This window comes from Sceloporus undulatus, chromosome 1, assembly GCF_019175285.1.
Source record: "Sceloporus undulatus isolate JIND9_A2432 ecotype Alabama chromosome 1, SceUnd_v1.1, whole genome shotgun sequence".
NCBI lineage: Eukaryota > Metazoa > Chordata > Lepidosauria > Squamata > Phrynosomatidae > Sceloporus > Sceloporus undulatus.
In genome coordinates, this window is record NC_056522.1 from 358,735,474 (window position 1) to 358,857,832 (window position 122,359).

Genomic DNA, 122,359 nt, shown 5'->3' on the forward strand with positions numbered 1-122,359 from the left:
ACCAATCCAACTCCTACTTCAAACCCACAAGCTATCCCTTGCAACCCCTGGGTTTATATAGTCTCCAGACCATGTGGTCTCCCAAACCCAGTGAGTTCAGGTGCGTAACCATGTCATGTGTCTCCTGTGCAATCCAGACACATGTTTCATCATCCATGGCTACGTGCACTTGGGCACTGAAGTGTCCTTGAGCCAATGAGCTTCAGCTGTGCTGATCAGCCTTGTCACTCCGCTGAATGCTCATGGCCAAACACACGCACATCAAGCATTTCCCTGTGTGCTGTGTTTTAACCCTTCAGATCCCTGACAGATATAGGATGGGGGACACCTGGCTGAATGAAACTACATGTGAAAGGGATCTGGGAGTCCAAGTAGACCACAAGTTGAACATGAGTCAACAGTGCGATGCGGCAGCTAAAAAGGCCAATGCAATTTTAGGCTGCATCAATAAAAGTATAGTGTCTAGATCAAGAGAAGTAATAGTGCCACTGTATTCTGCTCTGGTCAGGCCCCACCTGGAATATTGTGTCCAGTTCTGGGCACCACAATTTAAAAAGGATGTGGAGAAACTGGAGCATGTCAAAAGGAGGGCAACTAAAATGGTGAAAAGTCTGGAAACCATGAGCTATGAGGAACGACTTAGGGAGCTGGGGATGTTTAGCCTGGGGAAGAAGATTAAGAGGTGATATGATAGCCCTGTTTAAATATTTGAGGGGATGTCATGTTGAGGAGGGAGCAAACTTGTTTTCTGCTCCTCCAGAGAACAGGACCCGGAACAATGGATGCAAGCTACAGGAAAAGAGACTCCACCTCAACATTAGGAGGAACTTCCTGACAGTAAGGGCTGTTTGACAGTGAACAAACTCCCTTGGAGTGTAGTGGAATTTCCCTCCTTGGAGGTCTTTAAACAGAGGCTGGATGACCATCTGTCGGGGGTGCTTTGATTGAGATTTCCTGCATGGCAGGGGGTTGGACTAGATGGCACCTGTGGTGTCTTCCAACCCTATGATTCTATGATTCTACGATTCTATGATTCTATACTGGTCTTGAAGTGTTCCCTCTCGCATGTCTTTGCAATAGAACAAAGGGGGCCTTGCTTTTTTAAAAAAATTAATCCTTTGGGGCCTGTTTGATTGTCTTTCTCCAAATGTACATGTATGTGGTTTTAATCCCTTTAGGGCACATCTATACATCAGAAATAATGCAGTTTGACACTGCTTTAACTGCCATAGTTCCATCATATGGAATTGTGGAATTTGTAGTTTATTGTGGCACCACAGCTCTCTGGCAGAGGGTAAATGTCTCACAAAACTACAAATCCCAGAATTGACACATGGTAGTTAGAGCAGTGTCAAACTGCATTATTTCTGTAGTGCAGATTAGCCCTTAGTCTATTTAAATTATGGTAATTAATAAGTAATAAAATAATAAATAATAATATACAGTCCTAATCGTGGGTTTGGCATCCACAGACTGGAACATCAGGTTTTTACAGCTGAATTTGCCACCTGAATACAGCTCGGGTGCATCCCGACCTCCAGAAGTGCTCCACGTGGCTCTTTTCAGATCCAGGAATTTTCTGGCTTGAGAAAATGGCTGCCGGAGCGCTCCTGGAGGTAGGGATGCACCTTGGCTGTATTTGGGCAGCAAGTTTAGCAGCAAAAACCTGATAAGATCAGGATGCAGCCCAAATTGAAATTTAAATTGGGAGAAGTAAGCCAAATTAATAAACCAAGCTCCTAGCTGGGGCTAGCCAACAGGATTCCAGCCAAGGTGGGATGTAAATATTTTAAGTCAGTAATAAGTAAGTGAAGAAGCAAGGATCCAAATAAAATTGTAATGCCAATGCCACATGTTTCAGTAAAACTGTATTGCAATGTTGCATATTCATTTACACAGGCATTCATTTGCACATGAGGCAGGCATCCAAAACTTGGGGTTTGTGTCACAAACCAGCACAAAATGTTAGCGTAGGTGTAGAGGGAATATGGCAGTGTTATTGTTGTTGTTGTTGTTGTCACTTTGATGTGTCTTAACATATTGTACCACCTATTGTAATTCGCTTTAAGGAGCGAGAGAAGCTGTGTGGGTAAAAAACAGGGGAGTCAGTCTGTAGCCAAGAAAATGAAGACATAGAGGAATATGCAGGAGAGTAAATCCAAGTTCCCAGAGAACAGGGCAGTCTCTCTGAACTGGTTGAGATATCTTTCACATGGTTTGAATGGCAGATATTGTCCCCAGCGTTTAAATAATTTTGGCTGCCTGTCCTATTTAGAATTCAAAACAGATAGCCATATTAGTCTGGAAAATCTGTATGCAAAGGGAACTTGTACCATCTTTGAGATGAAGGTCCATATCATACTACACTGTTAGAGCACTATTATTGCACTTTAACAGCTATGGCTGTCTCCTGTGGAATTCTGGATTTTATAGTTTAGTGAGATGTAAGAACTCTATGGGTGAGAATTCTAAATGTGCAAATCCCAGGATTCCACAGGAGCCAACCATACCAGTTAAAGTGGAATGACATTGTTATCACAGTGTAGTAATATACAACCACAATTGAAAAAGACAATGATGGAAACAATACAAAGAGCTATATAAAAAAATGTGAAAGGTTGAATGGCACATGGGAAGAAGAAATGTACAAAGATGAACCCCAAATTTTGGAAAGCGAAGTGAAAGCCTCACTCAAAGCAATTGGAAAGAACAAATCACTAGGAACAGATGATGTACCAGTCGAACTACTACATGCTACAAAGGCAGAAACAATGTAGTTCTAACTAAAATCTGCCAAGAAATATGGACTACAGTCAATGGCCCACAGAAATGATCAATATACATTCACATCCACAAAAAGGAGACACAAAAGACCACAACAATTACAGAATCATTGCACTAATTTCCCATACAAGCAGAGTCATACTCAAAATTCTGCAACAAAGGATCCTACCATATATGGAATGTAAAATTCCAGAGATGCAAGCTGGATTCAAAAAAGGAAGAAGCACTAGGGATCACATTGCAAACATACAACAGATAATGAAGTGCTCCAGGAAATTCCAGAAGAAAATCTGTATGAGCTTTATTGACTAGAGCAAAGCCTTTGACAGCAAAGATCATGAAATACTATGGCTTGCGCTTAGGGTAATGGTCATGCCACAACATCTGATTGTCTTCAGGACAAGAGGCTGCTGTCAGAACATAATATAGAGAAACAGAATAGTTCCCAATTGGCAAAGGTGTCAGACAATACTGCATACTATCACCCTATTTACTCAACCTGTATTCAGAAAATATTGTGCGAACAGCAGGCTTAGAATCAGAGGCAGGAAAAGTGAAGATCAGAAGAAGGAACATTAACAACTTAAGATACACAGCCAACACAATACTAGTAACAGAAGCAAACAAAGACCTGGAGCAATACTGAAGATGGTCAAGGAGGAAAGTGTTAAGGTAGCCTTAAAGCTGAACATTAAGATAACAAAAATAATGACCATGAAATATCTACAAGATTTCATCCTAGAGAATGAGTAAATTGAAATAATCAAAGAGTTCCCATATCTTGGATCAAATATTGATAAGAATGGAGACTGCAGTCAAGAAATCAGAAGACTAGGTTTAGAAGGAGCAGCTATGAAAGAACTGGACAAGATCATAAAGTGTAAAGACATAACTCTGAACACAAAAGTGATGATCATCCAAGCAACTGAATTCCCCATCACTATGCGCAGATGTGAGAGCTGGACAGTGAAGGAAGCAGACAGAAACAAAATCAACTCATTTGAGATGTGGTGTTGGATAATAGTACTGAGAATACCTTGGGACAGCCAAGATGACAAACAAATGGGTTCTAGAACAGATCAGGCTGAAGCTCTCCCTGGTAGCCAGGATGACTAAATTGAGATAGTCATACTTTGGCCACATCATGAGAAGAAATGAATAACTGGGAAAGACAATGATGCTGGGAAAGGTGGAAGCACTAGAAAGAGAGGAAGACCACATGCCAGATGGTTAGACTTGATCAGGGAGGCCACAGGCCTGGGCCTGCAGGACCCAAATAGAGCAGCTGAGGACAGGGGGTCTTGGAGATGTCTCATCCACAGGGTCACCATCAGTTAAAGTCAACTTGAGAGCAGTTAAAACAACTATGTAGTGTGATATGTCCATAACTGAAAGGAAGAAGCTGGTAGCATGAGCTTTCTTAAACTTGAAACTGGGGAAGTAGATTCAAGTGTACCAAAGCTCATGCTACCAGCGTCTTCTTTTTTCAGTTAGTCTCAAAGGTGCTACAGGATCCCTTTGTATACTGTCTCATTTAGAGTAGCTAAGGGTAGTTTGGGGGTTCATGGTTTTGAAGTACCCACTTTTCTTTATCTTGGAAAAAAAAAGAAAAACACACATATTCAAGGCAGTTGAATCAATTGATAGTTATGAGTAAAGTTTGGGGAAATTACTTTTTTGGACTCCCACTTTCCCCCCTCTAGTTTTATGTTATCAAGGAAAATTCATAATTCATCATCGGTCTGGGACTTGGGGTTGTATACCTCCAGCCAGCAAGGCCCTTTTGCCATCTAAAAGTAACTTTTGCCAAGCTAACAACTCACAAGCCCATTGATTAATGTTAGACATTGATCAAGGTCATCTTTGTTCAGATCCAGAGTCAGCAGTTATCGGACCTTAGGAAAGTGTCCGTGCAAGCTAGGAGTTTCTGGAAGATGTAATTCAAAAAGTAACTTTTCCATGCTTGAAGGTCAAGTATACAATGCATAATTATGCAAGGTATGACAATGCATAATTGTCACTTGCTTTTTGTTGTTCTTTTGTTGTCTGTTTTATTGAATCATTTCCTGTATTGCTATGTATTTTATATGTATTATCCTACTAGAGAGGCCCCTTCCCCACCACCTTTCCCTTCTCCTTTTGTGTCGTGTCTTTTTAGATTGTAAGCCTGAGGGCAGGGAACCATCCAATTAAAAAGATGGTACGTACAGCACTGTGTAAATTTACAGCGCTTTATAAATAAAGGTTAATAATAATAATAATAATAATAATACCATCTTGCCCTCCTTGAAGAAAGAGTTAATAATACTAATACAACAATTAATAGCCCCCCATCTTCCATGAATTTGCCTGATAATAAATAATAATAAAAGCTTTATTTTTAGCCCGCCTTTCCTGGGATCAAGGTGGGTCACAACAGCCAAAAACACAATACAATCAATATACAAAAAAATTAAAATACAAAAAATACAAAATCTCACAATATCTTACAACAGTTAAAATCCAGTTAAATTTTTTTTCCAACTAGCACAAGATTACAAGAACAATGAGGAGACAGAAAGGGGCAACATGGAATGTTAGGGGTAAGCCTGCTGGAACAAAAAAGTTTTAAGCCCCTTTTTGAAGTGTTCCAGGGAGGTGGCTGAGTGGAGCTCGATCGGAAGCGAGTTCCAGAGGATGGGGCCTGAGATAGAAAAGGCCCTCTGAGTGGTGGTAGAATTTCTTGCCTCTTGGACACGTAACAATTGCTTCCCAGCAGATCTGAGTGTGTGGGGCGGAATGTATGGGGAGAGGCAGTCCTCCAAGTACCCTGGGCCCAAGCCATATAGGGCTTTATAGGTAATAACCAACACCTTGTATAGTGTCCGGAAGCGAATAGGCAGCCAATGGAGATCTTTCAGAATTGGTGTTATGTGACTGGTCCTGGAAGAGCCAGTGACCAGTCTTGCTGCCATATTTTGAACCAACTGAAGCTTCTGAGTATGGTACAAGGGTTGCCCCATGTAGAGCATGTTACAGAAATCCAAACGAGAGGTTACCCGAGCATGTACTACCGTTTCAAGGTCCCCCCGGCCCAGGTAGGGTCGCAGCTGGCGTATCAGCCTAAGCTGATAACAAGTGCTCCTGACCGTCGCATCCACCTGGGATGTAAGATGGAGCGACGAGTCCAGAAGCACCCCCAGACTGCGAGCTGAGTCCTTCACGGGGAGCGTGATCCCGTTCAGGACAGGTGGACAAACAACCATTCCCGGGCCAGGAGAACCTATCACAAGCACTTCCGTTTTCTCTGGATTCAAACTGAGTCTGTTTTCCCTCATCCAGCCCATTACCGACTCCAGACAGGCATCCAGAGGAGAGATGCCATCCCTGGTCACTGCAGCAGCCGGAGGCACAGAGAAGACTATCTGGGTGTCATCAGCGTACTGATAACACCGCGCCCCGTGTCTCCGGATGATCTCACCCAGCGGTTTCATGTAAATGTTGAATAGCATGGGGGACAGAATGGCTCCCTGAGGGACACCAGATGTAAGTGCCCTCCTATCGGAGCACACGTCCCCCAGCTGCACCATCTGGGACCGACCCAAGAGGTAGGACCGGAACCACTGGAGTGCAGTGCCACCAATTCCCAACTCTCTCAGGCGTCTCAGAAGGATACCATGGTCAATGGTATCGAAAGCCACTGAGATGTCTAAGAGCACTAACAGGGACACGCTACCCCTGTCCATGCCCAGACGGAGCTCATCGACCAGGGCAACCATGGCAGTCTCAACCCCGTAGCCCTCCCGGAAGCCGGTTTGAAATGGGTTTAGAAAATCAGTTTCATCCAAGATCGATTGAAGCTGGATGGCAACCGCCCTCTTGATCACCTTCCCTAGAAATGGCAATAGCGATACCGGCCAATAATTATTATGCATCAGGGGGTCAAGGGAGGGCTTCTTTAACAATGGTTTTACGATAGCCGTTTTCAAATTAGATGGAAATTGCCCATCCCTGAATGATCTGTTTATTATTCGGCGTAACAAGATAGTTACCACCGATCCCCCCTGAGCCGCTAGCCATGAGGGACAGGGATCGAGAGAGCAGGTTGTCTTCCTAACACTTCTAAGGATCTTGTCCACATCCTCGGTACTTACAGACTCAAAGTGATCCAGTCTAATTGAGTCCACGGAAGCTCTGGAGACCTCTACACTGGTTTCTGACCCAACAATGGCATCAAGATCAGCCCTTATCCGAGAGGTTTTATCCGCGAAGAAGTTGTTAAATTGGTCGCAGCAGGCCTTAGATGGTTCCAAAATAGGGTTCAGGGAGGAGGTAAGCTGCGTAAGTTCCCTCACTACTCTGAACAGCTCTGCTGGACGCGACTCCGTGGACGCGATACACGCAGCGTAGAATGAGTTCTTTGCTGCGTCTATCGCATCTCCATAGTCCTCCAAAAGGGAAGCTAGGAGAGCCTTGTCGGCTAAGCGCTGGTGTCTCCGCCATTTGCGCTCTAGTCGTCGCAGAACCCGCTTCCTTGCCTGAAGATCTTCCGTATACCAGGGCTTATTTTTGGAAGCAGGCCTGAGAGGATGCTTGGGAGCGATACTGTGTATAGCCCTGGAGAGATCAATGTCCCAGGTGTTTGTCAGGGCATCAACAGAATCGCCGTCACATCCAACCATATACCCTCTAGGGCTTCTTGGAACCTTATGATCTTGTTCTAAACTATATTTTACTGAGTTAAGTATTTTGAAGGGAGGACTGTCTTTTAAGAAGAGGAACAGAGAACATCTGGGAAATGACATACATATCTATTTTTTACAACCCCAAGTCTATATTGCTGTTGAACGATGGATTTTCCTTGACAACATAAAACCAGGTTGTGGGGGGAGGGTGATTTTGCATGGAGAGCACTTAGATTTTTTGGATTGCTTTATAGATCCCAATTAAATATTGAAAACATTTATCCTTCAGATTAAAGGAAAGGAGAAGAGAGAGTGGAAATGCACCAGGGCAGGAAAGAAAAGCAGTTCAGATCATGGTTATGTTGACCCCAGCTTTGGTTCATGGCAGGTTGCTGCCGCTTGCTTTAGCAAACTCCCTGCCTACACAATGCAGTTAAATCTGACTAAATATGACAGTATGTCTTAAAAGTGGCTGGAGCCAGTCACATGGCCTGTTTTTGTCCAAGTTGCTCTGTCATGTGACAGCCTACAGTAGATTGATGAAATTAAGGACAGATGGCCACTGTGTTGTTTGTTCTTTGAACTGACAGATGCTGGCGTAAAAATACATTAAAATCAATTTCATATAACTTTAGACTTTTGTATTAAAATTGTTAAGTAATCTTTAAAGGTTTCCTCTTAATTAAAATAAAGCACACACACACACATATACAACCCTACCCAACCTGCCCAGGATGAAAGTGCACATGCATATATGTACATTAATTTCTCTGCCTCTTCTGTATCTGCAAAATACAAACCAAAGAGAAGGAAATCTTTTCTTCCCAGCCTGCCTGAGCAGTGACCTCTGTTGTGATTCAGAAGCAGAGCCCCTCTCTAGAGTAAGGAGAGATGTAGGCTCCTTGGTAGCTTGTGTCCTCATTGCCAAGCGAGTGATAATGGAACCAAGTGGTTGCTGCCTTCTGTAGTCATGATCTATGAGATTGGCTAAAACTAGGCCATCAAACCCTTTCCTTCACAGAAAAGAGAGGTCTGGCTTATTATATGTAAAGGAATTAGGGAGGGGGGGGGGACATTTTGGATTAAAACCCAAAAAGCATATGGAGAAATGGGGGTGCTGACAACATAGAAACTAAAGGGGAGGGTATTTGCAATTTTAAAGAGATGCTAATGTTCAAGACCACCAAGAAAAAATTAATTGACACCATGTCAGGAGAGAAGAAAGGGCCAAATTGCATGGGTGAATGGGTGGGTGGCTGTTGACATTGATTTTAAGATCCCATGTTCATTTTTATAAGAAAACAATATTGTTTTGTTTTGTTTCCAAAGAATTAGCCAACGGGTTCTCTTTTTATTTACAATTCTCAGCGGAGCACTTTAAAGTCTTCTGTGTTTGTATCACTTAAAGTGCAGCTATTTTAGGTCAGCGTAAATAAGTCATGTGTGCCGTCAGCCTTGTACAAGTGCTTTCAGCTGCTTAATAATACATGTGCTTGTCCATTATAGGGGCTACACGGCTATGTGTTGGGATGAGGAAGCAGTCATGCAAAGATAGGGGCTTTGGGATAGCTGCCTAATGCTTTTGGGGACGGAGCGGGCGGCTAGACTTCTGATGACCTCCAGCAGGGGAGCAGCTAAGCCTGCCTCTGATCACACAACGCACTCAATAATTCATGCAAAATTACACTGTATGCAAAGATGGCCACACTGCTGACTTCTTTTCCAACTGCAACCACACCCAAAGGTCTAGCACCTGTACCATGAATGAAGATGAATCTCCTCCTCCTCCTCCTCTTCATCCTCTCTCTTCTTCCTCACCTCATCTTTTCCTCTCTTTCTCCTCTTCCTCTGGTTAAGGACTATTTCACCCAATGCACCAATGGTTGTGTCCAGATCTCAGGGAGATTGAATTGTACTTAAACCAGGCCTCTACTGTATTCACACTGACCCAGTTGGTTGTGCAAACTGTTTAACAATAGTACAGGCTGTCATGTTGTGTGCCACTCTTCAAATCATTTTAGTAAGATTTTTGGTGGCATTTGGGTCAAACCGTCCTGGCTATATTTTTACTCAGGTTGCCACTGAATTTGCAGGTTTGATTAAACAGAAATAGTGTTCTGAAACAGTGAGCAGACATAGCAACAAATCCACAACTGGGGGTTGAATCAGCATATCTTGCATTTGTTCAGAAGTGTTGCTTATTTATTTCAGTGCCATAGCAAGGAAGACTTTCCTATTGTAAAGGTGTGTACACTCTGTAAAATGTTACCTCTTTCCTCCCAGTCGCCTCTTATAATGTAAAGTAATAAATAATAATAAAACTTTTATTTATATCCCGCTTTTCTGTGACAGGACAATCAAAGCGGCTACAACATGTTAAAATCCACATTTACAAATTTATGTCCCAAATTCCCCCCCTTAAAACAGGATTAAACAAATTACAATTAAAACATCTATTAAAAACACAATAAAAGTACAGCGAGGACAGAGCGGTGGGCTAATACATGATGTGAGGGGCTGTCATTCTGTGGCCGGGCACTTTTATTCAGGAAAGGCCTGCTGGAAGAGATCTGTCTTGACAGCTTTTTTAAAGCTGTCTAAGCTGCAATTTGTCGGATCTCGTCTGGCAGACCATTCCATAGTTCGGGAGCAATTGCAGAGAAGGCCCTCTGGGAGGTAGCAGTTAGTCTGGTTTTTAAAGGCGGCAATAGATTCCTCCCAGAGGACCTGAGGGTGTGGGATGGATTATATGGGAGCAGGCGATCCCTCAAATAGGTTGGACCCAAGCCATGTAGGGCTTTAAAGGTTATAACCAACACCTTGTACTGTGCCCGGAAACTAATAGGCAGCCAGTGAAGAGATTTTAAGATGGGTGCTATTCGGTCACTCCTAGTTTTTCCGGCGACCAGCCTGGCTATATAACCTCTCAAAATCTTTAACATTACCTTTATTATTATTGTTGTTATTATCTTTATACATCCTCTACCTTTTCCAGAAGACTGGGACACAAGGCACCTTACAAATTAAAACAGTACAATATAGTTCAAGACATGCAAAAGATAAACATTACAATAGAATTAAACTAGTAATAACATTAAAACAACGTGAAACACTTTAAAGGGATTCAAACAGTTAAAGGCAGTACAAATTATAATAATACTGTATAGCACACTCTTAAAAGCTCTTTCCTTAAAAGTCACAGTGTTGCCAATCTGGTGACTTTCACACCAAAATGGGTACTTTTCAGAGCCTTTGGTGTGATTTTGGTGATTGGTTTTAATGGTAATTTTGAGAGTTGAAATAAGTATTTGGTGAGATATGGGGGGGGGGGATTTGGTGAGTTTTGGCCAAACCTTTGGGAAATTATCTTTGAGGCTTGTTGGCAACACTGGTTCTAAAAGCCTGTTGGAGTAAAAGGGTATTTGCCTGCCAATGGAAGGACTACAAGGATGAAGTCCAGGAGCTGTTTCCCTAAGCTGTTTCCCTAAGGAAAGAGTTATAGAAGCTTGGGGCAGCCACAGTTCCCACTAACCATACTTGTGAAAGTGGTGGGACTGAAAGAAGGGTCTCTCCTAAGGTTTTCAGTGCCTGGGCAGCCTGATACAGGGAGGCACAGTCTGTCAGATACCCTGGTCCTAAAACTGTGGCAGCATCCACACTGCAGAAATAATCCCATTTAACACCACTTTAACAGCAATGGTTTAATGCCATTGAATTCTAGAGACGGTAGTTTTGTGAGACATTTTAGTTTTCTCTGTCAGAGAGCTCTGGTGCTACAATGAACTACAATTCCCAGAATTCCATAGTGCTGAGGCATAGCAGTTAAAGTGGCATCAAACTGGATTGTTTCTGCACTGCAGATGCAGCCTATGAAACCAATGATACAGTGTAAGAGAGAAGAATATACCTGTTTATCAGAACATTCATTTATATATTTTTAATTTTACAGAATCCATGACAGTGCATATGAAAGACTTCCTGGGAATTCAGATGAAAAAAAAACAATGAAAGTTGTGAAGGAATGGTATTTTAAAATGTACCTGTGAGAATCAGACAGAGAGATGGTTTTTCATGGAAAGCAATTGCTCACGGCCAGGAAAATGGACTTAAGCATCCAGTTCCTTCTGTGTGTTCTTATGCCATATTAATCCCTGTAAAGCAATTTGGGTTTACTAGAAATACAATGTTGCTTAAAGGGTGCAGGGATTTGAAGTACAGTACAAAAAGCAGGCAGACTTTCTATCCAGGAGCAAAATTTTATACATCTACACCATTTTAGTATGTGTGGACTTTCCATAGAAGAAGACATGACATTTTCAAAAGATTGTGCTTATGTTCCTTTACTTTGCTGTATCTTGCCTCCATGAAAATATGGTTTACAACACCTACCAATGTTGCCCACTTTCCTTAGATCTATTTTGTTTTGCCCCATCTAGGGCAGTGAGGATCAACTAATTTTCTCCCTCTGCTCTCCTCTGTAGTATTAGAAAACAATTACATATAGCCAGTTTTCTAGCACTACAATCTCACAGTACTATAGTAAATTTTGCCCAATTCTCTCCTCCTCATATTTGGAAGAAAAGCAGGTTGCAACATCAATTTAACTGAAGCTGACTGTGTACATTTTGGAGGTGCTGGGGGGAAAAGTGGCAAACAATATGAACATAAATTATAATTGCATTATATTAACTGATCTTTTTGTGTTGACATAACTTAGTGGAGTCTGTGAGGCATTAAGATATGAAGGATTCTATTTTATTACTATCTGCATGTTTTCATGAAAATAAAAATCAAAGAGGTGCATATCCTGCTCTTTCATTAAATGTACCTCTTTCTTTCTTTTTGGCAGAAAAAGAATGGTAGGTAAGTCTTCCAATTATTGAAAGAGTTTGGGGGCAAAATTATACTTTCTTTAAAATAATGTGGAAGCATTAGTGTGGATCTGAGGCATAAAATATTCCAGTTGCTAGTGCTTTCTTGGAGAACTGTGGGAGCGGAAAGGATCAGAAGTACAAGTGGTGGCTTGATGCCAAGGTATATCAAAGTCCACTGGGGCAGAATCACCTCTTTGTCTTTGCTGAGATGGAGGAGTCATCAATTCCTCCTGTTCCTTCAGAGCTGTGAAAATGTCAAGGGAGAAAGTTTCCCTCTTTATTATAGGCCTCATAGTCCAAACAAAATAGCACTGTTTTGTCTCGGTGATACGATTTCAGATTTCCATGTGTCCAGGCAACGGATCTCAAGTCTATAATTGCTCCCCCCCAGTGCCTACATTCAGCACAACACTTGTTTTACAGCAGCAATATTTTGAATATGAGAAAGACAAGACTCTATCTCTCCTCTCCTGAGTTAACTGAGTGCAAACTAGTTTTGCACATTGAACGCAGTTTGCAGCAACTAAAGTAAGCTGAAGACAAAGGTGGGAGGAGGAGAATGAAAGTGGGACCTTTAAAAAACAACTGAAGGAAGGGGTGGCCAAGAGCTGACAATCAGGACTGTCCCTGGCAAATTGGAACAGTTGTAGGGATGAGAGAGCTTATGGGATCTGAGGCAAAAGTGATCGTAGTAGTGCTGGTACTGCTGCCTTGAAATTTGGAAGACTGGTATTTTCAAAATATTTTGTTACCATTACAAAAGTGTAACATCTTGGGGTAGGTCCTCCTCTCATCCTACTGCTTTCCCAGACACACATGGAAGGAACAAGGGAGGGGGCCTTCATGGTACCCTGATGGTGGACTATAAATCATGGAACAATACTACATTGTTATAACGCTATTGTTCCACTTTTACTGCTGTGGCTGCCTCCTGTTGCATTCCGAGGTTTGTAGTTTGGTGAGGTCTCAGAGCTCTCTGGCTGAGAATACTAAATGTCCCTCCCTAAACTGCAAATCCCAGCATTCCACAGGAGGCAGCCATAGCAGTTAAAGTGGAATAATAGCGCTATAACAGTGTAGTGTGGTATAAATGGTGCTCAGGACCTAATAGAAGATATGAAAGCTGTTGAATTGATATATGACCACCATGCTATCAGCTATGTTAGCAGAGAATTGCCAAAGAAATTCAATACGTTCTCATTTGACTTCCAAAGAGAGAACTTCTCTTAAATCAAGGCACTGGTAAAGGGAACATAAAAGTAAGCTAAATATCTTCTAAAAATGTCAAAAACATAGCCATGTTAGTCTGGAAAACCAGTATGCAAAGAGATCTTGCAGCACCTTTGAGATTAACTGAAAGGCAGAAGTTAGTAGCATGGGATTTTGTAGATTTCAGCCTACTTCCTCACATGCATCTAAGGAAGTAGGCTCAAGTTTATGAAAGCTCATGCTACCAACATCTATCTTTCAGTTAGGAGATTATCACACCTCTGTTTACTTTCGCAGTAGACATGGGATGTAACCTATCACACAGCCCCATGATCTGGTAGTATGCATCCTGAATTTCTCCTGAGAAACTCCCATGAATAGCTGTCATTCCTATTTTCAGGCCATTTTTGCAGATAATTCATCCCAGGATTAATCTGTGATTGATGATGCTGAGTGTTATGATTGGTCAGGACTCCCTCCTCCCTGGAGTCTCCTTCCTTGGAGATCTTTAAGCAGAGGCTAGATGGCCATCTGTCGGGGATGCTTTGATTTGGATTTCCTGCATGGCAGGGGGTTGGACTGGATGGCCCTTGCGGTCTCTTCCAACTCTATAGTTCTATGATTCTATGATCCTAGAGCATCTCTTACCATTGTTCTTCTGGTGGTGATATGAGGAGGAGAAAAGGGTGAATGTTTAGTTTTCTTTTCTCTAAAGGGGCATTTCTTAATTTTTTAAAACAGAATACCCTTCCTTCCCAAATGCTGTTCCAGGTACCTGACAAGTTCCTTCTCCTTCTTCGCTCTTTCTCCATCTCCAAGAAACACACAACAGAACTGCAAGGAATCCACAATGAACACCTTATAACATGTCAACCCAAAAACACAAATCACATGATCAAACCACGAGATAAGAGAATAATAGAATAATGACGTCACGTACATGCTCAGAGCTAGAAACCTTTTGCCAAAACAATGCTTGCATAGTGATCTACATGAGATCTACACGAGATCTACATGAAAAAGGGCCTTTTCCGTGGCTGCCTCTAGATTCTGGAACTCCCTGCCCAGGGAGACCAGAATGGCCCCCTCCTTCTTATCCTTCCTCTGGCAGGCTAAGACTCACCCATGTAGACAGACTTTTAAAACAGAAAACTTTAAAGCATGGGATGGCATTGTATTGTTTTAAAGTATTTTTAATATTTTTATCTTTTTAATTGTATTTTATTCTTTTAATATGTAATTTCTTTTAATATTGTAATAATTCTGTTTTAATGTACTATTTTTTTTTAATGTTGTGGGCCATCCTTAGTCCTAATTTTGGGGAAAGGGTGGGATATAAATAAATATAGCAATTTAAAAAAAATCATCATCTACACTCTCGCTTTGCTGATCAGATGACCATGAATTCAATGATAGTAGCAAAAGGTGTGAAACAGTATTCGTTGTCATCCCTTTAACATCGTGCAATTACAAGGCAATACAATAATACCTGTTCCTGTTTTGGTAGTGTGAAACTGTGCTATTGGGACAGGAGAGACACAAGTGCGATAATCTCCTATGTCTCAAAGGTGCTGCAAGATCCCTTTGCATACTGATTCTAAAAACTTAGGAAGGATGCTCAAAACCATAATAACAGAGGTTCAGCTAGAATGCAAGCCACAACTCAATAAATATAGCACCAAGTCCAAGAAGTCACCAGCATGGTTAACAAGCAGTGTCAAGGCATCTATTAGAAATGAAAAAGAGGTTTCTTTCAAGAACTGGAAGTTTTACAAAAGTGAGGGAAACAAGGAACAAAGCCTGCAGAAAAGAAATGCAAGCCAATAATAACAGTTATTTTTACTTAAGGATTTTAATGACAGCAACACAAAATCAAAATTGATTTTTTTTTTAATTTTATTTTATTTTTATTTTCAAGCAAATATTTACATAGATACACAGATGTTCATACCTTATACAAGTTATTTTCCCAAAGTGGTACTATCCTTACCCACTTATCCTCATATTGTTGCGAAGATCTATTGTTTTTAGCCATTGATAATATATCTAAAGTTGCAAGATCACTCAGTTTTGTAACCCATTCCCTTAATGTAGGGGTTCTATTAGATTTCCAATATTTTGCCCAAGTCAGCCTAGCGGCTGTTATCATATATAAAAGAATACTAATCTCGTCTTGGACCAAATTGTCCTGAATTCCATCCGTAATGTTCAACAAAAACAATTCAGGACTTAGAGGTATATTCTTCTTCAGTATACATACAATATTTTTATGAATATTTTTCCAAAACTTCTTAACCAGCTCACACTGCCACCAGAGGTGGTAAAAAGAACCACCTTTTTCTTTACATTTCCAACAGGACGTATTTCCATGTTTGGCTATCTTTGCAAGTCTGGTTGGCGTCATATACCATCTATAGAAAAGTTTATAGTAATTCTCTTTCAAACTAATACAGGTAGTAAATCGTAAATTTTCCTTCCAAACATTTTCCCAACTGGCTAGCGTTATTTCTTTCCCAATGTTTTGGGCCCATCTTATCATATTAGTTTTTACCGTTTCATCTACCATTTCCATATTAATCAGAAATATATAAATTTTTTTAATTAATTTAACTCTACTTCCTCTGATAATCTTGTCGAATTCTGATTCTGTATTTTCTATTCCCAATGTCTCCTTATCTCTTTTCCAATCTTCTTTGATTTGCCAGTACTTCAACCAAGTCAAATGGGGGTCCAATCCTAATAATTCATCCTTGGTTATAAGATCGTCTAATCCTCCATTTTTCTTTAATAGGTTCTCATATCTTAACCAAATATTAGTCAATTTGTTTTCGTTTTTGTGATGTGCCTCTTGCGGCGAGGTCCATTTTGGTAGCCCTCTATATAACTGTTTTTTTAATATATTCCAAATGTTCAATAAAGAATTCCTAATAAGATGCTGTTTAAACTGACTAATTTCCTTATTTGAACCATAACATATGTAGGCATGCCAACCCCGTTTTAGACCATAACCTTCAATATACAACAATTTATCATCTTCCAATAATATCCAATCTCTAATCCAGGTTAGCGCGCATGCGTTATAATATAATTCTAAATTTGGTAATCCCAGCCCCCCCTCTATTCTTACTATCTTGAAGAACTTTAAGTTTTATCCTGGGCTTCTTTCCTTGCCACAAAAATTCCAAAATATCTCTTTCCCATATTTTGAACTGTGTTCTTCTGTTAATAATTGGTAATGTCTGAAACAAAAAAAGCATTCTAGGGAGTATATTCATCTGTATCATTGCAATTTTACCCATTAAAGAAGTATGTTGTTTTCCCCATCTTTTCAGATCCGCCCTTATATTTTCCCATGTTGTTAAGTAGTTGTTCTTAAATAGATCTGAATTATTTTCTGTCAACATTATGCCCAAATATTTAATTTTCCTAATCAACTGAAAGTGTATTAATTCTTTCATTTCTTTTTTTTCCATCTCATTTAAATTTTTGGTTAACAAACCAGTTTTTTTCTTATTAATTTGCAGCCCTGATAATTCACCAAATTCAACTAAGACTTCTTCCAATCTCTGAATTGACTTTTTTGGATTTTCCAATATGATCACCAAATCGTCTGCAAAAGCACGAACCTTGTATTTAAATTTTGCTAGTTCCAGCCCTTGTATTCTATCATCTCTATTTATTTTATTAATGAGTACTTCCATTACTAACAAAAATAGGAGGGGTGACAAGGGACAACCTTGACGTGTCCCTTTTTCAATATTGATTGATTCCGTTTTTTCTCCATTCAAAATAATTCTGGTACTTTGCCTACTATAGATATTCATAATCCAATTTTTAAATCTGCCCCCTATACCCCATTCGTCCAGTGCAATCTCTAAAAAATCCCAATTGACGTTGTCAAAAGCTTTTTCAAAATTTTTTTTTTTTTAAATTGATTTTTTTTTAATGCTTTAAATTATGATTAGGAGGAAACTTGACTAGTGAGACAGTTAGATCATTAGATGACAAGGAAGTTAAGGGAGTACGGAAGCAAGATAAGGAAATTGTAGAGAAGCTGAATGAATTATTTGTACCGTATCTGTCTTTACCACGGAAAATTAGGGTAGATAGCTGAATGAAAATATTGAGTCTGTGTGTAGCTGCTGTTAAAAAGCAAATTCCATGTTGGGAATAATTAGAAAGTGAATAAAAAGTTTTGAAAACATCACAGTGTCTTTGTACAAACCTGTGGTGTAACTTTTTAAAATATTTTGTATATTACTGGTAAGTGCACCTCGATGAAAATATAGTGCTGAGAAAGGTACAGAAGAGGGCAACCAACATTGTACAGGGGCTGGAGGAAAGTTGTAGTGTATGGGGCTTTTTAGCTTGGGACAAAAGGCAAGCAAGGGAGGTCATCATAATACAACTGTATAAAATCATTTGGTCTGGGGAAAGTGAATGAGGAGAAGCTCATTTCCTTTCATAATAGTAGAACTCAGGATCATTTAATGAAATGGAATGTTGGTAGGTTTTCACATGTGAAATATTGGAGTGTATGCAAGATGCTGCAATGGCCACTAACTTTAAAAGTGGAGAGACTGGGGCTACCCATGGTTAGCAGTTAAAATAGCTACATATCACCTCCAATCACAAAAGCAAATAGGCTTTTGGATATCACAGTCAAGGTATACAAACAGCCCTCATGGGCTTTCTAGAGATATCTAGTTCAACACTTGGGAATAGAGTACAGAACTAAACAGGCCTGTTACATTCTTATGTAACTACATCAGCTCTCTGTGGATTACTGGAACCTCCTGATGTGTACAGCCTAAGACTATATTTACACTAAACAGTTGTAGCAGTTTGACACCACTTTTACTGCCATGACTTCATCCTATTGCATTCTGGGACATGTAATTTGGTGTGGTCCATATATATATATATATATATATATCAAAGTTTTAGTACACTTCCTTGACCTACAGTAAAGAATTCCCTCTCTCTAATTAGACCTCAAAATTTCATAGGATGGAGTCATAAAATTTAAGAGGTATGAAGTTGCTATAAATGAAGAATGTAGATACTCTAAGGGGTTGATCTGTGAATCTGAGTACTGGATCAAACGTTAGTACTACCATGGTCTCAGAAGCAATTTTGGGCAAAGCCACTCACATAGCTGTATGCAATAAGGTGATATTGGTACCCAGCTACGTTATAAAGTTGCCATAGGATTACCAGATATGTATCTTTAAGGACTCTAAAGTGTTGCATCAGTCATAAGTGTCATCATGTACTGTCAATGGTGTCACTAGGGTTGATGTCACCCAGTGCAGCAACTTATGGTATCACCTCTATGGAGATCAACCCTCAGGCAAAAAGGAAGTCATAGCAAGCACTCCACTCACACACACAAACACCAGGACAAGAGCAGAAAGGATCCAGATGGGAAAGGGGAGGCTGCAAGAGGGGAGAGCAGAGAGAGGTCCGCCACTTCTCCTTACTCCCACAAAGGGAAGTAGCATACCAAGAAGAGTTCCCCCTTTCTGGGAGTGGGGCCTTGGGACACTGATGCTGCCTGATGTCACCCCCCTCTGAAGATGTCACCTGGTGTGGTCCTCACCAGTGGCATCACTAGGGTTGGTGTGACCAGGTGCAGTTACTCATGGTGTAACCCTCCCCATGACCTCGTCCCATACTACACCATACTACACCCATACAGAATCCTTAGTAATGTTTTTTGTTACTCATAAATCACCATTCCCATATGTCACTTAAAGTAATGGTAATAATTGTGACATAAACAACTTGCAAAATTAAAATTATACAGTGGGACCTTGGTATCTGTGGCCTTGACATCCGCGGATTTGAGCATCATCGGATGGCAAGCCCACCCTGTCCCCAGTGGCTGCACATGCATGTAGCTATGCTGCCATTGGGGACAATGGGACTGAAGTCTTCCCTCCCTCCCTCCCTCCCTCCCTCCTTCCTTCCTTCCTTCCAGACCCTGAAGCCAAGCCCCTGAAGCAGAAGCCTCGGGGGGGAGGAGGGAAGGAGGGAGGGAGGGAGGGAGCAGGGACGTAGCCAAGGCAGGGGTCGGGTCCTTGGGGTCCAGACCCCCCCTTTCCATTAGATACAAAGAATGGTTCCTGCTGCTGCGCCGGCACGTCCAAGCCACATTATAATGGTGGCACTTAGTCTAGATCCCCCCTTCCCAAAATCCTGGCTATGTCCCTGGAGGGAGGATTTTAGTCCCTTTGTCCCTAATGGTGGCATGACCATGTGGCTGCACCGCCATTGGGGTTAATGGGACTTGGGCATTCGCAGATTTTGATATCCGCGGGTGGGTCCAGATCAGATCCTCTGCAGAAACTGTGTTTACATATAGTTTCATGTGATTAAAGTGAAAATTTCGTAACAATTTGATTTTTAAAAAAACAAAAAAACATATTTTTAATTTAAAAAAAAAACTGGGGACTCTCTCTTCTCTTCCCACCAAGCCTCACCCCACTCTCACCATCTCTTCAATATTTTGAAGAGATATAGATGAATGCCTGTTTTACTGTACCTCTTCTTTCCTACATCACTCTAATCTTCAGCCATTTTCTTTTTTTCTACCATTCTCCTCCATAAAACCATGTATTTGATTATGCATTGGCATTTGTAACCAAAGCTATTCTATATCTTTTACAAAGAAAATGGCCAACACCAACACAACTCTGCCAAATTCTATCAAAGTGGGGGAAGGACTTGGGGCTGGTTATTGTTCAGCTTCTGCCTCCCCATTTGATTACTCTGCTTGAGAGCCAGTACTATCACATTTCCCCAAAGAAGCAGTTATGCAGCTTTCTCTTTCTCCTTTCTTTGGAGTTTGGGTAGAAGTCTGGTTGGAGCTAGATATGTTTTAAGAGGAAAAAGATAAGCTGACTCCTTACTATAAAGAAAAGACATCATCACTGCAGTGCAGAGAAATCTTTTATTCCTCCTCCCGCCTCCCTCTGAATGTCTTGCTATTCTCATTAAGTGAAGCTTCTTGGTGACCTGGGAGCAAGAGATGTAAAAATGTCCTGATGACACGAGAATGTAGGCTAGTCAAGACTATGGGGACTGGCAAAGCACTTCAGAAAGATCTGACCCAACTGTAGCTGGGCAACAGGACGACGGATGAAATCCAGCGTAGATAAGTGCCAGCTAATGCACATTACAAGGAATAATTTAAACTCTTCCTACACACCACGGGGCTGGGAATTAGCAGTGCAAGGCATCACCACGGACAGCTTGGTGAAGATGTCTCTTCAATGTGCAGCACAGGTCACGAAAGGAAGAAACAGGTAGAAATCCGATGTGGCTGGAGGCAAAATCAGGTCGATTTCAGATTGGAGCAAAAGTCGTTGGCTCAAGAACCATAGTTTTTATTAGGATCCATATTCAAAACATCGCTGTGGTAAAACCAGGGTTGTGTTGTACTTAGGCATGGGGTATTGGTGCTTAAAAATATGTTGCCTATGTAACTTAAGCACTAGCATATCCTCCAATTGTCATGATTTTCCAGAGACGGTCCTAATTTTTACTCTGTCATCTCACTTTTTCAACAGCTTTAAAAATGCCCCAGTTTTTCTCTCCTCCTCCCACCTTCCAACTTCATCCTTGGTTTATGTCAGCTGCTGCAAACTGAATTGAAGTAGTTTATGCCTAATTAACTGAATGAGGGGCAGAAGAGGAAATGAATCTTGCAATTCCCAGTAAGGTCAGGCAAAAGCAAACTACTGTAGCCCCTCCAGCCTTGTGTAGTCTTCCCCATTAATAACATTTGCCATCTTGGTCACACTCTGATGTTACTTGGCTGTACATGTCCTGGTTTTCATCTGTAAAATGTTGGAGAGTATGCGCTGGAAGAGAGGGGAGCACAAGTCCAATGCCAAGGAAACCGCCAGAATCCTAGGCTGAAAAGTTTGGCTTTTGTGACCACTGTCAGATTATGCACAGGGAGCAAACTGTCGTATAATATGTCATCTTTCTTGCTTTCCATGAAAGGTGGGAAGGTTTGGGAATGGCCTTTTATGCAGGATTGCTAACTTACAGTTATGAAACAGAGTAGGCCCTGCATGAATCTAGTTTAGGCTGCTGTGTGTGGTTGGAGGTGGGGCAAATGGAGTCAGGGAAGAATGGCTATTAACTACCAAAGAGTCTGAAACTCTTTCATGGAATCAGTGGCACCACTGTGCTTGATGTCACCCGGTGCAGGTGCCTGGAAAGGGCTATGGGAGCAAGATGGACTGTCTTGCTCTCCCTCCCTCCTTCCTGCTGCTTTGATCACCTCTCACCTGCCACCTGAAGTCTGTCACTGCCTGGCCAGATCACTGCTGGGTGGTAGTGCAGTAGCCTCCAGATGGCCTGATCAGGGTCTGACACAGCTGCTAGGTAAGCAAGAAAGGGAAGCAACATTCCTTTTTGCTCGTCCCGCAGCCGTGCCAGTCCCACTGTACTGCCCCACTGGGTGTACACCTTCTCTTGGGTTGTCACCCAGTGTAGTCTGTACTTCTTGCACACATTTAGTTATGCCCCTGAGTGAAATGATAGACAGTTCTGGAATATACTGCTCTGGAACTTTTACTACTAAGGCCTGCTGACCCCTAGCAGCTAGTAACACAGTTCATGTGTGGGGTCAGTAGGCCTTGGCAATAAAATCAACTGTCAGGCCCCTTCTTCAGTGAATTGCCATCTTTTGCAGAACTGAGAAAAATTGCTGGCCATTCTGGCTGGGGGATTCTGGGAATTTTAATTCAAAAATGTAATTTTCCCAAGAGTTGCATGTTTTTCATCAACAAGGCATAATTCAGTGACAGTCCGCTCTGAACCTAAGAGCATTATCACACGACAAAAGAAAGCCAACACGCAGTGAGAGATGCCCTCAAAGCACTTCTGTTCTCTTCCCAAGGGAAAAGGTCATAAAAGCATTTTTTGTCACACTGGAAAAAATTATTTGGCAAAAGGCATGCTTTTACAACTGTCTCCCTTTAGAAAGAGAACCTGTGATATCACTATGTACTGTAGTTTATAGTCTGGTGAAGCACTAGAGCTTGCCAGCTGATAATTCTATATACCCACCCCCCCCCCCCCCGAAGAAAAACTCTTTACATCCCAGGATTCTAAAGGATGGATCCAAGCAGTGGAATTATAGCACTATGTTTGTACGGCCTGAAAAGGCCCCTGGACTGTCTTCTTTTGAGTCTGAGCACTTTTCTGTGCTCGGCCTCTGTAGAAAGAGCATGGCACTTCTGTGAAGCATTTTTCCTACACAGGGCCCTCCAGATTTTTTTCAGATATATCTCCCTTTCTCCATCACCATTGGCTGTGCTGGTTGTGTGGTTAATTGGAACTGTAGTCCAAAACTTCTAGAGGAGTTTGGGTTGGGCACTGCTGTTGGACTGCTATTGGGGCCTGAAGAGATTGCCTCTTCCACACCAACACAATCCCAATAAAATAGTTACTTTTTTCTTTTATTTTCTTTTTAACCAATTTTAACTATAAATGGCTTTGAGAGCCAATTTGGCTGAAACAGTATTTGACCAGAGGCAAAAGCAGGAATGAGGGTATACATCCAAGCAACAAGCTCTTTTTTCAAATCACCTTCATCTCTTTTAGGGGTGGGGGGAGTAGTATTTCCATCTGTTTCCAGCCTATAACTGACAGCCTTGTCAGTTTTAAGACAATATTTCAGTACTAGCCAAAGCAAATCATATCTGAAAATCACTTGGACCATACGAGTCTGAAGTGTATGAGACACAGGCATTTCAAACAAGGAGCACAGACCAATGGTTGGGAATGTAAATTAATTTGTATTATAAATTTCCTGATGCTCAGCAGTGGAAGCTCAGTACATAATTTATGGGCAGCTTCATGTGAATGGGATCTGCAAACCTGCGGCTGCTGCATGATGTGTACAATATTAACACAGAGAGACAGTTCTCAGAGAAGAGTGATAAAAACACACTAATACTGCATATTATAATAATAAATGCAGGAATTAGAAGACTTTACCTTTCTGTAAATAAATTATATATACAGAATTTTAAATTAACTGAATTAAATGATTAAAGACACTACAATTCCTACATAAAAATAATCTCGGCAGTGGAGACCACAGAGCAGAAAAGCAGGAAGTCAAGAGAGTTCCTCTGAACCACTTTGTTTCAGCAGAAGGAATTGTAGTTTGGCTGAAAAGGCACAGCAAGCATGGTTGGATTTCATTTCATAAATGTTATGGTGCTTACTGTTTGCAATGGGGAAAATTAAGCTATTCTTTTGCTAGCTTTTTAAAAGTGGTGGTTTTCATGGACCCCAGAATTGGGGGGGGGGGGGTCAAGAACCTCTCAGTATTATGTTGGGAAGGAGTTCTGCCCCACCTTGAAATGATCAGGCAAAACTGGACCACCAATACTCTTATGTAATTGAGCCTTCTCAAATTATCAAAGTATCAATCAGAAGTGTGCTAAATAATCACATAGGCCCATTACAGACGGGCTCTTCCGGCGCCCCCATCACGTGCTAAGGGTTGGCCGACGAGGACCTAGCGTCCACACCGGCCTCACCCCTTGCACATGACGAGGGTGTAAAGATGGCGGCGCCCTATACACATGGGAGCCGCCATCTTTACGTGCTGAATGCTTAGCATCCGCACGTCGCGCACCGGATGTGACGCCGCACCTCGCGGCAGTCTCATCCGGGGCAGAAGAAGAAGCGCGCATTTCGGCGCTTCTTCTTTGCTGCGTCCGGAACCGCGCGGTTTGGATGCTGCGGTTCCCGGATGCAGCAACCAGCAGCGGCGCGAGACTGCCCCTTCTGGGCGGTCTGTAACGCGCCATAGAGCCCAAACAGACAGGCCAAAATAAAGCTGCTTCAGTCACTCCGAAGGTATGCTCTCCAACATTTCAGAGATGAAAACCAGGACATGTGTGGCAAGCAACATCAGAATGTGGTCAATAAGGCAAATATTATTAATGAGGAAGAACAGATATGCTAGGACAGACTGCAGCAGTTTGCTTTTGCCTCAACCTACTGGAAAGATTATCCTCTCTCCTTCCACTTTCTGACTTGAGTGCAAACTATTTGTGCACTTTGTACTTAGTTCGCAGCAAGTGAAGGAAGCTGCGAACCAAGGAGGAAAGTGGGGGGAGCAGAAAGAAAACTGGGACATTTTGAAAGCAGCTGAAAATAGTGATATGACAGAGGATTACCGTAATTAGAAATGTCCCTACCATATTGGGACTGTTTGAAGGTAGGTAACCATTATTTTGCTACTGTTTTCATAGTACTCAGATTGTTATCACCTTCAGATGGGTGATGATGATGATGATGGATGATGATGAATGATGATGATGAATGATGATGATGATGACAGTGATTGTTTTAATACAACACACTGCGTGTTTACTGGTTTGTAAAAACATACTTGCAAGCTATTCCACCTATTCCATCCCAGCAAGAAATACATACAAGAAGCACCTTGCATGCCAGTAGGTAAAATGCTGGTTATTTATGTTACATCCAAGGAGGAAAATGCAGCAACAGTTCTCTGTCAGTTTCTAAATGGTGCTCAGAGTTCATTCTTGCCCATTATAGACCAGAACAAGCCATGCCATTTCAGGTGATCTCTGTTGGGCTGAATGCAAAATGTTTGCCGTACAAATAATTCCCCACATGAGTCAAACAGACAAAAGAGACTATTTCAAAAGTGGAAGAGTGAAAAAGCCCAGTGAGAGCCATTGGCTAGAGTGGAGAATTTGTTGTTAAAATCAGAAAGGTCTATTATATTCTATAACAAATGTGAAGTATAGTATATATGCAAGGATATGTTCTCTGCTATTTCCTCTTACCTCAAATAACACATTTTCAGCAAACCTGGACAGGGCAGATTGTCTTGTCAGACAAAGAATCAAACTGAAAACTAGATGGTCACTTGCTAAGGGCTCTGCTAATACCAAACAGCCTTAAGTGACTGTCTCGGGAAGCAGATTTGAGTAGTAAGATGTATTCCCTATTCATTACTTTTCACTGTCCATATCTATCAAGATTTGGCAGGAGGAGAGGATCTGAGATCCAATTCAAGTAATTTGTTGTGTGCCTTCAAGCTGTTTCTGACTTATGGTGACTCTAAGGCAAACCTATCATGAGGTTATCTTGGCAAGATTTCTTCAGAGGAGGTTTGCCATTGCCTTCCCCTGCGGCTGAGAGCATGTGACTTTCCCAAGGCCACCCGGCAGGTTTCATGGCCAAGTGGGGAATCAACCCATGGTCTCTAGAGTTGTCATCCAACACTCAAACCACTAAGCCATGCTGGCTCTCTGTATTCAGTTCTAAAATATATTTCTAACGACAAAAAGATCCAAAGATTTAGGAAGTGATTGAGGAAGAAAAAAAGAAAGGGTAAACTACATCATTCCCTCCTTTAATAATAATAATAATAATAATAATAATAATAATAATAAATGTTTATTTATTAACCGCTTTTCCAACGATCAAAGCGGTGTACATGTCGTTAGCTGAGCAATAAAAAAGATTGAAAATCTGCATCATAAGATACATATTAAAATAGAATTAAATTCCGACGACATTAAAAACATATGATAAAAACTGTTAAAAGCATAACAATCCATAAAAACAGAGCTACAAAGACAATAGGGGAGGTAAAATCTTAGATGGAATTAGGAGGGTAGGCTTGTTGGAAGAGGTGAGTCTTTAAAGCCTTCTTAAAGGCTTCCACCGTTCTAATGTGGCGGATTTCTTCAGGAAGGGCATTCCATAGAGAAGGCGCCACAGCTGAAAATGCCCGTTGTTGTGTTGTCACCAATCTCACCTTAGGGTGGTCAAGTAAAAATTTTCCTGTGGATCTGAGTGTGCGGGGAGGATTATGCAGGGAGAGACGTTCCCTCAAGTAACCCAGGCTCAAGCCATTTAGGGCTTTAGCCCTAGGCCACTAGACAGTGAGGGGTCCGGAGTACCAAGTGAACCACTGATAATCCAGCCTGGTCTCTCCTCTGTTCCCTAACTGTGGGGATTCGTAAAAAGAGTTAGCAACTGTAGCACTTGGACCACTCTGTTCCCTCTCTTTCCTGCTGTCGAAATGGCTTTGAATCGCCCAAAATAACTTATTTGCCGCAGAGCTGAAGGCTTCACAGATGGTATTTAAGCCCCCTCTAAATGCCCTGTGACCACACAGGTTTATTGACGCTGCATATTTAGAAACCTGAGGATGTCCAGACAATATATCTTTCAAATGAATTTTACACCTCTCCAGCCAGGAAGGCTCATCACTCTCTGCAGAAAAAATGATTATTTTAGTGCAACTTTTTTCTTCTGCATAAATCAGTTCAAAGGCTGATGATTTAAGCTGTGTGAAAGCAGAACTAACAGTGGCTCTAATTGAAGGCTCTGCAGATATGTCACAGTTCAAAGAGCTTGCTAGTATTTCTTCTTTAATTGCACCTTTAGCCACAATACTGTACATGGAAACCTGCTTTCATTCATGGCATTTGGGCCAGATATCAAGGAAGCAGCCCCCCAAGAAAAGATAGATAAGAATGTTATATTTTCTCAACTGGGTATTTTCATCAGCTTCCTGGGATGGGGTGGGAGGATGAAGGCGAAAGGGGGAATGCAAAATATAGATCTGGATTTAGATTTATTTATTTATTTTTGCAATGAATCATCTTTTAAAAATGAAATAGGGTAAGCCAACCTTCTATTAAATTGAAAGTTTAACCTGTCCTGTCTTCCAAGGTATGAGGTAGCAACCATGGAGACTACACTAAAAAGGGTGAGGTTTAGAATATATTTGCCTGAATTGGCAAGAGAGATCTGCATGTATAAGCAGGCTTGTATGCAATATCAGTGTAGCTGGAAATACCCCATTGTGATGTTCATACACACACTGTTTATTGACTTGTGTGCATTCTATTGATATGAATGTTTGCTATGCTGGATTGAAGGTCACATTTAGCCCTCTGAGATTCCCCAAAAAGCTACATCCCTTTCTACATGACACCTTCCTTGTGTGGTTTCCCTGCATCTGTACAGACTGTTTTCCTCTTCTAAAAGGCTGAAAGGCTTCTCTTAAGGCATATTTACTGCAAGAAGTTTTAAGCTAAACTGTGCTGGTCCCACCTTTTTGTTGTTGGCTCTTCCCACTGCTGGACTAGAGCTCCCAAAGACTTTTCTGAAATTGAATTTGGCCCTTCTTCAGGCTGAAAGTATTTCCCCACTTTGAAAATTGAAGTCTGCTGCAACTGTTATCTGGTAATGTGGTGGAGTGACATGGGGGTCTCCACCTACAGTGTCAGCATCTTATAAATGTTTTCAGGAAGCAAAGAGTGAAGCTAGAAGCGAGAAGCTGAAACAGAGTTAGGGCAGTCAGAGACAAAGTGAAGGCCAGTAAAGAAAAGAGGAACTGATAATGTCTGAATAGGATTTTGGGACATGAGAATGTGGAAGGATTTCATGCAGTTTATGTTTAATGTATTGTACAGTGGACCCTTATTATACGCTAGGGTTTGGTTCCAAGATCCCCTGTGGATAACAAAATCCGTGGATGCTCAAGTTCCATTAAATATACAGTAATGACATAGCAAAATGGTGTCCCTTATAAAAAATGAAAAATCAATGCTTGATATTTGAAATTTATACTTTTTTTGAACATTTTCAAACTGTGGATGCTTGAATCCATGTATAAAAAACCTGTGTATAAGAAGGGCCAACTGTATACAGTAATAAATATTTTCTAGATTCATTTTCTATAGCTGATTTTTCATTTGAGAACTGAAAGGAAGAACTGGCCAGGCTTTACCACACTGTGAAAGTACTGTACCAGATCCAGGGTGGGAGATCAACACATACCAGATCCAGAGAGGGAACCTATTGCTAACAGGGCAAAGTGAGCAATTGGATCCCAAGGACTGGAACCTGGATATCACACACCATCACAAAAAGCTTTGGAAAATCTTTGTTTGAACCATTGCGGAGCCACTATAACAGACAACTACCTGGACTAAGAACTGCACTCAGGCTCCTTCATATGGAAGTTTTCCCTTTGGCCAAGCTTGGGTGTTGAGATTTTCTCTAAAATTACTGATTGTCCTCAACTGGTTTGAGATTCAGGAGGCACCAGATGCACTTCCACAGGTGCGCTGCGGCAATTTAGCTCCCACTAATGAACACCTATATTGCCGTGCTAGCAAAATATGATTTACATTTTTTCAATAAAAATGTCACTGGAAGTCCAGTCTCCCAATGTTATGGTATTCGAAGCCACTGCCATCAGCCTCCGCTTTGGAGATTAATTAAAGTGAAAGATGACAGCACTTGGGGAAGGAAACCGTATTCTCTGCTGAGCTCAAATGACCTTTAACAAGCACTTGTTCTTTGGAGAGAGCGGGTCATTACTAGAGATTATGAAGCAGATCCTGCCTCCCCCCCCAAAACAGAAAGGACCAAAACTGCTTATAGGCTCAATCCAAAACCACATCACTACATTTTCAGGGCCGATATTTTCTTTGAGGCATCTCTTTGCCTCCAGATATCAAACATGGAGCTATTATACACGAGGGGAGCACCAACATTTTAAAACCAAACTTCTCTTTCTGTGAGATGGGGAATGAAAGCTTAAATTGACACCTTTGTAGGACTGGTTTTCAAATTACCTTTTTCTTCACAGTGTGCAGTTTTGAGGCAGTCTTTCCAAACCTGGTGCCAACCAGGGTGATGGTGGCCAGACATCCTCCTTATCCAGGACATGTCCTACATTTCAACCTTCTGTCCAGGAAGAATTCCACAATGTCCTCCATTCTGAACATGACTAAGAAGCTTGCATTTATATTTATATTAGTGTTTTTAGCTTTTATTTTGTAATGTCCTATATTTTTTCTTGAATAGCTTACATTTTGCAGTACCTTGTCCACCTTTACAGTTATGACATCTGGCCACCCTGGGTACCAAAAGACATGCTGTTTGGGGGCAATGGGATTTGCAGTCCATCACCTGGATGGTACCCATTGAGGAAGCAGGATCTAAGACATTGGTTAGGAAACTGAAGACAAATGAGAGTATCTAGCCACAACACTCACTGTATTTGCAAAGATGTATTACTTGAATGAGATCTCAGATCCCTTCCTCCTGCCAAATCATGATAGATATGGATAGGGACCAGTAATGAATTGGGAATACATCTTACTACCCTAAGACACATGAGCCAGGCATATGACAGAGGGCTGTCCTGGAGATGCTGTCTGAATATGCAACTTCCTTCAAAGGAAAATCAGGCTGGTCTGCTGTGTTACCCTCCCACCAGCAGGCAAAGCCCCCTTTTAAGTTTATTTATGAAAAAGTGCCTTTTAAGAGAGTGGATATGATATTTTATTGATGCATCTGCTTGCTGCCTGATCAGTTAAGTGGCACAATGTAGCTGAGCAGGGCAATGTATGCTTATGCCTAATGTCTCCTGGAAGCCCCCCAAGCTGCATCTGCACTGCAGAAATAATGCAGTTTGACACTGCTTTAATTGCTGTGGTTTAATGCTATGGAATTGTGGTGTTTGTAGTTACTTTGACAGCAGAGCTCTCTGTCTGAGAAGGCTGAATATATTACAAAACTACAAATTCCAGAATTCCATAGCATTGAGTCATGGCAGTTAAAGTGGTGTTGAACTGCATTATTTCTGCAGTGCAGCTGCAGCCGTCTCTACTGGTTACTTCTGAAGTCAAGACTGGATTAAGGAGGCTGGGACCTTGGAGCTGTTTCAGAAATAGCCCCTTCTTTCTGCACATGTATGATAGTTTTACTCCATTAGTCAAAATACTGGTGATATCTGAAACATTGGGAGTGAATGGTGAAGCTGGTAAAGAAATCTATACCTGTTTGTTTCAGCAGTGGGCCCCATAGTCTTTGAGGGATCTGGAACAATTGCTCTAACTGAGCATTGATAATCTGGTTCTGTTTGCAGCTGTTCACTTGATCCAGGGCCTTTTCCCAAAAGCATGACCTTCAGCATTTCACAGATGAAAACGATAATGTGTGGCCCAACAACGTCAGAGCATGGTCAAGTTGGCAAAAGTTATTCATGGGGAAGAATACACAACCTATGAGAGATTGCAGATGTTTGTTTTCGCCTGAGCCGCTAGGAATGGCAAGACTCCTCATCCTTTCCTCTTACACCCCCAGTGACTTAACTGAGGGCAAACTAGTTTTGCACTTTGAACTTATTTTTTAGCAACATGAAGGGGGAAAGTGGGAGGAGGAGGAAAAAAACTAGGACCTTTTAAAAGCAGCTGAAAAAGCAGGAATGCAAAGGATATGTCACTTTTTCTGACATATTACAGACACCACTCTTGCATACCCTCCAACTATCCCCATTTGTCCAAATCGGGACAGTTAGAAGGTATATAAGAGTAGTGTCTGTAATATGTCAGGAAAGCTGACTAGGCGAGCAACTGACTATGCAAGTCCAGCAATATGCAAACACCACTGATGGTGGTCGGGATACAAATCGTCAGAAGATAGGAATGGCCAAGGAAATCTAAACGCATGATGAGGCAGCATCAGCTGTCAGAGGAGATTGGCTTGCCAGTTGCCAACCATGTCTGTCCTTGCTTTAATTGATCCAATCTTCAGAGGCAATACCAATGAGCAAAAAAAGGAGACAAGGTCTTTTCAGATGTGACACCTTTTTTGCTTCCTGGGAAGATTTTTTTTTTTTTTGAGAGCATGGAGGGTTTATTTTGAGCGCCACCATGGTGTAGTGGTTTGAGCACTGAACTAAGTTTGAAGACCAGGGTCCAAATCCCTGCTTTGCCATGGAAACTCACTATGTGACCTTGGGCAAGTCACACTCTCTCAGCCTTTGAGAACAAATCTTGTAAGCCCCCTCTGAATAAATCTTACCAAGAAATCCCAGTGATAGGTTTGCCATAGGATTGTCAAAAATTAGAAATGACTTGAAAGACACACAACAAAAGGGTTGCTTCTTCTTGGATTTCAAAAACTGTATCAGTCTTTCAGTTCATCTATTTTTTATGCTGTTTTTAAATTTACAAAATTTTAGTGTAGACTCTTTGTAGATCTGGTATAGCAGATTGCATATGGATTCATATACGCTTAAGTATATACATTTCACTGCCTTTAAAGAAAACAGTCCAATCGTTGCATAACCCTCATATATATATAAGAACATCAGCAATTTTAAGAACAGATTTGCTTACAAGACAATTTAAACAGTTGAGAAGCAGTTGCCTATTTTGCAGATGAATTGCTTATATTCAAAAATGCATAATGCTGGATTATTTTAAATGGCTCTTTCCAATGTTCTGCCTACTGTCTTGCCAGCCAATCATAAGAGATCAGAACATATCCTGAAGACACCAGATCCTGTCTGATCTTCAAAGCTAAGCAGGTTCAGCCCTGGTTATTACTTGTATGGGAGACCACCAATGAATACCAGGAGCTCACAGAAAGGTAATGGTAAACCATCCATTGGTATCCCTTGCCCAGGAAAACCTTATGAAATTCATGGGTTACCATATGTTGGCAGGCAACTTATTTAGGCCTACAAGTGAAAATTAATATCTGAGTTACTACAGACCAGGCATTCAATAGAAAACTCCAAAATCAGCCAGTAGATAAAATACAGTACATAAAATGGAGACAAGTGCAACTGAGAAATACTCTTATTTTACAGATGAGGAAGATTGAAGTTAAATGATTAAAGAGACAAGTGACTACCAAAAACTGTTTCAAAATTTTTGAATCAGAAATCCTCACAAATCTAAGTTGGAAAGATCTACCGGTAATTCCTGGTTTTCTCTCTGCCAACTGCAGATGTAGATAAATGCTAGATGGACTATTGCTCTGGCTCCATAAATACACAGGTTCCTATGTTTATTATAGAATTAATTTACTAGAAAAGGCTAAAATACATACTCATTGGCCATAAAATAAATCCAGTTCCTAAAGCAGAGGTGAGAGCTGATTTTTGACCAATAACATGGTACAATATTCCACTTTATTTTTATTAATCACAGTTCACACCAAGCCATGCAGAGATCTGCAACATGATGGCTCCAGTTCATACGGAGAACTACTCCTATATGTTATTTCTGGAGAGCTGTAGCAATAGAGAGATTATTTCCAGCAATGTTACCAGATGTAATCTGCTCCAGTTCAAACTCTCACCATAGGTTTACCGGAGAAAGTGATGGATTGGGGCATATAAAACTGTGGGCAACAGAAGTTGATTCCCTTAGCATACATGCAAGCTCTTAGGAACTTCTGAAAATTTCGCTTACCTCTTCAGCACTTTCTCAGAGACCGAGTCCATACAAAAGACCCTTGGTAGCTTGGTTATGCTGTATATCCATAAAGGAGCTAAAATCCCATCACACCTCAGATGTTGATGTATATTGAAATTGCCATCTGTAAACATTTTGAGGAGCCAGCATAGCATAGAGGCTTGAGCGTAGGACTAGGACCCTGGACATTAGGGTTCAATTCCCATGGAAACCCACTGAGTAACCTTGGGTGAGTTGCATCCTCTAAGCCCCAGAAAACCCCATGATAGGGTCACCTTAGAGTTGCCATAAGTTGGAAACAACTTGAACACAAACCACCACCACCACCCAACAACAACATTCATTCTGAGAGACAGTGTAGTGTGGTTGTATTGGACTAGGACGTCAGGAGATCAGAGCAGAAACCCACTGCTAGTACCAAGTCACAGTCTTGGGCAAGTCACAGACTCTCAGCTCTGTTACGGGAAAGCAATAGCAAACTTTCTCTGCATAAATCTTGCCAAGAAAACTCTTCGATAGGGTCACTATTAGTCAGAGTCAACATGAAGGCACATAACAAACACCACCACCACCACCACCACCATTCTTAATCTTGTCTGAAACAGGTCTGTTTGTTTAATTACAGTACTTTGGACAGTAGGATTATGGGAAAGAAGGTCAATTCCCCTCTCTCCCTGGCCTTTTAGATATAGTAACTCTGGTTCTCCTGTTGCTGCCTGTTCAGCCACTATCCTCCTGACAGCAGAGCTGCATTCCTGCACTCATTTAATAGCTATTTATCATTCCGTAATCTGCCCATTTTCAAGAAGGAATAAAGTTAAGTGTTCCAGAAATTGGAAAAAATTGAAACTTGACCTTTATTAAGTGGGTTAATTGTCACCATCACAGCATGTATGAAATTAATGACCAAAAAGTAGAATTTCTGAGTTTCAGAAGACTAGGTTAATGTCCAAAAAAAAGTATAAACTCTGACCTTTTTGACATATGCCAAAAGAAACAGCCACCTTAATAAATTACTACCTGTGTGCAATTATACTAAACCATCCCCAGCATCCAATCACTTAAATTAATTGCTGTAAGATACCCAGGCTCTACTTTAGACATTAGAGTTATTCTCAAGACTCCTTAGCAGCCTGCAAGCTAGTTTTCAGAAAGCGGATTCATTTTTCAACTCCTTTGCTCAATACAGAAATCTATTTCACCAAAATTATTAGGGATGGGATTGAGAGTGCCCAAAGAAAGGACTCAAAAAGTGAAACAGTCATATAACTTTAACAATAAAAGGGTTAACACCATTTTAAAAATATAACCTAAAGGAAGAGTAATATGACTGGATTTATGTTCAGGAATGTCACTATGGATATTGATTATTTATTTACATACTGCTTTCATTTTAAAAAAACTCTCCAAAGCATTTATTTCATTACTGACCAAGCATGTGGTTAAGAACATTTAACAATAGTTTTGTCTATATTTTGGAAATCTGCTTCAAAGATTTCCAAGACAGAAGGATTTGTAAGACAAAGCATGAAAGATGTATGCTCACATTTATATTTCACGGCATGCTACTACGTGTTCTTTAAGAGAGCCTAATATTCGCTGTGATTATACATCAGCTACTTAGCTAAGTAACTACTTTAGTTATAGTTTTTGTGGTTTTTCGGGCTATTTGGCTGTGTTGTGGAAGAGTTTATTCTTGATGTTTCTCCAGCATCTGTGGCTGGCATTTTCAGAGAATGCTGGCATGGAAGTTAGTGGGGTATATATATAGTGTGCAGCCCTTGGTTGAGAGGAAGTGATTTACATGTTAATCTCTGTGTTAGTCTGTTGTTGAATGGCAAGGAGCGAAGACAAACAACCACACAAAGGGAAGTTATTTTTATCATACCTCAAAGGTTCCACTGGTGAGCAAACACAACCTTCAAATGATCTACAAACTGACCAAGAAAATCCAGCAAATGCTGCACTCAGTGAAGGATAGGAGAGATCCTCTCACAACCGCTGGAATTTACTGCATCCTGTGCAGCTGCAGACAAGTCTACATAGGGACCACCAGTGTTCAAATATGGATCAAGGAACATGACAGACACTGCAGACTGGGTCAGCCAGAAAAATCAGCAGTAGCAGAACACGTTACAAAACACCCTGGGCATGAAATGCTATTTGAAAACATTGAAATTCTGGACCATGCAAACAACTGTCACGTCAGAATGTACAGGGAAGCCATTGAAATCCATAAACACCAAGACAACTTCAACAGGAAAGAAGAAACCCTGAAAGTAAACAAAGTTTGGCTCCCAGTCCTGGAAAAAACAAACACCAAAATCAAGACCTAGCAAACGCAAATGAAAACCACCCTGGGTGAGGGGGGAGGCTCCCAACAGACAATGGATCATTAATTAAATAGACATCCCGAGGCCTTGCCATTGACCAACAGTCAGATTAACATGTAAATCACTTCGTCTCAACCAAGGATCACACAGCATATATACCCCACTCGCTTCCATGCTACAATTCTGTGAAGATGCCAGCCACAGATGCTGGCAAAACATCAGGAATGAACTCTTCCAGAACATGGCCACATAGCCTGAAAAACCCACAAAAGCTGTGGATGCCGGCTGTAAAATCCTTTGACTTCATACCTTAGTTATCTAACTAAGTAGTATCTCCTGGGCTGACTGCCCCTGCATTTAGACTTACTGTGCAACAGCTGCTGTGTGTGACAGGGGTCTGTTCTCCTGTTGATCAGGACACAGCAAACATTTCCATCCCCCTACACCCAGGGATCTCTGGTGTGACAGTCAGAAGCAGGATCTGTCTTAATGATCTGCCTTACATCAGAGATCAATCTGCTGTATCCTGATCTACCGGAAAGCAGACTCCTGTCATTGGCTGCTGCCCAGTAAGTTTGGATTGGAGGTGGGGAGGACTTTCATGATCTTTATAAATACACAGGGACTGTAAATACAAACCAGTCATAAATACACAATTCTAGGTTATGCATTCATAACTGCAATCATTAATTCCAGTCTTGATTTTATTGCATTCTGCAGATTTTGCAAACTGCTTGTTGTTAACAGCTCTCACTGCACTTCCCCTCCCCTTTTCAGACTGTATGTTTTATCTTATTTTGTGTTGTATTGATTTTATGTAAAAGGCACCTTTTGTACATTTTCTCAAAAGGTAGAGTATTAATTTCATCCCAGTGGAAACGGTTAACATTTGCATAATGCTTGTGAAATATCCTGCAGGAATGTCAACAACTAACCACTGTTGCTGTTGTTAACTGCCATCAAGTCAATTTCAACTTATGGGGAACCCATGAATGAGAGACCTCCAAATCACCTTATCATCAACCACTCCGCTCAGACTGTTGTTTGTTGCAGATTCTTGCAGATTCAGGGCCACAGCTTCCTTGATTGAGTCTATCCATCCGGAATGCGGTCTTCCTCTTTTCCTACTGCCTTACCAAACATTATTGCCTTTTCTAGTGAGTTATGTCTTCTCATGATATAGCCAAAGTACAACAGTCTCAGTTAAGTCAACTGACCCATGCATACCAGTAAAAACAAAGGGCAAAATAACTTTTCCATATATTACAGTAAAAAGACAAGAATAACTAGCCCTACATGTTGATTTTAAGAATTCTCTTGAGCTCAAGCTTGCCACAGTTACTCTCTTTTGTTTCTGAACAGGAGCAAGTTGCTCTTTGGTGAAAGGCACTCTGCACTGGGTCATTGGCATTATTATTAAGTTTAGCTTCAAAGTGCAAGTTTTAAGCAATAACAAGGTTTGTACATTTATTTTCTTGAACTCTGAAGTTGATAGTTCAGTAACTGTGATATGTTTGGAAGGCACACTGTGAAATCTCTTTCATTCTCTAACATTCTTTACAACAAAGTTGTCCTAGCAGATATCTGCTATCAGAAAGTTCTTCCTTGCCTTCTGAATAGCCCTCAAATCAGCTGTGGAACATTTCCCAGGTTCCAGGACCATCCACGAATACCAAAATCCCTTTAAATGCAATGGCATAGTAAAATGGCATCCCTTATATAAAGTGGCAAAACCAAGGTTTGCTTTCAAGAATTTATATTTTTAAAAAACATTAAAAAAATATTTTCAAGCAATGGATGGTTGGCTCCATGGATAAAGAGGACCAACTGTACTAGACTTTTACCATCCTCGTTATAACTACCACCAGACTCTAAAGTCTCACATCTACTCTCCTCTGCTTAGTTCATGCTGAGGAATATACAATGACCTTTTGGTCAGCTCTTGTCTGCGTTCCTGGAAACAATACTCCTGTCAAGGCTATTTCTCCTGCAGCTATGAAGGCAGATGAAAAGCATTCAACTTCTGTGCTATCTCCTCTTCCAGAGCACCTTTAAATTCATTTTCATCCCATTGTCTTCATGGCTGATTTCCTGTTCTTGGTGCATTTAAAGAATTCTCTATTGTGGATCTTGACATTATTAGTAATAATTGATACTATTAGTGATATACTTCATCGTTATTGTTTGTTTGCACCATGAGTTTTTGCTTGATTGCCTTTAGGCCTCTTTCTCTTTAATAGCTTTCTTCATGACATTCATTGGCTATGCTGATGATCTCTGGGACTTCTGAATTTCTCAGGTGGAATGCTTATGCATCCTGCAACATCTCCAAGATGGCTGTTTCCTCAGTGCATGGGTGAATTTTGGCTGATGCTGCCAATGATTTGCTTGAAACAGTATTTGGTGTGATTCAACCAAAAGGACATTCACCCATCACTGATTACTGTAGTCTCTTTTTAGAAAAGGGGTGCAATCTACCCCAATATCCCCCAGTTAATTGTCTTTGTTAAAAGCAAAAAGCCCACCAAGGTATCATACACTATCTTTTGGGGGAAGCTCTGAGTGTTTGGCTGTGGGTCAATTTCGGAGATTCTTCAGAAAGAGTACCTATGTGCACCTTGAGTTTAGTAAAGGAACTGTTTTGTTAACCACAGCTTCTGGAGGTGGATGAGGTGACCCTGTTGACCCTTCTAGACCTCTCCTCGGTGTACATACCAACATGAGAACTATATGAGAATCTTTTTAACAACCTTAAAGGGCTGGAGGACTACTGTACAGTAATTTACACTACTGAAATTGATTTTACTTGTACACTTCTTGGACACCCTATGATGTAGGATGGGATATTCATATTTTATTAAATAAATGCCTGCATACATAAATAGTTATTTTCCTATCTGGTAGGGCAGATTTAGACATTATTTGGTCACTGTGTAAGTGGGGTAGGCAGAGACACCATCAACTTAAATTTTGTTCCTTTTCTCTTCTGTACAGCTGATGCAGAGAGACCATCCATTATTTTGGAATGCAATGTGATCACTATGGTAATACCTAACTCTTCTTTCAAAATCTGGGGGGTGGTATGTATTCTTCAAACCATTATCCGGATGCTCTTCCAGGTTGGAAGTAGAACTGGAAGAAAACCCCAACTGGTTTCTAGTGCCACCATCCACTCCCACCCTCGAACAGACTGCAATTAAATCAAAACAAGGCAGACATGACAGCTGATGATTTGTGTGACCTTGGTAATGGATCCACCTATTCTGGACAGAGTCATCAGCATGATCAAGTATGCAGCTGATTTTCTGAATGTTTAGGTGGTGGCTGTGATCAGGAAAATCTTTAGCCATTTGATATGCCAGCTGCAATCTTTCTTTGCATGCTATTGTCCATGCTCTGGCAATTTAGCAAATGGATTACTGTAATGTGCCCCATGTGGAGCTGCATCTGAAAGCCATCAGAAACTATAGTTACAGCACTGAATTCTCTGGTCCATCTGCTGATAACAGATCTGTGCATATTAAAGTAATTTTAAAGACACACTTGCAGAGACATAGTCTTTGAGACTTGATTCAAGGGTTTGTTGCTGTTCTGTGCCTACAAGTCGTTTCCGATGTATGCTGACTCTATCATGGGGTTATCTTGGTAAGATTTGTTCAGAAGTCACTTGCCTTTGCCTTCCTCTGAGGATGACAAAGTGTGACTTACCCAAGGTCACAAAGTGAGTTTCCTGTGGTCAAGCAGGGATTTGAAGCCTGGCTTCCAGTCATAGTCCAACACTCAGAGCACTATACCATACTGACTCTGAATTAATACCTTCAGTATTTATACACCTCAAATTTGAGGGAATATTTTGGAAGAACCTCCTGCTGTATGTATTTAGTTGTACTACCCTAAACTGATTGCTACTGCCATCATTTTCTGTATTCAGATATTGTGGTTCTTGAGACAGGGTTCAATCTGTGGTAACCTCATTTATTATGGAACAGCCTTCCCAGGATGCTTGCTAGTCACACTATTGAGTATCTGTTTAGGCAGCAGTTTCAACTCTTAGACTGTTTCTTGGAACATGTAGCAATGTGTTTTCAGTTAAGTTTCTAGTTGATTATGCTTTATTTTTGTGTAAATATGTATACAGTGAGACTTTGTTATCCACAGGGAATCTGCCCCCCAGCAGATGCTCAAGCCTGTGTTGTCTCCAGTGGCGGAGTTGGCACGAGTTGCACCGCCCTTAGGGACAACGGGACTTCAGGTGAAGTCCCATTGTTCCTAATGGCTCTACAGCCATGTGCACGTGCTACCACTGGGGACAATGGGGACTTGCCATCTGCGGATGCTCAAATCCGCAGATGGTAAGTCTGCGGATACCAAGATTCCACTGTACAAAGTACCAGCTTGCAATGCCACTGAAGAATTTTAAACAACTTATTGTTTTTTAAAAAAATAGAGAAGCCATTGTTAATGACTACTATGTGATAAATCAGTATCTGGAAATCCTACGCAAAATGTTTTTGCCAGTGGATTCATGCTAATTTAAAAATCTGTGTGTACTTGATTACTTTCCTTCTGCTAATCCTAGGGAGGGACATGGAACTATGCAGAATACTGAAGTCCCATCCTCTACAGCAGTGGTTCTCAAAGCAATGGATTCAAACTACAGGAAAAGAGATTCCATCTCAACATTAGGAAGAACTTCCTGATGGTCAGAGCAGTTTAGCAATGGCATATGCTGCTCTGGAGTGTGGTGGGGTATCCTTCTTTGGAGGTTTTTAAACAGAGGCTGGATGATTATCTATTGGGGGTATGTTGTTTATGTATTCCTTCATGTCAAGGGGTTGGATGTGATGGACCTTGTGGTCTACTTCCAACTCTATGATCTTATAAGGATATAGTTCTCCTCCCCCCCCCCCAAATCAAGCAGAGGCTCCAAGCCCCGTCTTTGCCTTTCTCTTCCCCTCTTGGACAGAAATGATTTGGGAAGCAGAGAAGGAGGAAGAGGGACCAGGGCCTCCAAATCTCAGACCTGCCCGTGAGTGACTTTTTGTGCCCCCTCCCCCCCGGTCACACCCCAAAGTTTGTGAACACTGCTCTATAGTAGAAAATTAATTCAGGATCTACTGACTTCAGAGATTTCTGCAACACACTTTCAAGATCTTATTTGATGTCAATTACTTTATAGATTCTTTAAACCCCTCTGGCTGGTAACTAGGCTGCTCCAGCTCTAGCTGCCATTACAGTCTATGAAAAAGGGCTAATAGGAGCCCTGGTGGCACAGTGCCAGTACTTGAGTCACAATGTTGTGTGTTCAATCCCAGAGCTCCAAGGCCGACTCAGCCTTCCAACCATTGCAGGTTGGTAAATTGGCTAACAGAGTGTAAACTACTTAGAGAGTGCTGAGTTCACTGATAAGTGGTATAGAAATATAAATACTATTGCTTAAAGGAGATGTACCAGGGTTTCTGACTAAGGTTAGTCCATCTGTAGAATCATACAATCATAGAGATGGAAGAGACCACAAAGGCCATCCAGTCCAACCCCCTGCCATGCAGGAACTCTCAATCAATCCCCGACAGATGGCCATCCAGCCTCTGCTTAAAGACCTCCAAGGAGGGAGACTCCACCACTCTCCGAGGGAGTGTGTTCCACTGTCGAACAGCCTGTATTAGGAAGCTTCCCTCAGTTTGGGTGTATAAACTCAGAACTGCACAGCTCCCTTGCTTCTTTGGCTCCTGAACTTGGCTCTGTGGGGGGAAAGTACTTTTTAAAATCTGCTCTTTTTTTAAGCAAATGTCCTTTTAAAAGCAAGTTTAGAGGGTGAAAAATTGGACACTTCCATAAGAAACTAAAAATACAACTGCTTAGCACTACTAACCCACCTTCCCCAAAGCCACACCCACAATCTGAAATTTAAAATTAGTTTACAAGTTTAGTTTTTATGGCTATGCTACATTAATGAAAAATACCAGACACAATTTAATAAAGGTTTCTTTTAATAATTTTCTTAGTCAAAAGTGTAGCTTTGAAAATCTCTAGCTATTTGTGAAAGTCTGAAAAAGCTGGGTGCAATCTCACTTTGAACAACACAGTTTAAAGCTGTAGGCTGGCTGATCTGCTCCCAACCTCTTCTTCCCCAAACAACAGTGCCATTTCAAAATAAAAAAATAAAATAAAATAAAGCCTCTTTAAAAAAATGAAACATGTACCGTAGTTGTGCACTTTGATTTCAAGGAAAAGGGGGTGGGGAATAAAGTTTCTTGTTTAACTAAACCACAAAATAACCCAAATTTTCTTAGAAACCACTGCATTTGGAATATAGTTCGTATTTTTATCAACATCTGAAACCTAACGAAAATAAGGTTGCCACCTTACCTTTTTAAGGAGCAGTGTAACTGGCTTCATATCGGCTCAGTCTCTCACATTTTTAAAGTCTTTCTATCCATTCTCTATGCTGTTCTGTTTGCTAGTTATATCTAACAGTCAGTCTTGTCACCTCCTTAGGCACGATGCAAGAAACAAGCCTTGTATTTTAGCAGTCAGAGCAAGTGGAACAGAAAGACAGCAGATAAACCTGAACTCTTCCCTAGGAAGTAGATATTTTCATAACCAAGCGCTCCATAATACTCCAAAAGGAACTCGGTTCAATTTCCCCACCCTACTCTGTCCTCCACAAGCAAGATGGCAATCTTAATAGAAAGGGGGGTGCTAAATCTTTTAAATAACTTAAAAATATTTTTTTTAATTATAAAGCAGCAAAAAACATATTTTCTTCTGCAGAAAGAAATGTTAGGAAAACACACCAATGTAAATCACTGTTTAAAGAAGTAGAATAAAAGAACACCTGCTAGTTTTCATTTTCACAATAAAGTCAAAACTATTTTATAGCTATTCTTTAACCTCATCAGTACTGTCTGAAGAAGATTCTTTGGCATCTTCAGTCTCTCTGTTACTTTCCTCTTGGTTTAAGTTGTCATTTTTAGATTTGGTCCCATTAAGCAAAGAATTGTCACCATTCACAAATCCATTTGCTGCAACTTCTGCACCAATGGCTTCTTCAATCTTTAAGTCCTCTTGCTCCTCCACTTCTTCTTCCAAATTTCTCAAGACAATTGGGAGTCTTGAGTCTGCCACAGTGTTCTCTAGCAAAGCAATATTACTCTCCTCATATTTGGGGAGAAGAGCTCCTTCTGCCATTTGTTTGCTATAATATTCTCTATTGGCAGCTGCACTCTTCACTGCTTTCTCCAAAATTTCTTTTTCACCTAAACGCAATTTAATAGCCATTGTTGCATTACAGGTAAGGTCTTGAGTTTCCAAAAAGGCTTTGTCTTCCTAAGAAGGAAAGGGGAGAGAGAACAAAATGTATTCACCCAAATTTACATACACATGACTGACTTTTAACCAAAAAACTATACTTCTCTAAATAGTAACCATTACAATGCTATCAATATATGTGGTGCTTCACACATACAGAAAAGGGTACAACCCTGCCTTAAGGTGTTTACAGTCTAGAACCTGAAGACTGGGAAATAAAAAAGCCAATCAAAGCAAATATGAACAAATGCAGTTATGTGTAACTAGATTTGTTGCAGCTGGGAGTGGGGGTTGAGGTAAGGAATTTACTGAAGAAGTGGATTTTGAGATAGTGTCACATAGATGTTCTTAGGCATAAGAAGCAACAAGAGGAAACAGGCCAGGAATTTAACATGAATCTCTGTCAGAACTGAGAAAGTCAAGAAAGATTTAACAAAGGAGATGTTTGAAATAAAAAGAATATCTTTACAGAGCATGAAATTTTCAGGCTCATAGAAAATCTTCAGAGAACTTTCCTGAGTATGTTTAAAAAGTAGTTCTAAAGCTAAAGTAAGTTTTAAGAAATTCCAAATTATACACAAAGGCAGTAAGAAACTGCTTTTCACAACTCCCAAAGTAGCTTGTAAATCATGGCCCATAACTAACTCAGGCCCATTTGTCAAACCAGAGCTTTAAGTACTGCAGCCAAATCCACTTTTAAGAATCTCTCAGTCACAGAACAAGAAAGAAAACAGTGCTTTCGAAAGATGAAATGCAGCACAGGTCTGTACAATTTTAAAAGGATAAAGTCTCTACAAGTATCTAGGAGATTAGACCAGGTAAACTATGAGGTTTGTGAGTATGCTCTTTAGAAGTCTTACTGAAATAGTAGTCTTGTAGGTTTTCAACAGAAGGGATGCTCTGGCTTCAAGGAATGTCCAGAGTTTCACCTCATTGTCCCAGCTCACTGGAAATTCTGAATTGCCCAGAGTGAAGATTCTGTCAATTGCATGCTCTCCTATCAAATGTTCCTTCAGTTCATCTGCAAACAGGAGAAATAATTAATACAGAGAACTTGCATGACATTCCTCCCCCAAGAGCTTTTTGTTAAGAGCTTACATGCCAAACCATATTGCCATACACTCTGGGTTAAATGCAACACCAGACTAGATGTTTCAATAGGATGTCCTTTCCCTCCCCTCCTCATCACGCAAAAATGGGCTCCAGAGCTGGTTTTGAGGTTGCATCATGGGATGAGGAGCTGTCATGGAAAAGGAAAGGGATCACCCATTCTGCTAGCAGAAATCCACCACTGGATCCTGTCCTTTGATATCTTTAGTACAACCACTTATTCTATCAACAAAAAGGAAAGCACCATGCCCTATTTATTATTGATTAGAAGGTTTCATCAAGTTCAATGAACCTTGCTATCAGCGAAGTCTGTAAAGGAATGCAACTTTAGAAGTTCTTAACTACTGGTAAAATGTGAATACTGTAGCTCATTCACTTTGCTTTACAATTTACCATCCGCCTCATCGTAGCATCCCCATTTTTTTGAGGGTGAGAAAGAGGACTGAAAAGCTATGCAGGACTTTATTATCTTCCAAACTAGGCTGTTAAACAGTATTTTACTTCAGAGCTACTCAAAGTGATGGTTCATGGACCAGTGACCAGCCTGTGGTCCACTGGCTGCCAGTTCCTGTAGAGTCCCAGGAATGAAACAAACAACTTTAGCCAAGGGACACTAATACAGTACCACTGTATGGCAACTTGGGGAAAAAACCTGCTAGTTCACCAAATCAGATAGCCTGAGAAACACAAATCAGCACAAATTACCTGGCTATCTCTTACAAGGAAAACTAGTTACTAGGCAACCAGGAAGAGAAACTTTGCAATCAGAAATACAGTCTTATGTTTTCAGTTTATCAGTAATATCAAGCAAAGTTGTATGTGGTCTGTCAGCGTAGAACTTTTTTTTTGGTCAGGGCTAATAACATTTTTAGATTTCCCCCCCTCTAGATCCATGTCTCCCAGGTTTCTCATGTGGAATACTGGCAATTATCCCCCCCCCCCACAGTGTGCCAAGGCCTGGTACCATATTTGTGCTTATTGACTACAATTGTTTTCTTCTTTTTTAGAACCTCATTGTGGACCGGCTAGTGGGAGACTGCAGAATGGTACTGGTCCAGAATCACCAAGTTGCATAACACTGGTATAGACAAACCTGTTCATGATTATAGATTAATTTAATTCATGATTTTGACTGTGTGAGTCCAGATGAAGAAACAAGTAAGACATACATCTCTGTAAGATTTTATTTTATTACCTTCAGTCATACAAAACACTCTGAGGAAAGCAAGAAGCTGGGCAGAGATTGGAGGTTCTGTTGAGTGCAATGCAAAAACACTGGACCTAAGAAATATAAGGTATGAGAACTCTGTCTATGGTAGCATTATTATCTAAAATGAAAACCTTTAATTTATGATACACTGTTATTCTTGTAGCAGGGATATAAGGGTCAATCCCATTTCTGAGCATTAAACTGAAGCTGTTCCAATCTCTCCCACATAACAGTTAAGCAATTTCTCCTCTATAATAGCATGGTCAAATATTATTATTACTTTATATAATTATGTAATAAAATCAGTGCATGCCTTCAGTTGTCACCTTGTAAGACTTATACAAATCTCATTTCCAAGCTTCATACCGTGAGCAATGCTCTTATGACATGCTGACCATCAGTAATTATTGAAAAATTCATTAAAAGAAATCCTATTTAATCTTGTTAAATGGCTGCTCCTCCAACCAAAAAACAGTGACTGCACATCATACAATAGCCTAAATTAAAAGGATTATGGTTCAAAACTCACACAATGTATGTGAATTTATGGTTCAAAAATGAAGGATGCTGGGATCTCTACAGGTCACAAATCGACCACGACAGCACTTTTATAATGAGGAGAAGCAGACAGTAAAAATAGCAAACTGGCCCACTCCTGTCCCTTACAGATAATTAAGCGAGTCTAAGGATACTACTAAACATGTTTTATATGAAGTAAACAGGCTTCATAAGATCAATTTATGACAAATATATAAGAGGGGGATATGAGATTCTACCTACATTACTGAACGACTTTGCTATAATGTTCTACTGGACCTTAGAATTTGAAATATTTTAAGATAAAAATACAATCTCTTTTAGTTTGACTTACGTTGGGATGCCAGCACGAGCTAAGACCTCTGCCTTCATAGCATACAGCCTGTCACTTTTACTCACTCCAAGCTTTATTTTCACTCTGTCATGTGAATTATTATCAAAGAAAAACCCACTGTGGATCACAAATTCAGCATTTGACCGAGTGCCATAAAAAATGTAAATCTAGGAAGATGAAAAGAGAAGTGAAGGGACAGAAAAATAGCTTAAGATCAACTCTTGGAATGACAAATTGCACGTCAGGCAAACCAACCAAATCAACCCCTCCTCCCATACAATAGTGTTATGGACCACAATACTTGTGAAAATACTATGTTTAAATAATGCACAAGCCCCTAGAAATTGCCCATGCTCTTGGACCAGAGCCTCCATGCATTTCTGTCCTGGACTTGTACACACAGACCTCTATCTTGCTGTGTCTAACAATCCTGTCTTGGCTGCCTTGAGAATGGCATGCAACTTCAGAATTCAAGTTAACTAAACTCACACACAAGTACAGCCTATTCCAGCACCTCAGTACAATAAACTGAGTGGAACATTTCTACAAATGATTTGATGAAGACGGTAAATTGCCTACAGTGATCACTTCTGAGATGACAGAACAATTCCTCTAAAGTAAATGAATATTGCTATGGATATTGGGGATTGCAATATGCTAATCCTCATTCAGATTTTCCTCATGTGTATCCCTCTAAAATCAACGAAGTGGACCCGCTTAGGGGAAAAATGGTGTATAAGTCTTGAAGTCTGAGATGTTTAGTATCAATAACATTTACTTTTAAGTTTATTGGGGAGGCAACAGCAATAGCAATAGCAACTACATTTCTATACCACTTTATCAGTGCACTTAAGCACTCTCTAAGGCCCGTTACAAACGGGCCATATAGTGCACGCGGAGCACGTACTAGGGTTAGGAAGGGGCGCACCCCCTAACCCTAGTACGCGCTCCGTGTGCACAAAATGGTGGCGGCCGTTCCACACAGCTGCTGCCATCAATACGTCACGACCGCGCCACCTCCAAATGAGGCGGTGCAGTTGTGACGTATTGGGGCCGTGCCAGGGCGCCTATGGCGCCCTTTGTGCAACCCCAGAAGGAGCTCCGTTTCGGAGCTCCTTCCTGCTTTGCGCCGCTGGGCGCAGCCTTCAGACGGCTGCATCCAGTGACGCAAGGCGGCCCCTTTCTCCTCCTCCCTGCCACCGCGGGGTGTCCTTGGGGCTTGAAGCCCCAAGGACACCCCTTTCCAGGCTGCGGGGAAGCGGCCTTTTGCCGCTTCCCCGCAGCCTGCAAAGCAGCGGATCAGGGCCTCAGAGGCTGCCGGTCTGGCAGCTGAGGCCCCGATACACCGGGGAAAGGGGCGGGTGCAGGCCCCCCCAAACGGGTGGTCTGTAACCCGCCTAAGCAGTTTAAAAAGTGTAAGCTAATTGCCCCCAACAATCTGGGTACTTATTTTAGTGACCTTGGAAGGATGCAAGCTTGAGTCCAGCTTGAGGCCCTGAGCTGGTATTGAACTTGCAACCTTATGGGTTGTGAGTGGGTGGCTGCAGTACAGGCATTTAACCACTGCACCACCAGGGCTGATATAGATGGAGACTCCTATTTCTCAGCTTGGGTATGTGTGTGTGTGTGTATTTATGCATATGGTATGATCTATATTCAACAAAATATATTACCAAGTGTATGCAAATATTCATCCACAGCTAGATAAAGGACAAATCAAGATTAGCAGAATTTGATAGATGTGGGGAAAAGGGAGAACAGCCACAAATAAGAAAGGAAAAAGATTCTTGAATTGAAACAATTATTTAGGGGCAGGTGTGCAAAAGTTTTCAGAAAAAATGAAATTTGGTATGGTGTCCTAGAAGCTAGAAATAGAAATTGCACCTGACTGTAAGGAGGGAAACCTGTTCTTTTTAAGAGTATTTGAGTATGTTTCCTTCTTCTAGAGTATTTAAAAGTGGCCTTGAAACTAGTAGAATCATAGAGTTGGAAGAGACCGCAAGGGCCATCCACTCCAACCCCCTGCTATGCAGGAAATCTCAATCAAAGCATCCCCAACAGATGGCCATCCAGCCTCTGCTTAAAGACCTCTAAGGAAAGAGACTCCACTACACTCCGAGGGAGTGTGTTCCACTGTCGAACAGCCCTTACTGATTCAGGGAGCTAACCAAATTGGGAAAGGAATGAAGTATGGATTCACAGGAGGTCATTATCAAGCCTCCCAAACCTCCACACTCATTGGAAGAAGAATGTCTGCATACTTTTTCCTTATTAGCAAGCCATACACTAGTTATCAGACTCTGTTTCTGATACACCAGTTGCTAATGGGAATTTCTTTGGATTCTTAAGGAAGGTGAATCATAGAATTGGAAGAGACCACAAGGGCCATCCAGTCCAACCCCCTGCCATGCAGGAAATCCAAATCAAAGCATCCCTAACAGATGGCCATCTAACCTCTGCTTAAAGACCTCCAAGGAAGGAGACTCCACTACACTCCGGGGGAGTTTGTTCCACTGTTGAACAGCCCTTACTGTCAGGAAGTTCTTCCTAATGTTGAGGTGGAATCTCTTTTCCTGCAGCTTGCATCCATTGTTCTGGGTCCTGTTCTCTGGAGCAGCAGAAAACAAGCTTGCTCCCTCCTCAATGTGACATCCTTTCAAATATTTAAACAGGGCTATCATATCACCTCTTAACCTTCTCTTCTTCAGGCTAAACATCCCCAGCTCCCTGAGTCGTTCCTCATAGGGCAAGGTTTCCAGACCTTTCACCATTTTAGTCGCCCTCCTCTGGACACGCTCCAGTTTCTCAATGTCCTTTTTGAATTGTGGTGCCCAGAACTGGACACAATATTCCAGGTGGGGCCTGACCAGAGCAGAATACAGTGGCACTATTACTTCTCTTGATCTAGACACTATACTTTTATTGATGCAGCCTAGAATTGCATTGGCCTTTTTAGCTGCCGCATCACACTGTTGACTCATGTTCAACTTATGGTCTACTTGGACTCCTAGATCTCTTTCACATGTACTTTCATTCAGCAATGTGTCTCCCATCCTGTATCTGTGCATTTCATTTTTCTGCCCTAAGTGCAGTACAGTACCTTACATTTCTCTGTGTTGAATTTCATTTTGTTAGCTTTGGCCCAGCTTTCTAGTCTATTCAGATCATTTTGAATGTTGGTCCTGTCCTCTGGAGAATTAACTATTCCTCCTAATTTGGTGTCATCTGCAAATTTGATAAGTGTGCTCCCAATTCTGTCATCCAGATAGGTTTCTTTTAATTTTTCCTTCAATTAGATGTCAAGTAAAATGTTGCTTTTTGGGGGAACTGAAATGATTTGCCTGTAACACCAAACCATGATTTAAAACAGGGGCGGACAAAATGTAGCCGAAGGGCCTGCATTGTGCTTCTTGGATCACACTTCTGTGAGCTCTGAAGCCCCTCACCAATCCCTCAGTCACCCAGCAACCCATTAAAAATGAGCCCAATTTTGGAACAAGTTTTGTCTGCAAATAGTGTAGAAAGCTCCTCCAAAGGGAAGAAAACATGGCCAAATATCCACTTCATTTTGAAATCACATCTGAACTGTGTATATCCCACACAACCACGTGCTTTACTCTGTCACTTCTCTCAAAATGGCAAGAGGAAATGATGCTACATTGCTTCCTGCTGCCATTTTGCTCTCAGAGGACTAGAGGGGAAAATGTGTAAGGCCAGTGCTTTCCTTGGGTTCATCCAAACAATATTTTAGAATTATTAAATAGTAAATGGCCCACTTTAAACTTGTCTGAAGTGCCTGCTTCAAGCTCTTGAGATAAATGAAGCACCAAGAAGCAATCTTTTATATGATATAGCCAACATGACCAGAAGGAATGGTCAAGTAATACTGGACAACACGTGACTCAGAGATATTAGAACTGAATGCTGAAGAGAGATACTGATGGCTATTAAAAGAAGCTATATGTGCCTTGGAGAATGGATTCTGACAGCTGAATTGGTTAGTGGCATCATCTTTTATATTCTGGACAGGAAAGTGGTAAAAGTCAGGATGCAGCTGAATGAGAACTAAGTAATGTCAAATAGCAAGAAGCTGAACAAACAATGGTTGTTCAACTCATGACATTCAGGTCATGTCTTTTAAGTAATCTCAAGTTTGATATATGTACCTTTCTACCAATCTGATATCATTCATAGCATTAAGTGGTTGAATTACTCATGGCAAAAGTGTAGGGCTGCTTTAGATAGAGACAGACTATTATTCTTCCTTTGCAGTGAAAAATGTAGTTTTTATTGCTATCCCCTTTATAAAACGTATTTGTAAGGATAGTCTCACAGGAACATGTGCAAAATTCAAATTATTTATATTAAGCAGCAAATCAATTGTATTAAACTGTATCTAATGCAGTTATAGGCAAGGAACATCAACATATACAACATGAAGCATTATGTCACACAGAGATTCTCAAGATTACCTGTTCACCAGCCTTAAAATCTTGAAGGGCTACACACTCACAACGGTCATCTTCTAAGTTGTAGCCTGTAGTAATCTAGTCAGAAGGTGGGGGAGACGGGGGACAAAACAAAACACATACAGTTCTTAACACTTTGGGATTCATTCATTATCTTAAACATTAAAAAAAATTGGAAATATGACTAAAGATCCACGGACATGCCATCCTCCAGGAAGGCAAGTATTGTCAAGTCCCTCTCTTTTTGTAACAGCCTCCCAATAAATCTGGATTTGTTTCCCAATGTATTCTCAAATGCAGAGGGCAACTGTTTATTTAGAAGAGTACTTTGCAAGCTATCCGATGTAGGGGACTGGCAAGTTTATTTTCAATATGCCAGGGAGAAGTACCATATTTATGCCCACTGGCTACATTTGCTTCTTTCCTGGAAACTCCCCAGTGGTCACCAATGGCTCAGGAAACCACACTGGTCTACAGACCAACACTGCAAGTAGCACAGATTTAGAAGGTACTTTGTAACATTCTATATTCTCCTCTTCCCTTTGTAACATATGTACTCTCTTCTAGATAGCCAGTATGGTATAATAGTTTGACTGTTGGACTAGGACTCTGGAAAGTCAGGTTTCAAATTCCTGCTTCAGCATGTAAACCTTGGGTTGCCTTGGGTATGTCATACTCTCTGAGTCTCACAGGAAGGCAAATCCCCTCTGATCAAATGTTGGCAAGAAATCCCCATGCTTGATTCACCTTAGGGTTGCCATAAGTCAGAAATGACTTGAAGGTGCACAGTAACAACAACAACAACAACTCTCCTCTTGCTTTTTCTGCTCAGCCACTTTTCACCAATAGGTGCATTAGTCCCAAGTAAGACCTCCTACCCCACAAACTGTGGGAAACTGGTGACATCCACTAGCTTTGTTGATGTGTAAGTAAGCAATGATATATGCCCAGAGTATAGTGCTAAGATACTGGGAAAGCAGATATGCTAGGAAACAACACTACCTTTCTGTCACCTACATAACACACAAACAGTGGAAAGTTTTATTACATGTACTCCTTTAGTAAGAAAATTCTGGGAATGAGAGAAGAATCCTCTTCTGTGAATTTTTAAACATCTGCATACAGAACCTGGAGAGAGTGTAATAGATAAATTCTGATAGACATAGATTCCAAAAGCTCTATCTTCTAGCTGATTCTGAGATAACCCTGCAGGATTATAGGTTCTTACTGAGTTTCAAAGTCACTCCCATGGGGCACTCTGCAGTACTGTATGAAGAGACCACAATCCTGTGTCCCACACTTTAACTTTCAGTGTTCTCTCAGCTCTTTAAATTGAAAAGCAAGAGCAAATACTTTCACTGACATTCTTTTCAGTGGATTCTAATTTACTTGCATGTCATTCTTTTATCTGAAATGTAGGTTAATTATTCTAAGATTACAAAAGTGTTATATTGTTGGAACAGTCAAGAGGAAGAAGATGCCATATAACTATGTTTCTTAAGCATGAGGTCTGATGATACATATTGGCAGGATGAAAGTAGTTCTGCAATATGATTTTTTTTTAAAAAAGTGAAATGTTCTTATCAATCATGTTGTAAGACACAGAAAACATATGGGCACAGTTGCGACCTGAAGGTTTACAAACACACACACACACACACACACACACAGAAATCTAGAACAACTTTCAAGTAGGGTTGCAATGTTTAGTTGAACAACTGGTTATATTAACAGGTTTTAAATCTTTTGATGGTCTAAAAATGTGCCTCAATTAGGGAGGAGATCTTTAAAAATGGTTAAGATATTTTAATGCAGGTATTTACAAAATATGTGACTGATTGGTTCTATTCCTCCTGTCTTGCACAGCAGGGAATGCCTCTTCAATGATGTTATTTACTGACATACTTATCATCTAAATACAAAGGGAATATGCTTTTTTCATCACATTTATTCTTTCATATGCAGATTAGAATTATAAAATTATCAACAATGACTTTTTAAAGCGGGTGACAGGCCTAGTTTTCAGTGTTTCAAGGTTCTGTGTGATGCTCAGGATCGTAGGTTTGTTTTTCAGTTGTTGTATGGCATGTCTAACTTGTCTGTGTGCCTGCTCACACTTCTGTATGTTTCATTCCTTATTTTTATTTCCCTACATATATCACGGAAATGTTTCTCTCCTCATCTCTCTTTTTGTTTGTGCTCTACTCATTTTGTGGGCAATGTCACCTTTCATATATATGCTATGTACTTTTAAACTTGCTGTTGCTGATCTACCATTCTTGCTTATGCCAGGGTTAAGTACTTAATGCTGTTTGTTTAAGAAACCCAGGCTAGATTTTTTAAAAAAAATAATTAAAAATCAATCAACCTGATTTTTCTGTTCCTTGCACAATTCTTGCTAGTACTGGTGGTTCTTAATAGGTTTATTAATTTAAATTAATCCTGGATAAGACTGAATACCACCTGTAGTTTTGTGTGTGTGTTTTTGGGCTATGGGACGTGTTCTGGAAGACTTTATTCCTGATGTTTGCGAGCATCTGTGGCTGTATCTTCAGAGAATGCTGGCATGGCTTGGTATGGTCTTCTCTAGACTACTGCCCCTCTTTTTTGAGCACTTTATTTAGGGCTCAAACCTGAAGTAGTAACAGCAGCAATAGAAACAGTAGTAGTAATAGTTTGGAAGTCAAGGCAGTTTGCAACAATTAAAAAACACTATTAAAAATTTACAAAATAAAAAGTAAAAAATAATTAATCTGTCAAAACTACCAAAAGCACTGGTACAGTAGTCCTAGCTAATACCCAGCACAAATGTGCAGGGGAAATTGTCCAGCATAGAAGCACAGGCTAGCGAGAGACACTATCAAAGCAAAGGGTTCTGAACCATGAGAAAATCTTTAGAGTTTATGGACAGTTCTGATTGTGAGTACAAACCTGAATTTCCTCAAAGCCCACCATTTCTCATTGCTCTCAATATACATTAAACTACATTAAGGAGACACGACAAGTAACTAATGACCAAGTTAGAAAAACATGCCAGGGTATGGCCCAAATGAAAAATTAAGGAAAAAGTGTCTTATGAACCCTGGATTAGTTTCAAAGTTAGTGAAATACACTCATCCCTCCACATTTATGGCTTTGACTTTTGCGGATTTAACGGATTTTATTAATATGTTCTCTCTAGGAATATCTAAGTCCACCAGTGCATCTCTATGGTCAATTTTAACCAAAAGTTGCACTGAAGGACCTAGAGATTTCTAGAGAGAACACTCCACTAGGCATTTGTAGCTCCTCCAGCACAATTCTATGGTTGCACTGGAGGAGCTAGAGATTCCTAGAGAGGTGTTCTCTCAGGTAAAAACATAGTGTTTTCATTATTTGGGGGTTTTCCACATTCACAAGGGTCCTGTGCCCCTAACCCCAGTGAATGTGGAGGGACGAGCATATTTTTCTTTTGGCTGGTCCCAGTTAGCAGCCTTGGTGATGTAATCCAGCCTTAATAGAGCATCCAAGCATTCAGAGTGACTTGCACACTGAAGTGCACTGCAGTAAACTAAATTTGTAGGTTGCCAAATCATGGCTAACAGTGATCAGAATATATCTTCCGAGAAGCAGTTATGGCTGTCACACATGAACCGTTGCTGGTGAAAGAGACTGTGCACCCCAATTCTACTTAGTTGCCAATAACTATGTTCCCAGATTGTGAGCTGTCTCGTTCAGTAGAATCAAAAACGCACCCATAACAGGGTGAACACCACCACACTTTGTTGGATGTGTTTAAAAAAGATGAATTGTCAACTCTCAATACTTTAGCTTTAGATTCCTGCACAGGCAAGGAGTTAGACAAGATGACCCCTCAGCTCAATGAGTCTGTAAATCCAAGGCAAACCATCTACAAATAAAATATCAATTTTAATGAGACTGGGGTTCAGTTGATTGTCCCACTCATCTCAGACACTACTACAGATTTTTATTCTAAACAGAATGTGTTTTCAAAGAACAAACAACTGGCTTCACAAAATTCAGTCAGTCAGTTTTCTGCTTCATTTCTTGATCCTGGGCCAAATTTTCCTACAATCTTTGATTCTGCTCCATTTTCTACTTTTGCATTCCAATTGTCTATGATTAACAAGAAGTCCTGTTTTGGTGTGCGATCAATTTCCTCCTGAATTCCAGCATAAAATCTTTCAGTTTCTTCTGCTTCTGCAGTTGGAGCATGAACTTGCATTATGTTTATATTGATGGGTTTTCCATGAAGTCTTATTGATATTATTCAGTCAGACCTTGGATTATATTCTTTGACTGCTTTTGCTACATATCTTCTCGCTACTAATGCCACCCCATTTCTCCTTAGATCTTTATTTCGTAAATAAAACATTGTGTAATTGTGTGACTCAAAATGTCCGATTCCTGTCCACTTTAGCTGACTCACCCCAAGTATTGCAATGTTTCTACATTTCATTTCTTGTGTCATGACTTAGATTGTAAGCCTGGGACAAAGACTGTCTTGTTTTTACTGGCTGTATGTAAGCTGCTGCTATTGCATTCTCTTTTTCAGCTGCAGAAAGGGGTAAAAAATGCTTTTAATAAACAGACTAAGGCCTGTTACAGACTGCCAAAATAAAGCTGCTTCGGTCTCTTTGGAGGTATGCTATTTAAATGATGCCTGGGTCCTAAGAGTCCGGAGGTTGCGCCAAAGCCACACTCCATTCCTAAGCACTGGAGTGCAGCTTTGGTGCAGCTTCTGGATTCTTAGGATGCATGCATCATTTAAACAGCATTCCTCCATAGAGACCCCAAGCAGCTTTATTTTGGCAGTCTGTAACAGGCCTAAATGTCCTGGCCAGAATCCTGTATCACCTACTTAGTAATAGGGGAAAAACAGACCAAAAGGGCAGATTGGGGCTGCCCCAGCACCGCTCACCCATGAGCTGCAGCAACCACACCCCGCAGCTCCAAATGTGGGCCTTTGCTGGTGTTTTAAACCAGCTTCTGGTTGCATTTGGGGCATGCATTGCCTAAATGCCACAGCCCCAATGCGGCCTTAACGCGGACCATTTGGCCCATCTTTTTCATCCTTAGTTAAGTTACTTAGTTAAGTATGGTCCACACTGCAGAAATAACCCAGTCTGAGATGGCTTTAATTGCCTTGGCTCAATGCTAGGGAATTCTGGGAACTGGGAACTGTAGTTCTGTGAGACATTTAGCCTTCTCTGCCAGAGAGCGCTGGTGCCACAATAAACTACAATTCCCAGGATTCCATAGCATTGAGCCAGGGCAGTCTCAAAAGTGGATTATTTCTCCAGCGTATTTTGGACCTATATGGAAATGCCATTCACCCACAGTCTAATCACTGGCAGATTGGATATCCTTCTCCCCATACTGCAGATACTGAGTAAAGTAGGTTGGGGGTGGGGGGTGTATGATTGTGGCATAATGGCACAATTGTGACTAAATAGTGATCATAAACATGAAAGAGCTACTGAGATTATCCATAACTGTTTCAGATTCATGATCACTATTTAGTGGTGATTGTGACACTATTGTCATGATCGTAACTTCCTCCCAACCTACTTTCCTTACTGCATGGAGAGATGTATTCTGCTGGTGATTGGAGTATGGGTGAATGACATTTCAGTCAAGCATGGGGGGGGGGTCAAGCCAGCAGAGATTATTTAGTTAAGCGTTCTTAACTAAGTAACTGATATAGGATTCTTGTCTGATTCTTAGACTTCATCAGTTATTAGATATGTAGCACAGCACCTTGTAACATCATAAGAAGCACCAACAGAAATTTTTAAACCTAACTAATAAATATTAGGTTTGACTGGCAAGAGTAAGGATGTGGGATGAATTAGCAATCAAAGCTGCCCCTCTTTCCATTCACAAGGAAATACTTTGCTGTTTCTTTTCTTTTATGTTGTTCAGTATTAACTAAAGAAACAAATTAACAGATTTTGCAACCTGAAGTCTTTTCTAATTCTGTTTTGTTATAATTTAATATTGATGTTACTTTTTCTTGGTTTCCAAATGATGATTCTTTCTTGCTCAGTAGGTTCTAAACCCCTGGCAGCACCAGTAACCAATTTGACTGTCAAGTCACAATGCAGCTAAAGAATAACAATGAGAAATGCATGAAGACAGTATTCTTGACAGAGTTCTTAGAGCAGGATGATCTAATTAGTAGTGTCAGAAGCAAGAAAAAGCAGGATGGACACAGTTCCAACTAAAACCAAAAGAGCCTTTTATTATTTAGTTTGTAGAAGAAAAAAAGGCCCGTGGGATAGAGCAAGAATAGAGATACATTATAGCTGACTGACTGGAGAAACATCTCAACACCAACTTTGCAACAGACTTCAAGGTAGGCAATGCCACCTATCTTCTGGCTTTCCTGCATCCTATACACACGTACCTGGAGGAAAGTCACAATGTTCAATGTGACTTACTTCTGAATAGATGTGTATGGGACTGCACTGCCAGAACAGAAATAGTCGTTTCTTTACAGATATTCTTTGACCTCTAGAAAAACCAGTAAACTGACAAGAATGGAAAACAATTCTTGGCAGTTCTTTTCCCCAGTATCTTGTAATATTCTTAAAGTATCTTTTGTGATAGAAAAAGAACTAATGTCTAAATAGGGGCCAGCCTCCAATGCTGTGAATTTGCATGTGAAAGTATCTTCCATGAGCTGGAGGCTGGATTTTTTGTTCCTTCTGTAGCCCCTTCGAAGTGCTTTAAAAAAAATCCCTTTAAAATATCATGTGAAGTGTTAAGGAACTGTCCAGAATAAGATATATTTTATTTCATATGATATTTAACTTATATAGAAGTAAAAAAAGAAAGAACGTTAGTCAATAAACTTAAGTAGCAGAGAAGTGAGACTTTCTAAAAGATTGTCTGAAATATTTAACTTTTTAATAATGAAGGAAATTTTAATACACTTTTATTTCAGAGTCTATTATATCTTATCAACACAGGAAGAAGGCTCCAGACCCAAGAAATCTTCATAATTTTTATTAAAAAGCCTTTATATTATTTTAATTGAAAATCTGAAAACCTATCTTTAAAAGAATCTTGTTGCACACACTTAGAAGTACCATATGACTGTGTTTAAAAGTCCCTGTGACTGAGTTGTAAATGAGTAATTAGACCAGCTTCCTTTCCACCACAAGAAATGGATAAAAAGTCAAGACGTCATTGGACTTTATCAGATTAGTCTCGGAAACTGAATTTAAGAAGAGACATTTTTGTGTGTGTGGTATATTTTAATATAATCTCATTGGGTCAAGAGAACCTGAATCCTGCATTTTTGAAGCCATTCTATCCACTTGACTAGGGGACTAGGAGCTAGAAGTGCCTGCAGATCTGGGGACTGTGGACATAACCAATGTCACCTGGAGGATAAAATAAAAAACCTGCATCCAAAAAGAAATGTTGGGGAAGAAATGTTCTTGCACAATACAGAGTGATTTGAGAAATGAATGGGCTTCCTAAAATATCCCCACAAGAAACATGACTGCGCATGGACCCCTGGGCCCTGCACTATACAGTCGCCCCTCGCCATACGCTGCCTTTTTATAGGCGGCTTTGAGCATAGGCGCTCAAAGCCGCCGGCGCGCGGTGCGTCCCATTCAATTGAATGGGCGCACGCGCCCGTTGTGCCCCGCGTGCACCCGCGCCGCCACACCGCCGCGCACGAGCCCCATTGTTTCCAATGGGGCTCGAGCATAGGCGGAATTCGCCTTACGCGGAGGGATCCGGAACGGATCCCCTGCGTAAGGCGAGGACCCACTGTATATGGAATTTCTTTGCTAGTGAAGCAATGGAATTTCTTTGCTAGTGAAGCACTTGCTACAGGTCAGAATAGCTGCATATACATCTAAATAAATCATCGAACAGCCTTTATTTCTATTACAGTGTTCTGAGTAAGTTGGAAAATCTGTCTTCTAACAGAAATGGGCAATAATGTGTTGTGAGGTTTTGCTGTTGTTGTGTACTTTTCAGTTGTTTCCAACTTAGATGAGTCATGGGGTTTTCTGGAGCTGAGCGTATGTGACTTGCCCAAGGTTGCTCAATGGGTTTTCATGACTGAGTGGGGAATCAAACCTTGATTTCCAGAATTGTAGTCCAATGTATTCTTTGCATTTACATGATGCCAAGTTGTTATTTAATATCTAGGTCAACATCACTAAGCTCTGTTTAAACACCAAAATACAGAGGCCCTGTCCTTAGACTTACATCCAAGGGCAAAATTAGTTGTACAGTAGCAGTAGCAGCAGCAGCAGCAGCAGCAGCAGCAGCAGCATAATAATAATAATAATAATAATAATAATGTTTATTTATAACGCCCTTTCCACCAAATATATATGTAATAAAAACATGAACATATCAGTTTACATTTCTTCTTGCTACTATGGAGACCATTTAGATTGAGAGAAGGGCACTCCCACTATGTCACATCTCATTCAAATTTGTCCTTTTCTCAGCTGCTTTCAAAGTGGAAAGAAAGCAGAACTTCTGAGGTCTACCTAGATTTGACCTAAGATGTGAATGTTTTAGCAGGTGCTTAACATGTACCAAAGAAAGATACCAGAAAAAGACCACAAAATAAAACAGAAAACAGAGGAGGAGGAAGTTGGGAAATGGAAGCAATAAATGTGGCTTTATATAGAACAAGGATACTAGACAATCAAAGGATGCACACAGAGCAGAAAGACAGAAAGGGAAGCTATGGAAGAATGAGAAAAAAGCCATCTCAAAGTTAGTAAGACAAGATTTTCTCTTATGCTTATGCTTTAGCATAAGTTTGTGAAGGAGAGGCAAACCAAGATCAGGAATTGATTAGAACCTTCAAATTTTACTGTTACATATAAAAGTTTAGTGTTATTGTTCTGGTAAAATGATGAAATATTTGTGTCTCTATAATTTGTCACTCTAAAAGAAACCAGTGGTGAACCAGCTGTGCCTCTACTTTGTGGAGATTCTCTATTTTGGTCTTTAATAAACTTCTCCTAACAAATGAAAGACAGAAAACGTGGCCTCAACACATGGATTCCTTCAAAATTCTAACTGTATTTTAAGGAATCAGTATGTGTGAAAAAGACCTTTGGGTTTTAAAGATCACTAGAGCAGGTCAAATATGAAATTACATATTAATCTAATCTGAACTGTATAAAACAAAATTCTTATCCACAAAAGAACGTTCCCAAATAAAATCATTATTCAAAAAAGACATGTAATGTTCTTACCAGCCCATTGGTGTGATTACACATGTCCCATAAAGGAATCAGAGCCAATGTAACCCGAGAGCCATCCTCAGCAGGAATCTGATTTTGTCGAGTCATGACAGAGGAAACAGCCCACCTATAAGCCAAAACAAAATAAGAAAAATATACTGTTTAATGAAAGAAACAATAACTTCCATTTCAAGATTACACAGCTTGAATATTGAATCTATGCTTCCAAGCTTTCTGACAGCAGAAAACATTTTGTTCTTATCTACAGCGCTATATTAATAATAATAATAATAATAATAATATATTAGGTATATATATCTTATATATAAGTACTGTAGTTTATTACTATCAAATCACTTTAACTTCTGAAAACCAACTGGCAAAAAGGGAGGCATTTTTACCCCTTTCCCTCAAAAACATTCTGTGTTGGTTGGTGCATAAGGTAAATGCATAAGCTCTAATACACCACAAAAAAGAAACCAAGATATTCTCTCTTGGAGATGATTCAGATATCGACAAATGTCTATATTATTACTTGTTACAAACTATGCTCCATAATTATTCAATTTTTAAAAAACTTTTATTTTATATCCAGAATATCAAACAGTAACTAGAAAGATACATACAAAATCAGTTTAAGAGGAATACTGGGAATACAATTTAGAAGCAACCAGAAAGTAATGCTAACTGACTAGCTACAAACTTTGACGGGTTAAGATCCAGCAAGCTAAAATATTTATATTGTGTGATATTTAATATAACTGCTATGACTAGACTAGGGATTCATGATTAACAACTTGATTGTTTTCTCTGGAGGCATTTGAAAGCTTAACAACCTACTTTTTATATAAAAAGGGAAACAAACCTGTAATCATCGTAAGTGAAAGAATCCTTTAATGGCAGTTTGCTGGCATTAGGTTGGGTCTGAGAAATAGAGGATTCAGAGGAGAGGTGAAAAGGGAAAACAAAACAAAAAATGAAAAGAAATCAGTCAGCAGAATTTCATTATTTAGCTGCCTAACAGATCCTAACAAGAGCCAAATGAAGCAGGAGGCGTCCAGCCGCGCTACAGAGGGATCATCCTGCTATTATGCTCTCATACATCACTGTCAACTTAATTTGTTGTGCCCAGCAGCCGCCATAAATCTGTTTCTTCATATTTCAAAGACTAGAACCCACAGAAAACACACAAAAGAATTTAAGGTGGACTCCCAGCTCTACACCACACATGAAAACTTAACAGTGAAAGGAGACTATCCAAGTTATTTCCTTCTCTTATTCTGGAATTTTTACCTCTTTCACTTAAACCAGACTTTTAGAGCTATATGAAGTTTCTTCGTCTTTCTTTGCATCAAAGTTTTTTTTAAACCAATCAGAGGTTACACAGAATTCCAAAGCCACAGACATAATATTAAAATAACGATACAGTTACGGTGACACACATAGGTAAGATGGACAGTTTCACAGCTATTACTGAACAAAACTAATGAGGCAATGTGATTTCTTTTTAAAAAAAAGATGTTGGTTAAGTTAAATTACACATCTAAAGAGGGGGGAAAGAAACTGTCCTTAATTGTTATGAAGAAAGAAGAACGATATGGAAGATTTAATTATACAGAATGTATTCCTTATTTCTGGACACTTTACTTATTAAAGTATTCATGACCACTTTTAGACATTTAAATACAATAGCAAAAAAGAATCTGAAACTTTTGGTGGACTCAAAAAAAAAATCCCCCTTCTTAAGAGAATGAGAACCATTAATGGTATCATTTTAATATTCCATTTCAATTACAGTTGAATAGGCAGGTTTCAGTAAGTGATCAAATAAATGGTTGTTTCTACTGATACAAATGAGTTTTGCTTGGATGTATCTTTGCGACATTGTTAAAACAAGGAGCTCTATGTAGCATGCTTTTTTAAAAAAAATACTCTTGATGCATTAGCATCACAAGTGCATGGTAATTTATCATCTCTCACAGTAATGTACTTGCTGGCACTGTGTGCAGGACAGTAGGGGATGAGGTAAAAGTGGCTCAAACCGTAAATCAATTAGAAAACAAAAGCTTGCGCTCAGTGCACAATTTTAGGCAAATTATATATTACAAAAGGCTGCCAATTGGGTGTTATGTCCCAGGTGTGTGCTCTCTCCAACCCCTTAAATTAGCCCCGTTGACAGACCAGCTCTCAAACCTGTGACTCTCTCATGTAATAAGGGATTTTGTTCACACACAAAATGTCACTACTGAATCGCTTACTTTGGTTGTTTCCCTTTAGATATTACAAATGCCCTCTCTCAATACACTTGCCACAGAAGTCACAATCCAGGAGATACATTTCAGCAGTCACATCATACATGAAAAGAAACACATATACACACTTAAATCAAAACTGCTGCACAAAGGTCAGAATCCCTGGAAGATTTTGTGTCTCTCATATGAAAAAGTTACCACTTACAAAAAAGAAAATATGAAACCTTTGGGATTAATCTATATTTAACTTGGCATATGGTTTAGTGCTTGTAAGAACTGGCTTAAACAACAAAAAGCCCGCAGGTACCTAGTTACTAACGGTGCTTAGATATTCGTATCATTGTAAAAAACCATCAGAAAGTCTATAACTATGAACAAGCTTACACTGGAGTAAACCTTATTAATGCATTAAACTTTTGTGCAACAATTCAACTTCTCTTGATAGTTAGACAGGAGTTTCTCTGAAGCCAAAAAATGGCTCACATGGCTCTGGCGCCACCTACTGCACATGGTGTAGAATACAGTTAAAGCTTCAGAATTTCTGCTTTTAAAACATCCAGAGGATCAATTCCCTCCAAAGATACTGGATTTTGTTTTAGAGATGAGAGCTCAATATTAGCACAGGCAAGTACATTTCTATACTGCTTATTGGTGAACTAGCACTCCCTAAGCAGTTTGCAATGTGTAAGCCAACTGCCCCCAACAAACTGGGTACTCATTTTATCGACCCACAAATGGATGGAAGGCTGAGTGGACCTTGGAGCCCTCCTCTAGGATCAGACTTACAAGGTTGTGGCTGCATGATTTAACCACTGTGCCACCAGGGCTCCATACGTTTTCATGGCCATGTTTATAAGCCACCTCTCCAATTAAAAAAAAATTAATTGGGGATGGGTTTACCGAAACTTTAACAATTCCAGTTTTACCTGATTTTTAAAAAGTAGTCATAAAAAACCCCAGCCCTTGAAACTCACTAGCTGACCTTGGGCAAGTCACAAGCTCTCATCCTCAGAGGAAGGCACTGGCCAATCTCCTCTGAACAAATCTTGCCAAGAAAACCCCATGATAGGTTTGCCTTAGGGTTGCCATATGTCAAAAACAATGTGAAGGCATTACAACAACAAGATAAGCCACATTTAATTGCTTCAGTTATAAGTTAGTTAAAAACCTGTGGAGTGAACCTGAAAAAGGAGCAAAATATATCTTTTGGAAGACTACAATATCTGACAGAAAGAACATGGCTACTGAAAGTGCTCCTTTTCACCCCTAGTTCATTTTACCTATCAACAGAAGAAACATGAAACAGTGTCCCCAAAGAGCCTATAAAAGTTGATAGGGATATTTCTGTTGTAGTAGGCATCTCTGAAGGTATTCTGGGCCCATGTTATAATCTGATGAACAGCTGTTCTTACAAACATGCCCATATACACACTGGTCTTCACTGTGCATTTGTAAACTGTGTGGGAAAGCTGCATATATATTAGCTTTAGTCCTCTGGTTTTTTAGTATGTTTTTATTTCCTTTGACAAAACTGTACCCAGATGAAGCAGAGTTTAACTAAGATTGAAACCCATGGAAAAAACAATACATCAAAATACAAAACCCACTTTGCTGCTGCCTATGATCCATGGACAAAAAGCTGTCGATCTATGTATTTACTGGCATATCTGCAATTCTGTCAGGATGTGTTACTGCTCTTAAAAGAACTTTCAGATCCTAACATAACCGGCATTTAGTAATTAAACTGAAATTCTTAAAAGTCAGAGGAAAATAAGATTCTGTAGTTTTATTTAATAGTTTTGAACCTCATCCGCACTTTCAAGACAACAATTTGCAGAGGAAATTTCTTGACAATACCATATTTGTATATTTCCAGAAATCAAGCTCACCCCCTTAATCGAAAAAGAGAGAACATGGGGAATATTACTAAATTATAATACAAAATGATACTGTCTCACAGCAGATATACATTAAGAGAACATTACAAAGAAATTAATTGCTGTATTTCTGAGAAAGCTTTCCAGAGTTTTAACATACGTTAGCATATCTCAGCTGAAGTGACCAAGAGAAGAATACGCTGATTAAAAAATTGATTTAGCAAGCAGCTTCTCTTTACAGTCCCTCGGTAAAAATGAAATCTCCCTAACAAACACTTAATAAAACCTGTCAATATATCTAGAAAGAAAAATGACACAAATGCATTAAGTATTAAATACCCTTGGAAAAAGTCACATATTCCATGAATTTTTGATGCACTATCTTGACATTAATGTAAAACCTTGATATTTATAATTGACAGATATTTAATAAAGTATAGAATATGGCTGCTGCACAGCATGCAAATTTTTCAGGTTGATCAAAAAAAGATAGACACTTATTCAAATGAAGCAACTCGTTGATAAATGGTGAAAATCAGCTCTCTTGAGTTCATGCATCCTAAGCTTTACAAGCAGGATTACACTCGCTTTATTTTGGACAAATCTGGATATACAAGAAAGTCTGCCATTTTATGGGCATAGCAATAAGACTACTGACATGAATGCTTGCAGAAAAGGTAGAGAAATGAGAGATTTAACTCTGGATAATGAGGATGGCAAGGCTCCATGGTATGCAGTGCAATGCTAAGCATGTTTACTCAGAAGTAATCCTTATGAGGTCATCAGCAGGACTTACTCTCAGTTCTGTGAATATACAGTTGCAGGTTTACAAACACAGTGTTCTGAAACACACTGAAAAAGTAATCCAGTTTGAGACCACTTTAACTGACCTGGCTCAGTGCTAGGGAATCCTGGGAACTGTAGTTTGTTGTGGCACCAGAGCTCTCTGACAAAGAAAGCTAAATGTCTCACAAAACTACAGCTCCCAGGATTTCCTAGCACTGAGGCAGGGCAATTATAGTGGTCTCAAACTGGATTATTTCTGCAGTTTGGGCCAGTATCTTCATAGACTATACTCGATTGTTATTCACCAGAAAATGGGAACAGCAACAATTTCTGTGAACTATTAAAAAAGGGGTGAAGTGTAAATTATTTCCATGTACCAACAGAAGACTTAAGTCAGTGAAAAGGGGAATGGAGAATTTTCAGCTATTCCTTCTCTCCATGAATCCCTCCAAATTTCTTCCAGATAGTCCCTCAACCCCCTCTCCCCCCCAACAAGGGTTTTTCAAGGTAGAGAGCTGCAGTGAGGGAGAATCACTGAAAATCACATCCTGCCCTACTCTACTGATGGAGTTAATTAGATGAATTCTGAACACAGACTTTTAACACACAGCTAGACAATTTCACTGCTGACATAAAAAAGCGTTCATGTCATCTTGAAGAGATATTATCATTTCTTCTCCTGTCAATGACAGCCTTGTTCTTAGTACTGTAAGTCAGGTTTTATAAATACACTCATCCCTCTCCGTTTGCAGACTTGGGACTCCACAGTTTCGCTCCTTCATGGGCGGCAAGAGGGGAGGAACAAAATGGCGCATGCAGAAGCACGCCACCACAGTAACCAATGGGGACTCGAATATTTGTGTTTTTCCGGATTCGCGGGAGGGGATGTGTCCAGTAACAGATCCCCTGCAAATCAGGAGGGACGACTATATATCTGTACAGAGACAAACTAGGAGGAAGAGAAAGAGTGAACAAGCCACCAGTGAAGAAATGCGCTTATTCTGTAAGATCAAATGCCCCATATGTTATCATTGCATGCCTGGTGAGGGAATGAGAAAACTACATTTCTTTTGTGTCAGGCCTAAAGGTCTATTTGTCCAGCTAACTGCCAATCTGTATGGTGTAGAGAACAATCTGGCTTTCAGACAGAGGCCTCTGTCTGAATCTTCATGTGAGATTCATTTGAAACTGGAAACAAGCTGAAGGGACTTGCCCCCAAGCATTAATTTGGAGTTTTAAAATGGCTCCTTCACCTGTCACAAGAAAACCTTTCTGAGTAAGCAAGCCCTGGTGCATTCAATGTCTCAACTCTCAAAATCTCACCATCCATCTTTTTTACACCAAGTTCTTGTGAAGGGCTAATGTGGCCCCTGATCTTCCACAATTGTCCTGTCATATTTGTTCACTGCTTTGTGTTTATGGAGATGACATGGTGTTGATGCTTTTACTGTACATCATACGTCATATGTGGGCGCATCATAGGCGGCTTCCAGCATACACTGGAAGCCGCACCAGAAAAAAACCTCACATGCCCCGGAAGAAGTAATGGAGTGTGCAATTGTGGTGGGCGTGCGGCAGGCACGCACCTCATTACTTCCAATGGGGCTCGAGCTTACGCATTTTTCTTTTACGCAGGGGGTGTCCGGAATGGATCTTCTGCGTAAAGAAAGGGCACATTATATTATGGTTGTACATTACTCTGATGCATGTATAGATTACAGGCAGTTTATAAATAAAATAAATACAACAACTGTCAGCAACCTCAGTGGTTCATACACTCTAGATATGGCTGTAGGTAGGCTTCCAGACCCTAAATACCTAAAAAGGCACCAGATCCTGTCTTATCTTGGAAGCTAAGCAAGGTCAGCTCTATTTAGGAATTGGGCAGGAGACTACCAACAAATACCAGTTGCTGTAGGCTATTTTTCAGAGGAAGGAACTGGAAAAACCAGCTCTGAGTATTCCTTGCCTAAGAAAATCCTATGAAATTCATAAGACTGCTATATGTCAACAGGCAACCTGAAGGCACATACACACAAATGTAGGGTTCCTCCTCCAATTCCAAATTTTGTAAAGTAGAACGGGCAATGACATTCCTATTGGAGAACCAAGTTTAATGCATTATCTACAAAATCTAGTTTATAGCATATTCTGAAGCAAGTTTTCAAACAGAATCAAGTTACTAAGCACAATTTGTCCATTCAAACGTCCCCGATCCCCTCTCTCTTCCACAAACAAATGGCCACGGTTTGTGGGGTGGGCTTCAAAAGTTCAATGGATTAGGTCTGGGGGTTGCTTTGGTGCTACAGGGAGAAGAAAGGAATACCAACGTCTGCAGTGGCCAAAAACAGACATACAAAGATGTAGGATTGCATCCTACACTACATCCTACACAAAAGACAGTAAAAGGAAATATTTAGACAGTTCTACGCAAGTTCTCTGCCACTAGCACTCAGTGTTGTGGCAAAAAATTTTTTATAAACAATTAGCACATATTTTGAATTATTATTAAAATTAACCATTTAGATTTAGAAAGTTCTGAATCCATAACACGCTGGGATCACATGTGCACCAAGTAACCTTCCATTATTCTACATCATATACTCTGCTTGCCAGCAACTCTATGTCTTTCATGTAGATTTTTTTCATAGTTCTTCCTTTTCTAACCACAAATCTTGTCAACTTGCATTATGCAGAAATGCACACTGGAAAGATGTACCCTTAGGTAATACACACAGCTTTCTGGGACAAGCAAAATCAATCACATGGAATGACCAACACGCAACAGCCCAACGGTAGAGACAAAAAACCAAAAAAAAAATGGATTCACACTTTCTAATACCTCACATTTCCACATCCATCTCCCACCTTCCATCTAAGGATCTTGCCTAAGGGTATAATCCCATACATGTTTACCTGGGACTAACTCTAATAGAATACACTTGTTCCTATTTCAGAGTAAAGGTACACAGATTGTGTTGTAGTTAGGCCCTTTAAAATACCACTAAATTCAAGTAATGATAACTCACCAGTCTCTCCCATTACAATGAACAAGTGTTATCAAAATTCAAATGTTCTTAAACTAGATTGCAACAATTAAGTTAAAAACTGAGGAAGCACAGAAGCTAAAGGAACTGCTCATGCTCTCACATTCCCTGTGTTTTCTTCCAAGGAATGAAAGATGCTCTGTAGTAATAACAATGGGACTTTCCTATACCATATGTTCTCCATTCTAAATTGTACTGTGTTGAAGTAACAGGTAAATTTCACCCACAGAAGCACCATACCCCTTGTTTATAAATTAGTAAATGTTATTATGTACAACTGTAGGAGCCCTGGTAGTGCAATGGTTAAATGCCGGTACTGCAGCCACAAGGTTTTGAGTTCAATCCCAGGACTTGAAGGTTGACTCAGCCTTCCATCCTTTCATAGGTTGGTGAAATGAGTAAACAGCTTGTTAGGGGCTACTGGCTTACAGGCTGTAAACTACTTAGAGAATGTTCAGTTTACTGATAAACCGTACAGAAATGCTAATGCTATTGCTGTTTCAGGATTTTTTTAATTTCAGGTAGAGGAAACTTTCGCTAGAAAAATAAATCCTCCACTCTTCTCCTTTATAACTTGTTTCCTATATGGCCATAAAGTGTGTGCGTGTGTGTGTAAAATCATTTAATTATGTGAACTCTATCAGATTCTGAAGTGTTTTAGTCCAAGGAGTATTATAATTCTCATATGCTGCTTTTGTGAACTAATCTATAGTGCTGATCTGTTCAGTCTGAGTTCCAGTACTGAAGAGCCATGTGGCACTCAGCTTTGTACTTTTAAGAATAAAACAGAACAGTGCATGCATGTACAATTCTTATTTTTAAAGTTTTGCTGTGAAAATAGCCACCACTTGCATCTTAATATGTATCTGTATTACACGGAATGTTATTGTGGCTCATTAGCCCACTTTACTCAAATCACCGAACTCTGCCTATGTACACAAAACTACATACTCTCAGCTGCTTGCATTGAGGTTAGCCTTTAGATGCAAATGGTCCAAACTGAGAAATGGGCTTATGCATTTCATCCATGATAAAGTCCATGGGCCCAGAGCTCATTTTGAAATTATGATTTCTACATCCTGATTCTTCCTAACTTATGCAACTATTGTGAAAGGGTTACAGAAATAAACAAGCAGGGATTGTCCTATTTAGTTTTTTAAATTTCATTCATCAAATAATATTTTCCCACTATATTTGCCAACTAAAAACCAGTGGGCAATCGGTGGTTGTCTAATTTTAACAAAGCATAAGTCAAAGGAACATGGAACATACACATACACACAGACATATGTACTCCAAACCTCCCTCTGCCTCAGTTTTACCAGACAGAACACCCAAATTAGACAGTCCTCCAAAAAGAGAGTATAATACCCAAATCAAATGACTGGTTGCTAAACAGAAAATTTATTAGAAAAATGTGATCCAAATGCTATTACCAAATGAGACATGGGCACGATCATGAATGGCTTTGAAACTTTTGTCAGAGAGAACAAATCTGATCAGAGGGGGCTTTAAATCTGGTGGGGGAGGGAAACAATATTCTTGAGGGCATTATTAAATAAAGTTTAATAATAATAATAATAATAATAATAATAATAATAATAATAGCCCAAATTATATAAAGAGAACTGGCCAAAGAGTACAAGGACCCAACAGTGGGAGGGAGAAAATCTTAAATAAGCAGATAGGGGAAATGACCCATAGTCTTAGATATCTGTACACTAATGCACAGAGCACGAAAAATAAACATGATGAACTTTAACACAGCAAAGCAAATACAATATAACAGGCATCACTGAAACCTGATGGAATGAGTCTCATGATTGGAATGTAGGTTCCATACAGACTGCCAAAATAAAGCTGCTTCGGGTCACTTTGGAGGTATGCTGTTTAAATGACACACACATCTTAAGAGGTCAGAACCTGTGCCAAAGCTGCGCTCCAGTCCTTAGGATTGGATCATGGCTTTGGTGCGGCTTCTGGACTCTTACGACACATGCATAATTTAAACAGCATACCTCCAAAGTGACCTGAAGCAGCTTTATTTTGGCCTGTCTGTATGGGGCCTCAGTAACAGAAGGGTAACAGAGAAACAGATCTAACAGGAAAGGAGGAGAAATGGCATTATATGATAAGAATGTTTAACATATGTGAAGATATCAATCACTTAAATCCTGGAAACCAGGTTGAGAGCATCTGGGTAAAAAAATAAAGGTGGAGAGAAGCAACAGTGGTGTCATTGTGGGGGTTTACTACAGACCCTCAAGCCAGACTGAGGTCTTGGATGACACTTTCCTGGAATACATGACCAAACATTTAGAAAGGAGAGATGCAGTAGGAATGGGAGATTTCAACTATCCTGATATTTGTTTGAAGGCTCTGTGAAGAATGTAAGGTCCAAAAATTTTTTTCACTCATCTTACAGATAGTTTCATTATCCTGAAGGTGGAAGAGGCCAGGGGATCAGCTATTTTAGATTTGATCCTAACCAACAGTGATGACCTGGTTAATGTAGTGGAAGTGGTATGATCCTTAGGTGACCATGTTCTCCTGAAGTTTGTTATATAGTGGAAAGGGGAAGCCAAGCATATTCAGACATGCATTCTAGATTTTAAGAAAACTGATTTCAGTAAACTTAGGGAAGCAATGAGTGTGATTCCACAATCAGGAATACTAAAAGAGAAGGAAGTTCATGATGGATGGGGATTTCTTAAAAGTGAGATATTGAAGGCACAATTCCAAATAGTTCCAAAGAGGAGAAAAAAATGGGAGGTGTCGAAAGGAACCATGATGGAGGTCTAAAGAACTTTCAACTGAACTAAGACTCAAAAGGGACATGTACAAAAAAATGGAAATCATCAAAGAGGAATTAAAATGAATAACCATCATGTACAGAGAGAAAGTCAGAAAAGCTAAAGGGCACAACAAGCTCAGGGTTGCTAGACAAGTTAAAAACAATAAAAATGCTCTATTTGGTTATGTTCATGGGAGACTAGACTGGCTCCCTTCCCTGCCTACTTTCCTTTTGCCGGCAAGCAAAAACATTTTAATTCAAACAAGCTTTTAATGGTTAAGCAGGAAAGGTTCTTAATATAGATGCATGTTTTATCTGATTTTAACACCTGTATGATTTTTAATCAATTTTATAATGTTTTAATGTGGTGGGTTTAAAAACATATAATTTATTTTAATAGCCAAATAGTTTAGCAGTTTTTAGGCATCAATGGGAATATTGGCAAGTATGATGTTTTCACCAGAATATATATTTTTAAAGCCACTGAAATGATCTATTATAATTGTGCTTCTTCAACTTAGATACCTCTTCAATGGCAGTCACACAGCATACAAATGAGCAGTAGGTGAGGTTTTGTGAATACTTAAGATTGATTCAGCTAACAGATTCTGGACAGCACTCCAGCACAGAAATGTGAAATGGAGTGAAGCAGTTATACTTTCAATTTTCTTAAAGTGAACACAAAAAGATGTTCCAGTTAGATACATTCTAGCCTCCCATACTAAGACAGATCAGAGTGGAAATGTAAAAAATAATCCATTTTCTAATTTAGTTAAATTACTAATTTTCACAAAGATAAGTCCCTTAAACAGTTTAACAGTGCTTAGAATATATAGTTCCTTTGAGTATTTCACTCTAGATACATCAGCTTTCTACTGTGCTTTTGATTTTATTGAACATTCATAACTGCAGTTACATGAAGAAGAAGAAAAGTATTAAATCCTAACAATAAGCCCAATGTATCTGTGAAGAAGTTTGATTAACTGTTGAGGCAGAGAGTCCCAGAAGACAGAAAATATCCCTAGAGATGGAAGTACTTGCTCTCTGGAAGTACAACTTGATCTAAGGAAAATAAGCGGTCGTACTATTATAGCTATAGAAACAACTGCTCATCTGAATTCGTGGCCAGGAGAGAGGTTATAAACCTCATCTTCTAAAGGAAGAGTCTCCATAGACCTCTGTGTTTTCTAACCAACATAATACTCCTCCCAAGTGTGACTTAGAAATATGCAGAAACAGTTTCATCTAATATTGGCATGTATGGTTTTGAAGCACAGCATTTTCAGGCAGAGTGTTTAGGGAGACTATTTAAATGGAATCATAAGCCATTCAGAGCAGCAGAAATAAATTAAAAGTAGTTATGCTAGCAAAGAGGGTCCAAAATACACAAGATAACTGCTTCCCAAATGAGAAGTTTTATGATTTTCCAAATGGAAAGTTCTCACTCAGCTTCTAATTTTCCTACTGTTACAGAAAGGGGACTAGGAGAAGACTCACTAGCTCTAAAAAACCAACTATTCCAAATTCTGTGTGACATAGTGGGACAGAGGAATCAGCTCTTGCTATACTCCTCTGGTTGTCAAGCAGGGATCTTTACCCTTTAATACAGAACTTGGTACAAGAGTTAGCAAAAAAAATTCTACCTTGCAAGAACACAGAACTACTCATATTCAAACAAACATTTCTTGACTTCAGCATTCTTTTATTCACAGTGACAGGAGTGGAAGAAAACATGAGAGGCAGAAACTTAATTATGGGTGTTTTTACACAGCACAATTATACCAGTTTCATGCCACTTTAACAGTCATGACTCCACCCTACAGACTCCTGGGATTTGTAGTGTGGTACATAAAATTCTCTGCTAGACAGCACTGTGATATAGTTCAGGGGAGATTAGTTCTCTGCAGCGAGAAATTCTAAGTACTTCTCCCAATTATAAATTTCAGGATTCTGCAGGATGGAGTTATGCCAATTAAAGTGGTATCAAACTGCTATAACTGTACAATGGTGGCACACACTATATCTCTATTTCTTTTGAAAGTAATATTTGTCTGCCATTTCTACTGCCAAATTCCTGGTCCATAATTTCATCTCCTTTACCCTTATACCTCCCTTGGAATAGTGTGCCCAATTCTGGGCATCACAGTTCAAGAAGGCTATTGACAAGCTGTAACGTGTCGAAAGAACAGAGATCGAGATGATCAAAGGTCTGGAAAGCAAGCCTTATGAAGAAAAACGTAGAGAACTGGGTATCTTTAGCTTGGAGAAAAGAAGACGAAGCTATTCATAAATATCTGAAGGGATGTCATGTAGGAGATGGAGAAAGTTTGTTTCCTGCTGCTCCAAAGAGTAGAACACAACCAACAGATTCAAATTACAAAAGAAAAGAGATTCTACATTACATTAGAAGTATCTTTTTTACTGTAAGAGCTGTGTGACGATAGAACAGGCTGTCTTTGAGGGTGGTAGACTTTTCAACTTTAAACAGGCTGGATGAGAATCTTTCAGGGTGCTTTAGTTGTGTAATCCTGCATGGCAAAGGGTTGGACTACATGGCCATTGTGATCCCTTCCAACTCTAAGATTCTATGTTTCATCTTCTTTGTTCTACTTGTTCTTCTCTTTCCTCAACAGTGGCCCATTCCTCTTTTCTGCTGCTAAGCAGAGCTGATATAATGAAGAATTACTCTTCTGTTAGTCACTTTCACAATATGGTCATGTTTCTTCATTGGTGTTAAGCAACATTTCCCCCCTCACTTATCTAATCTGGAATGGGCAATTTGTGGCCCACTACCTAATCTCAAAATCTCAATCTAATCTCAAAAGACCTTGGTTCTCAATTACTTCAGACCTCTGGCAAGAGTCATTTGTCTCTCCTGGCAGCCTACTTGACAAGGAGGAAGATGGAGGGAAAGAGGGAAGTATTATTAAGGGGGAGGTAGTGGGGCGGGGGGGAAATAGGTGAGAAAAGTGGGTGAAGCCACTTTGTGCTCGGATTTCTGCCTGTAAATGGTTTCAGTCCTGCCAAAATTGTGAGGATGCCACCAACAGACTACCTCTGAGGAAAGCGATCCTAAACTGAGGAAAGGTTGTTCACCCGAATCTGACCCTCCTCTTTTAGTGTTTTAACACTTCTTGTCTCTAAGATTTGTTATCTGTTTTCCATTTCTCCTGTGGCTCATATATCATTTATTCAAACTTTAAGCCTTTCATCTGGTCCCTGAAATCTTTGAGGAAGTTGTAGCTTTTCTTTACTGGAAAGAACCCTGCCCCCCATACTTCTGGGAAAGGAAGTAAGTGAAAATCACCTCCATCATTTCCACCAAAAGCAGCCTCAACTAGATCAAAGACCCTTCTGCAAACAGAAAGACTTACACAAGAACAGCATGGGTGAAGATTGGTCTCTGTGCTCACCACAGTTGCCTACCCAAGCTAAAGTATTCCTTCTTATTCACTTCAGCTTTGTTCCCTATTCCTATAACTAATCTTTCTGCTTGGAAGTTTATCTACTTGAATATTGATACTGTATCCAAATATTTTAACATTGTTTTCTATGCTCCGATGCTCAAATCATTTCCTCAGTGGTAAATGCAAAATTTTTGTGGATATTCAAAACTCTTCCTCCCTTTTCCTTTGACAACGTGAACCCTGTGGAAAGCCTTTAAAAATAAGGCTTTAAAAATAAGCAGAATAAATAAGACAGGTTCTATAAATATTGTAATACAGAACCAGTTCTCCTCCAAACCACATATCCCTATTGTCCATTTTCTCAAAAGCTGCATTAATCAAAAGAAAGTAAAATAAAATAGTTTTAACTGCATTAGATAATAAACTCCAGAACAATGATATACATTCAAGAAATCAGAAGACTAGAACTCAGATGAGCAGTTATGAAGGAACTACACAAGATCCTGAGGAGCAAAAAAATATCAGTGAATATTAATGTTAAGATTGTCCATGCCATCATTATTTCCCATCACTATGTATGGGTGTGAGAGCTGAATGGTGAAAAAACTGAACAGAAAGAAAATAAATCAGTTTGAAATGTGGTGCTAGAGAAGAGTCTGGTGGATACTGTTGATGGCTAAAAGACAAGCAGGTCCTAGAACACATCAGGCCTGAACTCTCCCTAGAAACCAATATGACTACCATATATGCTTGTGTATAGGTCAACTTTGTGTGTAAGTGGAGAGTAGGTTTTGGAGGCAAAATTCTGGATTTTTATATGACCTGTAAATAAGTTGAGGGTAAAGCTTAAGGGCATGTATGTAAAGGATGTCCTGCTCCCTCATTTATGCAGAAGTCACTGACAGCCATGGCAACGCTAATATTTGTCTGGATGTGATGCTGTGGCATCTCATAAAGGCCTCTCTCCTGAAAGTTTAGATGTATAATTTATTTGGCAGGATGTGGTGCTGTGAAGTCTCACAGATGTCACTTGCCTGGAAGTCTAGGTGTATGATTTCAGGTGGTTCAAATGTTATTATGGTGTGCAACCTGACTCACAATTGCTTATTGATTTCTACATACCTTTACTATTGTTGGAGGGGTGGGGATACAAAGCTTGATAGTGTAGTTTGCTTAAAGTGTTGGCTCTGGTTTTTTTATCCAGACAACTCAGCCTCTGTTGGTACTGTCTAAAGCATATTGCTGCTTCAGTGTTGTGAGCTAGCTACATCTGTACAACACCCCTACCAAGATACGAGTGTGTATATGTGTATGTTCTAAAATGTGCTGTTTCGCTATGGGTAGACAGTTTAATTGGGGAAGACTCTTCTAGTCAGGACCTTGAAGCCAGTATCCATTTCTGAAAAACCTCAAAGTTCAGCTCCATCATTTTCATTTAACTACAGCAGGTTGGTCAAGAATATTGATTAAATTATTGAAATACTGAATATCTGAGAGCCGGCATGTCATAGTGGTTTGAATGTTGGACTGTGTCTTTGGAGACCAGGGTTCGACTCCCAGCTCAGTCATGTAAACCCACTGGGTGACCTTGGGCAAGTCACACTCTCTCAGCCTCAGGGGAAGGCAATGGCAAACCTCCTCGGAAAAATTTTATCAAGAAAACCTCATGATAGGTTCACCTTAGGGTCAACATAAGTAGGAAATGACTTGAAGGCACACAACAAATAAATAAATAAATAAATAAAAACCTGAATACCATCAAGCTTTCTCTCCAAGCATATTATCCTACAGTTCTCAAACAAGGGAATGAAGATAGGAAATTACAACGATGAGAAACAGGCACAGTTTAATCACCTCAACACTTTTGTGCTTGTCCGAGATATGTACTGTTGTTGTTGTGTGTCTTCAAGTTGTTTCCAACTTATGGAGACCATAAGGCAAGCCTATCAGGGTTTTTTTTCTTCATGATTTGTTCAGAGGTTTTTTTTTCTTTGCCAATGCCTCTCTCTGAGGCTGAGAGTGCGTGACTTGCCTAAGGCCACCCAGTGAGTTTCTATGGCCGAGCTGGGATTTGAAACCTAGTCTCTAGAGTCATAGTCCAGTGCAAAAAACTTTACACCCTGCTGGCTCATCATGAGAATTTACTATCTTTTGTTGAAGAAAGTAATTTGGGTACTTTCTCTCAGGAAGTCTTGATGGACACCTTTTTTTAAAAAGATGTTCCTTTGTTCTAGAGGAAGTTTCAGATATCAAGCTTTTTTTTCCTTCCCAGAGATTTTTTTTTAAAAAAAACCTTAAATTTAAAAGGCATCTGGTTCTTGGGGTGGGGTCTACTTGAAGCTTCAACCAAGCTTCAGTTATTTTCCTTATTCTTATTTGTCCTTTCTCCCAATAACAAGGTCGCTAATAATGTATTTAAAAGAACTGAAATTAAAAAGTATACCAAGTCATTAATACATGTATGAATATAACATTTTAAAAATAATTTATAAAGTTAAAGCACTGAACATTAAAAAACATTAAAATTAATTAAAGGACTACAGTATATACAAACCTTAAAAACAGCACCATAAATAAATAAATAAATAAATGCCTGACTCTAGTCAATTTGTAAAAGCTTGATGGCATAAAAATACTTTGACTTGCTGATGGAAGGAGAGCAAGGATGTGGCAATCCTGGCCTCGCAAGGGAGGGAGGGAGGGAGTTCCAAAGTTTGGGATAAGCTACAGAGAAAATCATTTTTCTTGTTCCTGCCAAGGAAGCCTGAGAAAGTGGTGGGACAGAGAAAAGAGCCTCTCCAGATGATCTAGGCGCTATAATAGACTCATAAATGGATATACGGTTCTTCGTATAACTTCAACCCAAGCCATACAGAGCTTTATAATAGCACTTTAAATTGTACCCAGAAACGGAGAAACAGCCAGTGGACCTGTTGCAACAATGAAGTTGTGTGCTTCCTGGAACTGCCTAACGTAGGTTCAGTACAGACCGTCGGTTTGCAGCGGCCTGGGGGCAATTCTAGGGTTCCGGAGCCGGCAGCATCCACACTCTCCGGAACCTTAGCATGTGATGGCGGTGGCAACTTTACGCACTGCCTTCCACGCAGAGCGTGTGTCGATTATGTCACCCGTGCACCGCATCCAAACAGCGCTGTGCACGCATGACATTACCGCAACACCTCAGGGCACAAATGGCACCATGGAGGCATCGTGAATAGGAGCTCCATTTCAGAGCTCTTTTGGGGGGTGGATCCTTGTTATGGCTGTGCAGTTGCCACGGCAATGATCCAGAGGAGAAAGGGGCGGGTAGCGCCCCTTTCTTCTAATCTGTACTGGGCCTTAGCGATTGTTTTCTTTAAGTTAAAATCACTTTCATTCCCCCTCCTCCACCTTTTTGACCAGAGACTCTTGCTAGCTTCCCCTTGCCTTTTAAGTCCTGATCTGGCATGCAATGTCTCATCTCATTTTTCTTTGTACTGTTTCAACCAGGAACACTAACACTTCCAAGCTTCTCCCTTGCAAAGTCCAACAGGATCGAGGAGATGTAACTTTTGGCATCTCCAAACCTACCTTTTGGGGAATACTTTCCTTGCACATTTCAATTCCCCCAAACAGTTTCCCCTTTATCTGGTGTGTATGTGTGTCAGGGAAAATATTGCACTTTCCTTACTTTTGGACTTCTTTCTCTCTTCTCTCCCTTCCCTTAGCAGCACTAAAATCTCAATTTTTTTAACGCTAAACCCTCTTGGCCTTGCATGTTTCCTTATACTTACAAACCAACTGTATTCTGTTAGATACTTGTATTTTGCATGCACTGTTTGCCATTTATGAAGCTCTACTATAGTATCTGCTATGCCCCAAGGCAAATGTTGTGTATATCTTGATAGTTGGCTGTTCCGTATAACTCCTTCTTCAAAGAGTTCTGTGTGAATGTGGTTTATTCACTCCAATTTGCTAAGACACACTTGCAAAGTCACAAGATCCCTTATAAACATGTGCACTCAGAACATGAATGAGTTCACTCATCTGTTCTGAGAGCATAACTGGTAACACCTCACTTCCCTATGTAAAATTTATATGAATTGCTATCATTCACAGAACTATTACAGCTATTGCAGATCTGCCATTTATCATCTGCTGGAGTTTAGACATTGCCAGAAATCACAAGAAGTCTTATCTGTTTTATCTGATGTTTGGGGTTTTTTGCCCTTGTTTGTGGACTACGTTGTTTTCAGTATAAAATGTATGTTACACAAAGATATTCATAGCTCATTTAAAAATAGGCCCACAGAAGTAATTTTTCCCCCTCCATGTACCTTACATTTGCACATCATAGTAAACCAGCATTCTAAAGAATTCTCATTCTTGTTTATGATACCATGGCACCCTATGTGTCAGCAAGAGAAATCTTTTCCCAGTTATGGTGCCTAAACTATCAGATACCTTCCTCTGGGAAGTACAACTGATACTAGCACTGAAGGTATTTCAACACCAACTCAAACCCTTTTGTTGACCAAGGTTACTTCTGCCTCTTTTGTTGTATTCTTCAGCTTTTTTGTGCAATTATTTTTTAAAATTATATTTGAGCACTGGCATTACATCTGTAAATAGGAAATGTTGTTGTTTTCCACACTGCCTTTTCTATGTAGTAAGAGAAAAGGCAGTACTTGGACTCTGATCTGGCCTTAACCCTGCAGGACTTTGTCCCCTTTGTAGAGACAAATATAGGTCCAAAACACACTGCAGATATAATCCAGTTTAAAACCACTTTAATTGCCCTGGCTCAATGCTAGGGAATTCTGGGAACTGTACTTTTATGAGACATTTAAGCTTCTCTGTCAGAGTGTGCCAAATAAACTACAATTCCCAGAATTCCCTAGCACTGAGCCATGGCAGTTAAAGGGGTCTCAAACTGGGCAACAATCTTGGTTCTTACTGTTCAAAACTGAGAAGCAACTGGCAGGTGTGTGCCTGGATTCTGAAACAAACCAAAAGCTTTGTGAAATGAGAGATGGTTCTGTGCTGCCTACCTAGTAAGCAAATGAAATGGCACTGAAATTATTATAATTTGCCATGCAACACTCATTTTGGGAGGCGTTACAGTTGATCATAGAGACATAATACCTTTTAGAAAATAATACTTATGCTAAACTGTTTTGTTACTAGAAAGGAAAACAAAGCCCCTCCCAACACTCACACTTTTACTTTATCTTTCCCTTTCTAATCTCACATAGAAGAGGTACAGCTGGCAGTGTACTGCTGTGTATGTTATGCGCTAAAGTGTACCGTTTCATAGTAATCTATGCATATAATCTCTGAAGAAGGCTGCAAACATGCTCATATGAAGCTTAGGGGAAAGTTAAATCAGGAAAGCACTGTAAATTTCCTTTAGAAGACAAACTAAAACATCCATCTTCAAAGAGCAAGAAAACTCACTCTGAACATCCAGAATCTATATGGCTCCCTCTTGTGAATATCACACCACATTTCAGGGCACAAAGAATCCAGCACTATGCAATAAACATTCATACTGTGTTCACTCAGCTGTGCCATTTCAAATATCCATGAAATTCTAATGGTAGTACCATGCATACATCTGGGATGTGTGTGTGTAGATATGAAAACAAAGTGGGGGAAGCCCTCTTGGAAAAAAACTTAAATATAAGCCTAATAGCTATTTTTTATTTTAAGAGATCCAGTCACAGCACTTATTTACATTTTAGGCATCAAATTACATGCATTTAAATGGTGTCAGTGTGGGCCTTTGCATAATGCAACGAACTATTTTTGTCTGTGCAATCTCACACCTGCTTGCAGTTGTCAAATCAAACTAAAAGTCAGCTGGCAAGAACTGTAAAAGGAAGAAATCTCTTCAGCATTCAGAAATATACAGACTGGTTAAATCAAGGAAGGCCTAGAACTATCCTATTAAAATCACATCCTTTCCTCTACAGTTTTCATGAAGCAATGAAACATACAAATGAACATAAAGTTCATAAATATTACCAGCTTTAATGTCTCAAACCACTCTACCTCTTATGGCAATTAAAGCAGAAAAACCCTCTGGTGCAGTAAGAGAGTGCTGGACTAAGAAGAATGCAGTTTAAAATTCAGCCATGGAACTCAATGGGTCAGTAATTATCTAAGCCTAATCAACCTTACAAACTGTTGTGAGAATAAAAGGGGACAAGTTGCAAATGGAGAGCAAAATATAAAAGAGCCAGCTATCTGACTCTGAGCCTATTCAAGGTTTCCAACTGGAAACCATCTATGAAGGGAAAATGCTAAGAAACCCAAGGATTCAGAAAAGGGAGTACTATGGATTATACTGTAAATATATGTTGGATAATGGAACATTCAAAAGAATTTTAGAAGAAAACCAAACTGTGCTTCATAGACGATAGCAAATCCTTTGATTGTATAGGTCATGACAAATTATGGTTTGCTCTAAAAGAAATGGGTGTGCCAGAACATCTGATTATCCCAATGTATAGCCTATATTCAGAACAAGCCAATGCCAGGACACAATATGGAAAAACAGAATGGTTTCCAACTGACAAGGGGGTCAGGAAATTGTGTCTTTTATCACTTCAAGACTGCCTTTTATTATCCTAAGGCTGATTATCATCATCCAATCGGCTAAATTTATAAGGAAAACATAACCAGAAAATGGGATCAGACACAGAGGAAGAGGCATAAAAATTGGAGGATGCAACATCAACAATTAAAGATATGCAGATGACACCATGGTATTGGAGGAAAATCAGGAAGCTAAGTAAGGCCCTGATACAGACAGGCCAAAATAAAGCTGCTTCGAGTCACTTTGGAGGTATGGTGTTTCAATGATGCATGCGTCCTAAGACTCCTGAAGCCGCACCAAAGCCACCCTACTGTTCTAAGGACTGGAGTGCAGCTTTGGTGCAGCTTCCAGACTCTTAGGACAAATGTATCATTGGAACACCATAACTCCAAAGTGACTCGAAGCAGCTTTATTTTGGCCTGTCTGTATAGGGCCTTAGGCTTGTAAAGGCAGTAATGAAGAAAATAGACATGATCATCAACTGTAAAGATAAATCATTAAATACTAAACTATGGCGCGTTCCGGCTGGGCCCTATTGGGTGCCGTTGTTATGCATGAGGGGCGGCGCTTCCTGATGCGCCTTGCTCCTCGCACGTAATGAGGGCGTCAAAATGGCAGATGGGCGCCACCATTTTGATGTGACGGACGCCTAGGGTTTGCACGTCTCTGCGCCCTTGTGACGCTGCAAGAGCCTGCTTTTTGCGGGTTCTTCTTGCTGCACTGGGGAACCGCGCGGTTTGTCTGCTGCGGTTCCCTCGCGTAGCAATCACGGGCGCCGGCAGACCGCCCTTTTGGGCATTCTGTAAAGCGCCTTAGAAACATTCAGGCCATCGTATCCATGCACTTCCATAGTATTCATGCATTGTCAATTCCCTGCCAATGCAGGAGTCTACAGCCAAACCACCCCTGACAGATGGTAATTGAAGATCTGTTTAAAAATCTCCAGTAGTTGAACCTAATCTGGATTCTAAATTTCAGATAAGCAATGCTACTGCAATTTAGACAAGGACAGGACACTGTGTTACTACAACATGTTTTAGATGTAATACACATTTTAAAAGGTTTGTCAAAGAACACATACAGACACCCAATTATTCCCCTAAGGAACACCTCTCACTCAGGAATTCTGGCAAGTTGATGATCACACTTGTCTACTCTTGAATGCCAAAATTACATACAAGTTATAATCTAGATAGCAAATCATTCAATGGTACACTTTACTAACATAACAGTAAGATAACATATGGCAAGCATGAAGATTGGTTAACCTAACAGTTAAAGCAACAGTGGATGCCTTGTGCTGCCAGTTTTTTTTTAATGCTGGAACTTGTCTGTGACATTGGCATCTCATTAATATAGCACCTTCTGTTCCAAAAGAAGAAATATGAATCTTTCAATCCTACATAATTCTATTACAAATAGACTAGATTTAGCCAGAGTTGGTTTGAACTGCCCAGATTATAAATACCATCAAGTGATAATACTGCAACTTTAGAGCAACCTAGACTCCTAAAGCACAAAAACAAGACAGTCTCTGTATAAACAGAAAGCTTGTAATGAAGGAAAGGATTATGCTCAGGAGATCAATGATACTATGGAAACTCAGTACTGCTATTTTTCATATCCTGTTTTTTCTTTTAAATCTCATGTAGCTTTAAAGGCAAACTGGGACTATTTTGTCTAACCTACTTTTCAAAGTGTTTTTATGGCAATATTATATACAAAATTTTCATTTCAAAATATTTTTAAAATGTCTAAATAATTGTAAATAGACATTACAATTCAATAAAGAGAGGCAGGAAGTAGATTATGTTTCAACTGAGATTTTGCCCCATTAAATAGAGATGGTTGAAACACTGTTGCTACATGATGCACCCATCTCTATACTGGAAGTATTTATTGCAATAACGCACTGATGAAGCACTCAACAGTTACCCAAGCAGTGTTTCCATGATATTTAAAAAACAAACTGAAGCCTAATGCCAACACATTTTACTTCAACAGCTTTTATCTTCTAATATTAACAATATGAAGCCTTACTTACTCATACACAGCCACGTTACACCTGTGATACCACAAAACTAAGAACACTCACAAACCCAAGTACAATGTGGGGAGGAAATGCCTAAAAGGTAGAAACACTTGGTAAAAAGTTGTATGTGAATTAAGAATGAGTAAGGTGGTACAAGAGACTGATACCACTTTTGGCAATGAAAGAGTACTCTCCTCCCACTTCTGTGACTCATCCCTAAACCTGCTTCTCTTAAAAGAGTCTATAGGCTTTCCAGTTACAGGGAGCTGTCAGATAAATGGTACCCAAGAGCAATTTCACTACACAAAGGCATTTAGTCCCAGACAAATCCTTTAACATAAGGGCTCTATTCCTCCCAGCCTGGCGTTATCCTGTGTTGATGCTGCAGGTCAGCAGCCCCAGATCAAGATCAGCCAGGACAAATGGCAATCCAGCAGTTTTGGCATAACATTAGCCCAAAAGGAGCTTAAAACCAGCTGTTTGTGGCCAAGTTTCCTAGAAACTCTGCTGTGACAACCAACAGACCCAAGGCCATGCACTTCCTTACCCGTGGCCACTGCTGCATCACCTGTGGGGGTCCCAGTTGTGGCCTGTGATATTGGAAGGGGGTGCCTGACCACATGGGTTAAGCCAGGTGTTCTGTTTTTGCCCTTATGGGCTGTGGTGGGGGGCCTTCACAGGAGAAATGGCAGTGGCAGCAGGTAATGTGGGTGGGCACGTGAACAGTCATCTGTTGTCATACCAGTTCAGGTAGGTTCTGGGGATAGGAACAGGCCAGGACCATGGGCGGGATGCCATAGGGTTGGCCTGTGGTATCCTGCTCATGTGTATAGACCATGCTGTGATACTGTAGCCCACGAAACTAGGAAACAACTACAAGGATCTTCTTTTCTAAAAGCTCCCATTTTTTAATACATCCTCAGTACATTTCACCTCCACAATCAAGGATGGCATGGGAATGTGATGAGACAATAGCAGGCCTACAAGCATACCCATAAACAACACTGCCAAACACACCTGGCTTTCTGTCACCAATGGCAGGTCAGCTACCAGGGGAATTCTGATGTGTTAGCATGCATGCACTAATTTCCTCCCTTCCCTAACATTTTAGATTCTCTACAACAACAATGTGTCCCCTCCCCAGAATGTAGGTTTAAATGTCTGGAATAGGATTTGGATTATAAAATCCTTGATCAGGAACTGCAGAAGATAAATGAATGCACAGGAAATAACTGTCTCTTTACTCACAGAGTTACTTGCTCTATGATAGACCAATCCCTTTGAAATTCAATAACCATTTGTCTATTTTACACTGAGATCCTACTATAACAAGAGTGGGGAAAGTGTGCTTATAGGCTACATGCCACCCCCAACCTAGATCCTACCCCCACCCCAGTTTTCATGACAGTTCCAAAGTTTCACTTGAAAACCACTCAAAACGCCACCTGGAATGATGTTATGCAGTAAAAACAATTCACAACCCTCAGATGACAAGGTAGGGGGAAATATTATTGCTGCCACCTGCATCCAAACAAGAAGTGCAGCATGGCTCACCCTTCATCTATTCTTCCCTTTCACTTGTCTGCTTGCCCAGTAAAAGGGATAAAGAATGTCGCTGCCACTAACAACCTGCTCTACTGCCTGACTTTGTGTGTCTTCAGAGCCAGGCTTTGAAGATAACAGAGGCAACTTTCTAAGTCAGACCCACCTCATCCAGACAGCTTGCTCTAAAGTTCATAGTACTGGGTGCAGAAAATTTTCAAAAATGTTGAAGCCATGGAGGAAAAACCCATTTTCCCATTTTTTCTTGGAAATTATACACATTTTTTAAAAAAAATTCAGTATTAGTATACTTTAAAGATTTAATGTCACTTTGTTACTTTAAGAACAAAAATACATTATGCATAACTTGGTTTGGCATAAAATTATCATGACTGATATATTAAAAGGACACTTCATTTAGAAAATACTTACAAGTGGAGTTTATTTTTTAAATTATATTTTTGTTATAATTGGAAATACTAGGGACTGAACTATAAGAAACACCTGAAGTATAAGGAAACTCTTTGGTTTTGCTAGTTTATGTGCATCTGTCAAAAAACCAAACCCTAGTTAAGACAGAAAAAAAAATAACATTAGTAAAGCAAAGGAAGTTATTTTGTCTCCTCTCACCTCCATAGAGTCAGGCCAACCTAACACATTTATTCACATAAAAGCAATGGGGGTGGGAACAGGATGGGACAGGACCATAAATTGTAATGATGTGGAATACTGTACATAGTATTACATAAAAATCTACCTGCCATATAGTTCTTAGAAGCAATGTGAGGGGAGCAAATACTGGAACACCCTGTCTTCAAAATTTTAATCACTGCCAAGAAAATACTGCATAATCATTGTTTTCAAAAAAATTTGGTGGGGGGGAAAGAAGTCTTCCAGGGGAAAATGAGGAACATTTTTCCCTAGTTATTTTTCCTGGGATTTATTTCTCTAGCCAAACAGTCAGGAAGCTCCTGGAAGAGCAGGGTGATAGTGGCAGATTTTTCTCCCCTTCTGAATAGGCTGGAAAGTAGGCAAAATGAAAGCAAGGGAGGAGAAGGGGAACAGTGAGAAAACTGTGCTGTGTTGACTCCTTCAGCTGCAGTTGGCGAGAGAGCACTCTTCCCCTATCTCTGTCTTCTGACAAGAGAAGGGGAGTGTCATAAACTGCCCTATGCAATACACTACAGTAGTGCACTATGCAGTGTACTTTTCTTCCACTGCAAAAAAACTTCTAATACTGAATTTTAATTAATCATATAAAAAATAACCTCTTTTAGACTCTTACCTGGATAACTTTGTAAAAATAAGCATACTGTCGAGCGGTGTTTTTATATTGGCTGAATACATCATGTATGGCCTGAGTTGACTGAAGAGACTGAACCTCATCTTCTTCAAAGTAAAGAGGAGTATTGTATTCATTTGGGAGAGTCTGGATGTAAGGCAGCCAGAAAGAATTGGGGTTGCATCGTTCACACAGAAGATGGAATGCTAGTGTAATGTTGCCCATGGCTTGGAGAATTCGGTCTTGAGAATACAAAGATCCTAGAAGAAATAACCCATAAGAGAATCTCAGTCTCTTCAAAACAGAAATGCCAATGCATAAGAAGTTATCATTTAAAAAAACAAAAAACAAAAACAAATCATCAACAGAAAGACGTCAGTTTTGCAGTAACACACATGAAATTTCTATATTCACGTTTCTGCCAAAACATTTTACAAAAAGTGGTTCATTAATTTCTGTGAAACATTTCTACACCCTGAACTGACTTCCCATAGTCATTACTGACTTCCCAAACACATTACTGTATTTGAATTATGACATTCATGGGATTTATGATGGGAAAAACCTGGATGTACATGGATTATATTCATCTCTACTAAGGCAATATCAAGAGGTGGAAAGGTATGAAGAAATGAAAAAGTAAAATTTAAGATATTAGATGAAATGTTCTCATACCCAGAGCTCTTGATTTATTATTTCCACAACAGGTACTAACCAACTGTAACTGTATTTGATTATTCAGCATCATGCTGAAGAACATCCTCTCAATATGAAAGGAATATCTGTAAACACACTTGTACATTCTCCTTACCCAAGACTGAATTTTTAGCAGACTCAACAGTCATCAGCATCTTTCTGGGAACCCAGAGAAAGAGCTCTTCTGCCTAAAAAAGCAAGGAAAAGTTCACAGTATTTTATGAGTAAGCAGATAGCATATATAACTAGGAATTCTCTTTTTGCCGTGCATACCAAACATCACTGGTCTGATGAGTAGCAAATTATTTTCAGATGTATTTCCTATCTCACAAGTGTCTCAGTCACAACAATGGTTAGCTAGATATTCCTGTTTGCCTGTATATCACTGAAAAGATCAGGGACTACCATACAGGTTGAGTATTCCTTATTCAAAAATCTAAAATGTTCCAATATGTAAAACTTTTTGCATGGGTGACTGAGATAGCTACACCTTTGCTTTCTGACACTTGAATGTACACAAACCTAGTTTCATGCACAAAATTATTTTAAAATATTGTATAAAAGTACCTTCAGCCTATGTGTAAATTTCATGTTTAGACTTGGGTTCCAGTTCCAAGATATTTCATTATGTATAATCAAACATGTCAAAATCAGGGAAAAATCCAAAATGCAAAACACTTCTGGTTCCAAGTATTCTGGATAAGAAATACTCAACCTGTCATTGCCTCTTTTGCCTTTAGGGCTACTGGCTACTTTAACAGACAGCCATATGGTTTCAAATGATGACATCTAATCCAAGCTAGCAGCTGTTGAAGGGCCACATACTTTACTTGTTAGCCAGGAAAGGCAACAGAACTCTTAAGCAACTGGTCATCCTTTCTCCTTGTCCTTTTCTCAAAGTGGCAAGAAAGCAAAAGCAGAAGGCAGAGCTCACTGGAGTGGATGTCATGCTATGCTTTCCAGGTGAGAAGCAGTGGAGAAAGCATCAAGAAGCAGAAAAATCTGGTTTTTTTACCCCTCGTCATCTTCCTGCTAGTGGTAGGAATAGTAGGAAGGAGTTGTCAACTGGCTAAGAAAAAAACTCAGGAGAAAGTAGAGAGTGAACTATTGAAAGGGGATGGCTGCTGCCTGAAATTGTAATTACAACACTACTCTCACTCACTCACTTTAAACACCACTAAATGTTACTGTATGCCCATGTTAAATGGCAGGACAAAATAATAACAAAGATCCTAAACCATTTACCAAAACTGTAGTGGAAACAAACTTTTAAAATCCATCTTAATACTATTTACTCAATATATATTCTCATTACAAGTATTACAAACTAAAATTTAGAGTTTTAGGTTTTCTTCCATGAACTGCTTTTCCAAAACTGAAATTACTGAAATGTTCACTGGGTGTGGAGCACCATATCAGTGCTTCTGGATGACATATACAAAAAACCCAAGGGGAATACAGTCTAATTTGAAGCTATGATGATAACAGCAGTTTACTGTAGCTAAATTAGCTCAGGTCAGGGTGGGAGAAAATGTAGCAGCTCTATATAGCCACTTGAGTTCTTGAAAGAAAACTTAAATATAAATGTAACAAATAAACAAAGCTGCAGCCAAGAACACAGACCAACCTGGGCATGACAAGGAAATGCAACTGAGGCCTGCGCCCCATTTTTCCACCCTTCAAGAAATAATTAGAATGTTGTGATCTTACGAAGTCAGGCCTTTGAAGAATCCTGCTAATCTACAAGAGTCCCTGGGTCTCGGCCAGGATTTGGGGAAACACTATTGGTCAGAAAGCCCAGTTGGATACTTAGTTGTTAATTAATTTCCCAAAACACAACAACAGATTAAATCAGGAGCACAGGCATAGATTCTTGGAGGGTCATTACAAGCTTGTTGCAACCCCACTGTCATTTCTGGCAATTAGAAGCAATGTTCTAGGAACTAGAAGTTACTTTCAGACAATTTGGTGGCTGATCTTCTGCTATGGGGGAGTCGGGAGCAAGAGTGTCAGAATGCAAAACTGCATCCTGTAGATAGTGTCTTGGGAGCTATGCTCCTTTCATGTGAATTCCAAGCCACCCAGGACTTCCTTGGGTTGCATGATTTCCACCTGTGAAATCATTCCCAATATACTTTTCCAAGCTAGCATTATGAAAAAGCAATATTGATATTCCAAAGTCACATGGCTATGCCTCTGAATTCTACTTATCAAAGTTATGTTATACTCACTTTTATTTCTCTTGTGGCTTTCAAACCAAAACCTTCCTCTCCAAAGTTAGCCACTTCAAAACCCTCTGTGGATGCACCATTCTCTCTGGCCCACTTAATTAGTTCAATGAAATAATCTTCTCTTTTACCATCAAATACAACAGACAAACCTAAGTACATATTTAATGACAGACAGAAACACCTGGTGAATCACCACTACTACTTAGCATATAAGCATACTACTACTACTACTACTACTAATAAATATTTATTTATATCCCGCCTCTTCCGCTTTGAGGATCGAGGTGGGTAACAGCAGAGTTAATACAATATACAACAATAAAAACAACAAACCCCCACAAGACCCCGGCCCAACCTTCCCTCCCAACTATAAAATTAAACAGTAAAACATGGTTAAAAAGTACATAACTGTTCATCACTGTTTGGTTTCCGCTGTCCTCTTGAAAAAGCACAGAATATGTCTGTTCATCATAGCAATCCCAAATTATTAGAGTTTTCAAACAAAAAGACAACCTTGATCATAAGGAGTACTTGCAATTCTCATACTTCTCACAGTGCTGTGGCTTCTGGCTTTAAATATCAGAAAGTATAAGACCAACTAGCAATTTCTGTCCTATGATTATTAGGAATCTGAAATTTGTGCCAATTTATTCTTTCCTTGTATTCTGAAATCTGGGGCAGGGTGTGCATATCTCACTTTGCTCATATTCTCACTAGCAATATAATAAAGTCACAGCCTTTTCACAATTTATATCTAGGACTGTTTTAAAAAGTAATGGCAAAGTGGTGAAACAGTGAAACTGACAGATTACATTATGAGAGAAAGTCACAAAATGAAAATTGTTCATTAGCATTTGTACATTGTTGTAATAATTTCAAAAGACATTTTGAACTACCTATATTATTTCACTGTAATATTGTCCCAATTTCTAATTCTGTATATAAATGGAAAGAGAGTCTCTAGAGCAGAAGGCCTAGGCTGTTCTCCCTTTTTGAGAAAATATGAACACAGAATCCTTCGGTGACCAATATAAGAATTGTTTTTCAGTATATAAACTGAAAGTAGATTACTTCCCACATGTGCCATTTTACAATTATAATTCCCCATACCCAAAATACATTCTGATTAGTTTTTTGTAATTGTGATGCTACAAATCAGAGGAAGGAAAAAACAAAGTAAAATCTAAAGACCAAAATTGTCTATAGAAACAAAACACTGTGTTCAATTCTCACTTTGCTTTGTTATAAAATGAGATCACTGAAGGTTCTGTATTAATTTTGCACTAACAATTATTTTAACAGGAAATACATTTTGAAGTGCAGTTACTTGCTTTAAAATGTTAAAAGCCAAATAATAATAATTACAGAAAATACTGCTAAGTTTGTCAGCAAATCAACATTCTGAGCTGCTCAAGAGCTGCAGACTTTCTATACATTTTGGGGGGGATTACCTCTGAATATTAGCCATTCTATATTTCAGAGGAAAAGCTTGCAAATATAAAAAAACCGAGTTAAAAACTGCTTCATGTTTTCATGAAATATTACTTCTGTCAATGAACAATACAAACCCCCTTTCTTGCTTACCTTTCTGTTTTTTACGAATTCTCTCCACAAGAGCTCGAATTTGCTGATATTCTTCCCACTCTTTTCCAGGACCTGGAGTTGGACTGCTGCATTCTTAAAGAATAAACAATAAAACATTTTATTCATTGCAATTTAGCTTTCATTCTTTCCTTAGTATTGAGAGAGCATCAGTCACTGGTGTCTATGTTGAATTTCATCAGAAAATTTCAATTACTAGGAAGGATATATTAGAAATGGTGATAGTGGTAAGACCTTTGTCAGTTTGGGAGCTACAACCCAAAATTTGATGGATGTACAAACACAATAAGTTACATTCTCTCTAAAATAAGGCACATGTTCCTTGAATACACTGTTTTAGGATAAAAAGGCAGGTTTTACTTGAGGCCTGCTATTGAATTCTGTGGAAGCTGGGGCTACAAAAACAGGTAGGGTGGCCAAATTATATTAATTCAGCATATGACACTATTCACATTCTCATCTTATTCCTTACTCCCATTCCAGAAGTTTGGGTTAATATACTTACTCTGTAATAATTCACTAATCAAATTCAGCATTTCTTTCGGCGAGACTGCAGCTGTAGCTCCAGTACCTGACTTCTGAGTTTTGACTCTGCTTTTCTTCCCCATCTTTGAACTTTAATAGGTAGCAAAATAAACAAAAGTCTTGTGTTAAAAAGCTATGCTTTTTTAAAAAAACAGTTATGTAACAACTCTGCTTTTATCACAGAAGCCAACATACTGAATCTCTTAGGAGGGGAAGAAATGATGGGAAAAAGAGGTAAATAAATACTGTGGAGGTTTCTAAGAAAAACAAAAGTAATATACTCTTGAACAGTGATTCTCAGTCTTCAGTCTTTCAGATATTTGGGGCTTCAGGTCCTAGAAGCCCAGGTCACCAATGGTCTGGGATGCTGACAGATGAAGTCTAAAACATCTAGAAGATTAAGGTTTGAGAACCAGTGACCTAGAATAACTGTTTTAAGCTTCATCAGTAACACTTGAAAGGTAGATCATTTATACCTATTGTAAGCAGAAATGCCTGTGGCACACATTTAACTAGCACAATTATATGTATAAATAAAGTTGGGCTTAATCTTATAAAAATAAGATATACATTATCAGCAGCAGAATAAGGAGCAGCATTTTGAAAAAAACCAGCTACATGTGTTATAGAAACAATAGACTTTTCTGCTGTTTGTTAACTTTGGGCCAAAACATACTGCAGAAATAATCCAGTTTGACACTACTTTAACTGCCCTGACTCAGTGCTATGGAATCTGGGATAAGTAGTTTGTTTTGACACCAGAGCTCTCTGACAAAACTAAATGTCTCACAAAACTACCATTCCCAGAATTCCCTAGCATTGACCCAGGGCAGTTAAAGCAGACTCAAACTGGATTATTTCTGCAGTGTGCTTTGGTACTCTCTAAACTTACTGATTCAACGGGATTAAAATTCATGTAGTAAGGATTGGGATGGTAAATTAGGGTAAGTAATGCCCACCTGCACAAGCAACCAGAGCTTAAAATGCTTTATTTTACATGTTGGCATGAATGTATCCACAAAACAGATTTCTGGAAAAGTACAGAGATCTGCACTAAAGAAGAAACTTTCTACTGTGGCAAGTATGTTTGGGTATATGTACCTAAACTACATATCCAAAAATAGAAGATGCAACTAACTTGGCACAAAGAAGCAAGAGTTTAACCAATCTCCCACTCGCTCACAGGAAAAAAATCTAATGTGATGTTCAGCTTTGAACTTGTGTTCCACCAAAAATCCCTCCTTGATGAGACACAAATATATTCGCTTCCTTCCCACACACCAGCTTTAGTCAACAAAAATGTGCACTCATACCTTCCATCAAAAGGCACTCATTTTCAATGGACAAATATTTTGCAGTAAATAAATATAAATTTGCCAGTGTAAGATTTTGCAATTTTGTTTATTACAGTGTGATTCCAGTCAAGATGTATTATGTTAGTATTAGGAAAAACTCTGAAAACATGTGCCTAACTTTAAGACTGAATTGCTGTACAATGCACTATATTTGTGCAAATATATTATCTCAAGAGAATAAGAAAGGCCAAGAAATGAAAACAATTATAGCATAGCAAAATAGGATACACACACACACACATAACCTCATATTAAATCATTTTATTTTAAAGTATATCTACTGAAACATAAATAAAGAATATATTGTAAAGTCGAAGGCTTTCATGGCCGGCATCCATAGTATTTTGTGGGTTTTTCGAGCTATGTGGCCATGTTCTAGCAGAGTTTCTTTCTGATGTTTCATCAGCATCTGTGGCTGGCATCTTCAGGGTATCTGAAGATGCCAGCCACAGATGCTGGCGACACGGCCACATAGCCCGAAAAACCCACAAAAAACTAAATAATATATTGGTTTGAAACTACTACTTAGGCTGTATAAATTTAAAGACATAATTCAAAAGTTTCAACAAGCTGTTTGTGTATTTTAGACTTGTGCTTGCTTTTAGACAATGCATACAGTTGGATGACACTGATTATCTGACTCTACTCCAATTTGGTTTCAGACTTGGGCTGGGGATGGAAACATCCATGGTCATTCTGGTGGATGACATACACTTGGGAACAGGTACAGAGAGTTCAACAGTGATAGTTCTCCTGCATGTCTCAGCAAATTTCAATGCCACCAACCCGGGTGACTTTCTGGACTTGGGAGGTACACTGTTATAGTGAATCTTCTGTTCCAACCCATGGCCACAACGTCCCTTGTTGCCTCACATGTTTTTCAACCTCTATATGAAACCTATGCTTTTCAACCTCTAAATCAGCAATTCCCAAACTTTGGTCCTCCAGGAGTTATAGACTTCAACTCCCAGAAGTCCTAGTCAACTTGGTCAGCAGTTAAGTAGTTGAAGTCCAAAATATGTGTACCAAAGTTTGGAAAACACTGCTCTAAGCGAACCCGATAGGGTTTGGGATGAAGTATTACAGGAACTTGGATTATACAATATGCAGCAATATATTCCATCTGCTAATCCTGTAGGGGGACTGTAAAACTCTCATATCAATGCATGGAGGGATGTGTGGCTGAAAGAGGTCCTTTGAGATAAGATAGGCAAGCAGACCTTGTGACTGAAGTCCTAGATGAAAATCTTTATGAGGGTTGTGAGGGATTCTCCTGAACTGTGACACAGCAGAGATGAGGAAAACTGCTCATTCCTCAGGAGAGGAGCAAGCACTTTCCATGTGTAGAATTTGGGAGAGCTGCTGAAGAATGGGAACGTTGTCTTTATCAATTCACTTAAATGAAAACATGTTAAGATCTAAGTCTGTATACATGCATTAAGTTCAAATTTTCAACAATTTTCCAGAAGTACAAAAACTACAGCAACAAAACACACAGCTGAAGCTTTAAAAAAACCTCATTTAAACAAAAACCTATGGATTCCCCTCCCCCAGAATGTTTCTATTTTTTGTTCTTTACAAACCTATGGCAAAGTAACTAATGCAGGGAGCCTACTTCCAAATACAGGATGTATGAATCACTGAAAGGTTCCAGAAAAATAAGTTCTAAGGAAACATTGTACTGTACTCCTGAAATTGACCTGGGTTAATACCCAGGGCTTTCATGAAAAGCATGAAACAGCAGAGTGACAAATGCACCAACAGAAAAATAAGATGCCCAATGTGTGTGTGTATATATACACACACGTGCACGCACACACATACACACATAAGGACAGTGAGTGTATTATTATTCAGATGGCTAGCAATGTTAGTTGATTGACAGCGGCAAACATAAAGGAATGACACATTGTTTTTTATTACTGGATTTTACTAGAGATAGCTAAGGGTCGAGGACTGAAGGTATAAATTGAGCTCAGCCACTGGGAAAATCCCAGAAAAGAAAAGGAAAAGAAGGGAAGTGTGAGCAGAATTTATAAAATCCATTTGTAGCTCCATCTGTACTGAAGAACTAATCTAGTTTGACACCCCTTTAACTGCCGTGGCAGTCAATGCTATGGGATTCTTTCTGAGAGCTCTGGTGCCACAAGCTACAATTCCTAGAATTCCATAACACTGAGCCACAGCAGTTAAAGTGGTGTCAAACTAGATTATTTCTGCAGTGGACATGCAGCCTGTGTAAAGCCATTAGTGAGTACGGTAAAGGGAAAAAAAGAGGGCAGATAGTTGCACAAAAGATTGTTGCACCTCCAATCTTAAATTTTAACATGGAATAAGAACAGAGCGAATGGAAGCAGAGAAAATAGTAAACAGGAAAAGAATATGCAATTATTACTGTTAAAAATCCTTATATTTATATTGTCTACGTTTATTTATTTATTTCCAGGATTTATTTGTAAGCTTGCACCTGCTCTTAATATATCAAAAACATATGCTGTAACTAAGCAGTTGTGATGAGCGCCCACCGATACATTCACTTTTAAAAGCCTTTGGAACAGACTTCCCAAGCTTGTTGCCCTCCAAATGTGTTGAGCTTCAACTCGCATTCTCCCTAGCCGCCAGTCCAGGGCTGTTCGAGAAAAATAAGCTAAATTTTTACCATTACCAAGACTGAAGTTAAATGGAGTCTCCTAAAAAAGACACTCAAGAAGAAGTATTTGTAACTGTAGTCTAAGTACTCTGCATACAGCCAGATAAATCCCTTCCAAATCCCTTTTAATTGTTTTCAGAGTCCAAGCTACTATAAAGTTAATTATTGATTGAGTACAAGATTCAAACAAGGTTGCAATTTTATAATGAAAAGTGGTATATAATGTCCCCAAGTTCATCTGTAAGAACTAAATAAAGCTGGCTTATATGAAGAAAGGCTTTTTCAAAATTTCACTTAAAAGCATAGTTGTACAACACAAAGAACTGGGGATCTGCAAGAGCCCTGGCTTGCTGTGAAGAAGCAGTGTGCTGCTGCTTGCAATTGGAGCAACTAAACAAACTTCTTTCTCTAATTGGAGGAGAAGGAATAAATCAGTGTAGAGAAGCTGCCAGCTGTGAGACACAACAAACTAACTGTGAAATAAAGCCCTGTCCTTTGTCCAGCCACTCCTACCCTAAAAGCAAGAGTTGATCAAGCAGCATGTATGATCACTGCTCATAAATGACAAGCCAGAATTTCCATGGATCTCTGGCTTGTAACAGCACATGGCATAAACACACACAATAACTTTTGCAGAATCAATCTGCAGAAAGCAAGGCAAAATATTTTTTCCAGATTCTGCTGAAAGTGGAAAGCAGTATCTGAATCCTGTGGTTCCCATACTTAACGTCCTCTAATCTCTCAAAGGGTAAAGGTCTAGGAAACCAAGGAGAATTTAAAAGAAATCTTAACTTCCAACATGTTCCACTTCTTGAAAATGTAACTGCTCCACTATTGGTCCAGTAGTCTATTCAGTGCAGCACTCAGTTGTGGTCAAACAGGTATTTCCGAGAAGCTAGCAGGCAAGCTTGGTAAGAAGAAGAAAGAACTTAAGCCACCAACATCTGCCATTAGTATGTTTTGCAACATCCCCAAATTAGTACTTTGGCTGATGTAACTGATATCTTTCTTTCATAAACTGACTGACTGAACTAGATATTCTGTTTTACAAAGAATGAATTCTGCTGGTATGAACCATAATAGTAGAATGTTAGATAAGAGTCTTCCTGGCGCATTCAACAAATTGGTTAAAAATTAGGTTTTAGCAGCTTTGCATAGCAAAGCTCACTTCAACCCCCAGTAAAAGAGTTTTTATCTTATCAGGATCACATATCAGAAAAGTATGCCATCTTATTTAATTAACTGCAAGTCTAAACTTGATGCCTGACTGATCAGGCTTTTACATTACATGCAATTTTTCTCAATAATCTATGGCCATTAGAATCAATGGAGATTTTGGAGGCACACATCACATGATAGATGACAGAAGAATATACCTTTCAAATATATAGCATCAGCTAAACGAAATGACAATACTAACTCTGAAAAAAATGACCTAAAACCAAACCACACTTCCCTGGTTTTGAGAAAATATAACTGAACTGACAGGAAGAAAAAGGTGAATTATCATTTCATTTTGAGACAGCATACGGTTGCAGGGTTCTCTTGTGGCTTTTAAAGCAATTTACAGTCACTAAAAACACACACATTAACACAAGCATAGCCACTGAAGTGGCCTTTTGCCACTTTCTCAAACAATGTCTGTCATACCAGAACAGAGTAAGAGGAGCCACAAATACAGTATTGTTTATTGTTTATTATCTTTCAAAATTCAAAACCTCAGTTACAGAAAGGATCTCTAGAGGCCCAAAACACACTGCAGAAATAATCCAGTTTGAGACTATTTTTATTGCCGTGGCTCATTGCTAGGTAAATCTGGAAACTACTGTACTGTATAGTTTTGTGAGACATTTAGCTTCCCTGTAAAAGAGCTCTGATGCCACAATAAACTACAGTTCCTAAATTCCCTAGCACTGAGCCAGGGCAGTTGAAATGGTCTCAAACTGGATTATTTCTCCAGTGTGTTTTGGTCCTAGAGTTAATCTAATTAAAAAAAAACTCCCATAAAGGCAAACCTTTAAATTATTAGTTTACCATAAGCACTAAAAAGGATATATGCCTCTGTAATCTGTAGAACAAGGAATAGCTAGGAGCTTGATGGTTTATTTTACTTCAGCCACCAGTTTACTAAAGAGAACACTGAGGAATATCAATTTAGCAGCTTGTCCATCTTTTTTTCTGCTCTCATTACCATTCTTGAGCCAGTGTTTGAGTATTGGACTTTGGGTTTGAATCCCAGCTTGGCTATGAAACCTACTGGGTGACCTTGGGCAAGTCACATACTCTTAACCTCAGGAAAAGGCAATGGTAAAGACCCTATGAACAACTTTTGCCAAGAAAACCTCATGATAGGTTTGCATTAGGGTTGCCACAAGTAGGGTATGACTTGAAGGTACACACACACAGACACACAGAAGTATATTACACTGAAAGATAACAAAAATGTAAGAAAACCATCTGTTGCAACAGTTGGAAAAGATAGACTAGAGTTATGTAGTCTAAAGATATAAATATTTATATCTTTAGACTACATATTATAATCTGTAATCAGCAGCCAGGGGAGGGGAGGGGAGGGAGGGGGAAAGTCACTATCATGACACTATTCAAGACCATTATATGTAGAAAGTGTGAGCATGCTCAGATCAATAACATAACAAATGAAAATGAAGAATACAAGTTAGAAGCAGAAGCAGTCACTCCCCAAGAATTATTTGGTGATTTGCAGTTTAAAACTGGAAAGTGGAGATGTCTGTTGGTTTGACAGGCAAAGTCTGAAATATGCTTTAGACAGAACATAGATGCCCTCAGTATGAAACCAGATAACACTAAAACCAGAATTAGGAGAGGAATATGACCTGAAAATTACAACTTGAAATGCTGACACTTCAGGGAAAGAAAGGAAGTTGTATCTGTGACAGAAGATTCCAGTGACAATCAGTGTTGTTTAAAAAAAAGGCGGGGGGGGGGAGAACAGATACTGTCAGTATGCTTATGAGAGAAACAGAGCCGGAATTAAGGTCAAGGAGAAGCGGTAAATGCTTCCCTGAAGACCTTAGAAAGAAAGAAAGCAAAACACAGGAACCACAAAATTAAATTTGAAAAAACTATTAATCAACAAACTAAAGTACAGTATAACAACATGATTAAGTTAATGTGGGCTGTAACCCTAGACATTTCTATCTCAAAACAACCCCCAGCAAACGCAGCAAGGCTTACTGTTTAGAAAAAAAGCAAATGAATCCTAACTCCTCTTGCTAGGGAGAAAGTCCTATTGAACACAGTTGCCTTCTGAGTTAAATATACATAGGATTGTACTGTTATTTGCCAAGAAACAACAGGATGAAAAACAAGAATAAAAATAGTGTTACAACTAGGATGGGTGTATTAGCAAGAAGGCTCATTTAACTAAATGAAAAGAGTGTAGAAGTAAAAGGGACAATCCAGCAAAGAATGATGATAGGGAAGTATATACTGAAGTTGACAAAGACACCATGGGAGGGATGAATTAACAAGGTGGGACTACGAAGGTAGGACAGATCAGAAGATTGTGGGTTTCATGGTGACACAGTGACAAGTCAAGCCATGTTATGACAAACAGCATGGGGCACTGGAAGCCACAGAAGCCTTAGTCCAATAAGATGTACTGTAACACACAGTTTCAACAAACTGCACAGCAAACCATGAATGTGTGGGCTGTGATTTTACTAAGAGAGGGAGGCAGGCAGGCAAAAGAAGTAGATGAAGAGGCATGGAGTTGGGAAACCTCTGCAGGAGATGAATATAGGAGGTACAGGCATGTAGCATAGTTGCTGCTGTGTTTTTAAATGAAAGCGTGGTGTAGTGATTTGAGAGTTGGGCTATCACTCTAGAGACAAGGGTTCAAATCCCAGCTCGGCCATGTAAACCAATTGGGCAAGTCAAACTTCTCAGCCTCAGAAGAAGGCAAATGGCAAAACTTCCTCTTAAGAAATCTTGCCAAGAAAACCCCATGATAGCCTCACCTTAGGGTCACCATAAGTTGGAAATGACTTGAAGGCACACACTGACAAGTTGGGCGTGAAGGCTGTCCCTTGAAACTGCAATCCTCTGTATCTTCAAAAGGGAGAAAAGTCCCAACAAACAAAGAGGGACCTTCTTAAAAGTACTCATGTGCAGACAAGACTCATGTTCCCCTCACAACAGTCCAGTCAGCAGGGCTGCTGCTACACTTGTTCATTTATGTGCAGATTAAAAAGCAAACAATTGGGGTGCTGAAAAAGACAAGACAGATTACTGTGGAAGGGGAAAGCCTCACATAATGAGTCAGCATGGGATAGTGGTTTGAATGTTGGACTATGACTCTGGGGACCAGGTTTCGAATCCCAGCTCAGCCATGGAAACCCACTGAGTGACTTTGGGCAAGTCACATTCTCTTAGCCTCAAAGGAAGGCAATGGCAAACCTCCTCTGAAATAAAAAACTGATTAGGGTTCAAATGCTGGCTCAGCCATGTAAACCCATGGTCACACTCTCTCAGCCTCAGGGAAAAGACAATGACAAACTTCCTCTGAACAAATCTCGCCTTGAAAACCTCATTATAGGGTCTCCTTAGGATGGACATAAGTCGGAAACAACTTGAAGGCACACCACACAGACACACACAGAAGTATATTAGTCTGAAAGATAATAAATAAAAAGAGATTTCACAAAAATGTAGCAAAAGTTGGAAAACACAGACTACATTTATGTCATCTAAAGATATTTATACATATCTGTAGCCTACATATCTTATGTTTTAATCTATAATGTACAGCCCAGAGGAGGGGAGGAGAAGTCGCTATCATGACACTATTCAAAACCATTGTATGTAGAAAGTGTGTGTTACAATTTGAGATAATTAGAGATTGTAAAGCAGTGTTACCCAAACTCTGCTTTTAAAGAGATTTTGGACTTCAGCTCCGAAAAGCCTCAGCCATGTTGGTCAATAGCTGGGATTCTGGGAGCTGAAGTCCAAAATCCCTTAAAGAGCACAGTTTGGGGATCACTGTTGTAAAGCATGATTTCCTCAAATCAACAACACAGCAAATGAAAATGAAGAATACAAGTTAGGAGCAGAAGCAGTCACTCCCCAAGAATTATTTGGTGATTTGCAGTTTAAAACTGTTGGTTTGACAGGCAAAGTCTGAAATATCTTTAGACTGAACATAGATGTCCCCAGTATCCCCAGATAGAGGTAAAACCAGAATTAGGAGGAAAATACAACCTGAAAATTACAACTTTAAATGCTGACACTTCAGGAAAAGAAAAGAAGTTGTATCTGTGACAGACGATTCCAGTGACAATCAGTGTTACTTTTAAAAAACCAAGAGAAAGAACAGATACTGTCAGTATGCTTATGAGAGAAACAGAGCCGGCATTAAGGTCAAGGAGAAGTGGTGAATGCTCCCCTGAAGACCTTGGAAAGAAAGAAAGAAAGAAAGAAAGAAAGCAAAACACAGGAACTACAGAATTAAATTTGAAAAACCTATTAATCAACAAACTAAAGTATAACTACCTGATTAAGTTAATGTGAGCTGTAACCCCAGGCACACCTATCGCAGAACAAACCCCAGCAAACACAGCAAGGCTTACTGTTCAGAACAAGAGCAAATGAATCCTAATTTCTCTTGCTAGGGAGTAAGTCCGATTGAACACAGCTGCCTTCCCTTCTGAGTAAATGTGCATAGGATTGCACTGTTATCTGTCAAAAAACAACAGGATACAGAGCAGAAAAACAAGAATAAAAATGGTGTTAAGACTTAGGTTTTTTTGTGGGTTTTTTGGGCTATGTGGCCAAGTTCAAGAAAGTTTGTTCCTGACGTTTCGTCAGAGAATGCTAGCATGGAAGAGAATTGGGTGTGTGTATATGCGTGTGTGTGTGTGTGTACACACACACACATATGCATGCATGCTGTGTTACCCTGGGTTGGGAGGAGTGATTTCCATATTAATCTGTGCATTCTGTTGTTGAATAGCAAGGCATCAGGGTGGGAGGATATATATGCAAAGAGGATTTGTGTCTGTTTAATTAGAGATCCACTGTTTGCTTGGAAGACCCCTGGCCCAGGGTGGTATTCGTTTGCATTTTGCTATGTCTTCATTTTAGTGTTTTTCAGGACTAGTAGCCAAACTTTGTTTACTTTAAGGTTTCTTTCATATTGAAGTTGTCTTGATGTTTATGGATTTCAATGGCTTCCCTGTGCCTCCTGACATGGTAGTTGTTGGCATGGTCCAGATTTTCAGTATTTTCAAACAGTATTTTATGCCCAGGATGGTTTGTGGCATGTTCTGCTACTGCCGATTTTTCTGGCTGGCCCAGTCTGCAGTGTCTCTCGTGTTCCTTGATTCTTGTTTGCACGCTGCGTTTGGCCGTCCCTATGTAGACTTGTCCACAGCTGCATGGTTTTTAAACAACTTCTGTGGCTGTGAGAGGGTCTCTCTGGTCCTTGGCTGAGCAAAGCATTTGCTGGATTTTCTTCATCAGTTTGTAAATCATTTGAAGGCTGTGTTTCCTCACCACTTTCCCTTTTCTGTCTGTGACTCCTTTGATGTATGGTGAAAATACCTTCCCTTTGGGCAGCTGCTTGTCTTCCCTCCTCTGGGTTTTTCTGGGCCTGGCAGCCCTTCTGATGTCTGAGCTGGAATAACCATTAGTCTGTAGAGCCCAGTCTAGGTGCTTCAATTCATCTTGCAGGGATTTGCAGATCCTTTTTGCTCGGCCTGCCAGTGTTTTTAGTGCGCTTCTTTTTTTTGTCCTGGGAGATGGTTGGAGTTCTTGTGCCGGTATCTGTCTGTGTGTGGCATTCTCTGAAGATGCCAGCCAGAGACGCTGGCGAAATGTCAGAAGCAAACTGTTCTAGAACATGGCCACATGGCCTGAAAAACTCAGAAAAGGCCATGAAAGCCTTCGACTTCACAGTGCTAAGACTGGTGTGGGAGTATTAGCGAGAGGGCTCTTGTAACTAATGAAAACAGCCAAGAAGTAAAAGGGACAATCCAGCAAAGAATGATGATAGGGAAGAATATACTGAAGAGACGCCGTGGGAGGGATGAATTAACAAGGTGGGACTAAGAAGTTGCTATCATGGCACCATTCAAGACCACTGTATGTAGAAAGTGTGTGCATGCATACATACAGTGCTAAGGGGATGGACCTATTACAAACTGAGACGATGAGAAACTGTAACGCATGATTTCCTCAGCTCAATAACATAACAAATGAAAGGGAAGAATACAAGTTAGAAGCAGAAGCAGGTCACGTCCCAAGGATCATTTGGTGATCTGCAGTTTAAAACTGGAAAGCGGAGACGTCTGTTGGCTTGGAAGGCCAAGTCTGACATATCTTTAGACAGAGCACAGCATCTTGGCAAGAAAGCCCCTCGACAGGGCTGCCCTGAGTCTGAAAACGAATTGGAAACAGAGGCTCTGTTTGGTTATTTAGTTAGTTTGGACCTGTTTGGAGTAATGTGATTTGAAGAGAATGTAAGGAATTCATTAAAGTTTAAAAGAAGTCAACAAGAATAATAACTGGCAGCATGAGGTTCCTGAGATGCATCTGAGGAAGGAGACTCAAGTCCATTAAAGCTCATGCTGCCGATTTCTTCCTCAGTGAGTCTCAAAGGTGCTGCAAGGTCTCTCCAGATACTGTTTCTAGAGACTAAAATGGCTACATCTTTGAAAAATCATCATCATCATCATCATCATTGTAATTAGAAATATAAGTACAGACGTCACAAGGAACGCTCCGATGACAGAAAACCAGGAAAGGAACACATAGAGATTGCAATCTGTAAAGGAGTGCTTTTAAGATGTGAGCAGCCTTTGTCCATCGTCCTTGTTTCCATGTTGTTTGCCAAGTGGGTCTTGTTTAGTATAACGAAGTGTACATTTTCTATGTTTATTAATTACGGTGGAAATGTATTATTATTATTATTATTATTACCACTCCTGAGGCTTTTACAAAGGCCATCAAGATGGGTCTCTCCCAGAATATAAGTAGCATATATCATATAGGGGCTCTGTTTTAAATATGTAAACCGCTTTGATTGCCTTGTAGTTGTATATTATTATTATTATTATTATTATTAAGGGGATATGTGATTTTTAGTTGTAAACATGTCTGTATTTGTTTATGTCTCTTTTTTGTAGCCCGCCTTCTTGATCCTTTTGTTAAAAAGGGATATAAATAAAGTCTGTTATTATTATTGTTTGAAAAAACAACAAATTAAACAATTCCGACAACTAAAAACCTTGCATTATTAGACTGTATGTTCGGCGTGGACAGAGGGAGATGTGTTCGTGGGGTGTAATAAACAACTCCGGGGGCGCGGAGTGCCTGTGGGGAGGCGCGATCCGTGTCAGGGAAAAGGAGGCGGATTCACACGTTCACCGTTGAACGCGTGTCACGCACGGGGTCAGAACATGGGAGGCGAGTTTTATCCTCAGAGGATGAAGGCGACGAGGCCCGGTCCCCCCCTTCCCTCATTCCTTGCTCCCCAACCCTCCCTTATCCCTGACTACGCGAGGCAGGCTTCGCGACCGACCAGGCCCGCCTCCTTTACCTTGGTTTTGGCGGCAGCGGCGACGCCAAAGTCCTCTCAAGGGACGGTTGCGAGGGGCGGCGGCGGAGGCCGCGAACCTCAGGCCCCTCACCCCAGTGCGCATGCGCACTCTCCAACCCTCCTCCTCCTCTCACTCGCTCAAAGACACATACAAACCAGCTCCGTCTCTGCGTTCGGCCCCGCTCCCTCTGCTGGGCCCACCTACAGAACGCAGATCCTGACCTGCTATTGGTCGCTGCGCCTGACACTCGCGTCGCCCTGGCCAATCCTGTCTCAGGATTCTCCTTTTGCCCCTCCTTTTCCCCCTCTCTCTCTCTTTTCGCCTGAGAGGAGCAACGTCTCAGAGAGCGTTCTAATTGGTGGGAATTGACACACGCTCCCCGCCTACCCAGACGCCGATTGGCTCGCCTTGGTTTTGTGTCTCTTTCTATTGGCCGGCAGTGTCGACCTCGCCTTTTTTAATTCTCAGAGAGGGAGGGAGGCCCGGATTCTAATTGGTGGGGAATGACAACCTTTTCCCGCCTAGCCAGACGCTGATTGGCTCGTCTTGGTTTTGTCTCCCCTCCTATTGGCCAACCTCACTCCGCAACTCCGTCGGACCCGCCTCCCAGGGCAGAGACTTGGCTCGCTATTGGTTCTCAAGTCTGACACTTTTGCGCCTGCATGGGCCAATCCAATCTCACGGTTGCCCTTCCCCCTCCTTTTACACCTTTCGTCTGAGGAAAGAAGCAGCTAGAGCAGTAATCTCCAAACTGTGCCCTTTAAGAGATTTTGGACTTCAGCTCCCAGAAGCCTCAGCCATATTGGCCAATGGTTTGTGGTGCTGGGAGCTGAAGTCCAAAACCACTTATAAAGGGGACACTTTGGGGACCAGTGAAGCAGAACGAACGTCGCAAGGAGGGAGGGAGGGGGGAGGGAGGGAGTCTCGCATTCTAATTGGTGGAGAATGACAATCACTCCCCGCCCACCAAAGGCGCTGATTGGCTCGTTTTGATTGAGCATCCCTTTCTATTGGCCGGCGGTGTCGACCTCGCCTTTCATATCTTTTTTTAACACCCGTTCGCGCGCGTGCGCACAGAAGAAGAGACTGGGGATAAAGCGTCCCCGGAGGGTGGTTTTTAACTCCCGGACGTTCCGTTAGCGTAGCCCGACGTCGTGACGTCACCAAAGGTTTCGCTGCGGCCCTCCCAAGATGGCGGCTCGTTGAGGGCTTGAGGCCTGAGGCTCCGTCGGTGAGTTTCTGGGGCCTCTTCGCGGGGAAGGAGAGCCCTCGGCCGGCGGGGAGGCTGAGGGCGGAAGGCGAGGGGGCCTTATTGGCCGGTGAGGGCCGCCGTGGTGGGCGGGAACGGAGGCCTTTCTTAAAAGGAGGCGGGGATTTAAGTCAGGTGGCGCGGAAGAGTGGTTTGAGTCGCTGCTGTGAGTCACACTCTCTCAGCCTCAGAGGAAGGACTACAACTCCGGGTCCAGTTCCTCGCTCGTCCATTGGAGGAATGGCACCCTCTGAGCCCCGAAGGAAGGCAGTGGCAAAACCTCCCCTGAACAAGTCTTGCCACGGAACCCCGATAGCCTTGCCTTAAGATCTCCCTAAGCTGGAAAAGACTAGAAACAACAACAACAACAAAGAAGTAAGAGCGGGAAGAGGAAGGGCAGCCATGAAAGGACTAAGTGTAAAGGTATACAACTGAGCCCTAAAGATGGAATCGCCCAAGCCATAGTGCTCCCAGTCGCTGTGGCTGGATGCTGGACAGGGAAGAAAGCAGATACAAGGATAAGCAACTCGTTTGGGATGCAGCGCTGGAGAAGAGCACCAAGGATGCAGCCTAAAAGACAAACAAATGGGTCCTGGAACAGATCGAGCCTGAAATACCCCTTAAAGCCAACATGGTCAAATTGAGGCTGCCATACTTTTGCTCATCATCAGGCTCCATACAGACAGCCAAAATAAAGCTGCTTTGGGTCACTTTAGAGTTACGCTGTTTAAAAGTTGCACGTGTCCTAAGAGGACAGAAGCTGTGCCAAAGCTGTGCTCCGGTCCTTAGGACTGGATTGTGGCATGTCTGTAAGGAGCCATGAGTTTCCTAGGTTGGAATCTACTTGAGGGCAGACAAGAAGAAGAAGCAGCAGCAGCAGAGCCTCCTTAAGTCCAAAGAGAGAAGCTATAGCACAGTGCACTAAAGTCAGAATTGCCCAAACCCTTGAATTCCCCATTGCCAAGTACGAATGTCGGAGCTAAACAGTGAAGAAAGTGGACAGAAAGAAATTAGAACATCCGAAGGGTCACAATTGCCCTCTATGCCATGCCAAACATCAATTGCTGGGGGTTTTATGGGTGGGGAGTAGTAAAAAAACAGATTTGATAGTTTTTCTTTTAGACAGTTGGTGACTAGAATGGTGCTTCTGGGATTCTTGCTGTGCGGCTGTACAACAGTTACATATCTGTTGATAAAGGAACCAACGGTATCATAGTGTCTGTTGCTATAGAACAAGTTACTAAGTGTTTGTCAACAAGCAATGATATTTTATTGTTTTACTCATTGTTAGTTCCCATGATGCAATACACTGAAAGGGAGAAATGAAACTCATGGGAAGGAGAAATAGGTACCTGGCCTCTTGGGTTTTAGGAAATAGACCCTGGCACACAAGAATGCCTCGAAACATGGCATTCAGTGTAAACCTCTATTGGGATTTTGACTGTAATCACATTTTACCTGTAATGGCCCTGTTCATGAAAGTGATAAAAAAATATTTGTTCACTTATGCAATGTTTGCATTAAACATAAATATGTGGGAAGATAATTTAAAAATATCCTCGATAAATATATTTTTTCTCTTCAAAGGTCGTTATATGAAAAGCAGGAACCGTTCCGTATCAATAAATGAAGGAGAACAAGGAAAACTCCAGCCCTTCTGTGTCTTCGGCAAACCTGGACCACACAAAGCCATGCTGGTACTGGGATAAGAAGGACCTGGCTCACACGCCGTCGCAGCTAGAAGGGCTCGACCCAGCCACTGAGGCCAGATACAGGAGAGAAGGCGCTCGGTTCATATTCGACGTGGGAACCCGTTTGGGACTGTATCCTTTGAGTTAGATTTCTCGCACTTGGCAATTGCATTAAGACTGTTCTTGCTTAAATCCCGAATCTTAGCCATGTTTCTGTAAGACATTTAAATATCTTTGGTAATTAAAAACTAGAGATGTTTCCCTCTCCCCCCCCCCCCCCCTTTATGGTTTTAACCAAGAATTTAATTATTTTATTTCATATCCAATATTTCTTCTTCTTTGGTTAGTGAAAAATAGGTTTATGGTGACAAAAATCCATTCATATTCAGCTTAGATTTATTTATAACCTGGCTGCCTTTCTGCCAATATTGTAGAATAATATAAATCAGCCTTTTAAAATCACATTAAAATATTCTTAATAAGATAAAGCACTGCCATATACAGCTGTGTGCATTATTCACTTTATTTGATATTTATATTTAGAGATGAATTTCAGCTAATCCGTTACTTTTCTTAAACTGTGACCCAGACATTATGATACTCTGGCAACTGGAATAATATACTTCCATCGGTTTTATATGTTCCACTCCTTCAAACAGTTCCCAAGATATGTAAGTATATATTTGTAGCCTTTGTCTAAAAACGATGTTATGATGAAGTACGATATTGTGCCATCCACATCTCACTGAAGAGGGGTAGGCTCATCTCTGTTCCAAGAGGATTGCAGGCTAGAAATAGGCCAGGGCAAGAACACAGGAAGGAGAAACAAAAGTTGGAGTAAATGAGGGAGGAATATGTGACCTATTGTATGCACTGCATATTTTTATGCTTAGTTGTGGTACAATATGTAGATAGTACCAAAGGCATAAAGCGAGGGTGGAGCTTTTAACCATTTGCTGTTCACTTCAATGTCAAGTTCTGAATTCAGACAGAGGCTACTTTTGGGCAGAAAGATAAACCAGAACTACACGCTGCTGGATTCAGTCTGTTTGCTATGCCTTGGCTTCTCCTGGCAGTGAATGCAGCTAAGCGAACCTGTACAGTATGAATCAGCGTTCTTGGCTTGTTGCTCCTAAGCAAACAAGGATTTGTAAACCAAGCCTTGCCTTGGAGTCTTATCTTGTTAGTGGCCCAGCAAGTCAGCTTGGTTGAGATGCTAAGATCATGATTTTTGCCTTGCTTACTCAAGTGTACTTTTGGGCGCTGTTGCAGTCAGGTACAAAGAATGTATTTATTGTACCAACAGCACAGTTCCTGGCATTGTGCATAATTTAATTAACATCTCTGGGTTTTGCTGCTCTGTTTTGTGTGTTATTACTATTACTTTACTATTTTGAGGAAGTGTTCATAATTATTATTCCTAGCCATTATGTTATCTCATGGTGGAGACTTTAGGGAAAAGAGTAAAATCCAGGATTGACTTGGTGTATATACATTTGGACCTTTTAAAAACAATTAACTTTCAACAAAATGTCATACTTCTCAATTCTTTAAAAAAAACAAAGCACCAATTAACATTTTTAGGAAAAAAGAGCATGTCTTCCTGTTTGTGTATAAATAGTTTCCTTTGGAAAAAATGGGTGATCAATTTTTATAGCATAGGAGGTTTTTTTATTTATCATAATTAAAATCTGTTTTCTCTGAATTACATACTTGGACAATATTGTAAAGACTGCTTTTTCTCTCTCTCATAGGTGACTGGAGCCTGTTGCCTCTTCCTAGCAGGGAAAGTTGAAGAAACACCCAAAAAATGTAAAGATATAATCAAAACAGCTCGTAGTTTACTAAATGATGTGCAGTTTGGACAATTTGGAGATGATCCAAAGGTAAAACGTCATCTACTAAGTATTCTTTCACCTTAAGCTGTCATGGATTAACCATGCTGCTATTGTCTGTACTTGGTTAGCACATGATTTCAGTGGTAATTCTTTTAGTAAAATAAAATAATAGTAAACTATAGAAAAATCCATATATTCTTTTATATAAAGTGTTGGGAACTTAATTCATTATTTAACAGCTGAAAGACTATTTCAGTGGCTGGGTTCATTTAGAAAATATTATGTTATTTTGAAAAGCAATGTGTATTGCAGTGCTTCTGTGTTGTTCTTCTATTGCATTTGCCTGTCTTTTCAGCAAAGAAATAACCCATTGCACAGGGGAAGCAGTGAAACTGGCCACACAGAGTGCAGCCATATGCATACAGTAAGCAAATTGGAAACAATCAACTTTTGTAACTTATTTTCTTTGTTATAGTAATTACAGACATTTTTGTAGCCACAAAGTCTTCAGACAACTTAGTTGCAAAGGTAATTTTTATAAATTTAAGAAATGCTAGAAAGGCTTACAGGTTAACATAGCCACAACATTTAATTGGCTTCTTTCTCCAAAATTGATCAAGATGTACATGTCACTAGATTGTTCTGCCACATTGTTTGTCAGTAGCTTTGGAAATTTCGAAGGTTCTGAATACTTTGTGAGCAGCTCCCCATAAACATTATTGTGGTTGTCTGTTCTTGTGTAAATTGTGGTAGACTGAAGAATTTAGTTGGCTTTTATGCACTGAAATAAGCAGCATGAGAAGAGTAAAGCATTGTGATGGTGACTTGGGAGGATATAACTCACCCTTGTTCACTGGAATTCAGTTTTAAGCTATGAAACAGTTCCACCTGCACTACTAAAGGAAGATTAAAGGGGCTCTATTCCACTCTGTCTATCATGACATAGCCACTGATGTTTAGTTTTGTCTCACATTTATAAGGGGTAATGTCATAAGTAATGTTGACCTGAAGGAAACTGTCAAGTTACAGTTTACAGAAAAATGAAAATAATGTAGCTTTCATGAGGGTGTATCAACAGCCAAAATATGCCTTCATGGCAGAAATTCTGTTTCGGATGCTGGAAGTCATCCTGTTGTAATTAAACAAAAGCACCTCTATGTGTTTTTTAGATATAAGCATTTGACTGCACATGTGTGCAGTTTCACTCTTTCCCCAGAACTGTGCAGCAGTACCACACATCCCCCTCTCCCCAGTGTGCTTGTACAGCAGAGATCAGTGGTGAGATTTGCCATCAGGCTATATGGTGGGTACTGAAAAACTGGGTTAGGTTCCAAAAAATTAACCCTCTTCTTACTGCTATCAGAATTTCAACCCACATCACACCTCACTCCTCTTTTTCTCCTCCTATTCTGTCCTTGCTGATGCTTTCCCAGCAGGCCAGGAGTCTATTTTTGCTTGAAAGGAAAATAGGAGGTGTTTAGGATTTGGCCATAGCTGTAGTTCCTTGTGCTGTCCTCCTACTTGGTCTTGCATGCTTTTAGGCCACAAACATAACACCAAATGTAGGCTATGGAAAGAAAACAAGGAGGGTTTTAGAGGGCATTGCTGTCACTGAACATTGTTGCACAACTGTGAAAATGCAGGTGCTTATATGCACTTAGGTTTATTTTGTTTCTAAATGAAACGTTTTTAAAAAGTGGTGAGTTTATTTCAGGCCAGGCCAGTACTTTAGCAACAGAGAATTCTAAAAGTGGTTTCCTTTGACATTATTTTGTAATGCTATCAGGAACTTTTGTAAAAGGTAAAATAATGAGCTGGCATTTTGAAATAATACATTCTTTTCTTTCTTACGATATTTAGGAAGAAGTTATGGTTTTGGAAAGAATCTTATTGCAGACGATAAAATTTGATTTACAAGTGGAACACCCTTATCAATTCCTGCTTAAATATGCTAAGCAACTCAAAGGTATCAAATCAGTTGCCTTGCTAAACATTTGCTATATGTGGTCAGAATCCCTGCTATCAATTTTTTTAGCCATCTAAGCCATTTTGATCAGCCACTGGGTAATATAAAATGTTTTGTTGGCCAAGTAACATTATTTTGGCTTATATAGAGGGTTACAGGACTAAGAAGAATTTGACATTTAGATTGTTGCATTCTTTGTATGATTTCACTGACTTTTATAGATGAGCTGACAGCTGAACTTAGGCCTATTACAGACTGCCAAAATAAAGCTGCTTCGGGTCTCTTTGGATGTATGCTATTTAAATGATGCATGCATCTTAAGAATCCAGAAGCTGCACCAAAGCTGCACTCCAGTGCTTAGGAATGGAGTGTGGCTTTGGCGCGACCTCTGGACTCTTAGGACCCATGCGTCATTTAAAGAGCATACCTCCAAAGAGACCCGAAGCAGCTTTATTTTCGCAGTCTGTAACAGGCCTTAGTGATTCAGTCTCTGTGTGTTTTCTATATATAAAATAACACATGTGCTGGAAAAAGCACAAGTACTGTGTGTACTTGCTTGTGATTTTGTCACTTGCATTTTTTAAAATTTGTTTTGCCCTAGGAGAGGAAACATTTCATTCTGCTCATGTCTTATAATATGCCCCACGGGCATGTATCCAGCAACATGCTCTGTGGGTAAATTAATTATCTTTGGGCCTGAGCCACTTCAGTTCAAAGTAGCTAGGGTTGTGCATGCAGAACCCTCTTCACGATGGTTGAATCTGCCAGTTAGCTGTTTGAAGAAGAGAGAAGGCAGCATCTTCTTTTTAGCTGATTGACTTTGACTGCATATTCTGTTGGATTAAGAAATTGAGTTGTGTACTTAAGCATGTGGTTGCCAGAGTAGGAGGAAGTACATGCTTAATTTCCTTTTGTAAATTGGGCATGTATATAAAACATTTGTTTTCCTGAGGTTTGCTGAGCCTATAATCTAAAAAAGGCTAAAAATCAGTGCACATCTTACCATTAAATCTTGTAGATGGGATGTGTATTTTTTGGCTGGAAAATCTGACCAGGTTAAAAATTATAGTCTCCAAATTCCCTATTGTCAAACCTCCTCTACTCACCTTTTACTTGGGAAAGGCCAGTTTAGGGGAGTAAACATACCCAAACAGGTAGCCCTAAAAGCCCTTAATCCACTTTTTGAGTGGTGAGTTGAATATTCTGTTATTCTGCCCTCCTTTTTCCTGATAGCAGGGATCCAAGACAAAGGAAGAGGAAGGAAGTACACTTGCTCTTCCTCAACTTTCTTGCTCCAGAACTTGAAAGACCAGCATAGGCTGTCTCTTACCAGTTTTGCTTTGTCTGGTCTACACACTTCACCTTAGCTAAACAAATGATTTTGATTCTCTGGTGCAGAGTGGGCAGGGTTCACCATGCAATTCATCAGGAGATGGTATCACACTTGCCTGATAGATGTAATTGAAGACAGGTCATTGAAATTCATGGGCATTTTAAATAAACATTGCTGGCTTTTACTAGACATCTCATAACTACAGAGTGGTTTGTTTTAATATAGTAATCTTTTTCCATCCCTTCTCAATAGGTGATAAGAACAAAATTCAGAAACTGGTTCAGATGGCATGGACATTTGTAAATGACAGGTAAAAAAAGATCCTTTCAGATCATATGCTAATTTAATGCAAACTATTTCTGTTAAATAGTTGTTAACCATTTCTGTTGATCACTTATTTGGGCTTCTCATTGCTTTCTTGTCACAAATCACATAAGTGCTTTGGAATGTAACTACAATTATGTATTAAAGTGTTGAGTGAATGGAGGAATAGTCAGGTCACAATAATGGATTAAATAAAGGCAAATAAATTGAAACTTAATCTATACAAGATGAAATAACTGCTAGTGCATGTTTTTTTTGTCCAGGTAACTGGTATCCAACCTGGTTTTAGGGGGTTGCAGATGCCACAATCAGCTTCATAGTCTAGATGTCCTTATTACTCTTTCTGTGTCACTGAGGACTCAGTAAGCTTTTCTGACATGGATTACCTTTTACCACCTAAGCCTGCTGTGCCAGCTATCACTCTGTGCAAACAGGGATAGCCTTGCTTCACTTACTCATGCCCTGTTCTAATTTGGATTGTTTTAGTATGTTTTATATAGGGCTGGTTTTGAAAACAGTACAGAGATTTCTGTTTGTCTAGCCATATGTTGTGGTAGTTTCCATTGTGACTGTGTGCTTGATCACTGTTTTCATGCTAAATGGGAAGTCTTTGCATTTCCACAGTTTGTTGTACTGTACAAACCGATAAAAGAAGGGCCTTCAGACCTTTCTGGGGAAGATTGCAGTTCAGAATTATCAAGGTGGATATCAGTTAATCATCATCACTAAACTGAAGTAGGATTCTGCCAGGATAGGTTGAATTCCCATGCCCTTTGCTTAAGTGCTGTATATCTTGATACAGTAATGGCAAACCTTTTAGGGACCAAGTGCCCAAACTAAAAGGCATTCCTGCACTGGGTATTATCCGGTGCCGGGGTCTGGACTTCCAGGGCAGGAATTCTGCCCTCAGGGGGCAGCACCTCTGCCTTCCAGAGGCTTACTTCTTTCCCCAGGCTTTTCGTTGCCTCTCTGGAAACAGCTGAAGGCCCAGGATGGCTGGGAAGAGGAGGAACAGGCACACACCCTCCGTGTGCCCTGAAAGATGGCTTCACGTGCCATAGGTTCGCCCCCATGGCCTTAATATATTTCCACAGCTGATGTTTTTGCAATGCTTAAACTTTTGATTGTAGTATTGGTTGTCATTCTATCCAACACTGGTGTTTCTACTGATATGAGAGTTGTTGAGGTGATTAAATTTTGGAGTTATTTTGAAACATTTTATATTACAAATTTGGCTAATATACAGCAATTCTTACAGGAAATTGTGTCATTAATCATCTCTTACATGATACAAAATGAACTAAATGTAATTTTTTTAAAAAAAATTGACAGTTTATGACCTATATTTTCAGGAACTAGCAGTTTTGATGTGAGGCTCTTTGATTTGTTTGAGTGAGTAATTTTATTTTAGAGGTGTTTCTTTTTCTATCCCACTTTCCTGTTGCAATACTCAAGACATGTTAAATGTTGTAATAAGGTGCATAAAGATGTTTTGTGGGACTATATCCTAACACTAGCTGTGGCTTGTTTTTCTAGTCTCTGCACTACATTGTCATTACAATGGGAACCTGAGATTATAGCTGTTGCAGTTATGTATCTGGCTGGCCGCTTGTGTAAGTTCGAGATTCAGGAGTGGACATCAAAGCCAATGTACAGAAGATGGTGGGAACAGTTTGTGCAGGATGTGCCTGTTGATGTCCTGGAAGGTAATGGAAACATTTGCTCCCCAATTCTTCTGTCTGAATTATTTGTTCAGTTTACATCATCCACAACCTGTCTTGTAGATGTCTGGATTTCTGTTCAGCCTAAATTAGAATATGACATTTGAATAAAATGGTGTGTTACACTCCTTATTTAGAACCTACATGGAAGAAAATAGTTTTATTTGCCTAGCTGAAAAATTATAATGCTAATTTCTTAATTCATTTATGACATTGTTTATTTGGTCATTAGATATGGAAGACTTCTAGTCTTTAATTAAAATCATATGCTTAAAGGGAACCATAGGCGTGTTACAGACTGCCTAAAAGTGGCAGCCTGCTGGCGGTGTTGGTTGCTGCGTCCAGGAACCGCAGCGGCCAAACCGCATGATTCCCGGGTGCAGCCGAAAAGAAGCACCAAAATGGTGCTTCTTTTTGCGCCCCAGAAGTGGCGGCGCGAGGCGCTTGTCGCACACTCATGGCATCAATTCTGCCGCGCAGTGTCCGGACACTATGCGTCCGCGACGTCAACATGGCGGCCCCCCATGTGGAACAGGCACCGCCATTTTGTGCATACTCCGTGTGTACTGGGGTTAGGGGCGTCAGGAAGTGACACCCCTTCCTAACCCTAGTATGCGCAGAGCGCATACTTTATGCCCGTCCGGAACGGGCCATAGTTAACGTAACTGTTACCAGCCTGGCCTCAGAACGGGAGGAGACAGGCACAGGTCCACCATGCCTAGAGTCAAATAAAAGGCCCTTCCTCCATCTTAACTGCTACCACTCTGATCTTGGAGGGAGAGGAGAAGAAGTAGGCACAGCTCCGCTATACCTAGGCCCAGAGGCAAATGAAAGGCCCTCCCTTCTTTTTAACTGTCACTGCCCTGGCTTTGGAAGGAGAGAACAATTGACAGTATCTCCTGGACTTAATCCCTTTCCTCTCTTCCATTCCCTTCTCCTTTTTTAGACTGTAAACCTGAGGGCAGGGAATTGTTAAATTAGTAATCTGTAAAGTGCTCAGACAGCCTGTGCATCTGAAGAAAAGGGTATAAATACTCTAAAAGCAAATAAACAAACAATTAAAAAGCAGTTATCATAGGCCTAATCTAGAATATCTAGGTTTAGAAACCAAGCAGCCCAAGATACACTAGCTTGAAATCAGTCATGTCTTAAAGGCAAGAAAGCTATCTTTCAAACAGGGTTTCAGAAATAGGATAGCCATTGTTTCCATGCCATTCATAGTTATGTGTATATTGCTCCATTACCTTTCTCCTTAGTTTCTTTTAAAAATTTTCTGATTAACCCCAGTAATTGCTCGCCTAAGTCTTGGCAGTCCACTCGTTCAATTCCCGTTGTGAGTTCTTGCATGTGACTCTCTAGAATCAATTGATATTGTCATCTTTCGGCCGTTGAGGGAGAGAGCAGGCCGGCCCAGCGTCATCAGGGGCTGGTCTGAAGACAGAGTGCCCTCCCTCCATAACTATCATCTTTCGGCCGTTGAGGGAGAGAACAGGCTGGCCCAACGTCATCAGGGGCTAGCCTGAAGATACAGTGTATCTTAATTGTAGATTTTTCTTTGTACTGTTATATAATTTTCTTGTACACCACTATGATCTATTTGGAATAGCGGTTTATAAATAAAAATAAAAAACATATTATTGTATGTTCTGGCCAGTTGATAGCTCAAAGCAAGTCTTCTGTTTCGTTGAATTTTTGCTTATTTTTGTTTAAAAATCTGTCCCTACCAATAAATCATGGTTTATTAGCCACACATAAATCACATTTAGAAATGTTAGGTGGCTTAAACCATGGCTTGTCTGTTACATCAGAACCCATAACTGTGTCCTGTGTTCAGTTGCCTTATCTGTAGAAGGGGCAGCAAAAATACTAGAAAAAGGCCAAAAATAAGAGAAAAAATTGGCTTGTTGATCATCTACAAGACAGTTGAATCTTTGGCTTAGTTTGACTTGAGAATGTGGCCTTTTTTCTTCTACTGTTATGAGTTTTTGTTTACAGTGGTACCTCGGGTTACGAAATTAATTCGTTCCGCGGCTAATTTCGTAACCCGAAAAACCTTCGTAACCTGAATTGCCATAGGCGCTAATGGAAAAAATAGCTCTCTGCTGCCCTCCGGTGGCGGCCTTTCCATTTAAAACAGCGCCGGGGTTTTTTCGTAACCCGAAAAAACCTTCGTAAGCCGAAACAATAAATCCCTATGGGATTTTTTCGTATCCCGAAAAATTCGTAAGCTGGGTAATTCGTATCCCGGGGTACCACTGTATTTGTTTTTGTTGGTGGCACAGTGGTTAAATGCCAGTACTGCAACCACAGTGTTCAATCCTGCAGTGGGTCCAGGGTGACTCAGCCTTCTGTCCTTTCATACGTTGGTAAAATCAGTACCCAGCTTGTTGGGGGCAAGTTTAGAGAGTGTTTAGTTCACTATGAAGTGGTAAAGAAATGTAAAGTCTTTATTGCTTGTGCTATCGCAATTTTTGTTTTTGGCATCTGTACTTCTTCTGTCCTGTTTTGTTAAGAAAAGCATGTGAAATGGAAGATTACCACATATGAGGGAAGTTATTGGTGGTTTGATCATCTATGAAGCAAACACTGGAATATTGAGTAAAGCAAAGCAGAGAAAATAATAATTTTGAAATTGGCAACATCTAGAAAAAGTACTAGATAAAACGTATTTAGTATAATTTTCAGCGCAACCTTCAAAAGCTCTTCGATTTCATCAAAATGCTTCACTTCTGGTTTTTATTTTGTTTCTTTTGAAAGATATCTGTCATCAGATCCTGGACCTGTACTCACAGGGGAAGCAACAAATGCCTCACCATACCCCACACCAGCTACAGCAGGCTCCTTCCCTTCAGTCTACCCCTCCAGTACCTCCTACCCAACAGTCCCAGCAATCTCAAAGCTCAGAGCAGTCACAATCACAACAGCCAAAAGAGACTCAGCAAGCAGGACAGCAGCAGCAGCAGCAGCAGCAACAACAGCAGCCACAACCACAGCCGCCACAACCACCACAAACTCAACAGTCCAAAAAACCATCTCCTCAGTCAAGTCCTCCCAGACAGGCAAAACGACCAGCGGTAAGAATATCAGAAATCATAACTTTGTAGGTTTGCGCCTACCTTTATTTGAAGCTGTTATTTCCTACTTTTGAAAACACTTGCTGTGCTAGGTATAATAGTACCCTTAGTGCTTTAACCTAGTACAGTAATGAGTTATGTATAAAATAAAGAGCTCTTTATTTTCAACCATAAAAAGCATGAAGCAAAATGGGATGGAAACCCAGGATCTAAACTTGTACTTCCCTTGTGGAAGTAGCTTTGGCAGGGGAATTGTGAGATAGACAACTCCTTGTGAACTCTAAAAACATACTGTGGAGGGCTTGGTTTGGGCAGGTTTTTAGGAGGTGCACAGGGCTGTCAGACTGGCAACAGGGAAAGAAGATCTTATCACTTAAATTAACATAGTGTAGAATCTTCTAAATCATTTTCTTTTTATGAAAGTAGCCTTGGGTATGTCAAGTCACCATGTAGTCATGTAAGTCCAAATGACACTTTTATATATAGTGTGCCCATGTCATATGTGGCTTACGCTGAAAGCTGTGCACCAGAAGAGGGGATGGCGCCCGTACCGCGTGCGCAGGGGGGAAGTCCGGAACAGATTTCCCCCATGTAAGGGAAGGGTGCACTGTACCTGGTGCTGGTGCAGCTGGTCAGAATATCAAAACCTGGAAGAGTTTACCATTTTGATTATCAATAATGAGATTGTAAGAACAGCATTGTTGTTGTTGCTATTAAAGGATTTAGATCAGGGGTTAAGAATTTGTGACCTCAAAATATTGTTGGATTCCCACTCCTAGCATGGTTATGGATGATGAGATTAGGGAATAGAGTCAGGGGGCCCAGGAAGTCAGCTTAACTGACTCCCTTGAACCTTTTTTCCAGATCAGTACCAACCCAAGCAAGGTACGGCCCATCCGAAGTAGGTCCATTAAGCCTTATTTGGAAAATTAAGATGTACAGCACAGTCCTAAGATTCCAAGAGACTCTAGTGGTCTATGCCAGCAGCCCCTGGTCTGTAGCCTTAAACAGCTGCTCTGTGATCAATGGGCCAAGATTGGACTTTGTACCAGGCAATACCCAGAATCTAACACATAGACAATTGAATTAAGGAGATGGATTTACTTACAAGGGATGAGGGAAAGTGATAAGCTATACATAACACAAACATTGTTTGGGAAATTAATACAACTCAACCAAAAATAACAGAGGTAAAGATTTACATGCCATTTTGACTTCACTAGAAAATTTGTACGACCTTAGGAACCAAATCATAAACAGAGTGCAGAATAAAGTAAGGGTGATAACATGTAGGGCAAATAAGGAGCAGATATTATTTCTGTATCCATAACTCATGCCAACCGAGATGATCCAGTTAAGCAGTCAGAGGGCCTGAAGTCCAGAACCTTGTAGCATTTAGCCTACATGCTTGTTCAAATAGGAAACCTTTGGAAACTGTTCTCAGGTGATGAGTCTGGTTTATAGTACTGTATTGGGAAAATCAGACTAATAATAGTGATCTCTGAATGCTTATGAGCATGTTCCTCATATCTAATTTAGAATCTGAGATTTTAAAATGCCTATTTTTCATTAAATTTGATGTGGCAACTCTATAATTCCACACTTTTGCAGTTAGCAGGTTGGTTTAGCATTTGATATTACTAACTAATGTGATTGGAGTACTTCATTTGCAAACCTTTTTTTTCTCTTATTAACAGGTTGTATCACCAAAAGAAGAACCCAAATCTGCAGGTAAAATGGTTTTTCTCTCCCGTTCCTATAACAAATTTATTTTTACCGTAAGAAAGTAGTTATTTACAACAAGTTTGTATATATTTCCACTTCAAAGTGAACACTGAATTTTAAAATCTAATTGCATGGTTAAGTTTTTTTTAATTTGAAATGAGTCTTACTAACTTGTTTGTTGTGTTATTAATTATAGCATTGTTTCCAAATCTTTCAGAGGCACCTCCTGCTAAGGTTGCTAAAATGGAACCTTCTCATCCGCCAGTACCCCCTGTGCATCCACCACCTGGTAAGTTCTACTTTGAGGTTGAAAGTATTACTTAATTTCTTTAAAAAGTCATGCTTAGTTTAGTATGTTGAATATTAGAAAGGGGAAGGTCCTCTGTTCCTTATTTCTTATGCAGCAAATGTCTAATAAAATAATAAAACATTTGAATAAGCTTTCTCCTGTAGTCCAGATTTGAGTGTGTTTGTTTTGACTAGGGAAATGGCTTTAATGTCACTATTATAAATCATGTAATTGAGGTTAACTTAACAAAGATGAGATATTTTATGTAGAAGGATGAACAGATTGGAAGTCCTGTAAGAAGATGTGAGAGATTTTTTCATTTATGAGCAAGATGGAAACTACCATTGAGTTTTATTTTGATGATAACCTTTATATAAAAATAAAAAGGGCACATCCCAAGCCATAGGGAAGGAACTAATTGAAATAAATAATCTTGCCAAAAAAAGGAAGAGGAGAGAGAGAGCAATGGCTTTAGCAAAATGCCAAGCAGGAAGTTCTGTCATATAGAACTTGCTTACTATTCTACTTCTTTGACATGTTAACTGTCTTTCTTTTAACTCTGAGACAGTGTATAAATAAATTATGGTGCAGCTGCAGGATTTCACTTTGATTTGAATTGGGCTCACAAGAGAGAGCCTACCATAAGTTCTGTGTTCTCAGCAATCTGGGGTTTTTTCTGCAAAAACTTTTGGAAAGGCAGTGCTGCTACCTTTTAACCTTAATGTATTTTAGCCAGCCTAGCGTCTTCAAGGTTTGTTGCAACTCACATCAAGAGGATGATGCCTGACCGATGTAGTCCACCACTGACAGATGTAGTGCACCATATCAGGCAGACAATAAGCTGTGAAAAGTTCCTTTATGATTATGGTTTTTAATTCCCCCAGCATAAAGGGAGATTGCCAAATAGTTAGCCTGCCAGTACATAAAGTGTATAGAGTTAATGCTCTAAATTTGTTATTGTCCAAACACAGCTATCTTTCACTGGATTTAGCAGAACCTGCTAAATTCTTTGTACATTTCTTCAATTGTTTTTGTGGGTTTTTCGGGCTATGTGACCATATTCTAGCAGCCCGAAAAACCCACAAAAAACTATGGATGCCAGCTATGAAAGCCTTCGACTTTACATTTCTTCAATTGTCATACTTATAATCCATAATCATTTAGTTTTTACACACCTTCATTTGATTAAACTGTGCTTCTTCAACTTTGTCTTTTATCTTATTTATGTAGTTTGCATAATGCATAGAAGCCATTGCAGAGGGATGTAAACAACTGACATTTTTCCTATTCTGTTATCAATACTTTGTTCAATAAAACTCAGATAATCTAGTGTCTGAATAATTGGCCAATTCATATAGTGCAGATCAACCTCAATACTCTGGTCCAGTCCCTTAAGTTAGTGGCTACAGACCAAAAATTGATATATGCTATATCTAAAGTGGTGTCTTGTCTCTGATGAGTTGCCTGTGTCCCTATTGCTTCTAAGTAAGCCTAAAGCACCCACGTTAATAACTTTCCACTGATGCAGCACTTTCCCCTATTTGAGTGCATAGAGAAGGAAGCATGTTTGAATAATGTCTTATCTGCTTTGCCAGTGATTTCAGGGACTTGCTTGCATGTTCATCTGCCTATCCTGTGATTTTTTGTTACATTTCCCCTTCCTGGGTTTTCTAAAACTCAGATGAATGAAAAGTGACTTTGTCTCTTGAGGTCCCCTCTTGTTACCATTATTTGATTTTTTTTTTTTTATGGTTTTTCTTTTCAGACATTGGTATTTGCTCTTTTGTTTTCCATACTGTGCCATTGGCATATGCAGTTGACCTGTGCATTTTATTATTTTTCAGAACATAAGCCTCCTCTGACAACTGCTGTTTCCATGGGAGGTGACCAGACATCTATAGTAGATTCCGTAGACATTGCAAAAGTCCCGATCGCGCCTCCATCTCATCCGGCTCCTGTACATCAACCACCACCTATGCCTCACCGTCCACCACCCCCACCCCCGCCATCTAGTTATATAACTGGCATGTCCACTACCAATTCTTACATGTCAGGAGAGGGATATCAGAGTCTTCAATCAATGATGAAGACAGAAGCACCAACCTATGGAGCTCTGCCACCCACCTATGGACCTCCAACTCACTTGCCATATCATCCTCATGTGTATCCTCCCAACCCTCCTCCACCTGTTCCTCCACCTCCACCCACATCTTTTCCACCACCAACTATTCCTCCTCCTACCCCAGGGTATCCTCCTCCACCTGCTTATAATCCTAACTTCCCACCCCCTCGGCTACCTCCCTCCCATGCTGTCCCACCTCACCCTCCTCCGGGACTGGGAATGCCACCTGCCAGCTATCCTCCTCCCTCAGTGCCCCCTGGTGGACAGCCACCAGTACCACCTCCAATACCTCCACCTGGCATGCCCCCTGTTGCAGGACTTGGACGTGCTACATGGATGAGATAGCAGTTTTACATAAGATATCTTTAACCCTGGGGAATGGTTTAATGGTCAGGATAGTTGAGGGGAAAATGAAGGGAATTGTTTGTGTAATGTAGGGATGGATGGATGAAAATCTAGAAGGCAGCGACTTAGAATCTTTACTGGTCTGCTTACAGTTTAGTCAGTAGCAATACAGGCTTTTAGTTTCAATATTGCAAAGCTAATTGAAATTCAATTCCTAAGTTAATTGTAGCACTGGATTACTTTGCACTAATAAAAATGTTTTTTTAAAGGCCATATTGGCTTAGTTATATTGGTAAGACAAAAATCTGCTCCTTAGAAATCAGTGCCTCCTTGTTTGAGTATAAGAATTAAGGATATCGTTCCATCTGAAGGAGAAAAATGCCTTCCTGGTTGTCATAACATTCCAGCAACACTTTGTTCTCAGTAAGAGAGCCAATTCTATTTAATAAAATATATATATTCACAGAGAGACACAACAGTTGCAGCCTATAGCTGATGAACATCCTTTTTGCCTTTTTTGTTTTGGAATGTACTCTGATCTTGACCTGAAATGTATGTCTGAACCTCTGTGCAAATTCCTGTACATAAATAGCTATTTTCTAAGTGTGGAAGTCTGAATGTAATGGCATTTGGTGATTTACTACTTGTTTATCTTTTTGAAAGGCTGACATGTACTCCAATAAATCTGGTTGTGAAGTCTGCAAGGTAGAAAAGTAGTGGTGTTTTTTTAAAGACCCAAGTATATTTTATTCTGTCAAAGCTTTTTCATATACAGACTTCTGTGAATACATACATTCAGTGGACCCAAATAGAATAGTTTCTGTATACTCAGTATTCAGCTGATTTTTAGGAACGTATTTGCTTGATGTTTGATGAGTACCAAGAATCCGTCAGCTATGTTCCCAGGAGTTTTGGTTAACTAAATGCACTGAATATTGCCTGTTCAGGCCTGCTTTCCCAAACAGATGGAATAAATCCACTTTCTAAACAGCATTTTACCATGGATCTGATGCTCTGGTAGATTTGTTAAACATATTGATTAGGCTAAAACGCTCACCCAGGGCCTGTTGCTGTATTAATGTCAATAGAACTGATCATCATCACACCCAGCATCACAGGTCAGTTCTGTCAGGCCTTCCCAAAGTCCACAATTTTGTTGGCAAATTCATTGTTAATGCAGTATGTGAAAAGTTGGATTAGTATCTTCCATTGGCCTTACATGCTCCCAAGAGGCATCTGTTTGGATCTAGCAAGTGAAAGTAAATTGAGAGCAGTGAAACTAGAAGGTGGTCGTCATAGATTTCACTGGAAGCGTCTTTTATGAGATTACTTGGGAGGCAGGAAACAAGCAGAGGGCTGGAAATCAATCTCGCTGCAAAGGCATTACTGCCACTTGCTGCCAACCTGGATGGAAATACAAGCATACAGCCATGATGCCTGAAAGTCCTGATTATTTGAAGGTCCATGTTTGAACCTACCTGCCCATGTTTTAAGATCTAATCACACTCGCAGGCACATTTAGTCAGATGGCAGAAGAGGGCTGCCTCATTGACCACTCCCACGCCGAGAAACTCCTTTCCCAGAGAGGCTTGACTGGCACCCTCCTTACTATCTCCACAAGCAAGTGAAACCTTTTTATTCTTTCAGGCCGTTGAGAATTGATTTTTCAAGGAAACTGACCCTGTATAATGAGGATTTTTATTGGTCATCTTAAATTTGTTTTAACCAATTTCAGATTTGATGATGCTTGGTTGCCTTACAATTTTTGTATATTGTTAATTTTAAATTGTTTGGTTTGAATGCTGTAAGCTCCCAAACCAGGAAAAGGGTGGGTTATAAATACATTTTAGATAATAACAAAGCCAACGTAGTATAGCGATGTGAGATTGGACTATGTCTCTGGGGAATAGGATTTGAATCTCACCCCTCAGCCATGGGAAAGCATTAGGTGACCTTGGGCAAGTCATACTCTCTCAGCCTCAGAAGAAGGCAAAGGCAAACCATTGTGAACAAATCTTGTCTTCAGAACCCTGTGATACATTTACCTTAGGGTCGCCATAGGTC

General features: G+C 40.1%; 2 protein-coding genes across 3 annotated transcripts; one reads left to right on the forward strand and one right to left on the reverse strand.

Annotated features, from left to right (window-relative positions):
- Positions 1-41,149: 41,149 nt before the first annotated feature.
- SETD3 (SET domain containing 3, actin histidine methyltransferase) lies at positions 41,150-102,770 on the reverse strand. The gene is made up of 13 exons (XM_042470647.1): positions 102,618-102,770; positions 90,015-90,124; positions 89,492-89,584; positions 87,908-88,056; positions 85,792-85,864; positions 84,984-85,240; positions 60,247-60,305; positions 59,394-59,508; positions 50,152-50,226; positions 45,680-45,846; positions 44,794-44,879; positions 43,349-43,509; positions 41,150-42,506 (listed from the first exon to the last, which is right to left on the reverse strand). Exons 2-13 carry the CDS (start codon positions 90,115-90,117, stop codon positions 42,060-42,062), a joined length of 1,785 nt encoding a protein of 594 aa, XP_042326581.1. The 5' UTR covers positions 90,118-90,124; positions 102,618-102,770; the 3' UTR covers positions 41,150-42,059.
- A 794-nt stretch (positions 102,771-103,564) lies between these two features.
- On the forward strand, positions 103,565-120,996 carry CCNK (cyclin K). Of its 2 annotated transcripts, XM_042445125.1 has the most exons (12): positions 103,566-103,849; positions 105,455-105,690; positions 106,148-106,229; positions 107,313-107,444; positions 107,752-107,820; positions 109,257-109,362; positions 110,948-111,005; positions 112,556-112,725; positions 115,498-115,814; positions 117,512-117,545; positions 117,757-117,828; positions 119,673-120,996. In XM_042445125.1, the coding sequence occupies exons 2-12, from the start codon at positions 105,494-105,496 to the stop codon at positions 120,293-120,295; spliced, it is 1,860 nt and encodes a 619-aa protein (XP_042301059.1). In that variant the 5' UTR covers positions 103,566-103,849; positions 105,455-105,493; the 3' UTR covers positions 120,296-120,996. The 2 variants fall into 2 exon arrangements, with proteins under 2 accessions (XP_042301060.1, XP_042301059.1); XM_042445126.1 differs by lacking the exon at positions 107,752-107,820 and having other exon boundaries at positions 103,565-103,849.
- The last annotated feature ends 1,363 nt before the right edge of the window (positions 120,997-122,359 follow it).

Excerpts from the sequence above, each read along its gene's own strand:
- SETD3 (XM_042470647.1), bottom strand. The coding sequence starts at position 90,117 with ATGGGGAAGAAAAGCAGAGTCAAAACTCAGAAGTCAGGTACTGGAGCT. Across the intron at positions 85,865-87,907 it reads AAGCCACAAGAGAAATAAAA|GCAGAAGAGCTCTTTCTCTG; the intron begins GTGAGTATAACA and ends TTGCTTTTTTAG. Across the intron at positions 50,227-59,393 it reads GTAATCACACCAATGGGCTG|ATTACTACAGGCTACAACTT; the intron begins GTAAGAACATTA and ends CCTTCTGACTAG.
- CCNK (XM_042445125.1), top strand. The coding sequence starts at position 105,494 with ATGAAGGAGAACAAGGAAAACTCCAGCCCTTCTGTGTCTTCGGCAAAC. Across the intron at positions 106,230-107,312 it reads TCAAACAGTTCCCAAGATAT|GTGACTGGAGCCTGTTGCCT; the intron begins GTAAGTATATAT and ends TCTCTCTCATAG. Across the intron at positions 115,815-117,511 it reads GACAGGCAAAACGACCAGCG|GTTGTATCACCAAAAGAAGA; the intron begins GTAAGAATATCA and ends TCTTATTAACAG.